The 124,014-nt window shown below is 41.5% G+C and overlaps 10 protein-coding genes across 18 annotated transcripts; 4 read left to right on the forward strand and 6 right to left on the reverse strand.

Moving 5' to 3' along the window:
- The first annotated feature begins 454 nt into the window (after positions 1–454).
- LOC142955938 (aquaporin-3-like) lies at positions 455–7,512 on the forward strand. The gene is made up of 6 exons (XM_076097241.1): positions 455–562; positions 2,354–2,480; positions 3,667–3,804; positions 3,938–4,056; positions 5,919–6,136; positions 7,335–7,512. The coding sequence occupies exons 1-6, from the start codon at positions 455–457 to the stop codon at positions 7,510–7,512; spliced, it is 888 nt and encodes a 295-aa protein (XP_075953356.1).
- Positions 7,513–23,471: 15,959 nt separating this feature from the next.
- Positions 23,472–39,750, reverse strand: LOC142956027 (rhotekin-like). The gene is made up of 13 exons (XM_076097361.1): positions 39,733–39,750; positions 37,656–37,855; positions 37,075–37,121; positions 36,924–36,977; positions 36,595–36,709; positions 36,258–36,500; positions 36,079–36,173; positions 35,894–36,000; positions 35,664–35,792; positions 34,788–34,947; positions 26,910–27,008; positions 25,765–25,852; positions 23,472–24,229 (listed from the first exon to the last, which is right to left on the reverse strand). Exons 1-13 carry the CDS (start codon positions 39,748–39,750, stop codon positions 24,223–24,225), a joined length of 1,362 nt encoding a protein of 453 aa, XP_075953476.1. The 3' UTR covers positions 23,472–24,222.
- Positions 39,751–40,550: 800 nt separating this feature from the next.
- LOC142938781 (uncharacterized) lies at positions 40,551–55,531 on the reverse strand. 5 transcript variants are annotated; one of them, XM_076082300.1, is made up of 29 exons: positions 55,416–55,531; positions 54,188–54,387; positions 53,480–54,107; positions 53,256–53,359; positions 53,045–53,110; positions 52,497–52,667; positions 52,136–52,269; positions 51,931–52,025; positions 51,772–51,826; positions 51,520–51,654; positions 51,141–51,374; positions 50,930–50,993; positions 50,638–50,839; positions 50,443–50,546; positions 49,928–50,303; positions 49,623–49,757; positions 49,106–49,142; positions 48,893–49,006; positions 45,673–48,805; positions 45,377–45,528; positions 45,088–45,233; positions 44,313–44,376; positions 44,066–44,219; positions 43,836–43,962; positions 43,711–43,753; positions 43,508–43,615; positions 43,167–43,416; positions 41,596–41,908; positions 40,551–41,515 (listed from the first exon to the last, which is right to left on the reverse strand). In XM_076082300.1, exons 2-29 carry the CDS (start codon positions 54,379–54,381, stop codon positions 41,405–41,407), a joined length of 7,449 nt encoding a protein of 2,482 aa, XP_075938415.1. In that variant the 5' UTR covers positions 54,382–54,387; positions 55,416–55,531; the 3' UTR covers positions 40,551–41,404. The 5 variants fall into 5 exon arrangements, 3 of the variants coding, with proteins under 3 accessions (XP_075938415.1, XP_075938447.1, XP_075938333.1); XM_076082332.1 differs by having other exon boundaries at positions 51,162–51,377; XM_076082218.1 differs by having other exon boundaries at positions 51,141–51,377.
- A 1,032-nt stretch (positions 55,532–56,563) lies between these two features.
- dab2 (DAB adaptor protein 2) lies at positions 56,564–65,390 on the reverse strand. Of its 5 annotated transcripts, XM_076082475.1 has the most exons (15): positions 65,129–65,377; positions 63,320–63,371; positions 62,236–62,547; positions 61,991–62,130; positions 61,398–61,496; positions 61,164–61,295; positions 60,978–61,061; positions 60,668–60,694; positions 60,539–60,589; positions 60,388–60,450; positions 58,236–58,365; positions 57,470–58,126; positions 57,192–57,379; positions 56,988–57,081; positions 56,564–56,886 (listed from the first exon to the last, which is right to left on the reverse strand). In XM_076082475.1, the coding sequence occupies exons 3-14, from the start codon at positions 62,375–62,377 to the stop codon at positions 57,007–57,009; spliced, it is 1,788 nt and encodes a 595-aa protein (XP_075938590.1). In that variant the 5' UTR covers positions 62,378–62,547; positions 63,320–63,371; positions 65,129–65,377; the 3' UTR covers positions 56,564–56,886; positions 56,988–57,006. The 5 variants fall into 5 exon arrangements, with proteins under 5 accessions (XP_075938590.1, XP_075938732.1, XP_075938514.1 ...); XM_076082617.1 differs by lacking the exon at positions 63,320–63,371 and having other exon boundaries at positions 56,988–57,078; positions 65,129–65,390; XM_076082399.1 differs by lacking the exon at positions 63,320–63,371.
- On the reverse strand, positions 58,372–59,529 carry LOC142939518 (disabled homolog 2-like; the record flags this gene model as incomplete). The annotated part of the gene is made up of 1 exon (XM_076082719.1): positions 58,372–59,529. A coding segment is annotated over one exon (666 nt), but the record flags the coding sequence as incomplete, so codon positions are not given.
- A 5,169-nt stretch (positions 65,391–70,559) lies between the features above and the next one.
- On the forward strand, positions 70,560–75,495 carry c9 (complement component 9). Its single transcript, XM_076097489.1, has 12 exons — positions 70,560–70,633; positions 70,744–70,834; positions 71,410–71,560; positions 72,555–72,696; positions 73,078–73,216; positions 73,364–73,594; positions 73,679–73,919; positions 73,999–74,118; positions 74,757–74,932; positions 75,049–75,283; positions 75,379–75,408; positions 75,446–75,495. Exons 1-12 carry the CDS (start codon positions 70,560–70,562, stop codon positions 75,493–75,495), a joined length of 1,680 nt encoding a protein of 559 aa, XP_075953604.1.
- Positions 75,496–82,152: 6,657 nt separating this feature from the next.
- Positions 82,153–83,365, reverse strand: gas1b (growth arrest-specific 1b). The gene has a single exon (XM_076097612.1). The coding sequence runs from the start codon at positions 82,927–82,929 to the stop codon at positions 82,153–82,155; it is 777 nt and encodes a 258-aa protein (XP_075953727.1). The 5' UTR covers positions 82,930–83,365.
- Positions 83,366–92,745: 9,380 nt separating this feature from the next.
- Positions 92,746–95,427, reverse strand: LOC142956235 (fructose-1,6-bisphosphatase 1-like). The gene is made up of 7 exons (XM_076097738.1): positions 95,258–95,427; positions 94,555–94,717; positions 94,328–94,420; positions 93,659–93,799; positions 93,358–93,495; positions 93,070–93,189; positions 92,746–92,934 (listed from the first exon to the last, which is right to left on the reverse strand). The coding sequence occupies exons 1-7, from the start codon at positions 95,425–95,427 to the stop codon at positions 92,746–92,748; spliced, it is 1,014 nt and encodes a 337-aa protein (XP_075953853.1).
- Positions 95,428–99,334: 3,907 nt separating this feature from the next.
- Positions 99,335–108,021, forward strand: LOC142956296 (KN motif and ankyrin repeat domain-containing protein 1-like). The gene is made up of 11 exons (XM_076097854.1): positions 99,335–99,371; positions 100,205–102,799; positions 103,308–103,463; positions 103,960–104,068; positions 104,161–104,337; positions 104,439–104,526; positions 105,238–105,457; positions 106,586–106,728; positions 107,178–107,378; positions 107,588–107,686; positions 107,778–108,021. Exons 1-11 carry the CDS (start codon positions 99,335–99,337, stop codon positions 107,838–107,840), a joined length of 3,888 nt encoding a protein of 1,295 aa, XP_075953969.1. The 3' UTR covers positions 107,841–108,021.
- A 4,629-nt stretch (positions 108,022–112,650) lies between these two features.
- Positions 112,651–117,918, forward strand: LOC142948199 (SWI/SNF-related matrix-associated actin-dependent regulator of chromatin subfamily A member 2). Its single transcript, XM_076090060.1, has 6 exons — positions 112,651–112,939; positions 114,705–114,934; positions 115,735–115,840; positions 117,180–117,281; positions 117,442–117,586; positions 117,785–117,918. The coding sequence occupies exons 1-6, from the start codon at positions 112,844–112,846 to the stop codon at positions 117,916–117,918; spliced, it is 813 nt and encodes a 270-aa protein (XP_075946175.1). The 5' UTR covers positions 112,651–112,843.
- The last annotated feature ends 6,096 nt before the right edge of the window (positions 117,919–124,014 follow it).

Below are 124,014 nucleotides of genomic sequence, written 5' to 3' on the forward strand. Positions count from 1 at the left end.
CCGCAGCTTGTGCAGGGCTAGTGAAGAGGGATCGGTTCGGGAGAGGGCCTTCGTCATCCCACGTCCCTCAGGATGAAGTCCTTTGCTTGATGAATGTGCACAATTATGTACAGACAGACTTGCATTTTAATTGGGTGTAATTTTAAAGTAGGGCAGGAAACGGAAGAAAAACAACCATCCGTTAGCTACAAGAGTAAATGTGCAACTTTATAGCTTTATTTGTTATGTTTGTCTGCGCTGTGGTGAGGGAAATGCTGCAAGTAAGTCAGTAAGCAGCAGTTCAGCAGCCACAGACACTGTGAGGAAGAGATGGGTGTAAATGTGTTTGGGAGTGGCAGGGAGTCCAAAGGGAGGGATCCAAGGGAGACCCCTAAAAGCTGATGCACAGCCACAGACTCACATTGGATGTCAGACCACAGAGCCGACCTCAAGGTAATCTCATGATAACTGCATCATGGGAAACCAAAGAGACATTTTGGAGAAACCGGCAGGGACCTTTCTGATCCGACATGCGCTCCTCCGCCAGGCCCTGGCAGAGTGCCTGGGAACCTTAATTCTGGTGGTGAGTAAAGAGTGTGTCGCGAGTGAGTGCTGAGTGGATCATTGTGAACAAGGACAATAGACTAAATTGCCAGATGTGTACTCAGTACAAACTAGTTGTTACCTCAATTTAAAATTGAATACATGTTTTTCAGATGTTGTCTGCTACCGTTCAATTAAATGAAATTGAACGGGAATGCAAGCTGTGCTGTTGTGCTATTTAGGAAACGGGGGGGAAATCATTTTACCTTTGGTTACACTCAAAGAAGCATCTGTAATATTTGCATGATTAACATAACAGTTTGCATGCTTATTATTTTATTGTTTTTGTCATACTATGCTATTTTTCACTTAAAATATACAACGACTTTAAACGTATATTTGAACCGTGAGCTAGTTTGGCGTTTTGGTAAACTAAACATCTCCACCACAACAAATAATCGTGACTAATACCTGCGTGTGTAGATGACCCACTTGTTACAAAAAGTAAAACATATATTAAGTCCAGTGCAGAGCATATAGAGATGTAATAAAATGACTGAATCTGTCTGAGAAGATGTCAGATATGTAAAAAGAAAAAAGAGCGTTCATCGTGGAGTAAGTGTATGCCATTTGTGTGATTCAACAATCCAATGAATCCAACCGACAATTAAAGACGTGATAAGGCGAGCAAAGCGCATCGTGAGAAACGGTTCACAGGTTGCAAGATTTTCTCACTAACATCGATATTCTGAAGCTTTCCAGCAGCTTCAACGTGAGGAAAAGAGAAAAAAAGACCTTCTGAAAATTCCCCGGGGGATTCTGTCTCCTCGTCCAACATGTGTGTGTAGAGAAAGAGGTGGAGGGTGTTGTGGTGTCTGGCAAGAGTTTAGCTTTTTGTTGGCACATAATAAATACATTTTTTTTGTTAGGTTCTCCAGGTGTCTTCTGTGAGACTGATTTGATGTTCAAAGGCGACTTTTAAACTAGTGCTAAAAGGTAAAGGAAGCTTAACTGCTGCTCTCCTCTCATTCAATTATTGCTTTCACAGATGTCGATGAAGCAAAGAAACACTGGATAATTCCAGCTATATTCCCTATTACTTTAACACCTTCATTAATTATCTCCTGTTACTTAACACAAAACCATATTATCTTATATCCTTATTCTTTGCTAATGATACAAGACTTCATACAGCAGCTGCAGTCCCCACGGAAAGCTGTTTCGACACTCGAGGTAAGCCACGATACTGTTTTAAATTAAAGCACAATGTTTATTAGTCCGTCAAAACAACCTTCTCACGGTAACCCACGGACAACACAAATATCAGGAAAGGGCGCCGACGGTGAAACGCCGGGCCATTTGTTATTCTGCTGCCCAGCTGTGACTGATCTGTTAATTCCAGGAGACCTTTCACTCCGCTGGCAGCGTGGTCCCCCCCGGTGGTCAGAGCTGGCCCTCCGTGGAGGAAGGCCTGGCGGGGGGAGTCAGATTGTTGTCGGCATCAATAGTGCCACACAAAGGCCATCCGTAACATACACATGACCTATAGGTCAAAGAGACACACCCTGGATACGACCGAAAGCAAGACTCAGCTGACACCTGACCCGGGGTCAGGCCACTGAGCGGCTTTATTTTTCTCTTTGAAGGTGTTCTACTACTTAATCTCACGGTGTGTCTTTTTCAACTTCACTGTATATTTCTAGGTTGGAGCTCAAAAAAAAAAAAAAAGTGGATGGTTTGTAAATTTCTGAAAGGCATAAAAGCTAGATGTGTCCAGCAAATAATTCCAGGCTGTTTGTCTGAAGTGTCGCCCCCCCACTCCTCTATCCAGATGTTCGGTTGTGGTGCAGTAGCACAGCTGGTTCTGAGCAGAGGCTCCCACGGCACGTTCCTCACCGTCAACTTTGCTTTTGGTTTTGCTGCAACACTGGGCATCCTTGTGAGTGGGCAGATCTCAGGTGAGGATATGCTGCAGTGTATTTGAAGGGTTAATGATCCTCTATTTTGATTTACTTATGAGAAACTGTCAGAAAATGTCTTTTAGGCACACAAACATTTCTTACATAGCCCATAAAAACATACAACGCATGTAATGTTTCCTTATTTGGTATAATAACAAAGGCTTTGTGGTCAATCACGTGTTTTGTCACGTTCATTAAATGTGCAAGCCCAGTTTGTGGAGAACAGATCCACCACTTCAATGACTTTTCTATACATTTGAAAGAGGTTAGAAGAAAAGAAAACATAGTTAAAGGGGTTGATTTTGCAACTATCATTATTAATATACATTTATACATACCGGCCAATGCCAACAAAGGGTTGACTGAGCAAAAAGGGAGGAAAACTTTATCTTCATCAAGTAAAATACAGCTACAGTCATTAGCATCACTGTCATTCACAGAGTATTTCCGCAAGACTCTGCTTTTTTTTAAATTCAACTTCCATCAGCATAACAGGGAGTCATTTTTATTGATGGCTTGACAGACACTACATATCAGCAAAGGGTGAACTGGCAGTTATCTGAAACGCAGTATTTACCCCACTGATGTGTTTGCCTGAAGAATGACAGCAATGAGGCAGCAGGGGAAGCAGAACAGGAGGCAGTGGACGGAGGAATGCAAAGTTTAAAAGAGACGCAACAGACAGAAGGAGGGGGGCACTTACCCCTGAACTTGAAAACTAATGTGGTCTGTAATTGAAAGGAAAGTGAGAGAGTCGATCCTCAATCACAGTATCCTCTGTCAAAAGCATGCAGCACTACAAAGGGTTCTGCAGTTCACTCATACTCACTTTCACTCATACTCACTTCTCCAACGCCTTTATAATGAGGCTGTCCCCCTCTAACACACATTGCAGCTGAGAAAATAAGCTCTTATAATTAGATAGTTCCTACCCTGACACGATTAAGGTGTGAAGAGAAGCGAGGCGCCCACACGAGTGTGCCATCAGAGCAGTTATTTCCCCCTTCAAGGTTAGAAAAAAAGGGATACTTTTTCGGAATCTTTCCCTCCAATTTAATTTGTGTCACAGAGACCTTTCTCTGAGATAAAACAGCCTCCATGTGTTTTTGTTTTCCTGGGTTGAGTCACATAGAATCTGATCATAGATGTATGAACATTTTTACATATTTTTCCTCATCTTTAGGTGGTCATCTGAACCCAGCCGTGACCTTCTCGCTGTGTTTACTTGGGAGAGAGCCTTGGAGGAAGTTCCCGCTGTTCTTCTTCTTCCAGACTCTGGGAGCCTTTCTGGGCGCAGCGACTGTCTTCGGCATGTATATTGGTGCGTGAAACTGAAGAGGAAGAATCAGATTAAAACAGATGTTTAACGGGACACATAACTGTACTCCTTAGACAAATCAGGACTGTTGTCTACTCGGTGGTACACTAACTGGTTTGTACATTCTCCCCACCAGATGCATTATGGGACTTTAGCCCTGGGGAGCTGATTGTGGTGGGGACAAATGCCACTGCTGGGATTTTCGCCACATATCCATCCAAACATTTCACCTTGGTTAACGGAATCTTTGATCAGGTAACAGTGATTTTCTTTAAGCATTTCACCTCTACTCAGTGTACAAGGCGGCTGCATCTTAAAAGCAGCACGCTCCCTCTCAGAGGCCATAAACTCCAGCTAAAGTGATTGTACAAGTTGAAGCACAGAGACTATTCTCTGTTGTGTTAGGCAACAGCCTCAATTATATATGTTACAGTAAAATAAGAACACAATCACAGACTTAAATAGATGCTTGAAGTCACAGTGACGCATGTCTGGTGGAGCTGAATAGACCTCGTCTTCCAAGAGACGGCTGATTGAAAAACATGGCTGAGTGACGTTCATTGAAGACAAAGTGTACTGGACATTTCACGGCGTGGGACATGCATGGCTCCACTGCTGGAGCCCCAAACTCTTATTGCTTGGAAATATTACATGGAAATATGGCACTCCAGTAATGGCTTAATAGTAAATCCCAAAACGTCAGCTCCTGTCATCCTCTTTAACCATTTAAGAGCAGCACACGGTCTAATGAGGACAGTGTCACTATCCATTTGATATGATTGTCTAAACTTGGAATCTGTGTGGAACAGCTAGAACAGATGATTAGATCCCGCTCTGTCGGAAGATTCAAATAATTAATGAAGGTACCCTGTGCGTAAAATGACACACTGTGCATCAAAAATCTGGACAATGTAGATACAACGCAAATAATCCTGCTGCTGACGGCTACAGGTGTTTATCTCAAACAGAGCTTTTGTTCCTATAACAGGTGTGAGAAGTTTGCTAGTTTGTCTGAGCAGACAGAAATGCAAGTAAACAATCTATTGACAACACGCAAGGAGCTTCTGCCACCGCAATTTGCTCGTATTATCTGTGCTCTAACAGACGGGAAGACTATCAACTAGCTGTTGACTTTGTCAGTTTACCCTTTCAAGACCCCCCGTTGGCTCTGAAACAGCACTTCCTGCGTGCTGCAATGAAATCTCACAAGAACTGCAGTACATGTGCAGGCCAGGGTGGCCACCAGCCAGCGCTGCCGCTGCAGCGCATCATGTAGGTCATGACATGCCACAGCATATGGGGTCATATTCTATACAATATCGACTGTCAAGTCCAGAGCTGTGATGACGATGCAATCCTGCTAATTGAAGAGAACCCCCTGTGTTTCCCTGAGCTCTCCTTGTGGTGCTTCTATCCAATGATGTCAGGATACTTTAAATGGACAACGGGAGTTATGTGCTGTTTTCTGATGAAAAAGTTGACAAGATTTCACGATTTCACATTTATTTTCCTTCAAGAGAAGTTTCCAGTTTGACAGCTTGCCAACTTCTGCAGAACAAATGCCCTGTGAATATCACAACTTCTTAGAGGTGATTAAACCACACAGGAATCATGAAGCAATTGCATTCACAAGATTGAGTTTTGTGGGATTAAAGCCAGGTCTCCTCGAAATTATGTTCCCATATTTCCACACCCCGTTTTTCAAATATGTTTCGAGGGAAAGTAATTCCTCCTGGATGATGTTACTTTTGACGTAACTTATTATTAACAAATTAGCTTCAAATTAGCACCCAAACCGTGATCTTTAACTAAACCGAAACGTAATTTAGTTTTGAAACACCGAAAGCATAACAAGCAGTTAAAACTCTACAACGTTGATATTTGCGTATCTAGAAATGGTTCAATGATATGCAACCTATGTTTGGTTTAGAAACGTTGAGTTTCAATGCATCCTTGGTTTGCAGAAATGTACAATGCCCACATTTTATTCAGGAAATTCAATTGATTGTTCATGCATCAGCAGGAATATTGTCCTATCAATGAAAATAATGAAGGATCACATGAAATAAATGTAGCAAAAAGCATTAATAGAGCATTCTCCCTGCACTGGTCCTCAGATTATTGGACCAGCTGCATTGATTGCGTGCATCCTGGCCATAGTTGATCCAAACAACAATCCAGTCCCTCGAGGTCTGGAGCCCTTCACTGTTGGCTTCGTGGTGCTGGTCATCGGCCTCTCGATGGGCTTCAACTCTGGCTATGCCGTCAACCCAGCCAGGGACCTGGGGCCGCGCATCTTCACGGCTCTTGCGGGCTGGGGTGGAGAGGTTTTCACGTGAGTATAGCACAGAATTGAACTGCAGGGATATCACGGTGCATCCGCTTTGAACGTTATCAGCCAATAGAATGGGAGTTATCAGTAGTTATCAGCCTCAAAGATATGGGTTAGAAGGCGCCTGTTACACTCTAGTAGGTTCATCAGGCTGTCAACTAGTCACACCTTTGTTCATCTATATACGAATACAAGAAGAAGTCGTGGACCTCTAGTGGCCGTAGTATTTATGACGAGACTAAAGGAGGAGGTCGGGGGGGGGGGTATAAATAGTGACGTAGTCCACATAGAATGGAAGTTGTGTAGATTGGTCAAACAACCACAGGACTTTCACCCAGGAGACTGCTCTTCATGTCATGTTCTATGAGAAACCAAAATTCATGAGTTATTACCATATTTCTGGTATGTAACTTGTGCACTTAACCAATGCCCTGTATGTAAATTATGTAACAAACGTTTTTTTTTAACTCAAACCAAAATCTTTTCCTAAACCTAACCAAGAAGAAACGAAAAGTAGTTTTGTTTTAATTCACATTGTTAACTTTTATATTGACAACGAGGTAAGTGCAGTTCAGCGTGTCTGAAACATCAAACATTTCCACCAAAACGCACAGTAGAAATACAAATGAATACAAATATAAATGTAATTTGCAATGCATTTGATTGCGTTTCTTAATGTGTTTTTCTTTTCTTTTGTGGCTGATATGAACAAAGACATGCAGAATTGCTTTGTGGAGGCAGAATCATACAGCACAAGTGAAACTGGAAATATTGTAGCAATTTAGCATTGTGCTTTTATGAGTGGGAAATCACAAGAAACAATATATTTTTTTAAATCAATATTAAAGTAGCAGAGGCCAAGATGTCCTTAGAAGCCCTATAGATTAAAGCACCAAAAACACTGGACACTACATTTCCCATAATGCCACAGGGGCCACAGAAGACAAGCAGTAGTTCTCCTCCCGATGAGTAAACCAAACTTAATGTGTGAAATCGGTGCACTGCACCTTTAAATATATTTAAATTGGAGTGTCTCTATATTGACATGGTTCACATGCTCTCTGACCCGTAACACTGCATCTCTGTAACTTCTGCTATGCACTCATATTTTATTAAGGCCTGCTACAGTATAGGAGAATTGAATAAAAAATGTAAAATGACAACATGCATTACAGTTTTTTCCCCATTTATTCTCTTCCAGAGCAAACACCTACTGGTTCTTTGTGCCCATCTGTGCACCCTTCTTGGGCGCAGTGGTGGGTGTGCTGATTTACCAGCTCATGGTTGGATACCATTTAGAAGGAGAAGTCAAAGAGACGCAGAAGGAGGAAGAGAAAAGGTTCAAACTTTCCAGTATGACAACCAACGGAGATGCATGAGCACCGCTGAATTTCTTTTTGCGATTATAGTCGCAAAAAGACGACGTCCTTGCCTAACAATTATATCTTTTGCTGTTGAGGAAAACCTTTTTTGTTTTCACGTATCTCTTTAGCTAAAATCAGCTTTGAGATCGCTTAGGCCATCAATCAATAATCATGAAGATATCTAGTCTTATGACATTTTCACATGTAACATATAACAGTGTGATCTTGTCTATTATATCTCTATATACATATATATATATATATATATATATATGTATATAGATATAATAATAAAATATAAATATATTCTGACTTGCAATGAATTTTAGCAATATTTACATCTCCAGTAAGCAACTTCTCATAGGCCCACTGCTGTGTAAAGTCTATACAGATTCACCACTGAGAGGTTCGATATGTGGCGGAAAAATTCCTTATTATCTTTTGATTGTCGACAACAGTTTCTTGGATTTTTCGACTGCCAAGAGCAGCTAAACCACGCAGACATGTGGTCTGTTTTGTCTAGTTCGATATCATTTGTGTTTCTGCTTCCAAACATTTCAGGAAGACCTCCGACAGTTCCACAACTGAAGCTCTGCTGTCACCACTTACCACATTCTGCCATCGATGCATGCAGCAACTTGCCCCTCTCCATCAGAGACTCTGAAGGTCTAAAACACACAGAGGCCTATTTTACACCTGGTGCGAAGCGAGTTTCCGAACTGACGTAGTTGTCATTGTCACGCCATACGCCCACTTTGTTTAAGTAGCTTGCGCTCATCTGTGCGCCCATTGGCGTGTTGGTCTTAAAATTAGGTTTGGTCGGGCACACTGTTGGTGTAAAGTCAAAGGTACAGCATTTTTTTTTTTCTATTTAAAGGGCTCGTTATAGATCGTAAGATAGGCCTTCATAGGTGGGTTAGGGTTAGATTGATGTCATCAAAATTGATGGTCAGCAGCTATTTTTCTCTTTAGTCATTTGTCTGGTATGGATGACGCTGCCATTATCCCATTAAGGCAAGCCCCTAGGGATAACATTTTCTAAAAATAGAAAAAGATTGATCTATATATTTTCAAAGCGTTGCCTTTGAGACTCATGCAAATAGTGACATTTGCTACGTTATAAATTTCCTCCAAACTGTTGCTATGCCCCTTTTGGTTTATAGTGCCTCAGGTGGTTAACACTGCTAGAAATTCGATCTTGGTTTGAAAGGGCACTGAGGGCAAAAAAGGTCAGGAGTATTTGCTCACATTCGCACACATGCACGTGCACTTCTGAAGTTCATATCTTCCACAGACGTCCATCAATGATCAATTACCATCGGAGCAGCAAACGCATATTCTGCATCAAAACATCAGTAATGACATTTTTGGTGTCTGGAAGAGAATATCAATACGTCAGATGTTACAAAGGCTTAAACTTCAGAGACGGGTGTTTGACATTTGGAGTCCCTCTTTGGCATGACCTTTGCAGCAGTTCACCAGACATATCTATTGTCAATCTAAGCATTTGCCTCTGAAATTATAATTAACCTGCTGACTCGCAGAGAACGAGATGCAGAGCAGCAGGATTTTGCTTTTTGTTTTTACAGCTGTCGCCATAGAACTAAATTGAGGTTCAACCGTCTTTTTGGTGAAAAAGTTCCATTACGAATATGGCAGGGTCTGTTGATTTAAAACATTTTTTTAAAAAAGCATAACTTCAGAGGAAATCTGTATTCGCTTTTCATTTCCTATGCATTAAAGTCAGTCTGCTATGGTGCTGAGGTAGAAACATGGCAGAAATGAAAAATGCTATCTATGACCAGAAGAGGAAATCAGCAACATCAACTGCAAGAGTAATACCAAGCTGAGAACCCTCTCCATGGTTGACACATTTGTTTGTTGCCTACCTCAGATCACTGTCAACATGTGCAGGCCACAATATTGATTATAAAAAAAAAACATGTACACATATGGGTAGCAGGTTTTCATTTAAGATTAAACACGAAGAATATGAAATGCCATATTCAGCACATGGCATTTCAATGCAGGCAAAGAAATATGAAGGTTTGAGCCACAGCTCCACCGTGTGGCGAGGTAATGACACTTCAACCCTTTAACCACTGAGTAGTATTGTCAGGAATTCACACAAGTAAAGCATTGGTAGATTAGAGGGCCTGATAATAAAGCACAGCATTTACTCTGCTTGTGTTTTGACCAATGCAGTTCAACATTTCACTAAAACTAAACAGAGTTCCTGGCATGGCTTTCCCAGTGCGTTGACCAAATTCTAATAACCAGAAAGTGCAATTCATGTTCATCTTGTTGCAAAAAAAACATCTATTTACAACTTTTTACTGGAGAATAAAACATGTTACGATCCCAGTAACTGGCTGCACTGGTTGCATACACGGACTAAATGACAGTAAGGAATTAAAAGAAAGGCACATTGTTTTCATGCTCATTTGAATGTCAGTTCCTTGATATACTATCTCCTCCACTGTCTCACATTGCAACAGGGCGGCCAATTTTTCAGTGCATATTTTCAGTCTGCAACAACAAGGTCCTGTAATACTACTCCGCTAAACACGATGCACGCACCAGGAAACCACATGTTGCACGCACCTTATGGGATTACCCTGCTTATCACCTGCTGTGTGGTTTCCTGTTTCCTGTGTCAGACTCACTTTGATGATTCCAATGACTTATTTCGTTATTCAATTGTTTTAGTTCAGAGTGGCAGTGAGTGTAAGACACAGTAAAAATCTCAGACACTATGCATCAATGTGGATGATGAAAATAGGATGAATGAGATGATCAGAAAGGCTGGCTCAGTGATTGGCCTCACCCCGGACTCACTTGAGGTCACTTTAGAAAAGAGAACAAGGGACAAGTTAAGAATGAGTGTGTATTTTGCAGGCCATCCATCGCACTGTGTTTTTAATGGACTCAGAAGCTCACTCAGTGAGCGGCTGAGGATGCCTCAGTGTTCTACTGAACGACTCAGAAGGTCTTTTGTTCTATAGCAGCGGACAGATGTTTTAATGAACACTTTTAGATTCAGTATCTTACTGATGATATTCATGTCTCAAATGTTTAATGGTGTTATTTATTTGTTGTAATGTGTTTTTATGTCTATTGTTGTCTGTATGAGTTTATTTGGTGGCAGATGAGTTTCCCCACTGGGGATTAATACAGTTTTCTAATTTAATCTAATCTAATCTAATCTAATCTAAAATGGTGGACTCCGTGGAAGAAGTCCCGCTTCCTGAAAATGGCTTTTTCTAAGCTAACAAAAATGTAACGATTATTATTTTCCAGTGATTATGCACTGATTAAAACATAGTTCTGAATATTGTATTTCATTTACGCCAATTAGTCCCCCTATATGTAATACGCAGTTCCTTTAAGGCATGTGGTTAGAACAGTGCCTTATGAGGCGCTACACGAACTGAAGGGCAGAAAGTTTGATCACGCATCTGATTATCTTAAAGAACTACAACTAATGAAGACAAAGGAAACAGCAACATTCGTAGCGTCAACATCGATGCTAGCAATGCTGGTTTCACAGGTAGGAAAATATTCAGACTTTAAGGACACATTCCGCTGAATGTAAGCAGAGACCTTTTTACGGAAACTCCACACTTAAATACAAAAAAAAAAGATTTAAAAGGAAGCTTTTAATAACGAATCATATTGGATTAATGAACGTGAAGTTGGATTTGTAGAATATTTACTTATTCAGGTTGCTTGGTATTTGTAAAATATTTTTGCATTTGTTCGAATTGGTTAGTGTTGGTTTGTGGAATTTAAAAATGCACTCTTCAACTCCTTAAAATACTCACAACTCATTAAACACATTTGTAAATCTTGGTATTATTTGTGGGTCCTGAAACATTTCATTTGTAAGCAGTATTAAGATTAATTTCTCTTAGCTATTCTAAAAGATCACCAGTGCCAACACACTCTCTCAACACCTTTTGTTAATATCAGCCGATCAATGTTCCTTTCATAAACCCATGAGACATTGTGTTCTCTGCACAGCACTGTACTGTGTATATTCATTAGTAATCTAACACATGAACACCAATGTCAACATAACATACCAAACACCATTTTTCTATTCCTGTATATGTTGTGGTACACTGGTTTTTCATGTGCTAACAATGCTATTAGAAATACAAAGTGCTGAAAGTTGTCTGTGCCCGAGAGACACACCACTGTGGAGTGTGACTTTGCTTGTTTTTATACCCACCCACACATGCATGCCTGCATTTCAAATTGAAGCCGTTTATTGTGATGTGTCATCTTCATAAAATAGCAAAGAGATTCGACACAATGACAACAGGATTAGTACGTCAAAGAAAAACGAGAAACAGGGGCCACGCCTCAGACAGCTATGTCTGAGAGGAGATAATGTGATACTTCAGATTACTTCATTGGACACATGGAACAACTGATGTAATGCAGTTGCATTTAAAGTCCTTAATGAATTATGAACTTATGTTTTGCTACCGAAACTTTCAAACACATCTTAGCAGATAATATTTTTTTTCCACAACAGCACTTGAAAAGCTTAACTTGAAAAACAAGTTAACCTGTGGTTTGCTGAATCACATTCATATACTATTCGTATACTGTTGTTAAACCTATGATCAAGCGTCATCATGGTGGGGAATGTTAACATCCTCCTCGCTATATGCAAATTCCGTGGATAATGATTAGAAAGGTATTTGTGAGACGTAAACAACAATCAGAGTAGTGGGTGTGACTGGTAAAATCAAAGTTAGTCAAAGGCAACAGAACAAAACCAAAGAAAAGGACATGCAAATAATTGCAGCAGGAGCATGAAAGGTGACAAAGATAGAGCGCTGTAGCAGCAGCCAGGACTTTATAGACTGGTAACAACAGGCCCAGGTGTTCCCAGTTGACCCTAACGATGCCCTGCCACCAGCTATCTGGAAAACATGGCAAATGACGGATTGACAGGGAAGGGCAGGGGGTCGTCACACAATGATTTTTGAAATATAGAAAACAAAACATAAAGTGAAAGCATGACAACCTAAAAACTTCAAACCTTCTATAGTTGCCGCTCTCCGCCTTTGTAAGACAGAAGCACTGGCTTTTAAGACGCCTGCCTGTGAACATCAATAAAGCTGTCCAGATGCTTAATTATCCCATTTCTCTTTCTGTTCATGTGACCAAATCCAAGAATTACCATTCTGAAAACAAACATGTGCTCCAGTCACAGTGCAAAACATCATTTGTCAAACGAGCAGGTCTGCTGAGGGCGAAAGAGGAATCTGGGATGTTTTCTTTTCAATGCGGCTCGTCACGGTTAAGTCGATGAAGGTGAAAGTTTCCTCATTGGAATGTGGTCGATGAATATCATAGTCATCTGAATGCGTGATGAGCAATCTGATGCATGAAAAATAGTATACTTTACATATATATAATGCAAAGTGATTTAATAGAGTGCGTTGAATATTGTAATATAAGACACTGGTTGCAGGACAATGCATAAATCAGCACAAATGGAGAGAGAGAAAAATATTTAAAAGGCTTTTGGGAATAACTTAACTATTTTGAAATCTTATCAAATAATGAAGACAGATGTTTGAATGCAAATAATCCATTAAAAGCATTGCAATGTAAACAGATTCCTTAAAAAACTGAATTGATGTCAAATAAATAAAAATGCAAAAAGTGTTATTTAAAAAAAATGGTTGTATAGCCCTTCAGTAGCCCTTTTATGAAGTTTTAAAATGCATAAAGAAGTTTTCAGATCAGGAAATAACTGGATCATCTGCAAATATAATTTAGCATCATTACCGGGTACTTCTAAAAATAGCTTTCCATCTGCCAGCACCAATTATGGCTTTCTTTGTTTGACAGTTGGAGCAATGAAGGACAAAGGACAGCATCTCACTAACCATAACCAACCTGTTCTCACTCTGGGCTTTTATCCAACATCAATGTGAATCCATTCACGTCTTTATTAGACTCTCAAAGCACAGACGTAGACTTAAGACCCATACGTCTTTTGAGGGAGGGAGGGAGAGCTGGTGAATTGGTCAAACCAAAGCTTTGTGATCCCAACTCGTCCCACTCTGCGCTTGGTCAGGACCCATGCTTCACTTTCTACAACACTAAACCAGCTCATCAAACTATGACACTCCACCTGGTGTCCTTAGTGATGACAGGAGCTTCTGCCCAAGCGGCGACATGAGACGAGTGGGGATGAGATTACGATGTGTTTTAAGTCAGACTTGATAAATAGTGAACCTGTCCTTTAGCTAAAAAGACAAAGGGTGGTGCCCTTTGTCTGTTAGCGGAAAAAAGGCTTTGTTATGTAGTTTAGGTGAGATTGAAGACACAGGTTTTATTTGCTGAGTTTGGGATAATAAATATGATAAAAATGGTTTACAGTCATTGCATCATTTCAGGTCGGTCAAATCAATTTGCTTATTACATGGTCTGTGTTTACTCATTTCAAGTAAGCGGCAGAGTCAGATCGCTACTGCTGCTTCCTTAAATCAACGTGCAATAGACTCAATAGTAACGCAAATTAAACTATAACCAAACTGTTCTTTCAAAAAATAATAATGTCCACTTCCTAAGTTGCTTGATTGATCTGCTTTAGGATGAGATGTCTGTATTTATAATTCTATTTTATCACGGCTGACTTCAATGTTGTGTTTTACATGTTATCCCTGTTAATATAAAGATGAAATAAAGTTCAAAACTTGTCAATGAAATAGAATACAGCAACACTGAGCACCAGTGGAAATGTCACTCAAAATATTCAACAACTACTTGAATATTTATGATCGTGATTTATGCATAAATCACACAGATTTCTGAACTCAATCCAACGGATTTAGACTGTTTGATCTCTTACTACTGTTTATCATGCACTCATAGGCTTAAACATCTGTCACTTTTGTTTTTTATTCTACCAATTTGTGTTTTGTGCCAAACATCTGTTTTTGTGGGTACATCAATGATGATCGTACAGTTTGTGATAATCATACAGCTCTCATATTGCTTCCACAGCCCCACATTTACATGTTGATCCCTTTTCATTTTGATGAAGTACTACTATGGATGGCAATCTTCTAGTTTTGTCTTTTCCGCGCCACACGTGTACAAAATGGCAACTGGCCTATTTTCACTGCAGACCCGTAGACGCGTCATTACAGGGACGGCACTGGTGCAATCAGTAACATTGACGTGTCAGTTCCAGGGCCAACTATTATTCAACGCATCAAGCGCACCTGCTGCTGAACCTGTACCAATTAAAGTAATCTACTGCTTGGCATTGATGGATGAATGTGTGCAGTACACTAATCATATGTTGTGACACTGAAAAATGAAAATGCTTTGAATATTCCTTATCCGAGACAATAGAGTCGTAATAAAAAGGATGTGAAAAGGAAGGTGTTACTCTCTGGGGCGGACCAAAAAAAGTAAACCTGAAGGCTCTCATTCCTTTAGAATACCAATACGTAATGTCTCACAGGAGCCCTGATGGAAGGGGATTAGCTCAGTGAAGAGCAATTTGTTAAAATAACCTTCCGTTTTTTAAAGAATTTAGTTGCGCAACACCTTAAGAACAATTCGGCATTGTGAAAGACCACTTTGCCATGTGTGTCATAAACGCTAACATGAACAGACCTCATTAGTTTCCACCCAGCAATGTGGCTACAGCACAGTACCATGGAGTACAAGTAAGGCCATTGTTATGGCGTATATTTTGTTCTTATTATAAATGCTTCTATTGTTTCTGTTTTTAACATGTAAAGTGTCTTTGAGTGCCTTTTAAAGCGCTATATAAATAAAATGTATTATTATTATTATTATTGTTATACTCTATAGAATTGAAGAGGATGATTCAAGGAAACGTTAAACCGGTTTTTAAGATTCTGTCATAGCTGTCTTATCGAGAAGATGTCAAGATATTGTTCTTCGTGCATTGTCCCTAGCAGAAGTTTGCCGTGTGATTCTGAAACATGTCATCATACAGTCTTCTTCCATTCTTTCCTTTAGCATATTATCAGAACAGAAACTGTGGTGTTCTGCTTGATTGAATCTGTTTATAATTGATACATTTTAAAGCTGCATTAAATCGTGTCTGGCTACTAGTGTGCAGAGAAATCTTAAAACAAACACACAGCAATGAGCCTTTGTCGAGCGAAACGCGTCCTATCTAGATATCCAAACTGGCCATGCATTTGAGGTTCTTTCTGTCAGATATATCTTTAAACTGGACGTTTAATATTCATCTCCAGAACAGCCCCGGGTGGATCTGCTTTCAGATACTCAAATAATAAATACACTCACTGAACATTCCAAGTCACACATGTGACTCTGCCATTTGTGTTGGATTAAAAAGGTGCGTTCTGGGTGTGGTGTTACGATCATGTTTGTTGCCTTATTATTAGATGGGACCGATTGAGACTGTATTGAGAGAGCGGGGACATCATGCAGCACAGGGCCGCTGGTTGGATTTGAACCATGGCCGCAGCCATAAGGACTCAACACATTCTGACACAAACGTGTCAAATAACGCATGGTTGGTCAATAAGCTTAAAATTGTGACGCAGCATTCTTTCAAATGGCCAGCAGGGAGATGTTTCTCCATGTTTACAAACTGAAGTGGAACTTTCTTGTTTTGGTTTAAGCTTGTCTGTCAGACGGTAGGTAAAAAAAACACCTTCAGCCCCACCCTGGCCCTGCTCATGGGGCTGTAGAATGATGCGGGGAATTGGCAGCGATGTGAAAGAGGTAGGAGTCATATTTGAGTCATTATCAATTTGAACAAACTTAATGGAGCATACAGGGAGGGGCCTTGTAAACTGGCTACATTCGACCTACGCCTCCCTGTGCAGTGTGTGCAGTGTGTGCGGATCTTTTTGTGAATCCTTCTTTTCTCTGCTTCAACACTATTTGTGTTTGGTTGGAATCCGTTCCCGTTTTCTCTCTTTAGCTGGCTGACCTCTTTACGTCAGTATCTTACTCTCACTCCTACTAAATATTGGGTCAAATATAGAGAAGTAAATGTGTCGATGCTGTTTCATCGTGTACCTCAACACCGCAGGGTGATTCACAACATAGAATTGCAGGAATCTAGAGCTTCAGAGGATTAACGTCCAACATCAACAACTTTCCCCCATTCAATCTTTCTCCTGATAAACATGTCAGGTTTCTACATTCTTATTGTTGCAAAACAATGAGCTCATGGTTCTATCATATGCTGTGTTCTGATATGGGCAGTGCCACACCCAGAAAAACACCCTAAACCTGAACAATATCGCAGACAAATGTCCTACTGCTGCTGAAACCCAAGAAGTTATACTGAGATGGGAGAGCACAATCATCAATCAACAATAATTATAGTTTCTGTCTCTTCTTATTCATTATCTGAGGCAACACCCTCGTGTGTTTATAATTTAATCAGAATGTGTACCGACAGTGTGGACAGATGGCAATTTATCACCTAGTTGGACTACTTTTTATTTAATTGGGTAATTCAATGTTATAGCCGACTGATGGCCAACATTTCTTTAAAAGAAAAAAAACTTTTTGTTTTATGAATGTTACACAAAAGACTTGGCGATGATGCGATTTTGGGTTTGCCCAATATTGCCAATAAAACAGGACACTGAAGGTTAACGCAATTATATATAAATGGATACCTGAAAACCCACGTAACAATTGGTTGCATTCAAACGGTAAAGACACATCACCCTTACGCAATGCGTCCCCGACCACTTTGTACAATTAGACAGCCATCAAAATCTCACATTTCCTGTTTCCACATTGATAACTACATGGCTAATTATGTTGCCAGTGCTCAACATACATGCTAAAAAAGTATATGTTGAGATTATAATGCAATATTATAATGCACGCAACTTTACAATGCTGAATTGAACACCCACAGTGACACTGCTGTAGTGTTTTCTGTAGTAAAATAATGTATTTATTGTTATTTTAGTTATTCTTATACTCATTTGGTAATGATGAGTAGCGTCTCATGCATTTTAGGGGCTCTGAGTTGTCTTATAGTGGTTGTAAAGCAATAAATATTCATACTTGACTCATTTGAACAAAACTGAGCATTATGAACCCACATATTTCCTCAATCCTGCAAATTTCTGTGGAATAATCCAGCGCACCATTTTTGGAAACGTGCTCGAGAACAGGTTGAACTGGTCTGCCGATAGCAAGTTCAGCAGGAAGACGTTGGAGTAAACACCCCCTCAGCCAGTCACCCACATTGTCACACAGATACTAGGAACAGGTGTGCGACTGACGTGGTGTGACATTACGCACTGGCTGCAGTGATTTCTGCTCTCTTTTACCACAGCGGAGGGAACATCGGGCTGTAAGCTATAATAGCTTGTTATCTGATCATCAGGGCAATGCAATAATATCATCCACGCGTATCCCCTTTAATGGAAACACAGGTGAGGAACAATATTTCAGATAGAATCCAGAATGTATCTGCTCTATGATTTTATTCAATTGATACTTTTGCGAGTATTAGAATAAAGAATTTTGGTGCCAAGATATATATGGCCTTGTATTTTCATTTTCAGGTTGACATGCATTTAATACGCTCTTCTTACTCTTATTCTGCAAAAAAGTATAAATAATTATAAATAATGTCCATATTCACAACATTATATCCACATGTTTAAAAAACATGAACATGACGATACTAATGTAATTATCGTAAATGATTAAAAACAATAACTAAATGAAAGTAAAGATTCTGAACTAAATTAGGAAAAAGCTGTGTTGTATTTTGAATGGGACAGATATTCTAAGTGTGAGCAAACGTGTACTGACAGGTCAGTAATCCCTAACAGTTTTACTTAACAATGGAAACTAAGGAATGAAAGAGGGCATTGATGCCATGTTTGAGTTTTATATTAATGGTGTGTTGTCTCAAGGGACAGGGAGGACTCTACTGTACAAACACGGGGTAACACTTCGATTGATATATGGTCAAAAAACGGGGCGCGTTTATCAATCATCAGTCAAGGTGATGTGACATCGAAACAGTAAGGCATTGTCAACAGAGAATGTTAGGTCGGTGCAAACAGAAGATCATATTTTGTGTTTTGCTTGTGTTCCCAGACACACAGGGAAATGGCACAGGCAGAGATCCTACAGGAGAGAACCAGAAAGCCCGTGGAGGAGATGACAGAGGAACAATTCCTCAAAGACCTCTACACGTTCATGAAGAAGAGAGATACACCCGTCGAGAGAATCCCAAATCTGGGCTTCAAACAAAGTACTTATTATATTGTTCATTTGATCAGATTTTGAGATGCAAGTTGTTGTTGTTTTTCAATGCATTTCACTTGTTTAATGCACCAAACAAAGTCCTCTATTAATTCAACATTACAATGATATGGTATAATGATTATATATTATGTATTTGCCTATGGATATAAATTACTGATTCTAATTTTGATTCTAATAACTCAGATTTTAAATGATTAGTCAAATGATTGTTTCGCTGATTGACGTAAAATCCAAACCTGTTAAAATCGATCAACCATTTAATGAGATAAAAGTAATGTTTTAAAGCAAAAATTACATTTATTCTAGCTAAATTGCTGTTGTTGTAAATTAAATATCTTTGGGTGTACTGACTAAGGACATCACCTTGCACTCAATCACTATATTCTGATATTTTACAGAACAAACAAACCAATTAAGAATATAACCTGCATATTAACTGTTGCAATTCTAAAAGCCCTACATTCTAATAATGACGTGTATTAAGTTTTGTGTATCTTTCCTTCTTTTTTTCAGTTGATCTATATGTGATGTTCAAGATTGTCAAAGACTTCGGTGGCTACCACCAGGTAATCCTATATTTCCAATTGAATTATTATTAGTAGTATTGTTAATATTATCACAGTAAAAGTTTATTAATTTTAAAAATTATTTTCATTTAGTCATTAACTAATACGAATTAATACTCTCTCTAATACTGCTTATAATAGTATTGTTAATTATTAAATCACAACACTAAATTGCCCTGCACTCTTCCAGGTGACTTCCCAGCAGCTGTGGAAACAAGTGTACAACACACTCGGAGGAAACCCTCGAAGCACAAGTGCAGCCACCTGCACCCGCAGACACTACGAGAAGTGAGTCAACCGATGCGTGTGCATCTGTCAGGCTGAGAGTGAGTGGCGTGTTTTCTCAAAGCATTAATCTGATCCACGTTTGATTTGTGCCAGGCTACTGCTGCCATACGAATGCCACCTAACAGGCATATTGGTGAACGTGTTGCCTCGCAATCAGCCGAAGCACTTCCACTTTGCCAACTACAGCAAAGAGCAAGACGACGGGCAGCGGCCACTGAAACGCAAACTGGTATTGATGCCTCTGCACCAGGTTGGTATTATTTATGATTCAGATGCAACTTGAAGTTCAGCTAAGTGTCCGTACTTATTTTAAGCTCAACCATGATGTTTTTCATAAACCTAACTAAGTGGTTTAGTCAAAGCTTTTTCTTTGATAGTGCATTGAACAATACATTAAAGCAAAAGTTTGGCATGCTGGAAAATATGCTTATTCGATAAATATGTAGCTGAAGCCAACATCGGATTAGCCTAGCTTAGCATTAAGACTGAGGATGGGGTGAAACAACTAGGTTCTCAAAGGGAACGGATCTGCGTACCAGCACCTCTGAAGTTGACTAATAACACGATAATCCTGTTTTGTTTAATCCGTACGATTATAAAGATGACAACTTAACTTCCTTTAGTCTCCACTGCTCCCAGTCAAGAAATATTCCAGCACTAACCCCCCTCAAACCAACAACTTGTAGTTTATAAAATGTGGGTTTTGTAAAATGTAATATTATCACTAGTGAGCTTTAGAGGTGCTGGAGGGCAGATTTGGTTATCTTTGGAAGGAGACCTGGCAAGCCATTTTTCGAGTGCCAGTTTTTATGCTAAGCTAAGTGCCTGCTGGTTATAGTTTCATATTTAGCCTACAAAGAGTGGTATCTTCTCATCCTACTCTCGTCTTCATCTAACAAAGAAGGTGAACAAGGATATTTCCTAAATATTCTCAACTATACCTTCAACTACTGACTGACCATTTATCTTTCCAACAGAACCATCACAACCTCCAATCAGACCTACAAGAGACTGTCTTCCCTGTGACGCCCTGCTATGCTCGCCACTTTCACCCCACCCACGCAGTTCTGCCCCCCCATGTCCCTATCCCCTCCTTGGTGTTGACACCATATAGCCCCCCTGCCCCCAAACCCTGGTTGTCTTTCCCTCCATCTCATCTAAACCCAACAGACAGGGCAAAGGAGCCGCTGGAGCAGTTGCGCTACCTAGCAGAACAGTACAAGACCACATCTGGATTGACTGAGCCTGAATCGAAGGAGCCTTTGAACCTCAGCGTCAAAGCATCACGGCGGGAAGCCAACAGCATCCCCGCCTCATCGTTCACCCCAACTTCATCTAGCAAGAGCCCAAAGTTTCTGAACAAACCCTCCCCTCTGTACACTCCTCATCATCCGCAGGTGGTGAGAGATGATGGGTGTGAGACACAAGATGGCGAAGCAGGTGTAGGTGACAAGTCATATTTGCATCTTGTGAAAGCTAGTGAGGCGTATGCCGTCGACTTCAAAGCCATAACTCAAGCAGCCTCAAGCAGCCCGTCATATGACTCTGCTCCGACACTGAGAACAGACGAAGGCGCCACCACAATGCCACAAAAACCCAGCTCTCCAAAAAGAGAAATACACAGTATCTGGGCAAAAGAAGAAAGAGAGGGGAGTCCAGAAGTAAGGGAGGTCAACTTCAGTCACCTTCTGCCCAGCTTCTCTCAGCAGAACGGAGGCAAGATGGAAATTGAGGTACCGCTGTCTGTCTTTCGTAACTGGCTCCAGCAGTGTGGGTCTTCAGCCGCGATGCTTGGCGCGAAGCAGCTACCTACTCTTCCTCCGCGGGAGAACACAGACTTCCTCCCCACCAACCTGACATTTCACATGAATCCCCAACACCAGAGCTCCGCCGAGGACCTGAGGCTGACGCGAAGGAATTTGCCAAGCCCCATACCAACCACCCACACTACTGGTAGACACCACAATGCGAGCCAAAATACTTTCACCACCTACAAGCCTTTGCCTACAGGCGGTATTCTGAAAAGTGCAGCCAGCCAAGATGTCTATCCATTTGAGATTAATAAATCATTAATCTCCAAACCCCTTTATTTCTGGGACACATATGCCAAAGAGACCCAGGCCTCCCCCATCCCAGTGAACATTGACTCTATTCCCTGGACAGTTCAGGAAGACATTGCAGCCTCAACGTCCTATGAAGACACAGTCCCAGGAGGGAAGGGGGGGTCAGACATGGGTCCCTCGGCTGGGCTTATGTTGAATTCCAGCTCCACTTCTCTGTCGCAGCTCACCACCGAGGAAGTGATGAAGCTGAGGAAAATGATCTCGAGCTCCTTGTGAAGATCAGTTCAGATAGTGACACTCCAACACCACTTTAAAGCTTACCCACGTTACATTGCATCTTACTGAAGTTACATAATAGCATTTAGTTGTCTTTATAAGTGTGAAATAAGCAAATATGTATAATCTGATGAATAATTATAATTTCCCATCAGGAGCAGAAAACTGTTTTCTGTACTGAATGTTATATAATACATTACTTTTTTTTATTATGTAAATTAAAATAAATTAAAATATATAAAACTGAAATTTCATGGCTCATTTGTTGATTGTTTGATCCTGTTGTCTTCACGTCACACGAGGTGTTTTTACACACATCCAATCAAACCCCTTTCCCCTTTAAGAGTTACATGATATGGAAGAGGCGTATTAAGTGCAAACGCCATTAATTACTGCACTTGTATGACTTCATAGAAAAGACTAATTACATCTTGCGCAGAGGTAGTGGCCTCAAGCTTTCTTTGGGAGGAGGTTTGCCCGCCTGCGTCATTAAATATGTAAAGGTTACGTGTTCCTTCAATGTCCGGTAAGCAAACAAACAAACACGTTGCTTCCTGTGCGCATTAAAATGCGTGGTAAATATTTTCTTTTCTGTGGGAGGAGAGCATTCGGATGTTCTTTTCTCTCCTTGTTTAATAAACAGGGATAAACTTTGCTTCGAAGCTTTTATATTCAAATCTTAAAATTGTTAACTTTGGTCTTTATAACTATTTCATTAACAAACATTTATAGTAAGAGTAAAAAAAAAACAGATAAACAGTGACGTCAATAGAGGACAATTCAATTGTGCCTTACTAAGCACAGGTGTGACAAACAGCCTATTGTGTTATTTTTATTGCTGTATTGTTATTTTTAATTCAATACGTAATATGGCATCTTCCAGTGTGGAAACTGACACTCCCTTCATTGTATCTATAGACAATGATTATTGCGTGCAATTTTCTCATCACGAGAGTCCTGTTAAAAGGATTAGGACTTAATAGCATTTGATTTGAATGTTAACAAGGAGAGCCATGTTGAACTAGTCACAACTTTACAAGCTTATTCCACTTTGCTAGTTGTTGTGTTTTTCCCTCCCCTGTTTACCTGCTCTTTATCGCTTTAAATATATCACTGAGGTGCCAAAGAGCTAGAAAAAGATTCTAGTGTGAACCTGCTCAGGCAAGTATTTTATATCGTTGTTTCACAGCAGGTTATTGCTTAACTCAGAGGCCTCTTCTGGTGCTACTTGGTTATCAAAAGGAACACTGAGTTACACTTTGCCAAGAGCTTTTTAGTTCTACAAGTCAGAAGAGTTTACTGAGCTTAATAAAGCATCAGGCCTTGATGTATGCCTACAAAGCCCATAGGCCTTTAGCAATATGCAAATATTGTCAAGTAAAAAGGAGAACAGCCATTGGCGTAGTATTCCATTGGAATTCATGCACTTAGAAACTTGAGGTTACTTGAGGTACAGTATGAGAACATTTATTAACATCCTTAGACACCAGACTTACCGACTCAAGTTAAAAATACTATTACTCGCACTGGGAATAATTCTCTGAACATTTCTGCAGCACTTTAGTAATTTGAACCACACAAGACAACTGACCTTAGAACAGTTTTGAACCACAACTGAAATTGTAGCATATAGGACTTCATTTATTGATTTGCTTTTTGGAATCAGTCAATACGGAATACCCCTGATTTACTGAACTATTGGACTGAACCAGAACCGGAGCGCAAGTGTTTGAGTTTTATAAGAGGCGTCTTTGTGTCAGGCGTGGCCGTAAGATGGTCAACCTCCATCGTGAGAAGAGTACATGACTCAGCTGAGAGGCGCAAGCATGCCAAACAGCTTCTGTAGCTTCAATACGCAAGCCTGTTTATTAAAGAAGACAACAGTTTCATTGATCATAGTTGAAAACAAAGTCTTTATAGAGACATGTGCTTCCTGCTTGCCCCTGCATGACTGTTCAATCATCTCAGATTGTTTTGTTCCGAACTGATTAAGGGTCAACAGAATCATTTTTAGGAGACCACTTAGTACGTGTACTGGTCTCTCTTTACATTAACAAAAGACTACAACATCGCTAAACGATGGTACTGCATTTAATATCTGATCCAAACAGTACGTTTGTTCCCTGCAGATTTTGAAATGGCACCATTTTTCATGCCCATGTCCGTTTCCTTGACCGCAAACGAATGATATCAGAACGGTGTCTCACTCCTCCGCTGCCACTGTGGAAGGCTCATCAATAACTGTAGAAAGAGAGAAACACTGGAATCAGTTCCAGTCTGTTTCGGTATATGTAATACAAGCAAAGCAGGTATATCAAAATGTGAATGTGTTTCTCACAGTTTCACACACACGCCTAAATTACCATTCCAGTCTGTACAGACAAGCACACAACACATCGTCAGGTGTGACAGTTGAAATGATGCATATCTGTTAAAACCGCAGTTTGAGCTCTGAGGTTGTCAATCCCTCATCTGGGCAGTGGTTGGTATGAGGATGTTGTACTTTCCCAGAATTTCTTTTGTCTGATCACTTTGACACGGTTGTCAGTATGTACTGGTGAGCTGCCCTGCCTTCTGGGCAGGGGGAAGTGTATCTCACCTTTTACATTTGTTTTTGTGTTTGCTTAATCGTTTGACCAATCACATTGATTTACAACAGTACAGTGCCTAATTAAGTAGCGTTTTTACACCACGGTTTAATTGCTTCATGTAACATGATTAGGCTGCTTGTAATCTCAAAACTGATCATAAACAACTCAATACTTGTACTTGCTTTGTAAAAAATGAACACAACAGTTGTATTATCTCTGCAGGGTACATTTCAAGGCTTGATTAATAATTCATCACTAGTTGCAAATCATTTTTTTTAGATTCAAGGATGTGAGATCCATGATTATGTCAAACTCTATATGCAAACCAGTGACAGTTTTGAGAATCAGCAGTGATTCATCTCCATCAACAGCCAGGCAACCTTACCACCATCTAAGTGGTGTCTAACAACTGCATATACAGTGCGGCAGAGAGAGACGCCTCACTCATTACTAGAATACTGAAGGAAAACACACTCACACACACTCGAGGCACTCAAAGTTACACAAAGCCAGTGGTGTAAAATACGTGTCATCTTCTTAGGTTGTTGCTTAGCATACATCAACTATCAGGATCTCCTGTACAACCAGTTCTCCTGGACATCTTGACCAATCTCTGCACACAAACCACCACACTCCCGAACATCTGTGGCGTCTGACACACAGGTGCATTAAGTGCAGACTTACATTTGTAACTTTGGAGGCTTTGCCATTCTTACAAGTCAAATTGTCTGGAAAGCAGTGAGTGTTTGATGGCATAGCCCCACAATTGTATAAAAGAACCATTATGTGTTTGAGTCATTTATCTTGCTTGGCGGTGATGTTTATTCATGTCATTGCTGACCTCATATGTGCATGAAAGAACACTTTGTGCCCTACGTCATTGTTCATTGTTGCTGTTTTCCATGAGTGAATAAACAAGACATGACAATGTGTAATTACACTTTTTGTAATTATATTTTTTCCCATCTGTTGTAACCTGAGTCAGTAGCATCTCCCGGTGTTGAACTGTTTCCAGTTACAACCTAAGGCCATGTTGGACTGTCACAACAAAGAAGAGATTTAGGGTGTCTCGGTGAAAATTGTGTATTTCATACATCCAGGATAAAGTAAATCATATTCGCAAATTCATGCCGAGGTAAAAATGTGAATGGCAGAGGGAGTGTCTGCTGTGGCAGGAGAGCCTACCTTTCCTTGTAGTAGGAAGAGAGCAAAGTGCGGATCTCAACGGATAAATCCGGCACCACAAGACCCTCTCCGGGAGAGGAAGGTGTTACTGAAAGAGACGAGGAAGAAAGAAAAGTAAATTTTCCATTTTAAAGATATAAAAATATAGGTCAAACGTTTTAAACACCTCCCTTTTTGACTGGAAACATGTTTTTGTTGTTGATGAAGGGAAACTTCTTTTACTTTCTTTCTTGCAGCCTGTCTTAATAAATCAACATTTACCTACGTCGGTTGCTCCGATCTACATGACGTGATGTTTTTGTCAGCAGTTGGTGGCAACAATGCCCTATTCACTCCCAGAGTGTCTGCCTCATTGTGTTAGGTCTTTGTTTTGGGCAACATTATTTATCTTTTGGATCTCGCTATTTACTCAAACCCGCTTGTCTGCTTTTAGGCCTGGCGTCTCTCCAACTTTCTGCAGAAGAGGGCGCAAGGTGTGCAAATAAGGCATTGCATTCCATGTGTCTATTTATTGTTGACACGGAGAGACAGATTTAGTTGGCGATGGCGATCTGATTTATTTATGGATATGTACAGAGTGCAAGTTTTAGCTCATTAGCTTCAACTCGTGGCACATTTTCCCTGCTGTCCGAGGCAGCCATTCGTTTCCTTTCTTTTCCGCGTGATATGGAAATGAATTGTCAGACTAATCGAACTTGCCGTTAACAATGGATCACATGACTGCATGTACGTGAAAGTGACAGATCACAATCACTCAATTCTGCAATTCCTTCCCAGCTCGATGGAACTAATGTATTTCACGTCATTGTGTTTGTGTTAACGCCTGCAACTTTGCTGTTTTGGTTCACTCTCACTGCTTTCATCAGTTTAGTTTTTGGCAACTCCACAAATCCACAGTATACTACCTGCCCAACGCCAAACAGCAGACGGACAAAGTCAGTGACTACCTGGTGAACATAGCGGAGCATTTAGCAGCTTAACAGACAGATATTTCCCCGGTGGGCAAAACAGTATTTAAAGTAATGGGAATATTGGAATTACAATGAAAGATTCCAGAGTCTGCTAATAGATTTCAATACATTAATAAAATGAAAGGAAACAAACAAAGGACTGGAATTGCAGTGTGTCTGTTTGTGTCACACTACCTATTTCATGGTATAGCGATCCCTGCTTCACTGGAATGACTTTCTTGGAGCTCTGCGTTTCAATCTTCATGAGTTGATCACAACACTGCTTCCACTGGCCTGCAACAAATATACATATGCAGTGATTTTCAAAGCATGATAATGGCATCTGTAAAGGCCTGAGGAAGGTCGCTGTACTAAAACAGTTTGCATTCTGGATGTACAAATGATTTCTTTCCAAAGTGAAATGATAAATGCGAGGCGGTCGAACGGTAAACAAAAGATGCTGACAAACAAACAGACCCTTATGTTTTTTTTTCCTGTTTATTTGTAAATTCTGTGTATGTAGGTGGAGAGCAATGTCAAACCGGAGTCAAAATCCTTGTCTGCGTACGCGTACGTGGCCAATAAAGCTGATTCTCATTCTGAAACCATCACACATTCACTAATTATTCACACAATAGTACTTTGACAGACACATTCTCAAACCTGTTCTCTCTGCAACAAGAGGAAATAAAAAAGATTTTAGACTTTAACAGAAAACATAATTGCTTCCTGCAAACACTTCCTTATTGAAGAAGATTTATTCCATATCTTAATACTCTGAAACACACTGAGGCATAAGGAAATAGGTACAGGGGCTCTTGGTTCAGACACTCTGAGACTTGGAGAAACGAGAGAAATGCAATCTTTTTTCTGTGTCTGTGAAGACGTGAAGTAAATGTTAATGTATTCCACAATGTAAAGATTCACGGACAAAGAAAGAATGGGTTGCCGTCAAATTTGCCACATTCACTAAAGAGGTGATAATATGTCACCATTTTGTTTACAGCTTGTTTTCACTTGCCCCAAGTTGCCAAAAAAAAAAAACAGAGCCTTGCAGGTGTTAGATTACTCTTTAGTATGTCTGCCAATCCCTCATCAATCAGGTGATTCATACACGCTGTAGCCACAGTTGGATGGGAAGCCAGCCAGGGATTGCATCAGTTACACGCAGAGCAGCTATAAGACACTGGGAATTATTACAGTATGTAAAGCTGCTGTAGCGTCCAGATCTTTAGCAGTATGTAAACCTTAAGTTGACGCGTGTTTCTGGTCCTTAGCACATAGCTCACACCGACGCCGCTCGTAGATGAAAGCAATACGTGTTTTATTGATCCAATTTCCTTCGTACAAGTCAGTCAATCAACTTCCTTTCTTGCTAAAAGTACGCTGATTACTTGGACATACTATAAGTATCCACAGGTTATCCACAACTTAATCCACTTACATCGTTCCATAACACGTTTCATAACACGTTTCATAACACGGTCGGAAAACTGTGCGGCTCCATACTGCTTCAGATATTACTCACAACTGTCAGTAACTGTCGCAAAGTGACCTTAAAGTGACAGTTATCTGTCACTTACATGTATTTCTTATTATAACAAATTATAACGACATCCTTGTAACATTCAAAGTAGAAACAGATGTGATTAAAGTTAAACATGTAAATACAAGTGAATATTTAGCAGCACATTGAATTTGGCTCTTACATACCGGCCCCTAATTGTTCTCAAGATTTAACATTTGAAACAATTACCTAACTTAAATTAAGAGAGCCATGTACTGTAAAGGAAACATTCTCACAAAATAACGATATAAGAGCCGGAGACAGATAACAGACTCCTCACTGTTGCTCAGTCTTTAGCACTGTTCGTCTTCCAAAAGCAGACACAGCTTTGTAATGGGCCTGTGTAAAACACTAGTCTTCGTCTTTATGCAGACCTGACGAACAAGTCCTTTGTGGTCTGGAAGTGCCTTAATGACCTTCCCCATGACCCAAGAGTTTCTCGGAGCAGAGTCATCCACTAGAAGAATGTCTCCCAGAGTGAAGTTTCTCGATGCTCTTGACCATCTTTGCCGTTCCTGGAGCTGTGGCAAGTATTCCCTGGTCCAACATACAGAATTAGATACCTCCGACTGTAGCTCTTTTCTCAGCAGCTTGTCCATTTTCACAGCGACTGTTGCTGCCGTCAGCTCCATCCGTGGGATGGTAGGTTGCTTTAAAGGAGCCACTCTGGCCTTCCCCATCATGAATGTGCAGTGAACTTGATTTCTCTCGTTCCGCAACAGTAAGTAGCTAGCCGTCCCGAAAGCTTCCTCACTTGCATCCGCAAAGTGGTGCAACTGTGCATATGTAGGATTTCCAAATCCTGGTGGCTTGATGCACCGGTTGACTTTGAAGTCCTTTAGATTGGGAAGTTTTGTCAACCAATCTGTCCACTGTTGTTTGACCTTTTCTGGTAAGTCGTCATCCCAGCTCATTTTCATCTGACTCAGTTCCTGAAGGATTTTCTTTGCTGGCAACACCACTGGTGCGAGAACTCCTAAGGGTTCATAGATTGAACTAACAACTGAAAGGAGGCCTCTTCTGGTAAAAGGACAGTATTTGACAGTAATCTTAAACTGAAAGGTATCTGACTCAACACACCAGTGTGCACCCAGGGCTCTCTCAATTGGGAGTTTGTCTTGTTCGAGATCCAAGTTCTTCACCTCTTTGGCCAACTCACCACCTGGAATTGAGTTTAGGACTTTACGGCTGTTGCTGACCCATTTTGTGAGACGGAAACCTCCCTTGGAACAGATTGCTCTCAGATCCTGACACAGCACAACTGCCTTCTCTTCTGTTGCCACAGACTTGAGACAATCATCCACATAAAAATTCTGAAGCACTGTGTTGGCCACTTCTGGGTCAAACTCTTTCCTATGATCCTCAGCACACTTCCTCAGGGCAAAACTGGCGCAGATAGGTGAAGAAGTAGCGCCAAATATGTGCACCACCATTTTGTGTTCCACCAAACCTTGCGTGAGGTCTCCCCCAGGCCACCACAGGAACCTAAGAAGGTCAGAATCCTCTTCTGCCACCTTGACTTGGTGGAACATCGACTCCACATCTGCCATAAGTGCCACCGGTTCTTGTCTGAATCGTATTATGACACCTACAAGACTGCTGGTTAAGTCTGGTCCCTGTAGAAGTTGTTCGTTCAATGACGTGCCTTGGTATGATGCACCACAGTCGAACACCACCCTTAACTTCTGCTTCACAGGATGGTATACACCATGGTGGGGTATATACCAGACTTTATCCACATTGCATTGAAGCTCCTCGTCTGATAGTTGCACAGCGTAACCTTTTTCCATGAGGTCAGTCATGAAGGCAGTGTACTCTAGTTGATAGCTTGGATTTCTGTTGAACTTCCTCCGTAGGTTAAGTGCTCTCTGCTCGGCAACTTTACGGTTGTTTGGCATGTTGACCATCCGGTTCTTTAGTGGTAGACACAGGCTGTAATGCCCATCCAGAAGCTTTGCTGATCTGGTGACCATATCCATGAAGCAATGATCCTCTCTGGACATCTCGACCTGTTCATCTTTTTCCCTCTCAGGGAAATCCACCTTAAATTGCTGCTGCCACAGATCATCAAGTCTTGTTACTGAGATGCGGTTTGATGAAACCTTGCATTGTTTACCCTGCTGGTGAGCACTACTTTCTCTTAATGGTCCATTTACAGTCCATCCTAGCCTAGTTCTTATGGCATAGGGTCCGCCGTTGACGCTGTTCACAACCTGCCATGGCTCCATGGCCTTGTGGGCATTAGCTCCGATGAGCAGTCCCACGTCTGCATTGATTACAGGAATGCACACGTCTTTAAGATGAGACCATCCTTTCAAATCCTCTTGATGTGGAATGTTCTCTTTGTTTACAGGAATGTTTTTTCTACTTAACGAATTTGGGAGCTCAAAGAAGTTGTCCTCAGACAGATCACTGACTTCTATGCCGGACACCTCATAAGTGTCAACAGGTTTTTCATCACCCATCGTTCTCAGTAAGATGGATGTTCTCCTTCCACTGACTTTAAGTTGGTTCATTAACTTTTCTGTGCAGAAGCAGTCCGTACTTCCTGGATCAAGGAAGGCATACGTTTCCACTGTTTTATTTCCTTTTGTTGTTTTGACTCGGACAGGAACTATTGAGAGTATGCACTCTTCGTCGCCGGCCCCTGTGACTCCACATACTTTATTTCCAGCACATACCATTGCACTAGTGACTGGAAGACCACCACTTCTCTCTGTATTGTCAGTAGCTTTGCTTTCCTGTTCGGTTGCATCGTCTCGTCTTTTCATATGCAGGAGTGTGGGATGTGATAAAGAACACACCTGACAGCAAAGCCTTTCACTGCAGCTCCTGCTCATATGTCCATGCCTTAAACAGCTGAAACACAGTCCTTTGCCACGCAAAAATTCAATTTTTTCTTTGTGTGGCATCCCTCTCATCTTTTTACATGAGTCTATGCTGTGTTGTCCTTTACAAAACATGCATGAGTTTGTTGCTACAATGTCTGAGGGACCCCTTTGCATGCTTGGTTCAAAGTCTTTAACCTTGTGGTCAATGTGCACCGTGCTTGTAGTGAATGTCTTCTTGCTTCTCCAATCCTGTGTCTTTGCCTCTGCATGCACCTTTGTAGCTGATTTAACTGATTGGCTATCCCTTATATCGCCAAATATTGGATGAGTAGCGATTTTGGCTTGTCTACGGATAAAGTCATCAAGGTCTTTAAAGTTGACTTTCCTGTCCTGCCGTTCCTGGATGTCACATGCGATTCCCCTCCATCTTTCTCTCAACTTGTAAGGTAGCTTTGTGACAACAGCTTTCATGTTGGCAGCATTGTTCATTTCTTCCAGGTAGCTAATGTCCATCATGGCATTGCAGCATCCAGTAAGGAAAAGTGAGTAGGCGTTTAAAGACTCACCGTCCTCAGGTTTGATGGGAGCCCAATTTAAGGCTTTATCAATGTAGGCCACAGCAAGTTTGTGCTCATTTCCGAACTGTTCCTTGAGAAGCTGCTTGGCTTTGTTGTATCCTCTCTCAGGATCCATGTGGAGGCAGCTTCTAATTAGCTCTCGGGGCTGACCACTAGTAAACTGCTCCATATAGTAGAGCCTATCCTTGGCATTATTAGTGCGGTCCTCTACTCCATGCTCGAAGGCCCTTATGAACAGATGGTAATCAAGCAGGTCTCCTTTAAAGGTGGGAATGTCCAACGGCGGCAAAGTCGATCCTTTTTGCTGCTTCATCATTAGCTCTGAGATATTAGCTTGCTGCTGCATAACACTGCACAATGTCTCCACAACATTGACACTGATTTCAGCGTTCCTGGGTGGCTGCACTGAACGACCATAATCGCTTGGCTGTGGGTTAGGAAGATGAACTGGACCAGTTTCCACTTGGCTGCGATGCTCGTGCCTTTCTTTTGATGCCAAGTTTTCTCTTACATTGTTTATTCCTGGCGTTGAATGTACTATCGACAGGCGTCCAATGCCAAAATCTTCCAACACTTTAAGCTTAGCATCTGAAGTTGCTAAAGCAATGTTCAACTCCAACTCCTCTCTTTTAGCCTTTAATTCAGCTTCCTGCCTTTCCAATTCTTGTTTTCGTTTTAATGTGGCAACCTTAGCTAGCAATGTAGCTCTCTCCACTTCTGCTTTAAGGCGAATAGATGATGCTGTGGATGACACAGAACTCCCACTTTCTGATCCATGTTTCTTACTCTTTCTACTCCTGGTAGACAGTATTGTGGATATGCTATCCGAGGGCTTGATTTCATCATCACATAGCTTTGCTTGCTCAGCATGTTCATCAAACAACTCTATCCATCTTTCAGTTTTAGCAATGAAAACGTTGGCCTCATGTGCTTTAGGTTCAAACCAACAAAGCTGATCATTCATATATTCCTCCTCAGTAAGGAACTGTTTCAGAGCATAGTTCTTCTCTTCAAAGTCTCTGAGTAACCCCTCGTAGTCAACTCTCAGTTTTCGTTTTATAGTGCTAACATCAGGATCCTCCTCCCGTAATCGCTCTATTTCCCTGGTTTTGCTCGTTAGCTAAGCTAGCTTACTCCGTCTTTGCTGTATTAGCTTATTCCTTGTTTCATCTACAGCCTTCTCTGTCATTATCACTTGCCTTTTCCCTATGACAAACTCTTCTTCTTCCATAATAGCGTTTCAATCAGGTTCCTTTTGCTTCACAGTAATACTGTTAATGCACCTTATCCACGTGAACTTGATTGACAGCTCCTAGAGTTACGCTACCGGCATAACGCTCCACGCTCATCAGTACGAAGCAAGCTAGCTTATTAGCACATGCTTACCGGAGTCCGTCCAAAACTGTAGCCTGGCACCTCGCGTCGTAATTCCCTCTTGTCCTCGATAATCCTTTCTTTTCCGCGAGGAGCAAGTTTTCCGACTAATGTAGCGTCCAGATCTTTAGCAGTATGTAAACCTTAAGTTGACGCGTGTTTCTGGTCCTTAGCACATAGCTCACACCGACGCCGCTCGTAGATGAAAGCAATACGTGTTTTATTGATCCAATTTCCTTCGTACAAGTCAGTCAATCAACTTCCTTTCTTGCTAAAAGTACGCTGATTACTTGGACATACTATAAGTATCCACAGGTTATCCACAACTTAATCCACTTACATCGTTCCATAACACGTTTCATAACACGTTTCATAACACGTTTCATAACACGTTTCATAACACGGTCGGAAAACTGTGCGGCTCCATACTGCTTCAGATATTACTCACAACTGTCAGTAACTGTCGCAAAGTGACCTTAAAGTGACAGTTGTCTGTCACTTACATGTATTTCTTATTATAACAAATTATAACGACATCCTTGTAACATTCAAAGTAGAAACAGATGTGATTAAAGTTAAACATGTAAATACAAGTGAATATTTAGCAGCACATTGAATTTGGCTCTTACAGCTGCTCTTAAACTTAAAATAAAAGAAACGACTGCTACATTGTCTAATGGTGGTGCTTGGTGGTGCGTGCTCATCCACTGTATGACTCAAAAATTGGAAGACTTTGTATTGTCTCAATGCCGTACAACTAGGCAAATTAGTTCTGGCTAGAACATTGTCATTATGTTCGGGCGTCACCATAATCAAAATTGGAAAACCACCACTTCCCTTAATCTTAACTTTAAATATGTATAACTACATTTACTGTCATAGTTCAGAAGATCACACGTCTGGAAGCTTGTAGCTGGCGCCAGCCTAATAGATGAACATTAATACTAATTAACTACTAGACAATTGAGACGTCACTAAGTTCATATCACACTAGTGTGTCACCAAACTCTGTAACTAGACAGACAGATCAATAGATCAATAGTAAATAAAAATGTTCAATTGTCTATAAATAAAAAGAGTGTTACTTTTAGGTCATACTCACAAGAGGAGGAAGTACTGACAAGTAAATACTGACTCAGTCAGACAGCAGACAAATATTTAGTTTGTGACACATTCATAAAATGACATGCCTCATTCACCGATGCCACGAACAAGCCATGAAAGAATGCCGTCTTGCAGGTATCAGCAGGTTGCCGTTAAAATAAGCACGCTAAAGATCCAATCTAACCATTCCGGAGTGAAGACACGTTGCAGTCTTGACTCAAACTCTGCCGTCAGGTGAAGTTTGTTCAGAACGACATTCACGTGTGCTGCCTCGTGTTCATCGCAGTGGAATGGTGTCAGATTGTTATTCCTTCCGTAGAGACAACATATCACTGGTAACATTTAGAAGTTCGTGTTTCACTATGAAAAAGTCATCACGGTGCATCTGAAAGCAATATTTTGACGGAAATGCACGTATTCAGTTGCTTGCTGAGAATTAGATGACGAGACAGATACCACTCTCATGCCTGTCTAATGCTAAATATTAAGCCGCAGTCAGCAGCAAACCAGCTTATCTTAGCATAAAGTCAGGGCGTAGCAAAGCACATTTTAATAACTTCACACCTTTTGCTTGGAACTGAGGTTAGCTACAGTTCAGTTTTGTTAATCAAGGCCTCACTCATGTTATAGACGTGTTGGCTGATGGCCTCGGCCCAGCGCTGCGTGTCTTCAGGTGCTTTCGTGGTTAGCGTATATACATCCTCTCCTTGATGCTGTGTGCTGATATGTATACTCTGGCAAGGGGCCGGATCTCTCTCTGCCACGCACATAACGGTATCCTGACAGAGACAAACAAAACACACTCGTTATAATTCTAAATAAATAATAACTCCTCATAACTGTCATCATCTGATAATCTGGATGGCATTTTCTTTGATGCACATGGTGAAGTACAAAAGGTGTGTTTTTAATTCTACAATTTGCCAACTGCATACTAATAGCTAACTTGTCTATTGACAGTAATTCAACAGCTTTAACTGCCATTTGACTGAAGCCCATAGCATCAGAGTACATTAGAATATGACCCTACAATACGGACTATTTTACTTTTTAGAAACTATCTTAAAATAGTTTTCTCAACCTATGTTAATGCATCAGGAAATAAGGAAATAGAAAGTTCTGCCACACAAATCTGTATTCTTCTTAACCACTGCTACCAAGTTGTAAAACATATTAAACATTTGTACATGGACACAAGTCAAAAAGGAGTACAATGAAAGTACAATGTGTTAACATGAAAACACCCAAGTGAAGTTGAAGTACCTTAAGATTGTAGAAACAGCAGTAAAATACTTCAGTAAATGTACTTGAATACTTTTTACTATACTTAAAAAGTTAACAATATTGAAATAGTCCCCATTACAGCAGGTTTCCTCTCGTTCTTCATTAATTCAGTGCACTCTGTAAGCCTCGGCCTGTTATTGTAATCAACATGGGCAATGGTGTAAATGAATCCATCTTTTTATTCATAAGGCCGTGCTCATTTAGAACAAACCTTTTTAATGGGGATTACTAGTAATGGCTTGTCCTCAGACTCCAGGTCTTCTGGATTCTGGTAGCAGAAAACACTTTGGCCCCTGAGGACGCCGAAGACATTTTCACAGCAATTAAGGTCCTCTCCAAGCTGAAAGAGAGCAGAGAATAATGTGATACGGTGATTACTAAAGTGGATATATTATTAAAAAAAGAACCACAAGGCAGGATAATATATGAAAATAAAGTCACCTTAACCTCGAGCTGGCCACTTATGATTGGATGATTCATGCACAGAGGTTGAGCTACTAGGCGGCAGCACATACTGCCATACAGAGGCACCCAGAATGGATTATCCTCTGGCAAAATAAACAGATTAGGGATTCATCTTCAGGAAGAGAGGAGGAAACAAGAAGAAGAGATGATTTGTAACTCACCTGTTGCTGCTAGAGACAAATCATGCGTCTTGAAACCTTCCTGGACGTGTTGGATTCTCAGTGTTGTGTGAGCCAGCAGGTTATACTTAGGCCCCCTGCAGACAAAAAGCATTGGGCAAAATCAAAGTGACAAAATATGTCCCTATAGTTTGCCTTTCAGGGAGAATTGTCATCCTCACAGTGCTGACAGGTCCGGGGATAAAGGAGGCGACACACTTCCAGGTGTTGCATTTCCTCCACTGGATCCACAAACAGCTGCAGACTCAAACGCAGCGCGGATCTTTTTCCCCGAGGAGCATCCCACTGTGGCCCCCAGACAGCTCACTCTCCTGGGTCCTAGAGCCCCCGGGGAGAACTCCTCGACCGCACAACTGCTGTACAGCTCGACGCGAAGCTGAAACCCTGGACCTACCTCGTTGCTGCTCGTACACAATTATACAAAGACAAACAAAAGCGGCTCTTTAGTGGGATTGGACAGAAACTGAACCTCTTAAAATACAACAAACTGTGACTTACAATATAGTGCCTTCAAAACAAATGTCAGTTAGAGTCCTGTCCACCATCACCAGATCAGTTTCATGTATCTCTGTGCCACACTGAAGCAGGCAGAAAACAGCACAGCGCTGTAGCTCTGCAAGTAGAAGCAGAGAGTAAAAACTGCAACTGATTCTAAAGGTCCTGATACATATTTATTTCCTCTAATGGTATACATTCACGCAGGTCTTTTTCAGTGCACTTTTAGAAACGTTTATATAAATGATATCTGGCATTATGGTGAGATAAACAAAGCTTTATTCATTCACATTTGTGCAATCAGTTCCCTTGACAACAGCATCCCGACTCACCTCCTTTGTTTTTGAAGTACTCTGAGTCTTTCCACATCAGTGGGATTCGCAGGTCTACAGAGTGAATATTATAAAGTAGGTGGTACAAGTACTCCTTTATTAAAAAAAAAAAAAAAAAGAAATTGTGGCAAGATGATTGGTCAACACCCACCTGAAAGGGATATTTTCCCCAAACATGGCAAAACATCGTCAGATGGCCTGCAGTAAAAATAAAAGATCATCAGTTTAACGATCTACACATACCTTACACGCATGCTGCACAGTATCGTATGTACAGCAGCACCTGTGCAATCCAGTACAAATACAGCACAAATGACACAGTCAACACATCGGTGATGCAATCTCAACAAGACTGAACATAGATAACATTTGTATTCTATTGTATCGTATTGCATTTGATTACAATCTTAAGTGTCCACCTACTATTACGTGCATAGTGTGTGCTTGTAAATTCAGTGTGCATATGTGTAATGTTACGTCCACATTAACAATTCATTAATCAGGTAAATCCATACATCTACACTAAGGGTTGTTTTGGAATTTAGGGACTCCAAGGTTTGAAAAGGTGAACTTGTCTGACCTCTAGTGGCGGGTAGGAGGCATGGCAATGTCCACAAACGCTTCTGCTCTGCAATACAACTGCATAACAGTCTTGAATGCCTCTCCACTGACGCTAGAGCTATTATCTGTCTATTTATCCACATATATATATATCATTGCACTCCATCTGACCTGCGTCCCACTCGCTGTAGGATTTGAGCTTTCCTCATCTTCTGCAGTTGGCTGAGCAAGGCCAGAATGCGGGCATTGCAGGTGAGCAGACTCTTGGAGGCCTCCAGGGCCTGCTCTCTCCTGGAACAAGCTGCCAGGAGCTTACTGGCCCCCTCCCGCATCCGCACCTCCCTCTCAATCTGCTTGAGCACCTCCCCGTCCTGCCCGAGATAAGTGGGGGAGAAAAAAGGATTTTCTTTTGACTAAAAAGGCCGGTACTGAGAATTAGCTGACGTCCATGAACATAAGAGTCAAACAGTCAAAGCATGATTGTATTTTCAGTCACGCTGGCCCAGATTGAAATCTCTCAACAGCTATTGGATGGATTGCCATGCAACTTTGTACAGACTTCATGGTCTCCAGAGGATGAAGCCTTATTACTTTAATGATGCCTTGATTTTTCATCTAACACAACCAGCAGGTCTTCATTTAGCCACTGAAACAGCTCAACATCTAGTTGGATTTGTGCTAAATTTTCATGGTTCCCAGACAACGCATCCTAAAGATTGAACCTCTGACTTCTCCTCTAACTTTACCATGTTGTTTTTAGAGAAATATATTGACAACTATTGGATGGATTGGCCATGAACTGTAGTACAAACATTCATGTTTGCCTTTGAATTCATTTTAATCACTTTGCTGATCTCCTGACTTATCTAAATGCCATCATCAGGTCAAAAACCTACCTTTACGACCGAACATCTAAAAAACTAATGACGTTCCCATCGGCCTCAGCTGTACTTTGTGTTGAGTGCATACCTACACGCCATACTGAGATGGTAAAGATTACACATGCTGAACATATTCATGCTGACGTAACCATTTAGCCCAAAGCACCACGGTGCCTGAGGGCAGCCTGGTGGTGGAGCCACTAGCAAGGTGTAGACTGGTTATTGGATGTGTCATAATGTGAGTTATGAGTGTGATTAATAATTCCAATGTCAAGACAATGTTAGACAGCCAGTAACACACATGACTAGTATATCGGGTTGTAGTCACTATTGTCATCCTTGTAACTTTCAAACACCCTTCTGATCCGTCTGGCAACAGGTCTTCAAGCACACTGACCCAGGCCCGTTACATAAGAGCCCAGACCCCATGGGGCGACGGTGTTAAATTAGTGCATCGCATTAATCCCTGGATGTAGTCCAGCTGTCAGAGCCCCAAGACTTAACTCACTTCAGGTGAGCAACGACAAGGCGCATGTTGCTGGAATTTAGTTCCCCACAACAGTCTACAATAGCCCTTTGTCTCAACAGATGCAGTTATTCTTTGATTAGTGGAAAAAAAACAACAGCATGTATGGAGCAGTGGGAAAACTCCAAGCATGTTTCCTAAGGATTTTTTCTTTTTATAGGAGTCTCTTGTTGAGAGTGCCCTTTTATACGCACACGATTAAGAGCCTGTAGAAATAGCCATGTAGATGCGATTAGGCTAGATTTGTTATTAGACATATATACTTATATACAATGTGGTCCTCTGAATGAACGAATCAGAGAGTTGATACACTTCAGGTGATTCTTCTATGGCAACACTTTTTCCCCCCATCATGAATATAATGAGCACAGCCTGAACATGAGCGATACTGTTACCGGTTGGTTAACTGGGCACAGTTTTTGGAGGTTCGCCATACTTTCCCACGCCACATTTGTGAGGTAAAGTACAGCTTTAGGGATCAGAAGGTTGCTGCATAATTCAGTCATGTTTTCTGAGCCTAAGCCATGGTCATAAATTGAGAATTTCCTTTTATCCCAAATAATGACAGAACCTGTAGTTATATTAACTGATTTAGCAAAAACCTTAAATGGTTCATTTGTGCCATATTACAATACCTTTCAAATAGCATAAAGAACATACTGATTGACTTTATGTAGTGTTTCTGTGAAAAATGTAGATGACAAAGTCTGTTAACGAACCACCAATCATTCAAGATGAATAATCTGAAGGCACCACTATGTAAAATAACAATTACCTGTAAAATAAAAAAGGTATATTTGGTACATTTTGCAAATAAAAAAACTAAACGTCTCCCACTTACCTGGGTGTTGTCGCTCATGTTCCTTCTCTGCAGTGCCTCAGAGGTCTGCTGCAGTCTCTGTGCAGTCAGCAGGCAGTTAAGTGAGTGGAGCGACTAATCTCACAGCTGACTGACTGAGTGTTGGAGTGGAGCTGCGGACGGAGCAGTCAGTTACTCAACAGAGAGATCAAAACAGTCTTAAGCCTCACTACAAGAGGTAGCAGTGTGAGGGATTAGAGGCTCAAGCCTTCTATTACGTCAGCCGTATCACATGCATTCATGAATTCCTAAATACAGTGATTCACAAGAACACTATATAATCTACTGAATAGTTACAGCATCTCAAAACACATTCATTAAAAGCAGACAATTATCTCGGCTAAAAAACAACCAACGTTTAATATTCAATACAAGCTAATTGGAGTAAAATAATGTAATGCTACAAAGACATACAACACTAGAGTTTCTATGAATCCGTACCAAAGTGAAAAGTAGTTGCCCATATCATAACTTCATCATTTTGTCCTATTAGACATTTGTGTGAAAATGTTATATTTAGCATATCAATTCTTGAGCTACGGTCAAAAAGTAAGTCTTGAGGCCAGTGACCTTGTCCTCTCACCACCAAAATCTGACCAGTTCATCTTTGAGTCCAGCTGGATGTTTGCGCCACATTTGAAGAAATTCACTCCAGGCGTTCCGGAGTTATCGCGTTCCTAAATATGGATCGGACAGACGGACAAACCACGAGGACACTATCCCTGCAGCCACACGGCCACCGCCGGCACAGACGCACAAAAACCAGCAAAGTGCAGATAAAAGACTGAATCAAGCGGCGGTGGAAGAATACATTTTTATTCAGATCTTACAGAGTTCCATGTTTTACTTTTAATAAACCAATGAAACATTTCAAGAAGAGAACACATGATGTGTTTTGGTTTCAAGTATCAAACATAGTAATATGAATGCTGTGAATCTGTACAAGGACCTCTTTGAACACTGAACTGAACAACACTATCTATATGCAGCACCAGAGAATGTCTCAATGAAAGCTAGCTGATGGAACATTCTCCTGAAATAAAGTGTGACTTCCTCTGCTCTGTATTTGGGGTGCATTTACAAGATATAATGATGCAATGTTAATAAAATAAATTCAGTCGGTTTTCTTAATAAAAGCCAATTTTAAGACGTTGTTTTTTCTCAAATACAAACAAAACTTAGCACAAAAATACATATCGTCGTTTGAATATGTTTTCCTGAGACTGGTGTTGCTGTCGGTATTAAAAAGGAACAGATATGGAAAAGAAAAATATCCAAAAACCCTATTTGCTATTATACAATATTTACATTTTCACAGGTATTTAATAACCAAATAAGGGAATCTGAGGATTTAAACATAGTGAATAAATGCTTCCACGTCTTTGAATCAAGTGATTCACCAGTGTTCTGGTTATTAATGGTGTAACATTGTTTGTTAATAAAATAAAAAAAAAGGCATTTCACTAAATAGAAACTACTAAATATATACAAAGTGCTTGTGAAAGTATAGTCAATATATCTTCCCTTAATTACAACTGAAAGCAACAACAACAAAACAGGCTTTTGGTCACAAATTAACCGACAGACATAACTTAATTTTATAAAAGGCAAGCCACCCGCAGGTTCCCGCTTTCACTCCACCTCTCTGCAGCTTTCATCCCTCTTCCACTTCTGTAAAAATGTCACATAGGAAGTACTGAGACACACTGGTGGGCTCCTCTATAGAGCTGCTCTCCACGGAGTCACTCTGCTGAGAAGCTGAAACCTGCAACAAAGAAGAACAAAGAATCAGCTGTGATCAACTCTATCGTGGGTGAATATGAATTCCACTCGTTCCCTCCTTACCTCGGCTGGACACAGAGACGTGTTAGGAGTTGTGTCTCGGCTGTGCTCAGAGGTCTGTTCGACGTCCACCTCTGTCTGTGTCGGTGAAGTGGTGAAGGACGTCGAGTGGGTGTCTTCTGTCGGCTGTGTCGCATTGCGCGTGGGAGCGACGTCACGTGATGTTGAGGCTACAGGCGCTGGCGTAGATCGTTTTCCAGCTGCACGAGGAGTTCTGAGCTTCGGGCCCTTGGAGGTGCCTTTGCCAGGCGGAGAATCGCTTGCGGGGGCCGTGTTGTTTGTCTCAGACATTATTGGGGGGAAGCCTTTGGCTTTTCTGTCAGGTATTGGAAAATAAAAAGGAATTAACATTTAACAGGGTTCTCACTGATTTCTAGAGATCATTTACCAAGAATTATATTAACCATTGAGGTGAACTAGGGATGTAAATAATGAACCGTTTAATCCTTAACCTACAATAAAGATTTAACCAATTAATGGTTTCAGTTAAACAGTTTAAACAGGAGCAGTGTGTAGGATTTAAACGCATCTAGTGGTAAGGTTGCAGATTACATTGAACTGAGTATTCTTCTGCTCGCCTCTACCTTTCCAAGCAAGTCAGAGAAAATGCGTTGGCCTTCACGTAACGTAAAAAAAAGCGAAAGGCGTGTCCCTTAAAGGAGAACAGCAGAATCATGCTGGTCCAGGTTGGGTGAGCCGGAGCCAAAGTTGTTAATAACTTCGCAGCTAACCTTCACTTTTAGGTGGCAAAACAAGCTAGCAAGCACATCAACCTTAGCAGCTGAACCAACTATGCTAACTTTTTATATATCGCTAACTAATTTAACTACACTGTAAAACATCACAGTCCTATTTTGTTATGTCCATTTACTTCTTCTCTTTAACTCAAAGAGCTCTGACAAGATACATTTAATATGTAAGTTGAAACTAATTTGGAATTTAAATCCTCTTAACTTGAAATGGCAAGTTGTATACACGTGGTTAAGTTATCGTAACATAAAACTGTGACAGTAATGCAGAAATGTGTTTGTTTGACTAGGTAAGTTTTCTTGAACTGATAATGTAAAACAATTCTTTGTTTTAACTCGCTGTGTCAAGTTTAAACAAGTGACAAAATGTTCAATCAACTCTGACAACTTAAAAAACAATGTTGAGACAACTCAAACATTGTAGTTAAATCAACTTAATGAACTTTAATTTCTTAGTTAAATCAAAGGCAATCTTCAAGTTGAGTTAACTTGCATTTTCAAGGCAGCAGGTGAACTGTCATTTGCAAGTTTAACTGACTTGAAATGTTTTACAGTGTACCATTTGACCGTTAATATGATCCTTACATACAGAACATAACTTTCAGGCAGCAATGTAATCCGTTTTGGGGAGCTCTGATAGATATCCTGGTAGTTCATAAAGGAAAAAAACATTGAAATCATTTTCCATGACTTTTCACTGATTGGGAAATTGGTTTCCGGGTTTTCCAGGCTGCGTGGGAACTCTGTTTAACTACAATTGATAGATGAAAACTGGGGGAAGTCTTCACATTTCAATGAAGGATTTCTTTAACCGATTGTTCTCACCTATTCCGACTTCTAGTCACCCGAGTCCGAGTAGTTTGTGCTCCTGAGCTGCTATCCTCAGGGTGGTCCCCACCTGTCAGAGTCTCCTTTTCAACATCTACATGATCACCACTTCCTTTCTGTGGCTCAGTGACAACGTCATCACATGCTTCTGGCTGCAGAGAAGGCCCAGGAAGCTCTGAGTGCTCGGTGGCGAGGGTCTTGCTGGCTTGTTTCCTCTTTGAAGTCTTGGGCTTAACTTGCACTTTGCCTGATTATAGGACAAACGTGTACATGATGAAAAAGAAGTGCTCAATTTGCTGAGAGTGCATGTGATGAGTAAGTATTTATGTCCTGTATACCTCTTCTTCTAGTGCCCAGCGGTCCATCAGGTTTAACAGGAGGAATTTCCGTCTCATCATTATTCTCTAGAGTCTCTGGTAATTTAGATGGATGGACTGTAGTACTCTCTGTTCCACAAACACAAAACAATCAACACTTACCGTTAGTATTATGACATTAATCATTAGTTTACATAAATGACAGTGTAACACAATCACTCTACCATGTGGCTCCACTGGATTCTCCATGATCCAATCCTGTTGTGTCTGAGAAAAACAAAATGTAAATAAAAATGCAGAGCATTCTATCACGTTGCAGCTACACATGGTTTCTTACAGCTTCACTTACCACACGTGCAGCTGGGTCAGGCCCAACATCCTGTACACTGACGAGGCCTGTCTCACCACTCTCCTCCAGGGACGCAGGCCCGGAGAGAGGCCCTTCTCCTGCTGCTGTCGAACTCTCTCCAGGAACGCTGATGAGGAGCGAGAAAAGTTGTAGAATCAGACAAAACAATTTAAAAAAAGATTCACGCATGCATGGACGGCATGACCCTCTGATAAAAGGCAGGCACTGACCTCTGTTGCTCTATTGACGCATCAGTTACAGGAAGATAAGGGAGGGGTTCAGGCACACTGTCCACCGCCTCGCTTAATGGGCAGACTGGGATCTCAGTCAGAGAGAGGATGAAGAACGGTTCATCTGGATCAGAAGGCTCCTGCTGCGACAGCACTGAGATTGAAAGTGAGAGAAGTGTTACGTAAAAACCATGGTGCATATACTTTAAATAACTCATAGGACAAAATCAGCTGAAATATAACTTACTCTCTGGAACTATTGAGAGACTTGGATGGTTTTGGGTCTCGTCTGTATTTGATGTTGATGCATCCTGTCATTGTGAAGGGAGAGAAATGAGACACATTTCAGGATTGTTCCTTAAATTAGATCTTCTCGACTATTATCTCCCACCATTAGTCCAGTTGTCCTCAAGGTGTATGGCGGCATGACAGGTGGGGGTGCTGCATGACCGAGCGGGAATGTGATGAAGAACTAACTGACAGTAATTAACTAAAAAAAAAAAAACATAAATCGCAGTAAATTCATTGAGAGATGATGAGAGACTAGTGTGTATTTTATATCTGAAAATTTCATTCGAAATGAGGAACGACAGAAAATGCTTGAGGAAATACTGCCTTAGCGAAAGATGCCTTATTAACCAGTGCAATGACTGGGTGTACTAGTTGTGTTGGGACTCAACAGCAGGTGTTCCCAAACTCATCAGACGTACCACATAGGAGTGCCTATGCCTTCAACCACTTATCCATTACTTTCATTCGACTGCCTGTAATGTTCTGTTGTTAAAGCTGACTCAATCTTTTCACACACCCACTGGCAACTGCAGAAGTACCACCTGGGGTACAATTACCGATGGTTGGGAATCACTGCCATACAATATAAACACGGTAAAAAAACATATTGCTATATGTTATAAACATGTTGTTACATATCTAGCCATGGCCAACTACTAACGAGCTTAACACAACATCATACATGTAATGCTCACAAGATACACTCCTGAAAATATTTTATAATATCTTACCCGAGTCAAGCAACCCAGCGAGGACCCAGGATCCTTTGGAGAGGAGTTTTGGTTACTGCATTGTTCAATAGCTCCATCTGCTGGGTCTGGGATGTCAGGTCGGAGTTCAGACACAAGTTTGTGGCAAACTGAAGCATCCTCACCTTCTGAGCAAGCACCAAAATCGGTGGAAAAGAAGAACCGTTAGCGATCAACACGGGCACTGTAGGGTCATAGATGGCAGTGATGCTGAAGATCTGCTCAGTATTCTCTGAGGTTAGGGAACTTTCCTTCTAAAAAGGGGTCAAACCTTTTTCTGCTTGTGCTGTATTCTGATCTTGTCGGGGTTGTAGAGGGCGGCTGCGAACCAGTCTGGGTTTGGGTTTAATAAGCCGGCCTCTACGAGTCTGTGGAGCTGTTCTTGAGGGGGAGTCGGTTGGCTCCGACTGATTACCATCAGTGCTTTAAGTGGAAAACACACTCTGTTACAAGAGAAACTAATAACTCTTTAATAATTCATTCAAAACATTAGGCTGTAAACATGACAACAGTATTTACATTGTCTTTTTGAGGACAGAATCAGGACAATATGGTTTAATGTCTTACTTCTGGGCAGCTGTTTGATTCCCTTCAGAACATTGTTGGACTGCATCTGGACTCTGTGCCTCACAGTCATTCTCTGGAAGTGGCTGCTGAGTGCTTTCTTTTGGATCGGCTGTGGACTGTGTATTAGTGGGGAGTGTTGGATCATCTGTTGGTTGGGTATTTGACTCTGTAGCTCTAATGGACATGTCCCGTTTGCGCTCCCATTGTGAGGCAGGTACAGCCTCCACCTTATCATTTGTGCCGTCTAGTGACTTCTCTGACTCTGCAGGTCCTAACTTTGTTGAGCTGAAAGGTTCTGTACGTAATGATGTTGATGGCAAGTGCTGGTCGTCTGTCCCTGTGAGGTCCTGCTCTGTTTGTCCATTGTTGTTGTCCACAGGCTGTTGTGAGGTTAAAGAGGCGTCCATGTGGCACTGTTCTGGGGGTTTACTGATGTCACTTGACTGCAGTTTTGCGCGTGTCGTTCTTGGGGACGATCCTAAATTGGGTTTGACCTTAGAAAAGCGTGGCCTTCTTTGAGGAACATTTTGTTCTGAGCCCTTTGAGTTTGAGTCAAGTCCACGTCCAGCATCCTTTTGCTGCTCAGCTGAAGACATTCCCTCTGTGGTTGTATGAGGAGAGCATAATTCCATTGATGGTTCCGGCACTGAAGCAGTGCTGGTACTTTTAATTTGGCTTGTTTTTTCAGGAGGGGTGGTACTGCAAGTTGGCTGTGCTTCTTCCATTGCTGTTGTGTTATCAGTGGATTCAGGCCTTGAAGTCTGGCTGGAGGGTGTGTCCGCATGCTGCATGGGTGTGACGGGGGCGTTTGTGGTATGAGGTTTAGACCTCGCAGTTCTTGACGTCTGTGGTAAGTTGGGTTTGGGTTGGACTCTTTGTAATCGACGTCTCATAGACTGGGAAGTAGATCCCACTTCACTCTCTTCTCTCTGACTGACGGGTAACTCCTCTACAGCTGTGACACATGGAGCAGGATGGTCGCTGCTCTCCTGGACTGGGGCTGAGTCTATGTTTGACCCTTGTCCAGTCTGGGGTTCTGTGACTGCCGAGTCGGATGTCAACTGTGGATCGTTACAGCTACTCTCAGCTGCCCCAAAATTAGCCATCAGTTTGTCATCTAAGGACTCCAATATGGGCATTGTATCTCTTGTGGCCTGTTCCCTCCTCGGTGTAAACTGGGCTTCGGAAACATTCTGGTTTTCTGAGACACTCTGATGTGATGTTACTGCATCTGATTCTACCTGACCAACAACTTCACCATCTGTCTTTTTCTCCTCAGTTGTAGACAGTTCTTCTGTGGCTGTGAGAGTAGTCCCTAAATCCGATGATGGTATCAAATCTGAAGCAGGACAACGACTTTGATCTGGTTTTTCAGGAGAGGTGAGGCAAGTTGGCTCTGCTTCCACCTCTGCTATTGTTTTTTCATGGAACTTGAGGTTTGGAGCTGTGTTGGAGTCTTTCTCTACGGTATCTTTTGTAGTTTGAGGTTTAGAACGCACAGTTCTTGATGTTTGTGCTAAATTGACTTTGGGTTTGACTTTCTGGAATCGACTCTTCCTCTGGTGAGTAGATCCCACTTCACTCTCTTCTCTCTGACTGACGGGTAGCTCCTCTACAGCTGTGGCACATGGAGCAGGATGGTCGCTGCTCTCCTGGACTGGGGCTGAGTCTATGTTTGACCCTTGTCCAGTCTGGGATTCTGTGACTGCTGGGTCTGATGTCAGCAGATTATTACAGCTTCTCTCAGCTGTGCCAACATTAGACATCAGTGCTTTATCTGTGGACTTAGATGTTGACCTCGTGGCTCTGGTGGCCTGTTCTCGACTGGGTTCAAACTGGGCTTCAGTTAGATTCTGGTTTTCTGAGGCACTCTGATGTGAAGTTGCTGCGTTGGATTCTACCTGACCAACAACTTCACCATCTGTCTTTTTCTCCTCAGTTGTAGACAGTTCTTCTGTGGCTGTGAGAGTAGTCCCTAAATCCGATGATGGTATCAAATCTGAAGCAGGACAACGACTTTGATCTGGTTTTTCAGGAGAGGTGAGGCAAGTTGGCTCTGCTTCAACATCTGCTATTGTTTTTTCATGGAACTTGAGGTTTGGAGCTGTGTTGGAGTCTTTCTCTACGGTATCTTTTGTGGTTTGAGGTTTAGAACGCACAGTTCTTGATATTTGTGCTAAGTTGACTTTGGGTTTCTGGAATCGACTCTTCCTCTGGTGAGTAGATCCCACTTCACTCTCTTCTCTCTGACTGATGGGTAACTCCTCTACAGGTGTGACACATGGAGCAGGATGGTTGCTGCTCTCCTGGACTGGGGCTGAGTCTATGTTTGACCCTTGTCCAGTCTGGGGTTCTGTGACTGCTGTGTCAGATGTTACCTGATTATTACAAATACTTTCAATTGTCCCAACATGAGACATCAGCACTTCATCTGTGGACCCAGATGTTGACCGTGAGTCTCCGGTTGCCTGTTCCAAACTGGGTTCCAACTGGGCTTCAGAGAAGTCGTGACTCTGGTTTTCTGATGCACTCTGATGTGATGTTGCTGCGTGGGATTGTCCTTCACCAACAGACCTCTTCTGACTGCCCGATGGCTCTTCTGTACGTTTGACTTCAATATAAGAAATGTCATCTTTTAACATGTTTTTACTACAATCTGCTATTTTAGGGGTTTCCTCTGCAGACGATAGTGTCTCTGTGGTTTGAGCAAGCTCAGGAGCAACTGTGTGGCTCTTCTCAGCTCTCCTTTCTGTTGATGTCCCTGGTTGGGATTTTGACAGAGCAGTCCTGGAGGCTTGGCCTAGGTTAGGTTTTGGTTTCACCTTGGATGTGCGTCCTTTCTTGGTCTGTGGAGAATTTTTCTTTGAGCTCTCTGGACTTTGCAATTGAGAGGTTGGGTCCATATCAGAACCAGTCCTCTGATCAGTGGATTCAATAACGGAAATGTCATCATTGTCCGTTGTGCTGTTTAGTAGCTCCACAATGGTCACAGTTTCTGATGTTTCTTTTACTCCATGATCAGAAGTTGTAGACATAAGAGGAGCGACGCCGTCTTCCTCAAGTACAGCAGCCTTTGATGCAGTCTCTTCTTCCAGGTGTTGGCTGGTTTCATTCACATCGGCTAAAGTTGTCCCTGCAATTAAACATAATGGCACATTTTAAACTCACTGTAATTTGATCTAAAAAGGAATGCAATCATTTTGGCCTCTGTGTCTCTAACCTGCTTTATGATCTTGAATGTCTATTTGATTCTGTGCTGACTGAGGGAGGGGAGCCAGGTGGCCGATGGTCAACAGGGTTTGAGCGGCCTCATTGTAGCTCTCGGCCTCAGATACTAAAACAAAAAGACCACAAAAAAAAGAATGTATGAGACTTTGAGACCATATAAATATAGATGCCACTGGGAGCTACTCAGAAGATCTCTTTAACATACCTTCTGTGGGGTCTGAAGTAAGGAGGTCGATCACATCCTGGAAGGGAAACAAATATATTGTAAGTCACATAAAAATAACTTCCCCTATAGGCCAAACTAAAACATGTGCTGTATATGGAAAACCTGTATTACAGAAGCCCCAGTTACACTTCTTTGAAATTTTCTGTCTACGTCTTTTGTCAGTTGTTTACATCTGGACACCACAAAGGTTGCTTTGAGCTCATGCATGCAAACAGCATGCAACATTGTCTGAACGAAACAACTGTCTTTTTTTCATTTAAATTAGCTAAGTCACAATACAAGTGTGCGATCAGAACGCAAACCAAATACATGCGCTAAAACTTAAAAGAGGGAGATATTTGAAGAAAATGATCAAGGCACAATGTTGGCCCTTTAGCAGATACAACATGTGGATAGATCACATCAGAGCTTTGACATAATGTTATATTGAATCAGTGTAACTGGGGTTAATGATTTAATTTCCCTTGTACTATGTTTTTCGGCATTACACACTTACAACAAGCAGGTCCAACTGATGGTCACAAGGTTCATCTGTGCCTGTCTCATTTTGTGCCCGCTCGCAAGAGGCATCACGGCACAGTGCATCTTGGGAGATGCCGAACACATCAGGAATATTGGCCAAGATATCAAGCTACGTGTGGGATGGGGGGGGGGGGGGATGGGAGTCAGAGTGGAGGGTTTGAATTATGGAATGAAAAACCATGCACAAAGAAAAACTAATGCGAAAAACACAAAAGATAAATGTAAATGAATGGATGGTGTGCATCTGTGCACGGCATGATAGGAAACAGTTTCACATACCTCCTCCATTGTCTCCTCCACCAATGAAATCACAGGCCGTGGGGAGCGCAGGCCAGCAGGCACAAAGACAGGGGCAGTGCTGTCCTTTCTGGAGCTACATACAGCGGGCTCCTCCTCCTCCACATCTTCTTCTCGCTGCTGTTCCTCCTCATCATCACTGTAGTCTGACTGAGAAGCCCTGAGGGTGACTAGTTTAGGCTTTTTGGACTCTTGGGATGATTGCAGCTTTGATGATCTTCCCCTCTTGGCTGTGCATTTGGGTTTAGGCCTGGCAGCAGAAGCAGCGGACCCCTCGGGTGAGGTAGGAGTTGCTTCAGATGCAGCCTCTTTGGTGGGGTAATTCAAGAGCTTGATGGGTTTAGGCATTCTCCCATACCTATAAAACACAAACACACACTGATGAAGATGAAATGCTCCAATACTAATACATCCAGAGTTTTTTTTTTTGGGGGGGGGGATAGGAATATTTCTGCTGCAGTGTTAAAATCATGTCATGAAAACATGAAATACTGTACCTGGTAGGCCTCGGAGGTTGAACGGTGGTATCCTCTTCTTCAGAGTCATCATTGGCTGACTTCCTCTTCTCAGCTTGACTTAAAGGTGAGGCATCTTTATTTACCTGAAAAGTTTGCATAACTTTCAGTAAGCCAAAGTAATAATGTTGACAAATATCTGATGACTCTAAACTGTGAAAAGAAAGAAATAATAACCTGGTCTTCAGCACCTCCGTCAATTACACTCTCCTCCCCTTTATCTGACGCAGTGTCGTTGGTCTTTGTGGAGGGTGGCGGGGGCTTTTTACCCCACTTCCGGCCCAAAGGCAGCAGTGGTTTTGGGCCTCGGCCTCGGGAGAGTTTAGCTGGCTTGATCTTGGCGTCCTTGGCTTCATTCACACTCTCGGTCTTTTCAGATCTGAATATTACGACAAAAAAGAGAGTTTTAGTGTCAAACGAAGATGCGAAATGTTCTCTCTTTAAAACAGAATTTTTCAAGTTTAATTACATGTCTGATGTTGGACAGTCTTCAGGAAGTGCTGCCTCACTGTCTTCAGGTATGTAGGCCTCATCTGAGTATATAAAAGCAACAAGTATAAATATTACTTTCCCTAGGATCATATGCATTACTTTTCTAGAAGTTATTTAATAACCTGCATTAATAAATCCACCAATTTTCATCCAGAAATGTTTGATAAATTGACTGAATGCTCCTGTACCTTGTTCATTGCTCTTTTCACCTGTTTTGTTTTTCTTGTCATTTGGTTCCTCAGTCAAGGCATCCTCTCTGTTCTTTCTTTTACGTTTCTTCTTAGGCTTCGCGTCGTCAGTTCCTCCCTCATTACAGAGGTCCTCGTTCTCTTTCTCTCCCTCCTCCTCCAAGGCAGCAATTACCTTCTGCTCTTCCTCATCTTCCTCCTCCACAACACTCAGCTTCCTTGCAGCTTTTTTGCCTGCTGAAGGAATTCAAACACACAAGGACTGTTGAACTGAGACGAACTCAAGGTGAGCAGTTGTTAAATCTCTACCTTAGAATAACACGCTATGAAGCAATAACACACAACTCACTGAGTATCACGCATGGAAGGACATAGTTACCTTTTGCCTTTCTCGTGGTCTTCTTGGGTGAGTTCTTCCCAGCCAGTGACTTCAGCTTCTTCCTGGTTTTCTGAACTTCCAGAATCTTCTCTAGTAGCTTCGAAAAATATTCTATGTCCAGTTTGCGCCTCTCTCCTACAAAATAATTGTCAATAAATGTTACGCAGAGATTGCACAAAGAACATCTGTCGCTCACTAATCACTAAATATTATATAAAACTAGCTAAACATATTGTCCTACTGAATACGTACGGAAAGCTTTGTCAACCCTCCAGGAATTCTCTCGCTCTTCTTTTTTAAACTTGTTCTGAAAGTTCAAAATTAATACAGTGAATACAGACAAGCTTTTCATTGTTTTGCTTCTTCATATCATATTCTATGAATACATGTTCATCTGTATTCATCACTAACCTTTATCTCGGATCGAGCTCGGAGAGGAAACAGTTGACAAATCATGGAAAAGTCTGTCCCCACCATGCTAACTGCCAGGAAGAACATGTCCGTCTCTGATGGAACACAGCAAACAACCACGACATTAAAAAACAATATGAAAAAAATGTGTGCTATAAAGATGTCATAGTTCATTGTCTATATGTATTATCCATATGGGTTGAACCTTCACTGGACCAGGGTTTTGTATAGGTCCCCTTCCTGAAGCTCGAGTAAGTTGTAGTGGAGCCGCGCTCAAAGATGGGGTCCCGATCATTGGCTGGATTTGGCCCTTTGGCTCGCAGGACTTCCACCGTCAAGCTGAGACACAGTTTGAGAGGATATGACGATAATGTAGCAACGTTTATATGAAGAGGAAAAAGCACATCTCTGGAGGAAGTTACAGATGTTTCGTAGACACCGTTAGTCAGTTCCTATTAACGTAATAAAACACTAAAGTGGCACATTTCATCTACAATAACCGAGCTACAGGAAGTAGATAAACATGAAAAAGCATTCATTTTTATAGCCCATAGAAGCCCACTGACCTCTCTTCATCAATGATCAGTGAGCCGTCCTCGGCTACTTTGACCTGAGGAACCAACGTGCCGTCGTCATCTTCCTCTTCCTCCCCATCTTCATCCCCCTCCCTCGGGCTTCCTAATTTAGGGAGGACCACAGGTTCCTGCTCTCTCTCTGGTGAACTGCAGGGTTTACATCTGAAAACACCCGGCAGAAGGAAGAGGCTTGGTTTACACGCAACATGATTGTCTCATTACGCACACTTATGATGTCCAATGTCAGTTTTATTAGTACTTGTTTCAATATACAGTTTTTGGTTTGAAGAAAAAACAATCCTTTTCTATACATTTGTATGAATAAGCTTTTAAAGCTTTTAATGGCTCCCGCAGTTATTGAATCATTTTAACTTATTTTTAGAGTTCAAATGACAAAACCATGTTGTATTTAACTGACATAACAATATCATATCTCTTTTTCCCCAATTGTTTGGATATGAATAAGGAAAGTCAGAAAGAATTTAATGCTGTATGATCAATAAAACTATAATGGAATGAGATTTCAGGGATAAACTTACACTTCTTTTCCTGGAGAAGGTGGGACCACAGTCTCATTCTCTTGAGCTGATTCTTCTACACTCGATCTGAAAACAAAAACACAAATTATAGTCACATCAGACAAGAAAAGGAACCACAAAAAAAAAATAATGAATCAATAGAAAACTTAATCTGTGGAGATCAGGATTAAATGTGACACAAGCTTGACTAAGTTGCAGAAGAGACACTTACGTCATGGGGTTGGACTGTGGTAGATAACGGATCAGGTCCCTCATGGTCATTTTGGCAGGATCTAAGGTAAATTCCTTTGCACGTGTTTTTGATTTTTTGAGTTTCTGCAAAATCAAATGATAACACTCTTTTAATGTTGTGACTCTAGAAGATATATCCAACAGTATGTATCTAATCAATGTGTTACTAAAGCAGCAGTACACTGATGAATAATCTGAGCTTACCTTTTCTTTATGCATCTCCTGTCTGAGCAACGCTCTGAGTTTTTGGGCTTTTGCAATCCTCTGCAAGTCTGATGGGTCATTCAGGAGTCTACTCAAGGACAACGCTGGTGCTGAGATAGAAAGCCTGCTCTTAGATGATACTAGGGTCTTGGCTTTTTCTGATAACGCGATAGCTTCTTTGTCTGGCGGAGAAGGGGGGACTTTATCTGGTAGTCTGGAAGGAACTCCTTTGACTTGACTGTCTGACGTGCTTTCTAATTCCTTGCCACTGTCCGCTGGCAGATTTGTTGCCGAGTCAGCTGAAGGTTCTGAACTGTCAGAAGGGATGAGGGTCGGTTTAGGTTGCATTTTGGGCTGCTTGCTCTCTTCTGAAGGCCTCCGTCTCCTTGGGGACTGGAGTCTCTGAGGGGCGACCGTAGTCCCAGTTTGGCTGGACGTAGTTGGCTTGTCAAGGTCTGACACGGGGACTTCAATCGGAGTTTCAGAGACAGCCTTGACGTGGGATTTCTGCGTTCGAGCAACTGTGGATGGGCGGCCTGGGGCCACTTTGGGCTTGATGGAAAACCGCTTCCTTCGTTGGACTGCTGCTGAGGAGCTGGCACCTTCCCCATTTTGGTCATTGCCATCCCTAAACAGTAGTGAGAATAGTTATACATTTGTTATACGTAACACAAGTTGTAATCATGCTATTTAATGCTCGACACTCACCCTGGGGCTGTAGCTTTTTCTGATGGGGTCACAACAGACTGGATGTCTGTCACTGCAGCAGCAGCAGCAGCGCTGCTCTCACCAACGTCTTTGGGGGTCTCACTGGCCTCCTGGTTGGCTGAAGGGGCTTCCTGAGGCGTTTTACCGGCCTTAACGACATTGGGCCGAGCACTAAATCTTGACCGACGAAACATTTCGCCCTGAAAACACACAGGAAGGTGCATCAGTATTAGAACAGGCTCAAAGGGAAATATTATTTACAGCGATATAACCAACGCTACGTGCTTTACATACAACAACTCACACAAGTTAACAGATTTGACTGCATCAATAATTGTTCTTATATCTGCAGAATATTAAATACAGGATAGAAGGCAAACACACAAACCTCCCAGAATGCAGTTTGACAGTAATTACAATTGCATTGGCTCAGTTTCATAACAAGAGTTTCGATGTGCTAAACTCAATCGTATGCTCGGTCCTTTGAATACAAACACATATACAATCACATCAGCACAAACACGTCTCCCTGTTTCATCGTTATCACTTTGTTGGGCAGCATTATAGCAGCATTGCATCAGCACAACAAGCTGTGGAGTCAATGCAGAACAAGTACAATGATGCCAGGCCCTGAAGTACAGTCACAATCAACATTTTGGTTGTGTGACTGTAGTGTAAAATACTTAACATTCTTTGACAGACTGACTTTTTTTTTTGTCCCACTTGCATAATCTTGAGGAGCTGGTAACCGCAGACTCCAGTTTTGATGAGTTTATTCGACAATGACTACTTTAAGTATAACGTTAAGTACTACAACATAGTACTTGATGCACTAAACCATCAGTTATTGCTGTAGCGCTAGCGAGAATACCTTCTTTTGTGAAACTGGCTTTTGTGCAGACCTAAGCTAACGTTATTCTGTCAGCTGACATCAGACACGTTGACACTGGATAAGTCTTAAATCTGGCCGTAAAGAAAAATAATACCACCAGAGGTTAAATTAGCTAATAAGGTGTATTCATACCAATGCAAGACAGAAACAACAATGCGTGAATTATGGTGAAAACAAGTCAAAAAGCGCACTAAGCTGAGCTCAAACTCGCATGACAACACTTGTAGTATCCGTGTCTTCCTGACTCGGACCGTCCTATTGCTAATGTTGTGAGCCTGAGACAAATACATGTATAGTTTAAATACGTCTGCATATGTTGTTTATCTGTTAACGTACCTGTTCAAGAATATGTCGTTTGTTGGGAATAAGCTTTCGTTTATCGACGACGGGTAGCAAGTAGCGGACCCCATGAACACACTAGTCCGCCATGTTTTTCATGACGCGCAATTTCCGTGTGTAATAGGGGCTTGTGGGAAATGTCGTCTGATTGCTGCAAAGCGGTGGATGTGGCAGGACCAAACGTGCGAGCATTGTATTGTATTGTACAGTCTGCAGTAGGCTTTCAAAACAGTGTCTGTAATACTCAGCGAGGTACAAATATTAAGATTTTTTTTTTAAGTAGGCCTAAAAGTAAAAATACACCAATACAAAAAGTAAACCATTCTAAAAACACTAGTACAGAAATATTAGCAATAAAATGTGCTTATTATGTACTTAGTGTATATGTAATATCAATAAGTGTACCTGTGCGTGTGTGTGTGTGTCGATACATATATATATATATATATATAAATGTATATATCCAATTAAAGAAGAGTCCAATTAAACATGTTTTTCTTGTGTAAACAATCCTTCAGTCCTTAAATACGTTGAGCAGGAGTATTAAAGATTAGAGTACTAAAGCACTGCACTTTTAAGATACTTTTATTGGACTAGATTGGTTTCATTTAATGCTGATTTATACTTATGTCCCTGTTTTGTTAGCTCCACAGCTTTTATTTGATGATTGAGTTTGTAGATTAAAATTGTAAATACAAAAGCAATGATGAGCTTATAAATGTGATGCATTGCTACAAATTAAACAACCCATCTGTATATAAAGTAGTATCTCCACCCCAACAAGCAACAAAAGTGATGAGAATGTTGCACATTCATTAATCATATTTCATAGTCATATTTAATGCAATACAATAATTACAACAGCGATAAGAACACACTGAAGGGGCCATTCTCTTGTTTAGTTATTACTTTTGATACTAGAAGTAAATTTAGCTGATGGTACTTTTACTTGTAATATAGCATATTTTTCACTGTTGTATTGGATCTTTTTTAGGTTTCTACACTCCATTAGGTGGCTATTAAACATTTTTAACAATTTGGAGCTTTAGTAATCATAGACATAGCTTATAAAAACATCTATATCTGTTTGACTGTCGAACCTCCAGTGTCTGAAGAAGTAAAATGGACTTGACAAAACCTCGCAGTTTATGATTGAATTATTTTATTTATTAAACACAGACAGCATCAGCAGTGAACGTCTTTGGACGCACCTTCTCTCACACACACCACATTTCTTTCTTCAGCAGATCAGGACATAACATTTACTTCTTAGATCAGCGGTCTTTAGAAATAAGGAAACTACTGATTGGATAGAAAAAACAAACATCAGAGGTGGAAGTGTAAACAAAAGGGTGGGTCAGGGACAAGAGTTAGAAAAGTTCATTTTTTTGGATTGTCTCGCGCACGTCGTAGCAGCTTGTCCCAAAGATGTTATTCCATGTGAAGATCTCCATTTGCTCCATCTTAACTGCGAGGGCAGAGAGAAGAGGAAAAAAAATGATGAAAATGGTGTTCATTCTGTATTGATGACGCAAGTTAAGCAATAATCAAATATGAACATATACTTACTTATGCACAAAGTTAACGATCAAGCAAAGGGATTTCCGAAAGGATCCCCAAAAGCCGCTGTTGAACCAGAAGACTGACCAACTGCAGCAGTCTGCTGTAAGGTTAAGGAAAAAGAAGAAAAATAAATAGGCCACACATTACAAATGATTTCTGACTTCTGATGCTGGATAAGGTTTAATTATGCATCTGTATAAATCTCTTTACCATGGCTGCAGGCGGTGCTCCAAACAGACTGGAATCTGGGGCCCCAAATGCTTGATCAAACATGTCATGATTGAGTCTCTGGGCTGGTGCAGAGTTGTTTGCGATGGGAGCGGAAGAGAAGGCGGCATTGAGGAGGCCGGGGTTAAAGCCCGGAGCTGCAGCGAGAGCAGGCGCTGGTTTAGGAACATCTAAATCGGGCACATTAAGACGGAGGACACAATCAGTGACAAGTCTCACAGTCAAGTACATGTCAAGTTGCAAAATGTTGGTTGGTTTACCGTTAACAGTTTGTGACATTTGATTGATGTCAAAGTCGTCATAATCTGCATTATCCTGAGCCAGGCCCACTTTGCTGTTAAAGTACTGATCGAACGCCCCGGCTTCGCTGCTTCCGGGGGCAGAGTTGGACACTAGCTCCCCTTTCCTCGCTGGGATGGCAGGGGGTTTGGCAATCTGGAAGTCCTTGAACATGTCCTTTCCAGCCTTCTTCTCTCTATCTCCAAGGGGGTCCAAAGCTGTGAAGGCGCTGTTCTCTACCTTCGGAGGTGCCTCCTTAACAGGCGGCCGAGGAGGGGGGCGTGACGGACCATGCTGGTCACCCATTGCAGGGAACAGGCCAGGCTGGAAAGGATTGCTCGTGATGGGCTGACCCCAACCGGGAGCAGCTGGTGGAGGCTGGGCCCAGTTGAGGTGGGGCGGAGACAAAGGCGCGGCACTAAACTGAGGTGGCACCTGCGCACCCCAGGCTGTGGGTGGTATGGGTAGGCCACCAAAGGCAGATGGATGTGGGTAGGCAGATGGATGTGGGTAGGCGGGCATTGGCCCTGGAGCGGTCACTCCTGGCATAGTGAACATTGAAGGCGGAGCCATGGAGGCTCCCCACATGCCTGCAGCGGGGATACCTGTGGTAGCTGGAGGACCCAACTGAAGATTCCCTGAATATAAAGAATAAAGGAATGGGAAAGTTTAAAGGGAATGGAACATAAAGACAAAACGACATTGTAACATACGGATAAGACACAAAGTTCCCCTCCCGTGTATTACCCAGAGCAGCTATGGAGGAGGGAGTGGAGTTCGCAGGTGTACTGTTGAAAAAGTCCCCCGAGGAAGACGACCCTTCAGAGTGAGCCGGAGTAGAAAATAGCTCTGCTCCAAACAGGTCACTTGCTGTGGACTATTCACAGAGAATAGAACATAAATATCATATACACAATATATATACATAAGTATTGTTGCAACTCATCCAGTTTTATAGACGACTCATAAATATTACAGTATGACATTAACATTGACTGATATGCATGCTTTGCCACTTACCAGTGCTTTTATCACTGAAGCGTGAACGTTAGAAAATAGATTTAGAGCAGAGGAGATAAACAGGTACAGTCCATTGTTCAGCAGCACAGTCAAAAGTGTAATTTATTCAAGCCAGTTAGAGAAGCAAGTGACCACCAGTACATGCATGAAGACAGAATGGATCAAACCCTTAAATGCAACTCTAAATTACAGGCCTTGCATCTCATCTTAACCGTCTTGTGGCACATCCCGTCAGACACCAATGCATAACACCCAAACGCTGAGAAAGGGAGATGTTAGCAACCCAAGTATGCTCTGGGAAATGTGCATTAAACCCATGTTCAGGCATCACACATGCAACTCTACAATGCTTCATCTAGCTATGGAATTTCACCTTTGCGCTCCTTCGACCTCGTCCAGCCTTAGAGCTCTGCGGAGGCGGGCTTATGACAACTGAATCCTTGCTATGAGTCACTGGGGGTTGCGGGTGGTGCGTTATGCCATTAGAGAAAGGGGACGTTGTCAAAGGCGAGTCAAAAAACGGGTTTTTGGCTGTCCCAGATTCATTCCCGTCCATCATGGTAATTGTGTTGCCCTGAGTTATTGTGCCCCCTAGTGGCCACTGTCCGTTACTGAGAGCGAGGATCATGGTCTTACTGGATAAGCCATTTATCTGGTCACTGAGGTGTTCGTGGTCTCCATTCGAACCACCGTTAATAATTGTCTTATAAGCGTTGTCAGCAGTGCTGTTTAGGTGATTAGTGGCGGCGATTGAGATCAGTGAATTATCGGGTTCCGACCAAGCGGGCGAGTTAGAAAGGGGGTCATCTCTGAAAGGGTCACTGTCTGGGGTTGGAAAGTAGCCAAATGTCGAGGAAAAAGGATTCTCTGTCTGGGGAGATGCCCTACGGTCAGGGCCACAGGAAGTTACAAAGGAGTTTCCCTTTATGTAATTCTGATTGCTGTCAACTTCAGCGGAAAAGTCCAGCAAGAGAATATCATTAGAGTCCTGGTTAACATGAGAGGGACAGTGGGAGAGAAAAAAAAAAAAAATAAATAGATTTATGAGTCAGTTCTGCAGAAGGAGAAAAACACGCGTTAACAAAATGAATCACATGGTGTGAAAAGACGTTTCAAAGCTGCTACCTGTAGAATATTTAACTCAAAATATCACTGGCATATTAAATTCCATGGTAAAGCAAAGTCTAGAGTCCATATTCCAACTTGACAAATGAAGTTGGTGCTAAATTCTTACTTGCCTTGGACAACAGCAAGTATTTTAACATGCTGAAGTCAGCAATAGCTCGTTGACTTAAGACCCAGCTAGTGAACTGGCCGAGCAACTGATGGTATAACTACCGGTATAAGACTGCAGATGTCAGCAAAGCCAATGAAAATGTCTCTTTCATAGATTCTACTTGTGGCAGCTTTAAAAGGGTTTGACAAACAACAATGAGATTGGTACACAAGAGGCATGAACTCAATTCTTAAAAGATCATTTTTAAGTCTAAAACGTATATTTATAAAAAGCTTATACACTCCCTACAAATAGAATTGTGACCTTTTAAAAATTGAGTTCATACACATGGAATGATCTGGGAGGTGCTGATGTTATTCAGTGAAGCCATTGTTTTATAAATCAGATCTTAGAAACATTACAAGAAGCAGTATGCAGCAAACTATTATTATTTTAGATTTTTCATTAAATTACTATTAAAAAAAAGAAAAAATGGATAAAAGTCTTCTACAGCTTACTACGATTAGCAAGAAGCCTAAAAAGTATACACTCGTAAGTATAATGCTGTAAATACCCAGCTACACATCATTGACTAAACATACTTTTTAGTATATACCACTATGTTTCCCAGATAAAGGGAACATTTTATGGCAGCACACTTACATTTGGAGACTGGATGTCTGGAGGGGTCGACATGTCTCCAAAAAGGTCAAGCTGCTCCACTGGCTGGATGTCAAAAAGAAACAGAAACATACTGTATTTACCCAGCGACTATAAATCAGAGGTGCGTCATTGAATGTAGAGAAAGACTTACTTGAGCAGCTTTTACTTCACCACCCATACCTGGCAGGGCATCGCTCCCATTCTGAAAACAAGCACAAGGTTTAGGGACGAGAGTCAGAGAAACAGTTTGAAGAAAACACAAGCACTTCCAAGTGCTTACCTCAACTACAGTGCTGCCATTTTCCCCCTGGAAACAGAGGCAGACTGTTAATGACTATACTTATTTTCTTAATTCACTGAGGCACGTGTTCATTTCAATGGAATGTCTCAGGATGTGATTCATAAACAGAACACAGAGAGGCAGTGTTGAAATTCAGGAGGCGCACAACAGTGTACACCTCACGTCCCAGATGACCACACCAAAATGCTTTTCTTTCAGGAAAATAAATGTTCTCACTGTCTAACTTCTGAACCACCCACACACACACACACACACACACACTAAAGTCAACTGCTGCTGAACCAGTTACCTTCTGTGAGGCCTCTGCCTCTTTCTTCCTCTGGTTGAAGATGACCTGGAAGAGATCTTTCAGATCAATGACCAGGGGCTCTGCCTGTAAGGGGACAGAGAGACATTGACATAGTTGCCCATTTGTCTCCGCTGTTTAATGCGGTATTTGTGTGAGCTTGTGTGCCCGTTTATTTGCGAGTGTTACCTGTTGTGCCGTCTTGATGGCGAAGAACTGATGCTGCCCTTCTGCTCCGCACACGTATCCAAACGCCCTGTTATCAGTTACATCTCTAGCGATGAAGGAGATCTTACTCACCATATGTTCCTGTTCAATCACCTGAGTTATAAAAGGACAAAAGGCTCTGTTAGCAGGCCAAACACAATCAAATAAACTCCTCAGTGTGATGTGACAGCAATGGAAAGAAATTGCAGAACTCACTCCTGATTTCTCATCAACGATCTTGATGCCCGACATGGAAATGTTGACCCAGATCCTCTGTTTGTGTTTGCCTTGGGACCGAGCAGCTACTGCCATGCCCTGGTGTCAAATGAATAATACATACGGTTCAGTTTTTCTGTCTTTTGTAAGTAAACAAAACATGACCTGTGATTCACAACTAATAGAGTGCTTCAGGAATGAGCACTCTATTGAGCACTCCTGGTTCCCTCGCCTTAAAGTAAATGTTTTTTTTTGTTTAGGTTTGAATGTGGTGTAGTTCTTTTATAGCCTAACGTTTGCTACAGAGCTTCATTTCTGCAATAATCCAAAGGAAAAACTTCATTAGCTTTTTGTCAAGGGAACCAGCGCGATGCTAACTTTCGGGTTGGCCTACAAAAACAAGTCATCCCCGTAACACTCTATATCCGCAAAGGTTTGCGCACAGTGGCGCCCTCTGCAGTGACATGCAGATGATGTAAATGTGTAACCACATAGATGACTTAGTAATTGAAAAACATCAGAGCTACCATCCCCTTAATATTTTCAATGATCTATAAATATAGCAGGGCACAGTCCAACATCCTATGTTGCACCTTAAGTTTCATCATAGAGTCCTGGGACATCTTGTCTCCTCTGGGCTCTTGGACATCATCGATGCCAATCAGCTTGGCCTTGTACCTCACGCCATCCCCTTGAAACCTGCCCAGCAGGTACTCATCAGTCTTCTCCGAGACTGTAAAAAAAAAAAAAAAGAAAAAAAAAAAAGAATCAAGTAAACTATGATTTCTACAAGATGAGACCACAAAAATGTCTGTCTTGATCATAGCATGATCGTCACCTTTCTTCTTCTCTTTCTTGAATGGGACCTTGGATGTGGCTGTCGCAGGGGAGGTGGGAGGGGTGCTGGTCGAGGCTGTAGCTGGGGATGCGACGCTAGGATCGGCAGGGACGGCAGCGCTGTTCTCCACCTCTGCAGACATGGTGTGGAGCGAGCCTCACTGGACAAGTGGACAGTTCGGGGAGTAACGCAGGCAGCAGCACCGTGTTCAGGGGCAGCGAGGTCAACCGAACAGATGACTCAACACACACACATGCTTTTCTTCTTATTTGTCTGGAGCAGAAAAAGTGAAGTGCGTGTGGCAAGAGAGACCTAAAAAAAAAAAAAAAAAAAAAAAGGAGAAGGTGATAAGTTAAAACGCACTCTTTGTGAAACTGCAAACTAAATATTGGACTGTAAAGGGATACAATTAAAATACTTTGTCACCGCTAAAGAGGTTTTGCACGTAGCGGCTGAAAATGAGTTATGCAGACCATAAACAATCAAATATGTTAACAATACACAGTAAACATTTACAACCGCAGGAACACCCTCGAGATGGAGAGGCATAGGAAGACATATGACCCGTAAAACATTAAGAACGAGAATCCAGAAAACACACTTCAAACCTGCTTTACACATGCTGTGTCAGTTGTTCACTCCTGTTAGAGTGAATTATCCAAAAGATAAAGACGGTTCTCCTCACAGTCACCTCTTAACAAAGAAATTGTTCCCCTGGCTTCAAATTTGATATTTATCTCAGGAGGGATTTATCAGATGGACAGACCCTTATAAATGCCATCAAAAACCAGCGTGCTGAGCTAACTACGGCTAGTCCTATTTGCATGTGGTAAATAACATCATCATCGTTTTGTCACGAACACCTCTGCACTTATTGTGCAGGAAACCCAAGGCAATGTCACATGAGGCAGAAACAACGACTCAGCAGCTACCTGCATCTCCTCAACTATGTTAAGTGGAACACACACTCTTGCGTCACCGTTGATCACTTAATGAATCAAACAAACGCGACAAAGTGGTAACAATCACAGCCAGACATTCTGTACAATCAATGCAAACACGGCTGTGTGTGGGACGTACATACCTTTAGGACCAGCACCAGAGGCTACACTGGCTGCACACCGAGGCTGCGAGTACTGTAGGACAGACCAAAGGTTGGAAGTGGGCAAAGGTTGAGCAATTAGCCGCGGTTAATGTTACGTAGCAGAGCACAAGATCTCGTGATGCCCAGCTCAGCAACTACGAAGGGAAATAGGAGCCTTTGGAGTGATCGTTCACCCACAACGATGTCAGGCCCTCTTAAAATGTGTAATCAGGGTCAAATGAGCCTCAAAAAAGGGAACAATCCAAATCCAGTGTTTTCGTCAAAAGAGTGTAAGGATGCACAAAAACAGTGTCCCATCTAAAAGGTGATGTTTATGATGAAATCAATCAGGCAGGTAATCTGTCTGATTGATTAATCAGTTTGCACTTAATGACCTGAAAGTTCCCATCTCTTATCTCATCCTGTATGGCTCTCATTTCCTTTAGATAGATAAATAAAGTATCTATCTAACCTTCTGGTCTTTGAGTGCCAACTGTTACATCTCTATGAAGCACGTCAGACCAGATCAGAGATTGACACACAAGCTTACAGCACACATTTACAGATTCTGTAAATGAAGACTTATTCGGTATAGTTGGATTTTCAATTGAGCAAGTTTTCCTATTCAAGAATGTATTCAAGTTGCGGTTCGAATGACGGTGTTCTCACACAACAGCTGCTGTACTGTGCAGCTGTAAAGCAATACAACCTTCATTTCATCCACCAATACCAGTTTTGAAGTCAAGGAAACAAGCAGGCCACATGACGCCTCGTGCGTTTGGTTCCTCCAGGTGACATTCAAATTCCTGCTACCGCACAGAGACACACACACACACACACATGCTGTTTTAGTTGCCGTGCGAGGAAGTGTAGAAAAACAAGACACATACGCCTAAAGACTTGTTGATGCCATGGGCTGACGCTCCATTTACAAGAGTGTGACACATGATTGCACATGTCCAGTAAACGTGGTGACAGAGTCCCGCTAGCTGGAGGAAAGGCTAATAAAACATAAAAAAGGTGAAATGTCAGCAGTTCACTGCAGATATGAGTTAAAGGATTACATTTTAACAACTTACTTAAACGCTACCAGATGAACGACGAGGAGAAGAGCTTTGTTTTACAGCGTCCACCAGTGTCACGACACAAATAACACATAAGCCACAGAACACAATGGTCATTTCATATTCGTCAGCAGAATAACTGCAGTGCAAGGGCAGAAATGTCACAATCCTGGGCCGTCAGGAAACGTAAACTACTGCACATCTGGAGGAAATCAGGGAATGACTCAGTCTACAAGTGAATGAGATGGTGAAATACCACAGGCCCACTGTGAACACAAAGGCCATGCAAACATTTTCCTACCAAGTTGTCTTGCACTGAAACTGGGCTGTAGATGTATATACAGGGATGAGAGGAGATGCAACATAAAAACACAAACGAAACACAAATGATATATTGTCTCAAGATTAAGAAGATGTTTAACAGCGGTGCAGCAAGAAGAGCGTGTTCTGGAAAGAAAACGTAAGAAGGAGGACAAAAGTGACTCAAATTGTTTGTTGTAATTGAGACGGGAAAGGAAATGAGTTCTTGAAAACATGGAATGAAGTTTTTACCTCCCGCAGAGAAAACCAATGTAGGTTTGATTTAGTCTGAAGAGCAACTCTCACCAACCCACAGCTAGTTATTATCGCCGCTTTCAACTGCGAACTCAAATGCCGACCTGGCTTTAACACGACCTGTAATCCTTCGGTGGAACCTTAATTAACGCACGGATGGAAAACGTTACCAACGCGTGGACGGACGTACCTGTTTGAAAGCGCGCAGTAAGATGTTGATCTCCTGCTGTCGAAAACCGGGACTTTTGTTTCCCCGGGATGCCTCCGCGGCTCCAGCACAACCAAAAAAAAGAAAAGAAAAAAAAAAAGAAATGAGAAAAAGCCAAACACAGCTCTCGGAAAAACGAGCAGGAGTCAGATGTTTTCCGCTAAATGCCGTGGACAGAAAGGAGAGACTGCTGCAAACTCCCTGTTTAACCCTTCACGCGCTGACTGACAGGCATAACTCGCTGCAGACTTTAACTAGAAAGAGGGGGCGGTCTCTTCACGTGGAGGAGAATATCACCATCGCTCATTGTAAAACATTAGGCTTTCATCATCAAGACAGTGGCTTTTGTCACAAATTTAAAGCAGCAATAATACATATTTTGTAGAATAAAAACAGATCAAATGACTTAATGTGTGATGTGAAAGGGGTTGCTTTTTGAACCCACATAATTATCGACCGAGGTCTCAGCTCTATGGAGCTTTGTAGCGTCTTTCAGCTCATTGTTTTGGTTTTAGGGCCTGCAACTGTAGTGCTCCTGTTTTGGTTCGTTATCAGCGCTCTCATGGCTCAGCCACAGCAATCAGCTGTTTTCAACAAAACAGCCCTAAAACATCAACACAAAACATAGCAACCCTGAGTTGGTGGAGACCAATACAGATATAATAGTTAGAAGTTAAGAGTGAATATTGGTGGCCATGAGTGCTAGTGCTGCTCCATCAAGTGTGCTACATCAGCTTAAAGGCGCAGTGTGGAGGATTTGGCGGCTGAGGCGGTGAGGTTGCAGATTGCAACCAATTTAAAATTGCTCCTGTGTGCAAAGCGTGTAAGAGAACTACTGTGGCCGATGCGAAAACATCTACAGTTTGGTTTGTCCATTCTGGGCTACTGTAGAAACATGGAGGACGGCTCTGTGAAGAGTACTGATCCGTATAGATATAAAAGTCTCATTCGAAGGTGACTAAAATATGACGATCAGGTGATTGTACACCAAAGACAACTTTCTTGTTAGTGTTTTGTTCCATTGTTGCCAATAGATCCCCCTAAATGCACACTGTTCCTTTTAAAGGTGATACGTTAATGTTGTCTTTACAGCTTTTTTTCTGCTTCCCCCAAGTGGTCAAAAAATAAATTATTGGAGCTGTAATGTTCCAATATATTGACCTCCCAAATAAGTCCCTGCTCCCAAGCCTTTAGGTAATGTCTAAAAACAGGCACGGCTACAAGCTTTTATTGTTTTTCAAAACAGTTTTAGATGAAATATGAAAGATATGATTTTCATTTGACAGAAAATGACAAAGGCTGAGATGAAGCAAGGATTCCTTGTTGCTCAACAGTTGTGTCAGAAGTTCTTCCTCTGTCGACAAGGTGGATCCCCAGCATTGGATGACTTTCAAATTAAAAAGCACATTCCTATCATCTCAACAGTTTGCACACTCAGCCTCGTATGGTTAAATGTAGAAGGAGTGAGGGGAAAGAAGAGTCCAAACAAGAGAGCAAAGCTCCACTGTTGCTTACACAGCACATTTTTTGGAAGACCAGCAGGCACTACATTTCCTTTGCCATGCACTAGTGTTATTGCAATTACAGTCAACCGATGGCTGAAAATGGGTCATCAACTTCCTCAGTATAAATGTCTATTTTGCTTTTTCAATACCATACAGTGCTTCAGCCGTGTAATGACAGTTTTTATATTTACTCTTCTAAGCACTAAGAGTGCCAGTTGTGATATTCCCAGAAAGAAAATTCTCAAGTCGCACAGGAAGTGTTTTGTTCCATGTGTGCAGAAGCATTAATAGATGTTTGTTTTGGGATAATTAAGTGAAGCACCAGGTTGTTAGTATAAGCAGGGATAGCCACCATTAAAAAGACAAAGAACTTATTTAACAGATAAACAAAGACAGAGAAACAAATTATTGGGAAAGGAAATCAAACATCACATATATACAACATATACTTTAACACTGAGATGTGCACTAAGATGATGTCAATGCCGATGTTTTCCTGATGTGGACTGGCAGGTTTCACTTCTGTAAAAAAATGTTTTTTTCTAGAGAGCCATCAACTAACATGCATTTAATTTATATCAGACAATTTACTTATACGCTGGTCTTGCTCAAGACTTGGTCTTGGTTTAGGTGGTCTTGACTACAACATGGCAGTATGCTATATAATGTTTATTGATTAAGCATCAATGCTGGTGAATACTAATCCACAGCCCATGTTAGAGACACATGAGAGCTCTCTTGATCATAACTATTGGCATGACCAAAGCTATTAGCATGGTCAACCAACCACCACATGTATACATTCAGATGTAACATCTGCACCTATAACTTCAGACCAGATAGTCAAATGTAGTATTTATACTGTATATTTATGTAGTTCTGACACCTCAAAAACTGCAAACAAAAACACATTATTTCACTTGGTGTTAAAGAGACGAAGAGAGAAATTACAGAGAAAGGGACAGAGGAAGGACTTGCTTCCTGCCTGTGTATCCTGTGTTCTGCTGACAGAGGCTGCTTTTTAGGAGATGAGCTCCTCAGAAGCCAGATAACTGACGAGCTGAGAGTCTGTTTTCCCCTTCAGCCACCAACCACTGGAATGATCTTTTTCATAACCTCTTATTAAACATTTAATACCATCAGACTCTTGTTTTGCAGAACGCATGCATCTGTAGTAATGTCGCTGCATCCCATCTGGCATTTGCAATTTATATTGTGCTGATATGCCTTTTATATATTAATGCAGCAATATGCATACACTGTATATAATAAAATCCAGGATAGCAAACGTAACCTTTTCTCGTCAATGACGTGTCTCTCTGGCCCTGCATCACTGTCCGATGACGTTAGGTTAGAATTACGGTTCCCTTTTCTTCTAAATGTGATTCATTGTTTGGATCGTGGCACACCCAATAACAACCACACACTTGCATACAGGAGGACATGTTGGATGCTACTTGTGCTACTCATGTAAAACACTCTGGTGGGAAAAGGAAAAGTATGGGAGTTCGTTTTTTCCAGAAACAGACTACAGATGGCACAAGTCAGCACATACACATTAGAGGGTTTATTTTTGTGATAGAATGCTGACAGAGACGAACTAATGGGAAGTGTCCTTCCCTCAGTATATTACAGGAAGGCCACTATCCAAACATGCAGCATTTAGGGCGTGAATCCTGGAACCGGCTGCCACCACAACCAGAACCTAAGATAGCCACTTATCTCCAGTCCATAATTGAGGTAGTCTTAGATTTTATCCTCTCTGTCCGACTCTGTTCTTTTAACTCCCGACTGCCTTCACTTCTCTCTTCAGTCTAAAAATATAGCATAAATCAGTGCGGCAAGTGGCAATGTAGGAAGCAACGTCATCATATTCTGCCGTGGGTAAATTACAGTAAAGCCGGGCAATAGGCTGTTCCACAAGTGTTTCCACACAGTTTCAATCCCCCCCCCCTCAAAAAAAACAAAAAACAGGAAGTCTTTCTATTCAGGAGAAATATTGGCCAAGCACCTTACCTACCCTCTGGTTTCCTGAGAAAGCTGGGAGGAAACTGCCGAACGTCGTAAAAGTGGTGACCTCAGCACATATTTGTGCCTCTCCAGCGGGCCGTGACCACATAGCCCCGAGACTACCCCAGCTCTGCTTGCAGATACACGGAAAGACACGGGACTGGGCATCAGGGAATAGTCCGAGTGTGTTTATTTAAGTCAGCAGAAAGTACCTATCAGCATGCTGAATACTACAGAATTTAACATCAGTTTTACTATCTCAGATGGATAAAAGCAGATGATTTGTTGCCAAACCTCTGTGTTCATGAATAATGATTCACCTGATCATGGATCATTAGCTAATTTCATCATAATCCCAATTAGTCCACTTTTAAATTCACTGCTGCTTTCATCCGTCTATTCTGACAATTGTTTTGTCATTTATGCACACTGCCCTCCCTCCTTTTGTAGAACAAAGTACTGCAGACTCAGCAGAAGCCACTCGGATCACATGACAGGTCATTAGGTGCAACATTCTAAAGCTTCCTGTGCATTGTGCAATGCTTGTTTTGATATTATTTATTAAAGGAAACAGTGATTGACTTGTCAGAGGAAGAAGTTAGTTAGGTATTTCGAATAAATCGTTATAGTCCCCATGTTAGTGTGTTCAGTTGGCCTGTACATAATCAGTATGTGAACACACCTTAAGACTAGGACACAACATCTGCTCAATGTAGCCATCTTGTGGGCAAAGAGTTGCACTTCAGAGACAGAATCTAATAGCAGTTTAGCTGTAGCCCGTGTGATAGTTGTGCCATTCAGTTTCCCAATCTCAGATGGTGACCTGCATGTACCATGGACGTCAGCCTCTTTCAATATTTGCTCTGCTTTCTGTGGACCTGCCTGAATGATTGCATCATCCTGGAAACACGGAAATTAACAAATGTTCACCCATTAGTACAAGCATTCTTAAAATACAAAAAACTAAGTATAATAAATTACCTTTGACCTTGTGTATAAACGACAGTGTGTACTGGATGCACTAAAAGAAAGGCCAGACTTGAAACAGCAGTATTACGAGTGTTTCACCCAGTGCATGCTGGGATAGTTTCCAGTTTCCAGGAAATATACAAATGACCAAAAACATGTGAACACATTTACAATATTATGTACTGTATTGCAATGACGATGCTTCAATATTTGTTTTATACTTTCAAGTCTTACATCTTGTGGTTCTAAGAGAATGAATCAATAATTAAAATGATTAATAGTTCAAAATATATCATTAACTGAACGAGATGGAATGCTAAAAATTAAAATAAAGATCCACAGAGTGCTGCCATTTTTATTTATTCGTTCAACGTCAATATGATTCCAAATCGGACACCAATTAACACTTGTTCATTTGTTTTTAAGTAGTTTGATAAATTTGTCTGTCTTTCTTTTTAGCAGTAAATATCAACTAAAAACTTTAATATATTTTGCCAAAACTATCTGTTATAGAGTTGTGCACATCTAGCTGAGTGAGAGTTTATTTGTTTTGTTGGCTTTTAGTCAATCACGGTGTATTTCAACCAATGGATAAACGCATAAAAGAACAGTTAACAGTTAAAGTTTGTTGAGAATAAATTAATAATCGTACTTATTATGTTTGTGGAGAGGCTTCGCTCACACAGTGAAGAACAACATATACTGACTGGATGAGTAAGAAGTTTTAATTCAAACAAACACTTTAAACTTTGGTACATGGAGTTTCCGAGCACTGAATCAATATAGCCTCACCTGAAATCCAAACTATTGACTTTGATGATGACAACAACATGCTCCTTTTGCAGTTGAATAATCATTGACAGAGAGGCAGCTTAAAAGACTTAATCAGGACAGACACACAGCACCATTTGTCTCTTCAAAGGTTCATCATGAGGACCAAAGCTGCTCTCCAGCTGGGCTTCTGTGGCCTGTGTCTCACTATGACGCTTCTTGGAAATGGAATGTATGTATTTTGCGTATTTCATTTACACAACAGCAAGGATCTTGTTTTTGTTCACTTACTAAGGATTTTGTGCGTCAAAGAAGTCGCATCACTTAATATGTGTATTTCAGGGGAGAGGTACTTTCTGATCCACCAGCAGTCAACTGTGCTTGGAGCCGCTGGTCAGAGTGGAGCTCTTGTGATAATTGCACAAATATCAGGGTGAGTCCATTAAAACTGTAGTCAGTGACTACAAAACTCAATATTCAACTTAGTCCATTCACAGTACAGTACTGGCTAGAAAACAGAAACAAACCGACTCCAGCTTCTGGTGACATAGCCTCAGCTAAAGTTTAATAACTTAAGGAGCTTTAGCTAACAGGGGAAACACATATTTACTAACTTTTATCCTATTTCATGAAGATGAAAAATCAAAATGTTGATGCTTCAACAACTTAGTAATTGAGAATGTAAAAAACAATGTAAATAAAGCAGCTAAATCGAATCATATTGGATAAAAAAGTGGGAACTTCCGTTACACTATTTGATGTGGTTGAGCTACCTTTAAACCAGATATTTAATTTAATTAAAGATGAATTTATTAAATTCAATTTTAGATTGTTTTTTGTAAGGTCCGTGACAATCGGCCTAAAAGTAATAACATTTAGGTTTTTACAACTGCTATATCTGTTGCACAGTTTGGCAAGGAGACTTAACCGTATAAACTTATTTTCTCAGCTTCAATGTTTCTCTGCCTTTGATGCTCGACAAAGTGTGATTTCATTTGTGATCCTCAGAGGCGTTCTCGAAGTGTGGTCGTGTTTGGCCAGTTTAGGGGTGCGCCCTGCGAAGGATCACTGGGGGAGAGGGAGTCCTGTCGAACGGATGCTCTATGCGATCGACCGCCTCCCCCTTTATGCTCCGACTCAGAGTTCCTGTGCGAGTCAGGTACTTCGGCTTCTTCTGAGACTGCATCCACACTAATACGTTGAAAGGTGTTTTAGCACCGTTATAGAAATTATTTCCATCCATACTAACATGCCTGAAAAATAAATATCACATGACTACGTCCTTCAATCAGAGGATCGGTGGTTCGATCCCCAGCTCCGACTCCGCTAGTCGCATGTCGATGTGTCCTTGAGCAAGACACTTAACCCCAAAATTGCTCCCGTAGCTGTGCCTACGGTGTATGAATGTGACAGAATCTGAATTGTAAGTCACTTTGGATAAAAGCGTCTGCTAAATGACTGTAATGTAATGTTGTCTGTTCTCACACTCGTAACTCTGCCAGATGGCTGGAAGTCCCCGTCGCACTGGAGAACATTTGTGCTTTTGTTCGTTTACAGTTTCTTTGTGAACTTCACAATAGTTGTGCAAAAACAAAATAAGCATTGAAAAGAACAGGAAAGTCCTCTGTGTTGTGTCCATCGCTTTCCTCAAAGACGCAAACCATGACTTCAAATGTTCGCTCCGTAGGATTGATAACGCCGCTGGACACGGCGCTCGCTAATCGTTCCAATAACCGCTTGCTTCCTCCGCATTTTGGCAGTAGTAGCATTATAAAACGCAGAATTTAACTTCACAATAGCTGCTAGTATTTAGATAACAAGGTCAGCAACGCCTGCAATCCGTTATACATGTTGAATTAACCACTAGTAGTCGATCGGTAATCAAGGCTGTTGTTGCTTGTTTGTTTTCTCCCGGCAGCGTGACGAATCAGGAGAGGATACGTCGTGTCTGCTAAGAACCAAATAATTAGCGAATGCAGATGCCTGCGTCATTGTTTTTTTTAAAGTCCCCGTTTCTGCCCGTCCACACTAAAATGCGAAAGTTTTCAAACTACCGCCTCCGTTTTGGGTTTTTTAAAATGCAAACGTAGTAGTGTGGATGTAGCCTTAGTCACCTACAGTACCTCATCAGCTTCACTGCCGTCTGTATGAAGGTTCTTGCATCACGAAGAGATTACATTGCAACGGGGACTATGACTGTGAGGATGGATCAGATGAGGACTGTGATCCTCTTCGTAGACCATGTGGTTCGGATATCCTGGATAACAATGAACAAGGCAGGACAGCAGGATACGGGTGAGTGTGAGTTATTAAAGAGACAAGTCAGTTGGGATCAAAGAGTCAATATATGAAATGGAGGCTTTGTCACAGTGGAGTGCACTGACATCAGCACTGCACATTAGCCCATTCATTGGGACCATACCTGTGACAAATATTACCAACACAAAATGATCTGTTTTGTACTTGAATAATAGTACAAATAATACTATGACATTTTGGGAATTACGCTTAGTCACTCTGTTGCCGAGTTAGATGAGAACATCAACACCACTCTCATGTCTGAAGCTGAAAAAATGAAGCTAGAGTCAGGGGACAATTAGCAAAGATTAGCTTAGCATAAAGACATCCCCCCCCCATAATACTGTCTTAAAAGTGGTCTCTGTCTCTTTGCACCAGAATCAACATCTTGGGTTCAGATCCTCGAATGAACCCCTTCAACAATGATTTCTTCAATGGGAGGTGCACGCGATTGAGGAATCCATACACTTCGAAGACTGACAGGCTTCCCTGGAATGTTGGTGTGCTCAACTATCAGGTCAGCTGAAGCCACTCATCAATTGTATCCCGAGGATGCGTTCACTATGTGTGTGTGTATTTGTGTGCGTGTAAAATGATGAACATACGGTACGTCGGTGAGGATGCAGAAAATTCCGTCTTCTCTTAATGCTCTCCATCTTTCCAGACTCTAGTGGAAGAAACCGCCTCTAGAGAAATCTATGAAGACACACACACCTTCGTGGCAGAAATGCTGAAAGAGATGAGTGTTAAAGTTGATGCCGGACTTTCCTTCAAATTCGGCAAAAGTGAGCCTTCCTTGTCTAAGTCGTCCGACGATTCTTCAAAGATAAATGCAAACGTTGATTACGAGAAGACAACAATGATTAAGAAGGTCTCAGAGTACTCCACCATTAAGGTAAAAAACAACAACATGGTGTTCTTCTCAAATAAACCCAGACCATCTGAATCTGTACTTACTAATTCTCTCCTGCACACTCAGAACAAGAGCTTCATGCGGGTGAAGGGCACAGTACAGCTGAGCATCTACAGGATGCGCTCTCGCGAACTCAAAACGGCCGATGAATTCCTGGAGCACGTCAACTCTTTGCCTCTGCAGTATGAGAAGGGGATTTATTTTGCCTTCCTGGAGGACTACGGAACTCACTACACCAGAAACGGGAAGACCGGCGGCGAATATGAGTTGGTCTATGTTCTCGACCAGGACACCATCAAGGAGAAAAGTATGCGTATGCCCCGGTCTCTTTTCACACTACTTGCTCTGAAGTTGCTCTCATCCTCTGTACCGAATGATTCTTGCAGATCTGACGGACAGAACGGTTCAAGAATGCATCAAAATCGGAATCACAGCAGACTTTGCAGGCACGGCTGAGGCCAACGCGAAGCGTGACGAATGTGATAAAGTGACAAACAAAGTTGAAGGTTTGCTTTCCCTGTTATCATACGATAAGTTTCTAATTTTTCATGCATATTCCTACGAAAGCCAGCAACACATGTCAATTTCCGCTTGTTGCATGCCTTCCGTCTTTTCAAAGTGGACTTCCGTTTTCACAGGAAACAACAGTTAGGTTTAGGCAACACAACTACATCGTCGTTTGGGTTCAAATAACCTCGGAAGTGCCGTTACTGAAGTATGCAAATAAAATAACGTTGACTTCTCGTTTCACATGGGGAACGAACAAAGATCCATCTTTGTTTGTTGTATTTGTTTGTTGTATTTGTTGTAGCTATCCAGCTCCCCTCCCGCCGGCTCTACGGTGCTTTAGCGGCCTTACTACTTCCTCGTTCATGATTACCTGCATAACATACAAAGTTATTTCGTGGGATATCTATGATTTACGGCACATTCTTTTCCGTGGGTTCAGCTACGAATGCTGGATGAGACCAGCCTGAAATATGGAAGATTACATTGAGATAGACTTGCAAAAATCCAATCCAAACCTCTTACACCAAACCTTATCAGTACATTGTGCACAGACCCTGAGATAAGTAGGAATAAGGTTTACAGTAATGTATCAAGTGCGTAAAGTCACTAAACGTTTTTTTCCGTTGCTGCACAGATAGTATTCACGGGAAAGCAGCGGTGGACGAGGTGATGACATCAGTCAAAGGAGGTACGCTGGCAAGTGCTGTTGCTATGCGGGCTAAATTGAATAAGGACGGAGTGATGGACATCGCCACGTATCAGAACTGGGCCCGGACCATTGCGGACAACCCTGCGCTGCTCCACAGTGAGGTAGCTATGACAGATGGATGAAGGCTACATCTTTATCGGTGTCACGCTATGATGACAATGTTTGTAGAGATTGCAAGTGAAATGGTGCATTGTTTGTTTTGGGTTTGTTTTGACAGCCAGAGCCCATCTATATGTTAGTTCCATTGGAAATGCCAGACGCTAACTCCAGGATATCCAACCTGAAGCAGGCCACTGCAGACTACGTGGCAGAGTATAACGTGTGCAAGTGTAAGCCTTGTCAAAACGGAGCCACTCTTGCTCTGCTGGATGGCAATTGTATGTGCCTGTGCCCTCACCTCTATGAAGGCTTGGCCTGCCAGAATAACAAGGCCGAAAAAGCTAACAACCCAGGTAAGAGTAAACAGATACATCAAAACCTGGAGTATCCAAACATACCAACAAGGCCATTCTTATCACTTTAGCTCATTTTTGACAATGTTTTGCAGCCGGTACAATACCTACTGTTAATCAGGAAGGTAACTGGTCCTGCTGGTCTAGCTGGTCCAGCTGTAGCGGAGCGAAACGCACCAGGAGACGCAGCTGTAACACAGATGGGCTCGTGAGAGCTGCGTGCAGAGGAGACCCCAACAGTGAAGAACACTGCTAAGAGGATGCAATACATCTCTGACACACACACACACACACACACACACACACACACACACACACACACACACACACACACCCTTTGTCTGAAAGATATAAATAAAGGATTTAAAGTCATCAATATTTTTGTTTTCACATGTTTGTTAGGAGAACAGAGCCATCTTGAGGTCAGTAATAGATAATGCAGTTTTTTTCATGTGTAGATAGTATTTTTTTTGTTCATTTTTTGTGATTTAAATGGATGAAGTTTGAGTTTACAATATCAATTGTAAATATGTACACATATGGATTTAGCATGAATAAGATCTGTTAAACTTTTAAAAAGTGCACTGCTACAAAACAAGTATCAGACATAAGTTGTATAATTTGAATAAAGATGTGCACCACAGTTCCCTACCTAACCTCACACTAAAACAATTGACATTACCAACATTCATTTTTTTATGTTTTATTCTGCCAAGATCTTACACATTGTATCCTTAGTCAATAGATCAGTCTTACTTCTAGATCGAGAAGAACTTTGACTGCCAACAACACATTCGTTGAGTTAAAATAGTGTTGGCCAAAGTATGTATTAATGGGCTAATAACTCATCTTTAAAGACATGAGCACATTCCAGCTGGCTGTGCTGTGCAAATGAGAACCAGATGAGTAGAAGCAGGGTGGAGAGAGAACTGACAGAACAAGTAGACTTTAAGGTGTTTGACATAAACATGGCATAAAGAGAAACATTATATGTGCGTTGTATTTCTATTTACAGTCCCTGAAACCGTGTTCACACATGAACTCATACATGTTATGATAATCTTCCAACAGGTGTTATTTGGGAGCAGATGGAGTCCATGCTTTTTCATAAAGTGAAACTCTTCAAGTGGAAACAAAAGCAGCACCATAATACATAAAGAAACATCTAATACAACCTGCTTTAAATTAACTGAATCTCTGTGATGGTGACATATGAGGGGGGAAATCATTCAAGTTATTAAAAACAAGTCAAATGACAGCAAGAAATTGAAATGAAGATTAAAATACAGTCTATATTTTACATGTATATGTTGGATTTACATGGAGAGACAAATACCAAATGATAGGCCCTTTGAGATGTCACAGTAGTAAAAGCACAGGTATAAAGGATCAAATGTCTGCTGAGAAAAGAGTCTTTAAAAATCATTACCACTAGTGGATTTTCTTTTACAACGGCCAGAAGGGATAACTGTCATGTTTGCTTAGCTTAGCAGCCTTTGATTACCATGTTTGCTCATGGATTTAGTCATTTAGCGGCAACACTCTGCAGGCATGACTGGAGATCCTCGTGCCAGAGGAGGCCTTGTTAAACAAACAGCAGCACCAGCGTACTGTTACAGCCTTGCACAATATTTAGGAATGTGCACAGACCTGTAAAAAGAGACATTTGCTCATAAATTTATTTTCATTTCTGCTTATTTTAGAGGAAACTGAAGTAAAATTGTTGGCCACTTGTTCTCAATCCTACAGATCTTTATTTAAGCTGTCAAACACTGGACTGATGTTGAGCCCTATATGTTATTAAAACCCTTTACAGTTTTGAATAAAGGAAACAGAGCACATAAGTCCTGGATATAGTTTAGGACTTTGTGAATTTGTTTTTAAAATTACCTGAGCAGCTTTGGATCTCACATTTTTGTTAATTCTCTCAGTACGCTTTCTGTGAATATTGCCTCCTGTCATCACTTAAATAGAGAGGAGTTTAAGTCCAAAAGAGAGTGCGTGTGTGTGTGTGTGTGTGTGTGTGTGTAGTGGGGGGTGATGAATGCATACTTGAGAGGTAACCACTGGGGGTGGTACCCCCTGGCCCTTAGGATGTCAGCATAATGGAGTAAAACTTTGGGACCTTATTGAGCTCCAGGGAGACCCCATTCACTCCGGACAGCAACCCGGCCTCAAGCCATTATCTTAGTCTAAAATGTTTTGTTCTTTCTTCAGCCTTCAACAGAACAGTTAGCACAAAATAATGAACCCCTCTTGGTCGATAGACTGCCCGATCCTCTTTTTACTAATATTTATTCATACTAAAAACTGAGAAGCAATCGTAAATGAAGAAACCCTCCAAAACAGAAACATATGACATTTGCGTGTAATAGGTTATTTGTAAAATATACTTCATTATGTGAAAGATACACATTTGCCATCTCGGAAAATGTGCCGTCTCAAAATCATTGCTTTTTTTTTTTGCAATTAAACATCTGGGGGAAAAACATCTTCATGGCCGACTGCAAAACTTACAGCTCGAAGACATTAAAAACATGATACTTTTCAAAGCTTAAACAGCTCCAGAGAAAAGAAATACCTTGGCAAACAGAGTAGTTCATATTACTTCATAACAACTTAAATCTACAGTTATTCACTCTGCAACGTGGTTCCCAGCTAGAAAATGAATTTGAGGTTGCTTTCAAAACAACCATTGTTGTATCGCCTCATAAACACATAGTCCTCGCTTTCAATGGAGGAGAGGTAAGGGATATTTTTTTTTTTTTTTAACAAAAGCCCTTAGAAGGGTGTGAAAGGAGCCCCCTCGCACTCCTAAACGCCTGGACACAGTTGGAGGTGCCCCCTCCCCACTTCCCTGGGTCACTAAAGGCATTGAAGTTTTAGAGGGCTGCTACGGCAGATTACTCCACACAGCTGTCCCAGCACCGTGGAAATGAAGTTATGCCCCTTGTCAGCTATGTTTTGTCCAGTTTCTCCCTGACCCCCCTCCCCTCCCCTCCCCTCCCCTCCTGTTCTTCTCTCTCACTCCTTTGCACCACTGGTGCTCTTTGGCTGCAGGAGGGAATCAGGGGAGGCAACTAAAGGACAATCCCTCCAGCCACGGCAGATAGAGAGAACCTATCCGATTGGTTGATTAAATATTCCCTCTGTGCATCATTATACGGAGAGGATTGAAATCCCTGACATTCAACCCAGTGCAGCCCCTCTCCCATACCACTCCCTTCCCCCATGAACCCTCAATCATAAATCAACCCCTCCTCCCCCTTTCCCACCTCTCTAAAAGCTCAGGGTGCTGCCTTCCTCAAGTCCACCCCCCCCCCCCCCCCCAAAACCTCCAATTATTGTGGGTCACTGGGGGTTTCTCACTTTGCTTTTTTCGCAAAGTTTGTGTATTTTTAGTTAAAACTGAACTGTAACCCAAGTAAGATGCTTCAACTCTGCGAAAAAGAGAGTTGCAGTTTGAACTTAAGTCGAGAAAACAATCGTACAAGATTGATTCACTTTCTCCAAAGTAAAGAATGAACTGTGGACCTCAGCAGATAAGGTTTCTAAATCACAATTACTTGTTAGATTTGCAGAAACACGACTATGATTTTCAATTCTTTAAGGGACAGTGTGTGGGATTTAGTGCCATCTAGCGGTGAGGTTGCAGATTGCAACCGGCTGAATACCCATCCGCTCACCCCTCCCTCTCCGAGGCTAAGGTAACATGAGCTGTCGAGTGCTAAACCGTGGTGACGACGTGGTACCACGGTTTTACACTCGGTGGATCAAGTTTAAGCAGTTTCACAACTGGCCTACAGTGGCCAGGTAACGTGAAAGGCCCTCTCCAGAGCCATAGTTTTGTTTGTCTGTTCTGGGCTACTGTAGAAACATGGCAGATTGAAGCGATACTACACTATGAAAACAGTTAACAGAATATGATATTCCTTTCGTTCTAATAGATCCCCCTCAATCCTACACAGTATTCCTTTAAGTATCACCGTCTCACCGACTCCATCTCACTTTGGGATCTCATGAATCGGACCTGAGTGCAACTGAATTAGAGGCATGTCTCTTTATTCCATGACTGGCAGTTTGAAAATAGGCTCAACAGGAAAAAGTCAGTTTGGTAGCTGAGCAGTTTTTAAAATATTTTGCAAAGTTCCCCTGGGACTTTAAGAGTAAGGGCGTTGTTGTATTACTACTGCACTAACCAAACTTAAGAACAGTGGAGAATAGGCCCAAGTAAATTCTCCTTCCAAAAACGTTTTAATTAGATGGCCATTCAGTGTTATAGTATACTGATGTATTGGGGAAATTATGATTCACATTACGCCAGTGGCTAATAAAGAGAATACATAAAATCCAGCTAAAGTAAGTATGTTTGCTTTTCCTTAGTGTATCCGAGAGGAGGAGGGGTTCAGGGCGGGACAGAGTGGAGGTCGGCCAAGCAGCAGTTTGAGTTATGATGAGGCAATTTTAATGATGTTCTGGTCCCTGCACCAAAAGCTCTTCTGTTTCGGCATGGGAAAAAACACACAACATTCCTATTTTTCTCTGGTGCCAAAAGTTAATTGAAAACATTTCAGGGCAAAGTATGGTCTGGGGCCCCATATGAAACGCAGCCCTTCACTACAATGATAAAGAAGGCATTACAATTATTAATGGTTGGAGCAGAGGCCTTCCCTCTTAAAGTGACAGTGCCAGGCTTTTGCTTCTCATAACAAAGGCCCTGAAATGCCTTCACCACATCACTTTGTTGGTATTTTTTTAACAATCGCTATCTATTGAAGACTGTTTAAAGCCCAATGATAGCTTGTCTTTCTTCTTTTTTTTTGGATTTAAGTCATTGTATAATCAAGAGTTTCAAACTATATTAATGTTATCCTCATAGCTTCAGAGAGAAGTTATCAAAAGCCACATCTAACTGTCAGAGAACTCTTTTGCATTAATGAATGTATATCAGCTGGAGTTTGACCGAGTAATAAAGCTGAACTTTCTCACATAACTCCTCCGTCTTCCTCTGGGATAGCTGTCTCCTCGTGCTCCTCGTGCTCCCCCACTCCCCGCTCTCCCTGAAAGAGGTGACAGAGTGAATGAAGTGCCCCCACATTGTGCCGCCGCACCATTGTGTATTTTGCATCTCCATAATAGAGGTGCCACTCGACTTCGCTTCCAATCAATGGCCTGGAGGGCCCATCTCTTTTCCTTTAAAAGCAACATGGCTGCCATCAATAGTTTCAAGAGCCATTATCACAAGTGAAGGAGGAGGACACTGGCTTTTTTGTAAGTATAGAGAGCTGACTGTCTCATAACATGAGTCACAGGCATGTAAACAGACGCATGAACCCATCCTATAGTTAGATTACGACATGCTGTCTTCTAAAAAACTGTAAGCACATTTGTGTCGTATAAAAGTACATCTTTCTCAGCAACCACTGTCAAGTAATGTTCTGCATGTTGGAACAACTGTACAGATTAAACATAATTATGGTGAGCCTACTGAGCTTTCCAACTGCTGATTTAGAAAACAAAAAGTCACTTGAAGGTGATTTACAAATAGTTAAAGCAGGTAAACTATTTTTTTATTGTTTTAAGGCCCATAAGTCTACTGAGTAGTACTCGTTCTTAATACTTACATAATGCATCTCATAGTCGATAAAGTAAATACAAAGAATACCCAAAAGAGCTGTGTCTGGAAAGGAATCATTTTGGCAAAGGCATCTAAGTGCAACGTGTTAAAACCAGTGAAACGTTTCTGAAATTGACACACGGCGAATAATTGTGTTAAATGCCTTCTGACCAAAGTAGTAGTAGTAGTAATAATCAGGAAAAACAAGTTTTGGACTTTCTTCAAATTATTTATGTAATCTGAGGTACTTACATTTGACAAAAACAGAACAGAGATTACTGCAGAATCACCAACATTTCTTTGCACTCCTTTAATCGATGTGTAAAGCCTACTATCAAAAAAAAAAGGGATTGAAATTTAAAGACAGAGCCACAAATGAATCATTTTAAAACTGGTCTTTATTTAATGTGCCTGTACATTCAGAGGAGTGTGTTGGGCACTTGATATCTCCACCCACCCGCACGCAGACAGCTTTTATTTTCTCAGAGGGTCTTTTGTGAAGACTTCTAACAAACACACGGGGTGAGGATAAACAAACTGACCGAGCAGATCCTTGGCTCCATTTGTGCTGCAAATCCCCGAGAGGAGGAGGAGTTCACCTTCCTCTCGTCTGTTTGAACAGTTTTACTTTAAACCTTTATGCAAACATCCACGTTTACAAGGTCAAGTGTGTCACTCTGGTATCTGCCCTGGGATTTAGACACATGGCAGTGGCTTACATCAACTTTGGCTTTTAATGAAGGGGTTGTGGGGAAAGTCTCTGTCCAGCTGGTAAAAGAAAACTGCTCAGCTTTCACAGCACGCCTCTGATATGGTCACATCATGGTGAATTGGGCCAGTTTTAAGACTTTTAGGCACTTTCAAACAGTTTCCCTTCCTGTGTGGCCTTAATGCAGTGAAAGAGTGGGACTCATCTATTCATACAGTGCAAATCTTTTATCACTCATAAAGATATATTCTGACAAAAAATAAAATTTTATACAATATACTGTACAATTTATCTTTACATAGCTGTCATACACAAAAAAAATAGGCTCCTTCGGCATTATCAGATGAAATATAACATTTGAGTGATTTACAAACGTGTCCTGAATCATATGAACTTGTGCAGATCAGAAAGTTAAGTGTTGAATTTAAAAGCCCCACATGGTAGTTTAAGGACAAAAAAATGGGTGATTACAACAAAGCAGACAGATTCTAGTGAGTTGATTTTTAATTCCAACAATGAGTCTCTGGCTTTCCAGCAGCCTTTTCAGATAAATTTGGTTAAAACCAAAATGGTGGTCAGGACATTTAGGACAGTCTGACAAGGTGGGGAGTCACTCGAGTTTTCCACATATTGATAATCCTCCTGGTCGAAGTAATCGTCTTCGGAATCGTCCTCGGTGTCCGAGAAGCCGCTTCCCGTGAACCTATCGCTCGAATCCGAGCAGAAAGTTTTCATGCTGACTTTGATGTACTCGCATATGTTCCTCTCCGTGCCGTCGCACTCACAAGTGTCGAGCTGCTGCGCTTTCGGTATGGAGCGCATGTCGGCGATCACTCTGCGGCAGCCGTCCGAGCACCTCTCCCCTCCGAACAGCTTTCGGCAGTGGAATAAGTAATCCCTCATGGCAGAGCTGCACGACTGGTCCATCTCGCACTGCCGCCGGGCCTCGGTGCAGCCCACGGTGCTGGTCCGCGGCAGACACGGCTCGATGGCCTGCTTGGTGGCCCTGCAGACCGGGTCCACGGCGCAGTCGCAGTCCTCCAGACCCGGCCCGCTTTGGGTCATATTGAGCTGAATGAGAGAGGATATGCAGTGGCTGGGACACTCCTTGCGGTTCCCGTTGAGGACAGACGCGCAGGCATAAAGGTACTGGTCGTACGCGTAATGGCACTCCGGCTCTCCGTGGCACTTCAGGATGGCTTTCCAGCAGACCAGCCGACGGCTGTGGTTAGGAGACGCGACACATAGACCGAAGATTAGGATCAACACACCGCTTATCAAAACCGCCGTCCGACCCATCAATATGGCACGACTTGCCATTTCCAGGAAGAATGAATCTTAAAAAAGTTCGACTTCATGTGGGCTTCTGTAGTTCCATCGCGCGGCGTCAAAACAACGTTCCTCCTAGATGGTTTCATATCCTGTCACAGCTGGAGACGCGAAGTCAACGAGGAGCAGCAAAGCGAGCTGGTGAAGGGTGACCATAACAAGACAATCGTGTTAAGGTCAAAAAACAAAAAGTCAGAGTTGCGAGAAAAGTTTTCCAGTTCTGGCCAGTCCCCGTCCGGTTTAGCAGACTTCACGTGCGGTGTGTATCAGACTGTTCAGCACCCGCAAAGACGAGCTAAGGTTTTTCTAAACTTAATCCCAAAACTTCTCCAAAAAAAAAAGTACCGAGATAAATCCTTGTGCTTAAAGTCACTCATCCGCTTCCACCTCCAGCCCGCATCCACTCGAGCTGCAGCAGCTTTGTGATGAAGGCGGTGTGGTGATGGGCTCATTAGCTTTCTGCGACGAGCCGCTCCGATTGGTCCGATAAACTCTTGAGATTCTGTCGTCACACGCGGGCTGTGACGCAAGCAGCTGTTTTTAAATACAAGTTAGAAAAAATAAACTTTCTGCAGTATTACCTTATAAAGAATAAACTAAAACGTAAATGTATTCACCCATTTGTGTTTTATGAGAAAACACAATACAGTTGGTGCTATTATTTGGAGTCCATCTGGAGTTTATAACTGTTGATATGGTGGAAGAAGTACCTAGATCTTTTAGGCTAAAAGTAGAAACACCACAGTGTAAAATTTGACTTAAGTAAAAATACAGAATTATAAGTATCCAAATATACTTAAAGCACCAAAAGTAAAATTAGCCATTATGGCTGTATATAATATTAATGGACTATGTTAGGCTATTGATTCTTTAATGTGTAGACCTACATCATTTTAATTTTGCATCTGGTAAACAAGTCTTATCTTATCTTATATATTTTGTATTGATAATGTGATTATGTTCAATAATGTACAATATAATGTAGTGGGGTGGAAGTATAATGCAGCTGTATTTAAGTATCTTACTTTGTTACTTTCCACCACAGTTTTTCTCGCAGTGATAAAAGGTAGATCAGTTTCTCACACCTGCTTTGAGCGCCGTCGTATCTAATGAGGCACAGCTCCTTTAGAAAACACTGGGATTGTGTTGCCTCCCCGCAGGAGGAGACGACAGCTGTTACAACACATGCAGAAGCTCCCGTCTTACACTTTTACACCATGAAACGTAACAAGCCTTGATTACAGCTGTGACACTGCGTACCCGTGAACACTGCACACATTTGCACACCCCAATAAAGACACGTCAGCTTGGAGGTTGAGTATGGTTTCCAGAGATGGAGGTGGGAAAGCACCAGGGGCCTTCACACGAGAAAGGTAAAGGGGAAAAAAAACACATTTGGCTCTTTTTTACTGCCTATTCTGCGCAAGTGTAAGCAGCGGTGTGAAATCCTAAAGACCCAGTACTTTACCTTTTGGTAAGGGTATTTCCTATTTCCTTACAATAACACTTAACAAGGAAAAAAAGAGTGTGAAGAGTAATAACAACTTCAGCAGTGTAAACAAACACCGAGCATGAAGCCACTCGGAATGAAAACAGAGTGTGTCTGTTGGGGCCTCGAGGCCGACGGAACAGAGCGTCGAAAAGAAAACCACTCAGTCGTTTGGGATAACTCTGTTCGTCTGACCCCCGTCACATCACCACACTATGACCACAAAGATCTGGCAGCTCTCAGGGGGCCCTCAGACCCCCTCGATTCCAATTAGAGAGATTAGACAGGAGTCAAGACAAGTGCAGAAGAGTTTCTTAGCCAAACAACCCCATAACAGCCCCCCTCTGCCACCTCCTCCAGCTGGCATACCAGAGCAACAGGAGGACTGCAGACTCAATTTAGACCGACATCAAAGTGGAGGTTAGAGAAAGCCCAAATGGTGGACTGCTCCAAGGGTCTGCATTAACTACAAAGAGCCTGACATCAGCCCAGACTGCTCAGGCCAAAGATGGCTCTTAACAGAGATAGATATGGGCGGTGTGGACGCGACTATTCAAGTTGTGTTTCTACTTTTGAGTTACTTTTACCCTTTGTAGAGCCACACACACTCCGATGCACAAAGCCTGTCTTTTCAACAACAAAAACTAAAGAACACACCCTGGGCCGCAGTTGCTTTTCACTTTTAAGGAGGAGTTCATAACACAGAGCAGAACCAAAGTCCCATCGGTGTTGGATGGCGGCCAGATGAGAACAACGGCCAGATTGAGTGGAGCCAGTAGCTCTGTATGATGGAGCAGGCAGCTGCTCTCCCCCAAACTGTGCCTCTTAAATTGCTCTTATACATCCTTTAACTTGTACACCAAACTTCTCAGATTGTTTCGAGGGAAATATGCGGCCAGTGTCCTTTGCATTCTTGTCCAAAACTTATTTCAGACGAGTACTTCCGGATATGCATCCTGTAGGCCTACATGCAGTCGTTCACGGCGACTTGCATATAATAGTGTTTCCAGAAGTGGAATGCGGGTTGCCGAGAGTAGATTTGCAAATACTCATGCAGAGACAGACATGCTCTTCAGTTTGTCTCCACTGCTGTCAGAAGTCATTACACACAAGCTGCAATGCCAGAACAATTCACTGAACTTTGTATTCAAGTGCTTTCAAGCCTGTAGAGAGGCAGAGAGAGAGAGAGGGGAGAGAGGGGAGGGAGGGAGGGAGGAAAAGGAGTCAATATTAAAAAGCTGCCAAGTGTTTTTCTGCCTGCATTTTTTCATTTCTCTGTGGTTCATGGAAACTTCTCAGATGTCCGTCTTAGACGTGCTGATATTTTGTCTTCATTCTTTTCACATGAAAGAGAGGAGTTTATATGCTTTTCGCTGAAAACAAGAAAATCACTTGCATGCAGTCATGACATTTGTTTGCAGTAAGTGTCATTTTTAATCAAGTCAACAACACGGCACTGCAGAGATTCTGTTTTCTGGTATGTGCCTGAAAAAATAGACAAGACGGATCAAATCACCTGGATCAAAGTGAGTTTAGCCCCAAACAGCCGCATAATATCGGTATGTCGGTCAACTACCCATGACTGGGTCGTGAGTGTGTATACGTAGACATTCATGATCCTCAGAGGACAAATCGTAGAGCTTTTGGTGATGCTGTGAAGTTTTTGTTTTCGGGGGGGCTCTGCGGTTCAGTGGCATGCAACGTAACCACTCGGCTACCAAGGCGCTCCTTCATTTGTTTTTGTTGTGAAATGTATCAACAACTTTGAATGGATTGACATCAAATTTGGTACTGATATCCATGGTACCCAGAGCATGAATCCTACCGACTTTGGTAATTCCCTGACTTTTAATCTTGCGCCACCAACAGGTCAGGTTTTTCACTTATCAAGTGAATTATCTTCATTGCTACAAAATCTCATACGGACGTTTTTAGTTCCAGAGCAATGCTTTCAAATGACTTCGGTGATCCAGTCCTTTCCATTGTCATTAGCATTTAGTTGAACAGCATCATTTTCTCTCCCAGTGTTGTCATTTGTGTGTTTTTGTGTGTTACTCCCCATACTGTTATCACATGTTCTGAGAATGCATCCCTCTGGGGGAAGCCACGCACTGCAGCAGGCAGGAAAAACATCTGACTCTGAACTCACAAAAGAGAACAGAGCCACAAGTTCAAACATGGGTCACTGGGGCTGTAAAGTAGCCAAGAGCACTCAGAAACTTGGCATCTTCGAAGCCAAAAGATTGTTAGGTGGTGTGATGCGAGGATGAACAGATCAATTGTTTTGTTGGTTTCCCATTAGCAAGGCTTTATAGATTCATTTGACTTGTTTTACAGCAGATTAATACCACGACAGGGAGTAAAGATTACATTACAAAAAGCTTCACGTCAGGGTTGATATTGTTTCACTCAAGGATTGAGCAGGAAAGCAGATGGGGCTGTTAAATAGATTGGATCAGATAGTTAAACTCCAGACAGAGAGGTAGAGGCTGGCTTCGCCATCACAAAGGATGGTATTCGATAGTGAGTGCTGTAGTAGATTGATGACACTTGCAGTAAAATCTGTGCTAGGAGGAACAATGGAAACTCCCCAGGGTTGCTTAGCCCTGCAGTATAGAGACACTTGGTGACAGTGGTCTGGTAATGATAAGATAACAGAGCCATTTCTCTTCAAAGAGGGGAAGAAAATAAAGCCACACAAATTTCCCCGGAGGTAAAGAGGCTATCTGTGTGTAAAAAAAGGAGGAGCTGTTACAGAAGGAAAAGAGAGGGCAGACACGGGTGTTTAGTATTTGTATGAAATCTGACTTCACCTCTCCAAACTCTGGTCACGTTTCTCCTCAAGAGTAAATAGCTCCTCAGAGATAAGAGGCTCCTTCATCGACTCCTGTGAATAAGTTTTAATCAGCGCTATATTATGTTGATGTAAATGAATACAGACAGTTTGATCAGGCAAACTCTCCATGTGACTGTGTAATGACTACTTATGCCAACCACAATGTTAAGTGTTGGGGATTGATGAGAAGATCGATGACGCTTTCATATCTGCAAAAAATGAGGCTACAGCAGACACAACCTTCGGGTCTGCAAAGTGAAGCCAATACAGAAGTGCCTTAAGCTTTCTTTCCTTCTAATCGCCAGCAGGGGGCGACTCTCTGATAGCAAATAGAAGTTTGATTGTATAGAAGTCTATGAGGAAATTACCCTGCTTCTCACTTGATTTATTACCTCAATAAGCATTGTAAACATGAGTTTATGGTCTTAATCGCTTAGTTTTAAGTCTTTGTTAATACAGCATGATTTTTATTTTGTAAATCCTGGTCCCATTTAGAGTCAAATAGACCATAAAGCCGGGTATGCTTTAGGGCGGGGCTACCTTGTAACAGGTCGACACCACGGCGTTGTCTGGTCTGGGAGTTGTCGTGTTTTTGTCTTAGAACTTTAACCCTTTCACAGTGTGTTTTCAGAAAGTTAATTGGAACATTTTGGTCACCTAAAAGCATTAGTTTGTACATTTCAGTTTGCAAAGAAGAAAGATGGCGACAGCCAAAAACCAAGATGCGAAGTCCAAAATGCTGGTCTTGAGGTTTCAAAACCGTAGTTTAAAACCATCGGGTGACGTCACGGAGACGACGTCCACTTCATTTGGACAGTCAATGGGCTACAGCTAGCAGCCTGTTAGCTAAGCTTAGCACAAAGACTGATAAAAGGGGGAAACAGTGAGTTGGGCTCTGTCAAATGGTAACAGAATACCCCTCATAACAAGAGTATTTCTAAAGTTCACTAACACCTTATATTTCACTTGTTCATTGTTATGTTCGGACAAATATAGGGATTTCAATCTGAGATACTTTAGTCTGAGCTAGAAGGGATCATTGTGGGATTATTACTCTGCATGCACGTACGCACACAGTACAGTCCTATAGAGCTGGAGAAGCAGGATACAAGATTGCCAGTCTTTCATTTCCCTGGTGCATTCTGTAACTAAGTCCGTCTGGCATCCCGCTAACGCGGAGTGAATTTTAAGCTCAATCTTTTAGGCGTAGCTGCTGTTTCAAGAGACAGAAAATGAGATGTGACCCAGGCCTTCCCTGACATTTGCCCGAGTAATCACAATGTTTGAGCAGAATTGAAGACGCTGTTTGAAAAGCAAGGGTCATTGGTTCTAGATTATCCTTCTGTCAGCCTCAAACGTATTCTTAGAACTTCAGGCTGGACTCTGGAAGCCTGTGGGCTGATTTGTTACATTTTGGTGAACAATTGCCGATGCAGTTGACAAAGGCGTGTATCATTCTAGATCACTGGAAAAACAGCCCCAGATACACAATAACTGCAGAGTTGTATTACATGGAAAGAGTGACGCTTCCCTCTTGCAAAAACATCCAAACAAATGCAAAGATACCCAAGAGCTTTTATATGTATTTATTTCCATTCATGTGGATGTAGAGGTCTGTAGATTGGTGGTTAGATTCCTTCCATATATAAAACAGTTATTGTTCCTAAACTTTAATAGACACGTATCCTACATGTGGAAAAGACTGGTGGTCAGAGCCCAGATGATGCTGTCACTGTGACAGTAACCACATGCTTTTAATCTAAACACACCACTCTTTGTAAGGCGCAGCACCAGCGGTGGTCTGGTCCAACTGTCCCGATCCTTGACATCACAGAACAAATCAAGATAATCTGAACTTTTCCCCAAATTCCATAGACGAATACCACAAAATAGCCTGGTTGCTAGCCGACTATATTTGACACACATTGAATGAAACAAGAACCAAGACATATTCTGAGCTGATTGATCGCCAGCTATATGCTGAGATGGACACTTGCCCTACAGCAGTAGTTACGAGCATAGGTCTTACATGCATGAGCAGATGAATATTTAATAATAAGTCATATCAAATGTAGAATTGAGAGAAGTTACTGAACCAGCTCAGTGCACTGCAAGCGTTAATGTTGCCTAGTAACATAACTTTGGACAAAACATTTCACTTCTTTGCCATCGGATGGTTTCTCCCATCCAACTTGGTTTCAGTAGAATCAGTTTGTCTTAAACAAGAGTCAAGTGAGAAAAAAAAGCTTCGACTTGACTCACTCGGCTGTCGGTCTGAATTTGGGATTTTTGGATGTGGAAATTTAATAATGCAGTCTTGTGACGTGAATCTACCAAGGAAACTTGGACTGTTACTTCCAAAATAAGAGTATTTTGTGGGGCAGAGGGTGGGCGGCATCGGGGATGCATGAAGTATCAGGTACAAATATGGGCCGTTTCTGGGCGAAGGTTGAGGCAGTATTTGGATTAGCAGTTAGCTCCGGTCAGGGTGGTCTGGGATACAGAGTTTATGTTGAATTTAAACATAGGCTCTCAGAGTCTGCCTACTGTCACTGTGCTGAGAAAAGCCATGCTGATGAGTTAAACAAGAGGTGGGATGGTCTAATGTGTAGTCTGATGGCTGAAGTTATAAAACCTTCTTATGGTATACTTGATCTTGTTTATAGTGGAAGTCTCTGGCTGAATAGATGGATAGATAGATTCATCTTTTGCTGATGAGCTACTGTTGGGGACCTGCGTCGCATGTCTTTCCCAATCTCTGTATCCCCTCATTGCCTTTTAACTCTCCACTGTCTGCTATCTAATAAAGGAATTTATTAGGAGATTAAGGGCCTACACTCGTGCTAGCAACTTTGTGAGACACAATCAAAATGACATGCATAAACCAAAACAGCGAAACGTGTCAGCAATTATATTTCAATAAAATGTAAAGCTCTACAGGCAATGTTTGCTTTGATGGTGGGGTCACCTTTTCTCTACTTTTGTACAGAGTTGTTGAGATATTTCACCAAAAACCACAAATGTCAACGTCATGGTAGCTCTAGAGGAAAAGTCACAGGATCATCACAGAGTAGGCCAATTGATCCTCTGGAGACCATGATTGTCTGAACAAAATTGCATAACAATCCATCCTTTAGTTGTTGAGATATTTCAATCCGGACAGAGCCAGCGAGGCTTAAGAGAACATGCTTATACATAAATTGGAGGATCTATTGTCATTGTGACTTTCCGTCCATCAAGCACCAGCTAAACTGAGATGCGCTGCATGGAGGGGGGGGGGCGGAGGTTGTTGAGTAAGCTGTCAGCTACAGAGACACACCACAGACGCACCGCTATAACGCTCTTCATCAGGGTGTAAAGTAAACAGAGCCTGTCTGGACACGGGCTGGATATCAGACAGACAAGGAAGGGCCATAACAGAAGACAGCAGGTACTGACCTGTCATGGTTAGACAGAAAGAAAAAGACAAGAACAGCTGCAAAGATCTGAATTATTGTTTTATAGTATTTATTCATTTAAATAATCAGTTGGCAAAAGTAGCCATGACAACATGATTTGACTAAATATTCTATCGAAAACTGTTTCAAGCTTCAGTTTTATGATTTTACTTTGTCATTGTTCTGCTTTTGTCTGAGAAAAATGAATAGTTAGACAGGGATGCAGCAGAAGTTAATTCCTAAGACTAGATTCAACAATAATGCTTACAGTGTACCACCTATTTTGAATACTGACCAAGATGTCATCTCATTTTGTCCTTTAACATGAGAGCGCACACACACACACACACACACACACACACACACAGTAGCAAGGGGGAAATAAACAGGCCGGGTTTTGCTGTTCCTGCTAAATCTAAATATTGACTCAGTGACCTACAATCATACACAGTCTGAACAAAATGGAAATAAACAAGTGTGCCTGTAATGTGTAAGTGTTTGTGTGTCTCATGGGCACTGAGGCCCCTTGAATGCAGACACCGACAAACGCACATAAAAAAAGAGGAAGCGGTTAAGTTTAGTGAATACCAGACAACATGGATTCCATCCAACACTCTGGAGCTACATAAATTATTTTATATTTTCTACAAACACAAAGAGGTTATTTTGCAAGCCCCAATCCTTCAGTCTCGGATCAAACATCTGCTATAAATTCACATAATTAAATTTTCGTATGACTCACATGCAATATTCAGGAGGCTTTAGATTGCCAAGATGTCCTCAAGAAATTCCATTATGCTCTCAGAGAAGCTTTTCGCTTCAATGCCAAGTTTCCAAGTGACATCAGCAGCCAGAGATCCACACAACGGTGTTATTATTGGGCTGTAACGTTATTAAAAGCTTATAAAGTTTCATATCAGACTTTCAATCTATTTTTTTTCCCTTTGCTGGAAGCTGCGGTACAAAAAACAACAAATGTGTGATGACTTGGTCGGCCTCGTTGTCCTACGGACCATGAAGACTGCTTTCCTAAATAAGCTTGGTTGAATGAGGTTTTTGTATTAGCATACCGTTTGATCTTTTTGTATGTCTCCGTTTGTCTTCGGACTCATTGGTGGAGTGGCTGAAACATTTCTGGCTCTATTAAGGTGTGCTGCTGATGCCACAAATCATAAGAGGCTAACAAGGAAACAGAGTCTAAGAGAAATGAAAATTGTTAATAATCTTGGACTAAAAGGTTTGAAAAAAAAAAAAAAAAAAAAAACATTATCTAACTTGTATCGTGTTGTTTTTACGCCTTCTTGCAAAAATGAGAGAATTGATACCACTCTCTTATCCGTCTGTTAAATATGAAGCTGGACCCAGCAGGCGGTTAGCTTAGCATAAAGAATGTAAACAGTTAGCCTGGGTCCGTCAAAAAAATGTACCAGTTACTCTGTGGCCAATGGATCAGACTGTGTACTTTGCAGCTTCCAGGTGCGACAGTGGAAACATCCTGTTACCTCAGCCCAAATTGTTCTATCAGGCCTCCAATTTTTCAGCCATTGAAAGAGGCTCAAATAGTTTGAGGCAGATGTGCTGTGGTAACAAAAAAAAAATAACAAAATGGCCAATTTGGATGTGAATAACAGCTGTAAACAATTATTTATTTTTTAATTTATGTCCTTACATAGAGCCATGCTTTACAGGACTTTTGGCAACTCAATGAAGAACACGAGCATCTTGTCATTCACCTTTATTTAAAAAATACAAGGTCTCTACAAATAACACTTACAGCAGAGAGATGGAATTAGCATCGTGTGAGGCAGAGTTATTAGTGAGGTTCCCAGTTCCTTCATCAGTGCAGTTCAGGGAATGAGTAGAAAGCACTAAACAATGAATGTCCAGATTGAGCCTCTTGATTGTGCCGTTAGTCCTGCTTTAGGTTGCTCAGCACAAACCTGCTGAATTTAAAAATAGGATTATACATTATTCCAGACAGTTTGCTAATTGATGGACATTATATATATCCTGGGTAAGGTGGATGCATAACGGAGTTGAATACCTCATTTCTTATGCTTCTTACAGATGGAAAGATACTCCTGCACGTCATCAGGGGATCCCAGGACCACGGGAACTCGCTCGTGGATGTTGGTGGGCTGGATGTCCAGAACATTCATGGTTCCCGTGGTGGCCATGCCTCCTGCCTGCTCTATGATGAAGGCCATGGGGTTGCATTCATACAACAGCCTCAGCTGTCAAGAAGCAGAAATAAGAGTGAGAAGACACGTCACTTATGTGTGGATTTTTGCTGCAACTTGACATATAGATGATGTAAATTACTCCAAAATGAAAAAATTCTGTCCATGTGCATATGCTCCACTTCTCACCTTGCCCTTAGGACTCGTGACATTAGCAGGATATAAAAAGATTCCTCCATACACCAAAGTACGATGAACATCGGCGACCATTGAACCAACATATCGACTGCCATACGGAGCAGAACCATCCTAGAGACACAGCGGGTAATGCAGAATTTATTTTATGAATTTATGAGTCAGTATGTCACCTTATTGTTCAGAATCAAAAATACATTGTATGTTTGTAATAATGGCCACTTATGACCAATTCCACATTAGGTTTAAAGGCAACAGTGACCATACACTCGCGACCATTACCTCTGGGAATTTCTTCTTTTGCAAGTACTCGGTCACGTCCGGATAAAAATGCTTTGCATATCCCTCATTCAAACTGTAGATTTTTCCCTTTTTCTTAATCTTCACGTCTCGATCCACCAAGATGAACTCACCAATTGCCTGAAAGAGAAATGCAAGAAGACAATGAAAAACGTATCAGAATGAAGAAACATATACCAACTGAAATATGGAGCAGAAAGGAATCATAGTAATAAAACAGTTTATATATAAATAATCAGGTAACAGTTTTGATGCCATCTATGACAAAAAACCTTTGTCTTACGGGGTCAAGCATGAAGCAGTCGACTCCTTGACCAGTGGACAGGACCATCATGGTGGCACTGCCATACAGAGCATACCCAGCTGCTACCAGGTTTCTTCCAGGCTGCAGAGCATCCTTCTCACATGGTTCATCCTCTGTGGTCTATGGAGCAGCACAAACAATGTCACATAAACAGAGCGAGGCATTATGGAAACCAATACGACTGTTGTCTCTGCCAAGGATACAGGGCAGGAGGATACAGTACTGGAGGACACTGCAACATATTTATTTATTTTACAAAAACTAATATCTCATCTACAGTAAAATAAAAAAACAATAGTGCCCTGGTAGTGTAAAAAGTATTCAGATCGTTTACTTGAGTAAAAGTAGCCACACAACAATGTAAAGTAATGTATTTTATTGACTCAATGTATATAAATTGCATGATTTGTATGTAAAATCTTAATCAGCAAGGTAATTAGTAACTGTCAGATAACTAACAGGGCTAAAATATGTCTCACTGAGATGTAGTTGATTAGAAGTATAAAATAGCATTAAATGAAAAAGTATATGTTTTTCAAAATTGTACTTAAGTACATGTCAATGGGTAAATGTACTTAATTACATTCCACCCCTTGACCCTACTCTTTAAAATCTACAGATGCTGAGACATATATATTCGTTGCGAACCTTTTTGTAGATGGCGAAAATTGTTCCAATCGAAGCAAGACAGTCGATGTTTGAGGAACCATCCAGTGGATCGAAGCACACTATGTACTTTCCCTGTGTGTTGAGAACAAATACTAACATCAAAATCACAATAATAGCAGATACAAACTTTAGAAAATCTACAGAAAAAGGTACACATATTTGCACAGACATGTATATCAATACATAGTGTAGACAGATGCAAGTACCCGCTTGTCTGGTTCCACAATGATGGCCCTCTCATCTTCCTCTGACACCAGCACACAGGAGCTGAAGGAGGACTTGATCATGTTGATGACCAGGTCATTGGACAGGATGTCCAGTTTCTTCACCTGGTCCCCCGTCACGTTGGTGCTTCCAGCGATGCCATATCTTCCGAGAGAGGAAAGAGGAGCAGACTGAAGTGATCAGAACCGGAATAAAAGCTGTCCATTCTGGTGCAATTTCAAAACACAGTGGAGGACATGTTTTAATCCCATGTAAACTAAGAGAAACACCTCTTAAATGTTTTGTTAAAACCCCTGAGAAAGGTCTGAAAAGCCCATTATCTCCTGGACCTCTGCCCTGGTGGGTCATACACACAACATGTACAGAGTTTACCTTTGGCCGGGGCTGAAGTTAAAACCGCTTACTGAATGTAACTAAAACAAACACTCTACCCAGATATCAATTCCTATTTCAAAACACATTCAAGACCGAAATCTAACAGACTGGATTAGAAACTTGCTAAAAAAATAATGTCAAAATAAAAGCAAATGAAAGTCATCAAATAATAGTAATCTTGATTGATTTATAAATGTCTAATAGGGTGTACACTACAGCTCCGCTCCTCATTAATATGTCTATTGAGAATTGAACAGCCTTTAGATTCAGATGCAGGTTTCCTTCCATTAAACACAGAGAAATACTCACAGGTTAGCGATGCCAGCCTTCCTGACAGCAGTTGAAATGGCTTTGACGGCGGTGCAGATGGAGTTGATCAGGTTGGTCAGCTCACCTGTTCCCTGGGCCTTCCTGCCCTCCTCCAGGACAAACCTGGTGAGGGTCTGCACATTGGTGTCGAAGGCTCCTTTGTCAGACATTTCGTTGTCAGGCGTGGGACTGGGACTGGGACTGGGACCTAATGCCGCGAGTGCAATGGGTGAGCGTGGAACCAAAGTTAACAAAAAGTGGACTCTAGAACTGAGATAGGGGAAGGGACGGGGGTGTGCAACGCTTCCAACCAATCAAAAGGGTCCTTTCACACCGTTGGAGGCTGGTTTGATCACTTCTTTAACTGTGGGTTGAAAAGAGCAAAGTTCAAAGATAGCGGTTTGTTTTAAAGTGACAATGGTCTTAGCTCGATTCAATCTCCTGGTCACCTTGATTAGAGCCTTTGTGTTGTTGTTGTTTTTTCAGTCTGTACGGTTTTGTTTAATAAGGTTCTGCAAAATAGAAGTTGCTAGCATCATTTTGTATGAATAAAAATCGCTTCATTAAGTCAAAATTGAGTGACACTTAAAACAGCACTTAGTCTCAACACAATTGGATCTTGTTGTGTTCATGGTGCAGAAGTGCAGAATCATTGAAAAAGCTTTTAACAGAAGCAATGTTTCATCATCTAGCTTAATTCCCATTTCCTTACAGGACATCAACAAATGCTCAATGCTTATTTTTTAACTTTCATTAGTTTAGTGCCACAAAAATGAACGAGATTTATTAAGCTCATCGTTTATGAAGTCCCCAACATTCATACATTTTCCCTGCAATAACCACCTTTTTGGAACAAAACGAGAGCACAGCTAGTACTAGATATGTCTAACTAGCACTTGTCTGGATACACTAGAACTGCTGTGATAACATTCCTTCCCTGCATGATCCTGAAGAGGTGTAAAGTTCAAATCATGGGACTCGGTGTCCTTGCCGACCCTACCTGATTGTATACAACACCATTCATATGACATATGTTGATGAAAACAGTCATAGACAGAAGCATTCAAAGTGCATGTTGTCTCCGTCTGTGACACAAACATGGAGGTAAGAGGACTACACACGGTGCATTTGACTAACAAAGTAACCTTACATGAAAAGTGCCAGAGACCGGTTTCACAACGGAAAGATGAACTTTGAACTTAACAAGATACCCGGCGTGATAATAGCCTCCACCACGAGGTAGAGTACGATGGTTAATCACAGACCACTCACAGCCTTTTCAGGTTAATGATAACAATGGAGCTGCAAATGCAGAACATCATGTCTCCACTTTGTCCACATGATGTCGCTGTGCAACTTACACGCTGTTGAATATAAATGAAGTCTGGGCAGAGATTCAAGTCTAAAGGAGCAGCAGGCCATTTCCTGCTGGTAACTGCTGTGTCTTAGATCAGTTGCATTGATGCACATTAAAGGCACTCACATCCTTCTTCCCTAAACGTTCAGCACCATGTGCAGGACTGCAGGGTGACCAACTTATTTTTGTCATTTGTAACTACAATTTAATTTGTGGACTACTAGAGTCAAATCATTGCAGAATATTTAAAAGAAGAACATGAATATCATGTCATTTTTTTTGGCTTTAGAAAACTTTAATCGAGTCTCCCAAGAGGGAAAAGTGTATTAAAAAATGTTTAAAATTACTGTACACACCTATACAATGATTATTTTTGCTTAGCCGTTTACAGTAAATATACACTAGGAGTTTGTGTTAATATAATTCATATATTCTAAAAAACATAACACTTGATTTAGGATTATTATTGGTCAAAATATGCATCTTAACCAGCCCTTCTTTGGGTTAGAGGCGTGCAGAAAGTTGTAAGAAAGATGCCTCAGAGACAATAGAGACGAACATAAAATCATGTAGTCATAGAAGAAAGGACATCATCAATATTTTAACGAGGACTGTTCATCACCTGACTGACTCAGGGGCAGCTGCTGTGCATGTTGACAGCTCTCCGCACATGCGCAGTAGCTCTCCCACTGCTGCAAGGTGGGAACTTGTATCGTTTCACAGACAAATAGGAAATAAAAGAGCGAAAAAGGAGAAAAGACAAGCTCGCATTAGCATCAATGTCGAAACAATGCGATTCGACCGTTCCCAACTCATACTTTGAGACTTTTAACTTCATTACCCCATCTTGCTGTTATCTGCTCCTGCACAGGTGAGTGGCAGCCCATCACATTGCAAGCTATAGCTACCGTTAGTTGACGTACGGGTAAAAGCGTGTTGAAAGAAAACCCCCGAAACATTATGTTCACCATCAGAAAGTCAAATAAGAGTTTTGCACCAACATCACATCATAGTTTAAGTTGAACTTCTCTCACCGCGACCACAAGGCGTCAGGCTTAAGCAACACACAGCCTTGCGAACTAAAATGACTAAATCGAGTCAATATTTGTCCTTTTTTTTAAAGAAACATTTTTGCAATAATTTCCTCTTATTTTCCAGGAGCACATACCTGTTGCAGGAGGTTGTGTTGGTGTCATAAGGTGAGGGAAATTATAAGGGGAATGATAATGAGGGCTGTCTGACCACCTGGCTGCAAAATTGGGAAAAGGGGGAAAAACTTTTGGTCTATTCCACAAAACAGGAAAACAGCCTTTCTAGACCCAACCACTCTGTCTTGTGACCCCTTGAAACAAAGCAGTGCCTCCTTGACCTCTTTACTGGAAGCTGTAGGCCAGATGTTCACCAGTTATGGTCATGACCAGTTCAAAGAGTTTCCTTTTTCCATTTATTATTTAAATTGTTTTAGAGTTTTAATTATCTACTAATTTAGAAGAAAAAAAATTGAATTAGAGGAAATTCTGAAAATAAAACATTTGCTGAACCCTTTAGACAATTTGACATTATGATACTGCAACCAATGAAACAGGTATTTTAAAACACTTTGAGTGTCTCAAATAGTGACACAGTGGTGGTCTAAAGCAACCCATTTCTGTGGGTAAAATAAAAAATAACAACAAATAACGAACTTTATCTGTTCGTTCTAATTCTGTTTTCCGAGCATTTTTTTTCTGTCTATTTAACTGCAAAACTTGACTCTGCTTCCCTACAAGGAGTTTTCCCAAGTCCCTCTGTCACATTCATCTGAAAGCAGCAGAAAATAGTACTTTCGGTCACTGTGGCCGACTCTAAAGAGAGCTTGCCAAACTTATTGGAGTTATTGCATGAGGCTTGTTGTCGTGTGTTCACTCAGGCTTCAGATGAAAATATCAGTGTTGAGACAGCTTGAGTCTGATGTTGAATATATATATATATATATTATATATATATATATATATATTGACACCTACATGCAAAATGTTTCATGTTAATGATTCATGTTAAGACAGCAAAGGAGATTGTTGATGTTGAAAGCAATGTATGTTTACATAATTCTTTATATACTGTGACATTCTAGCTCTATTTCCATATTTTATTTTTCTCATACTTTCCTTGTTTGTACAGTAAATGTTCTTTTCTCTGTTGAGTGATGATGCTTTTGCTGCTGAAACAAACTAATCCCTCCTTATCTATCTCATGTAATCTTATTTATACATAAAAACACTACTCGGCTATTCACTTGACTTGCAAGTGTGACCCCTATGAGGAGGGAAAAATATGTACTGAACAAGACACTGACAGAACTGTGTGTGTGTGCTTTGCTCTCCTTCAACCCCCCCTGTGCTGAGAACAGAAGGTGCTGCTTACTGATGAGAAAGTGATACGGCATTGAGATGCGGTGAGTCACTGTTGTGCACTGAGGCTTAGCCCTTTTGCTCACTGTACTTTTTGCAGAATTAACTATAATATGTCATGGCCTGGTATTGCATTTCCTGTATGTAAGCATTGTAAGGTCAGCTGTTATTGATTGCTGGACCTGGGCTGAGAGAGAGAGAGAGAGAGAGAGAGAGAGAGAGAGAACAAGTGATGCAGTAGGACAATACATGAACAGTAAAAGCTAATTATCAAGAAGTGAATTATAGTTGCTACAATGCTCCGTTATTGATACTTTGTGACTCATATTCATGGCTCAAGGCAGCTACACCTTGAGAAATGTGTCAGGTAACTATTACTTTTACTTTCCAAATAACTTAAATGCTAGTTTTTTCTTGATGAAGATTTCGAAACTGGATATGTATTATGTGTAATGCATCAAATATACCTAGCCTTTTAGGGGTTATAATGGAATTTAAAAATGGCAAAGACTGGAATATTTCCATTAAACACGGATTACATTTACAGTTTAAATAAGGTCATTACTGTTACATGAATTACAGTTTTTATTATGCCAAGCATATGACAAATGAAAACGATTTTTGTTGATTTTTGTGTGTTCACTGAATGGCTAAAATACTCGGAAGATGACTGTGGTTGAGAAAACCTGCCAACATTTGGTGAGGCATTTTGAGGGAGAGTTGCATCGTAATTATAGAGTGGGTTGAGTCTATGTAGAGAAACATACCATTTGGAGGGAAGTGACTACTGTCTACACAACTGCTAAATCCTCCTCTGTCCCTCCTCTTCTTGTGGGACAGCCTAAAAGAGTTTATAGTCAAAAACATTTCGAGGTGATGGAAAGGAAGGCTCTAGACCCGAATAGAAACGGTCGCTTATGAGAGCGTAACACTAAGGTAAGGAAAGAAAAAAGAGACTAAGGGCAGAAAGTATATTGCATGAAGCTTTATAAAGCAGAGAGAGATTTAAGTTTAAATTGTATATTGTTGTTTTTGTTTGTGATGGGTTTGCTATTGTACATTTAATGTGTAGTTTTGTAAGTTTCAAGAAAGAGATTTTTTTAACTTGTTTTGTATCACATGCAATAAGGAACATTTTGTATGGTAAAAATGTTATACTCAAAAGTACTAAAATATGGTTTCCCACTGCTGGTCTAACAGGTCAAAACACTGAAGAGTGCGTTCCTAACTATCTGGGGATTGACTACGGTTATCCGTCGGACGTGGACTATCTCAAGAGTGTGAACAATTTCCAACACGGTGCCACCATTAAGCGGCTAAGCCTTAAGAGGAGGCCCAGGGTGGCCGTCAATAATGAGGAGAACGCACAGAGTGGCATTTCATCCAGCCAGTGGCATTCAGCAGAAACCTTGTTATCATCAAGCAGTGATGATACAAGACTACTGGGCATGTCTTCTACAACCAGAGGTCGACCTCCTCTTCCTCCACCACATGGTTCCTCATTGGACAACAAACCCTCCAGGAATGAAGGACCAGCAACCTCTCAGATACCCGATGAGTCAAAGCCTCAGCCTGCTGCAAGATCTCTTGCTTTACAAAGACAAAGCCCCATGGTGGAAAAGACCTCAATGGAGACCCTCAAACACTTGGATCAGGAGGTGACGAGAAAGCCTCTACCTCAGCCCCATCCCCGTCGTCGACTGGCCAGCTTTGGAGGGGTAAGCTCCCATGGGTCGCTCTCCCCCTTCACTGGCCTGGGTGCATATAATCAGAACAACAATGGGAACAAGCCTACTGGCTCAGGAAGTGATGTGCATGTCCACCTTAGCTCGTCCCTGGGCAGTAGAGGCACCACAGGATGCCTCAGGCTGAGTCCACAGAGCTCTGGTAGAACCACCTCAGTTACAAGTCTCGGCCCCACGCACCTTCAGCATGTCCGTGACCAGATGGTGGTAGCTCTGCAGAGGCTGAAGGAGCTGGAGGAGCAGGTCACAATCATACCCATCCTCCAGGTAAAAATCTCAGTCCTTCAGGAGGAAAAGAGGCAACTGGTCTCCCAGCTCAAGAACCATAGTGGCAACGAGGATGTGAATGATGTGATCTGGAAGAGAGCATGTGGCATGGAAAAATCTGGCATTGAGAACAAGGTGAACATGGAGGAAGGACTTGAGGGCATAATGAGTAGTGACTGCACCGACCTCAAGGAGTTCAGGCAACTGACTGAAGAGATGCAGGCATTGGAAAGAACCATCAAGGGCAGGCATTTGCAAGAGTGGCATGGAAAAGACCAAAACCTTCTGCATGACAAGGCTAACAAATCAGTCACAGTTGGAACTGATAAACATATAGATACAGCTTTGTCTAAACCCACAAAAGAAAACAAATATGTGCACACTGATCACGTAGAGATGAAGTCAATTGGAACAGAAGTGTCTGAAGTTAATCTTGGAATTTACACAGAACGGGAAGCAGAGATTGATGCCCAACAACTAATAATTGGTGCCTTGAAGGACAGAATTAGTCACTTAGAAGCCGAGTTGAAAGAATCCGTTCTCCAGACAGAGATGAGCCGTCTAAAAATGGAGCTGCAGGCTGCGGGAGCGAGGAACCGAGCTGATAAAGCCTCCTTTGCTAGACCATCCACTGTGAGCACAGGCACCGAGGCAAGGCCTCACACCACAAGCCAGGGAGTTGGTAATCACACAGAGCTCCGAGATGCCAGCACAGGGGAGGCAACGGAGGTGAAGACTGTTGGAGTATCTTGTTGCAGGCCTGAGCTGAGGGATGTTTGCACAGGACCAGATATACCAATGAGCCACTGGGAGGTCAGGGAGCGAGTGGAGACCATGGAGAAGGGCGTGGGGATCGAAGTCTTAACAAACACACAAGGAGTTGGGATGGAGATAAAGTTATGTGATGCAGAAACCAACACAGAGGTACCAGTGGAGAATCTGTTGTCTCAGAAAAGAAAGACTAAGTATCATTCGGTGGGTTGTGGGGACTGTTCTGTTGATGTGATCATCTATGAGGCAAAGGAAGTAGTTTCTCAAGGTATTGCCACAGACCAAGTCAGAGGCGTGGATCTGGGAATCATGGCTTCACCCCAGACAGCTTCACAGCGTACCAACACTGTATCCAGTTCAGTGTCTCGCTTTACCAACACCAGACATGCCTACAACACAGACTCCAGCACTAATACTGTCCTAAGTACCCAAGACAAGCACACCAACACCACTCAGACTGTTACTAGGACAGTGTCAGTAGGCAACAGGGTCAAAGACGCCAAATGCACCCCAGAGACCCGTACGATTGGTGTAGGAACTACAAATCTGCCGGGAAGTGCCTTAAAACAAACACCAGGGACAGTCAGCAAGGTAACCCGAGACGCTGGCGTTGGATTCACGAACATTAATGAGAATTTCCTGGTTGGGTTGAAAACTCGAAATATGGCCTCTGGACCCTCCCATCTCCCTGACCCCATCAAGACAAGGAGCATCGGTGTAGGGGAGGGGAGGATACGGGATTTGTCAGCTTCATCCAGGACACCTGACCAGACAATCCAGCAATGGTCACAGTCCAAGTGGGACCCCGAGCTGAACCATTACATAGAGAAGATGCATTGGCTCCTTAGGGAGCATGGGGACCTGCTCACAGAAGACCACCACGCTCAGCAGAGGGATGGGTTTGTCCAGCAGCACAGTAGCCGAGGAAGTGCCAGCTCCCAGCCGTCCTGCAAAAACAAAGCTGCAGCACAAGGAGTGACAGAAGTCCACCGTTTAGATTCTCAGGAACGAGGTAACACTGTAGATTTAGTTCATGTTAAAGGTACCCTGTGGAGTTTTATGGAAAATAAGAAGATACATTTTAATGTAGCTTATACACTCAAAGCATTGTGTGTTTACATCCAAGTTTACCTTGACTAGCAGTCTTCTTTTTTAGTTCTTGTGTTGGTACAATGCTTTGTTTATTGGCATTTTACGGCTACTAGTTCTCAGCCAGTGGAATAGCCAATCAACACCATATAGCTTGTTAAGCCTTTGAATTAGGGCTGCCTTCTCTTAGTCATCTAATCAGTCATTTTGGGCTTCGTCAACCAATATCTCTTTAGTGAATTAGACTTTTTTTATACGTTTTTCCTCCTGAATGACTTATTTCCAAAACACATCTCTGGTAAACACAATATTTAAGTGGTGCTTTTTTGTGATTCTTTGGGGAGAACTCAGTTATTTCTGTATTGTGTATTCTGTAACGCCATGCTGTTACTATTCAAAAACGTCACTAATATCTTCTTCCTTTGTCGCAGTCAACAGAGAGTTTCAGTCACCATCTCAACTCTTAGTTGACTCTTCTAAGTGTGACAAAGCAAACCAAAGTATCTGCCAACAAGGCGGCAGTGATTCAGAAGTGAAGAGAATGATACAGATGTTGGAACAACAGACATCCTCAGCAGCTCTGCAAGGTAAACATGTATATGTGTGTGTGTGTGTGTGTGTGTGTGTGTGTGTGTGTGTGTGTGTGTGTGTGTGTGTGTGTGTTCAATGTGTTATGAAGTTCATTTTCATGAGCAATACTGAAAAAAATGTGGTGGGTAAGAATTATGTCTGCGTGAAAGTAAAGTTTAAAAATAATTTACTTCCAGACCGCTACCGTGCCGAGTTTAAACTTGCGTTCGGCTAAGAGGAAGTGGCCGCCTTTGGCTCGGCATGTTGGCTTTCAGAGGGATACACTTGTAATGCTTGGAATGATGTGTGGTTTTGGAGGGCGCCTCGTACCGCATACCAGTTTGGGGATGAGGGTCTAAAATTGAATGGCTTCGTAGGAGGAGCTGGTGTCAGCGAAAGCCTTCTCTTTTTCTCTTCCTGTCTAGATTGACCTCGTGGGTTTCTACATGTTTCTTTAGATGTGTTGTGTTTGAAATAAGTAATATGTTAAGATTGTTGATTGATCTCTTCCAGACAGGTCAACTGACGCCGCTGTGCTGCGGTCTGTAATGAAGAAACAAAATGGTGACCAAGGCTGTCGCAGCAACAGGAAGAGCATGAAGTTTATGAGGGTGACAACAGGGTAATCATCCTATATCTAAACTATTATTTCACAAGAAGACTTTCATATCTTAACATATTCTCAGTGTGTTAACTCCTGTGTTTTGCCCTTAGATTGGACCCCATGTCATCTTACGAGCTCTCTGCCAGTGAGAAGGCCAACTCTGAGGTCGTGGAGAGGAGAGGAAACAAAAAGTCAAAGGAAGCTTCTCAAGATGGAACGCAAGGAAGAAAGGGCAAAGGTGGCGCCAACAAGGGATCTAAAGGTTCTGCAAAATCACAGACACAGAGGTAATGTCGTCCAGGAGGTTTTCAATGTTGACATTTCACAATGTGAGTCAAACTTTTTGAGATTTCCGCTCAGATCTGAACCTGCATTTTATTCCTTTCAGGGGTAACATAAGTGAAACGATGTTTTCTGCCTGTCAAGCCTTAAAGATGCATCTGAGTGATAACACGGCTTTATCCAGCGGGGAATTGGTATGTTTTGTTCATTATATTCAGCATTAGAGCCAATGACGTTCACTGTGTGTGCGTATATGTGTGTGTGTGTGTGTGTGTGTGTGTGTGTGTGTGTGTGTGTGTGTGTGTGTGTGTGTGTGTGTGTGTGTGTGTGTGTGTGTGTGTGTGTGTGTGTGTGTGTGTGCGCGTTAAATGATATGTCACTGAATGGGTGTGGATAAATGCTGAGGCCGGGTGTGTTCAAGTGTGCCATTTAAAAAGAAATGGCTTTGGCAATGGATAGAAAAAGCACAGGAATGTGTCGGCGCTGTAATTTCCTGTGATTGCATTTATCCTGAACTTGAAAACAATGATACTTGTAAGTTATAGATTCACTTCCACAATAAGTTGGTACACAAATAGAGAAAAATAAGTATATTGAGTAGGTAAATCAAAAAAGATTTCCTATTGAGACATTCTCAATTTTTTTATGGATTGTGTGAAGACAGAATCTTAAACCTCTTCCTTTATGATATATTTTTAGACATTTTAATAGTGAGTTGTTGCTTTGAGATGCTCTTTGTGAGTTCTTTCAGTCGCATCTTTGTAATAACAAGATGCTCCTTTGAATTCAAACTCCAAAATTTCTTTCCACGCTGAATTATGGCAATTTGCAAGGCATTTATGAAAGTATACAACAAACACATCAATGTTTTTGTTTCTTCTATTTTTTTTTTTTGTCCCTTGCAGCATGACTGTCTACAAACACTCCAGCAAGAGTGGTTCTCTGTGTCCAGCCACAAGTCAGCTGCTGCTGACCCGATAGGGGATTACTTGTTCACGTTTCGGGTCATTTCACCACAAGTATTGCAGCATGTAGCTAATATGGCCGACGGCAATGGCAACACAGCCCTGCACTACAGTGTGTCTCACTCCAACTTTGGCATTGTCAAGAAACTGCTTGATGCAGGTACAGTAATACTCACAGGGAAACTAGAGGTCTTTATGTATTCAACGTTCTGTCTCTGTGCTCTGGTCCAGTGTCGTCTGTAGACATTGCTATGCTCTGCAATAGCCACTAGGGGGCAAATAGGCTACACTGTGTACTGATTGAGGGAGATACTTTGATCATGTGGTAATGTACAGTCAATTCCACTCTATTGACTAAAAATAAATGAATTTTAGAAATCCACCTTATAAAATCATAGTGGATTGTTTCTCCAGCTGTGCACAGGTCTAAAAGGGATCAAACGTTCAGAAATATAAATTAGGGCCAGGCCATTCAGCGGCTTTAATCAATAATAATTGAACATAGGCAAACATTGAATATGTCTTCTAATGGAGGAGATGTAGTTCCCTTTCTTATTTTTCATCCAAACACTTTGCTACAGCTTTCACAAGTCAAGGCCAGGTGGAATAGAAGCATATAATCAACTAAAAAGTAATGAGCCTGATCCACTGTGTCACAGAAATATTATGTTTGCTATGTTCCCGATGGGAAAAAAAAACATGACCAATGCTGTTTAATGTGTTGCTTGAAATGAAAACTTTGGTCAAATACCTCCTGGTCCTGAAAGGCAAGTTTAACTCCTAAACATCTGTGTGCTCTATATCAGAGAATTAGAAAATAACAATAATCGAACCCCATTTGTAAGAGTAAGTGAAAGTAGTTTGATGCTTCACAGGAGAACCTGCGTGTTTTAGCAGCTCATTCTTATTGTTGCGGAATCAAGCTAGAATACAAACTATGTTTAATGTTAGCTTTCACGTGCACATGCTGTTGAGAATTTATAATAGCACAGCAGCAATGAAGCCACAGTTATATGAGGACATTTTGAGCGAGGCTAAAACTGCTGCTGTGCTAATAAAGCATCGCTTTCGAGAGGTCTAACATTTATCCATGTCAGGGCGATTTAATTTGACATTTTTTACATGGAACATTTTGTTCAGGTATTTCAATGTGAAACTTGCTCGAGTCAGTATAGGTGGAAAGGGGTTTGCCGATAAAGGAAGATTTAAACCTCTTTCTTCCACACATTTTTCTGCTTTCCTCTCATTTGTCTTTTCTTTTCCGGCTAATTGACCTCCATCACTACAGAGGTGTGTAACGTCAATCAACAGAACAAAGCGGGTTACACGCCCATCATGCTGGCTGCACTCGCTGCTGTGGAAATTCCAGAGGACATGAGAGTTGTGGAGCAGCTCTTCACAAAAGGAGACGTCAATGCCAAGGCCACCCAGGTCAGTCTGTTCAAAGGTAATTGTAGTGGGGAGGGGTGTCCCGCTGTTTCTGTATTGTGTCCATATGTGGCTATCGGTACAACTAGAACTGCTTGTTCTCGATTCTTTAATACTATATATTTAGATGTGTTCAATTTCTGTGGTGTGGTAGGTTCTGTGCACATGTGATGTAAAAGTACTAAAAAATGAAATAAAGATATAGGATGTTAGTAATTAATTTATTTGAATTGCCTGCATAGATTTGAATAAAATTGATCACTGTCTTTTTTTTACCCGCAATCAGTCCGAGCAAATTATTAGATCATTACTAGAATTTTTTTTTAGCGCGTGCATATCTTCAATGTGTGATCCGTCGGATTCTGCAAACAAGCTATGATTCTATATGTGAGAAGTTTAAGGATTCTGCATCATTAACCGTATACTTCCTGCATTTGACGCCTGCCGTCCAGGCCGGGCAGACGGCTCTGATGCTGGCTGTGAGTCATGGCAGGATGGACATGGTGCAGGCGCTCCTGGCACAAGGGGCGGAGGTCAATCTCCAGGACGACGAGGGCTCCACGGCGCTGATGTGTTCAAGCGAGCACGGCCACGCCGACATCGTTAGACTGCTGCTGGCACAGCCAGGCTGTGATGCCGGCCTGACTGATAGTGTACGTGAGTCATTGCTGCTTTGTCAATGTGATGGCTTCAAGCTGTGACGCTGAAGCATTTCAACTTTGTTTCACATATAGAATTACGAAAGCAAAGAGTGAACAAGATTTTCCATAAAATATGTCGGGGAAACAAAGGCGCAGAAGTTGCATAATAATTAATAATGTACAGTATGTTTTTTAATCTATCTGAGTTTGTGTGTTTACAGGATGAAAGCACAGCCTTGTCCATTGCTCTGGAGGCAGGACATAATGACATTGCAGTGCTCCTCTATGCACATGCCAACTTCTCCAAAGGACAGACAGGGGTATGCGGGTCAACGTTTTCACATTCACTCAAACTATATGTGCGGGTAGTTCTACAACAACTTTTTTTATTTTGTTTATTTGTCTTAACAGGCAGCTGCTCGTCCCAGCGGCAAGTCTCTCTCCTCTTCTGGTGGCAGAAATCTCTTTGAATGAGGCGATGCCCCAAAACCTGAATGGACGCTTCTTGAATCGTATTTATGTGGCGATTCAGCGTCGAAGCCTTCACATCAAAAGGGGGAGATTTTAACAATGTCAGTTCCAAACTTATAGTTGTCAGACAATTGACTGAATGACTATTCTCTGCATAACACTGCAGTGTGTACTATAGTGTAACTCAACAGGTAATATATGCATGGCAGAATGTTTTATTATTATATTAACATACTATGACTTCAAAGTTTCTTTAATCATTTTTATTGTCTTTGTAAATTATATTAAAATGCAATATTTTAGAACTGCAAAATACAATATGATATATAAAAGTAGCATCAAAATCATTAAGATTTTTGAGTAAAGATGTAAATAATAATTATGATAATTTAATATGATAAATAGTTACAAATAGCCTTGATTCTGTCAATTATTCTGAAAAAAAACATAAAATCCTAAAAGTGTGTGAACTTTATACATCCATATTTTTATTGTAATGTAAAAGAAATAAATGTATTTGTATTTATAAGTTGATACTTTTGCTGTATCTGTACTGCTTCACGAGAATAAGTATGACGCATTATATACAGTTTATTTTAAACATGGTTGATTTCATCATTTTACCCATAAAACTACAGCCACATGCAACTACAAGCAACTGCAGCGCTTCTGTGTCTAACAATCATGGGAGGTGGGGTTGTTGATGACATGTACTGCAAAAAAAATATTTCAACATTTTGGGACGTACACGTCTTTGCTTTCTTGCTTGTTTAACAACATTGATGCAGTTTAGGTCTGTGAAGCATGAGGCTCTGTTTTTGTACAGATCAAATTAATTAGATATATATTGTGTTTTGTTAGTGAGCTTTACTTGTGCTTGTTAGAGGATGTCTTTTGACTTTTGGACAGAGCCAGGCTGTTGCCCCCTGTTTCCAGTCTAAATGCTATACGCTCATTGGCTGCTGGCATCAATCTCCTCTAACTCTCTGCAAGACAGCAAATAGGCCTAGTTCCCAAAATGCCAAACTTCTCATTGAGGTGGTGTCTACGTTATAATATATAGCTTTGACTCTGATGAGAGCTGGAAAGCCGAATGTTTTTTTCTTCTGTGAATAAAGCTTATCATCATTGACTGCAACGCTCCTCTGTCATCATGACTGTATAACGTTCTTTTCAGTTGAATTTGAAACAATCTTTAATAGTTTCTGAACAGTATATTTGTAATAGACATTTAATGTGAGTTATACATTTATTATATCGATTTCTGGGTAAGATTAGACTGTTGGCCGCTGATCAAATGAAGCAAAGACACTTCCAAATAAGTGAGTAAAAACTTTGTTATGGAGCCAGTTTTTCTTCTTTTCATTTTACAGCAGGTTTCAATTTCACCAGGTTTCAGTGGGCGTCTTGGATGAATGTTTTCTCGCATTTCTCGGTCTTAGTGATTCAACCAATTAGGGAAAAAAATGCCTGTTGAAACATCAGTGGGTATTCAACACCTCTATCCCCCATTTTTTGCCTGGCAGATACCAGTTTGATTCCCCCCCCCCCCCCCCCTGATGCCCAGCACTCTGTTCCTCCACAGAAACTACTCACCGCTCTTTTCCTTTCACCTCACTTGGTACCAGTTAGTTTGTTTATTAAAATGTGTTGTTTTTTTGGTATTGTCCATCCTGTCCCCACTGGTTTGACCATTATTTTTTCAGTAAGCTATTATTGACTATTTCATAAGGATAGGGCAGCAAGATACTTTACATTTTAAACTTCTTTTCAAAAGACTGGTTCATTTGTAGTGGGCTTTGTGACCTGACAGTGTAAATCCCAGCCTGATCAAAGTATGTTTGCACTGAATTTCCCCTTTGAGTGAGCTATAAAGAATATATTAAACATTCAGAATGTGCCTTGATACAGTCCAGGCTGTTTGAATTAATATTCCATATAGGACCTATAGCTCGAGAAAAGAGAGTTTGTGGAGCGATGTTGGAATTAAATGTGCAACAGTAATTCAATTCTGCATCAGCCCTCAAACGGAGACTATCACTATACTTAATGTTGTGATATTTTGATTTTGTGATTTTGTTATAAGGTTAAGAAATCATAAACATTAATGAATTTACTCTCTATTTCTTCTTTAAGTATTTGCCAAAACTGTAATCATGAAGATATTTTTGAAGTTAGTGAAACATGCAGTGACTCATTGGCTTGTGTGTCGATCCCTCTGCATTGGTTTTCTGCATGATTTACATTTTGCGTATTTGTAAAGGTTTTGACAGTGGTGCTCGGGTGTACTGCTTGTTACATCGTGTCCCATTAATGAGAGCTTGTGCATGTGTAACTGAGAGCACTCTGAGTCATTTCACAGCAACGGCAATAAAATACAAGGTCCACCATCTAAATTTGCAGTTGCCATGGTAACGATCAGCGGGTTTGAGCCAGTGGTTCTTGGGAACATAATACTGAAATGATATCTCTTATTTCATCCGGGGTAGCTGACCCAGTCACGTTACATTGGCATACTCTGTGAGTAGAAGCTTAGTTACACCTTATTAGGTATTAGAATAGATTTTCATAGAAGCAATCTTCAAAAGAAAAAATGAACATAATAAGGAATACCTTATTTTTGTATGTTCGGGTTCCTGCAGTTAAATAGTGGCCTTATTCCTGTGTTCCAAAACATGTGCCTCTTTAAGATGGAAATACAACACACAATGCATCCTCCTCACCATATCCATTACAGCTTATATGAGCAACAAAATCTGATATTTACCAAAATACCATTAGTTCTCCGCTGAAGGAAAAAGGAGTATTTCAGATATTATTAACAACACATTTTAAATGATGCTGACATTATTTTTGACCGCAAAAAAAGTGGCAACTAAATGCGAAATAGTTGGACCTTTATTCTAGTTACTGGAGGTTATCAAACTAGGCAAAAGTTTTTATTGCATGTTTTTGAAAATGTCACATTATGGAGCTGACATTTTCTCTTCCAATAAATTACGGTGTAAAACCTCCAAAAAAAGTAAGTTACATATTGATGTAAGAATCTATTACAGAATTCATCGAGTCATCAAACAAGATGTTGATGAAATCACGTTGACATTCAACATTGTAGTTGATGAATGGTTTGCTTGATCTTTGTTCAATGTGTTATCAGCTGGTAAATGAAGTTCTGGCATTCTGAAAATACATACAAGCAGAATGTAATGGAGAGTTTTAAGTCTGGAAGAGGCTTCAGAATGAGCTGTAGCAAGTGGGCGCCATAAGATTTACTGTCAGAGTCACTTAAAGGCCACGCAAACACTTTATCCTTTCATGCAGCATCTATACCAAGAGTGATGCTGCCCGACATGAACACACCATTTTTGCCAAAGTGGAAACATTTTTGGTTATTCCACGTTTTTGTCAGGGCTCCTCCCACTGGATCGAAGTGGACGGGGCTTAGTTGGAAAAGTGTGATGTTGCATATTTCCTTGCACCGATCAGGATTTAGCAATGTCTGACTCAAGATGACTCAGGCTCAGGTTTGGTGTTGACTCTTGATACATGATAACCAATGATTTCTTTCCCCCAAACTTTAATTGGGATTTTCTGCCCTGATTAATTAAACTGAAAAAGCCTAAAACAATGTTTTCAGGAGATTTGATATAGAAAGACGCGTGTGTCTAATACAGATGTATTCAAACTGTTTGCTTAAAGCATTTTATGTTGGCATACATACCTTTATGGTACAAGAGTAAGAAACACACTCTGCAATAGTTATGACAAATGGTCCATTTCCAGCTGCCAGAAGATCTGCGTGGCATGACAGCACTACTGTGGATGTCCTGTTCCGCTCATGTGCATCATGAATCCTCTCTGGTTTCCAGTCCGAGCAGCACAAGTCTGCATTAACAAAGGGCAGCGCTCTTCTGGGGGAAGAAAACGAATAGATTTACAGAAACCAGATGTGTTTGAAAATCAGCCCAAACCAAAAACAGTCCACTGTTATTGCTGCAACTGTTACAGCTCAGCAGCTCAGTGTGGCTGAGATGTCTTTCCTTGCTGTCTTGGCACATAAATGAAGTGTAATCTGAGTCAATGTTATTTTCATTAATCACCCTACTGGAATTCTGTGGCTAAACACAAACAAGGGGGAGACATTGGGGGTTGAAGGTAGGGAGGGATACACACACACACACACACACACACACACACGTTTGTTTTTTTCATTGGTCGTTAATGTTGTTAATTTGGTACTGGCCTATTCTTCCATACAAGAATCAGCAGGTGGTCTTGTCTCCTGGACAGTCTGAAGTGGTCTGGAAGTATAACTACTCATCTCACCGGTCAGTCTGGCTGATGCGCACACATCTGGCACAAAGTCTGTGCCAAATGTGTGTGGATGTTGGAGCGTTCGCGCGCCAGAGAAAATGTGCACATGCATGTTTTTAGAGCCATCCACGAGCGTTTGCGCGTCTTGATCAACCACACATGCTACACAGTTTAGTGGCACATCACATAACAACTAGCCTACAGACCCAGTTTTTAAAAGCCATCTGACTTAGTGATATTTTTGGTGAATCTGATGACGTGGGGGGGGGGGGGGGGGACGTGACCCCAGGTCCCTTGTGGCGATTACGCGCTTTGCACCGTGCACCCACTATGAACTGTCCTGCTGCAGGTTGGACTAATATTTCCAAGATCTCCGCAGTAGGCTGGTTGACACCACGTTCCCCATTGGAATGCATTGAAAAATATATAAAAAATAAAACAAAAATGGACCCGATAACTTTGACAGCAGGGTGGGAAGAGAGAGAAAAAAACCCGTCTGGCAGCAGTCGATATTAAAACATGCAGAGGGAGACAAGCTCGGGGCCTTCCAGAGTCAGGAAAAAGACTTCGGAGAGCTGCAGACAGGAGATGGGTATGGCATTTCTATTTCCCCCCAGCCCATTGATTTGTATATGAAAACATAGCGCTTTTATTCTCCCCCCTTCTGGGCTCTGCTTCTGAGTGATCAGCTGATGAAGAGACTAGCGGCTCGCCGCTATGCTGGCTTGCTAATTCTCTCCCCCACAGCTGCAGCCGATCCCGATAGCCAGCCTGCAGATTGCAGTCAGGTAAATATCCTCCTCCATGTCTTTCTTCTCAGACTCAGGATTCAGCCGGGCTACATCGCATGGGAAGAGAGGAAGAGATGGATAAAATGTGTGTGTGTGTGTGTGTGCGGATGTGTGTGTGTGCGTGTGTGCGCGCCTGGGAAAGAGAGCGAGTGTGTGTGTTTGTGAGTGAGAGCAGGGGGGAGAGAGGGGTGTAGGTGTGTGTTGTAACAGATGAGAGGGAATCTTTGCCAGATTAGTCAGGAAAGAGGCAGGCTTGTTAGGAGATCGCACAGGCATGGAGCATCACATGCACACACACACACACTGACACCCGTCCGCTCACACATGTACAGTGCACCAGGCAGCTCTCAGCTGTGTTGTACATCGTCGAGGATTACCCTCCATCCCTCCAGTATATTCCGCTGGAACGATTGCAGCCCCTTAGAGAGAGCAGCGGGGCTTTTAAAGCCTTCATTTGAGCCGAGTGATGATGAACAGGATTTCTTTTGTTACCTCTGTAGTGTTGTTGTCTCCTCTAACTCAATTCTCTGCTATGCATTGTGGGTTCGGATGTTGTGCAAGCATGCGTTGTTTTATGTTAATTATTTTCTTTTTTTGTCACCATCAGTTCTAATTTTGTGAGGCTTGGGTAATTATTATAATTCTGCATGGTGCATGGTCCCTGTGCCTCTGATCAGTGTGTGTGTGAAAATACAATATTTCAGCATGCTTTCATCTTTTGTCCTTGAGAAATACATTTTCTCAAGCGCATGCTTTATTATATGATTTGAATGCTGTTGTGTGTGTGTGCACTGTATGAGCCGTGTGTGATTGATGCATCAATAATATGTTCGGATTGGACAGCATGCTTTCTCATTTTCCTCCCTCTCCTCCCCAGCTGGGCTGCTGCTGTTTGAGCTGCTCTTGCTGCATGCATACTCATGTTTCTGGCCTCTAATTGCCTTTGTGGAAAATACAGTGGTTGCAGCAGTTATTGGAAAAAGGAGCGATGAAATGGTTGAAAATAACTCGGCATGCAGGAGGCGGGCACCCTTCTCGAAACGCCACATCTCATCTTTGTGCAAAATCAGAAAATAATATGGGTTATTATTTCTTGCATTATTAAAATGTTTAAGTTCTGCGCTTCGGTATAACACGGCTTCTTCCAATCTATTCACAATCGTTGTGCATTTTTTTTTAAATGCTGCCTTTCCCTCGATAATCATCTGACATCAAAGCCTCCAGATAAAATAATCTGTCCTAAATTTGCAGAGACAGCACAGCGGTTGAGTCGCTCCAGTTCATGCAAATTCATATGCTATTGTGATGAATAAATAAACACTCTTTCATTTGAATACAAAAAACACACTACAATTCTGAAAGCTTAAGCGCCAGTACTGCTAATAAGCTGGAGACTGTGAGTGTTGAATTGGTTGGGCTTTAGATTTGGCTTCTATAGATTGCTGTCTGAAGTGCTTCAGGTTTCTGTCTCAGTGGTTAATAAATGTTTGTACCAGTTTCCAAGCATGCCAACTGTCACATGAGGAAGAGTTCAGGTGAATGGAAGAGTTTTGAATGGAAGTCGGTCACAGCTCTCCTTCTGTCCTTCCACTCCCCAGTCGTTCTTGTGATTCTGAAGTATAAACTGAACAACACAGGAAGCATGTGACAGGCTCTGTGTGCACGGTGTATACAGTTTACATATTTCTATATCACAATGTGTCATTCGCCTTACTCCGCCGCTTGTTTGAGTTTGTTTGATGCCGCTTCCCTCTTCCTGCAGCCTGAGGCAGGAGAGAACGGTTCCCTGGAGGAGATGGAAGAGGACATCAGTCTGAAGAAGCGTAAAAGTGATCATCATGGGGAGAAAGGACTGCAGGCCGGCCAGGAAACTGGCGAAAAGGTCAAAAGGAAGCGAGGACGCCCACCTGCTGAGAAACTGCCTCCAAACCCACCTGAGCTCACCAGGAAACTGAGCATGCTGGTAGATATGGTTACCAACTACAAGGACGGGTGAGGGCGCTCAATTGTCCGTGGACTGCGTCAGGACACTGTGATGCATGTTTGCAGAATCCAATGCAACTTATTGTTTATAATGATCTCATTAACATGAACATGAAATCATTGTTTCAATATCCCAAAACACTGAAGAAAAGCTTCAGTTTTTTTCATGCTTGTATTCATTTTTCAAGCCGTTTAATCGCACAAAGCCAGTTAAAGTTAGAGTTAAAGTTACCTCAAAATTGTTTTGAGCAAATAGTCTATGTGGTGGAATGTAAGAGTGCACCGTGCTGTTATCAGCTCTGTATGGCTGCACTTAAAGGGGACATATCATGATATGTATAAGATCATCAAGACGACCCTTTCAGCATTTTGTTGTCTGTCAAGATCAGAAAACATGTGATTCAACACGCCATTCAGATTTGGCTCTCAATGTCACATGCAGGCTCATTAGAATACACCGGCCCCTGTGTGAGTATCTTCACCCACGGCTTCAGAGCTACCAGGTGTGCCATGTTTTTCATGTAGCAGAATGGGCTTTTTCTGGAGGTGGGTTTAAAGAGACAGGCGCTAAAGCACAGCGTTGCAGACAGAGGGTGAATGCAGGTATATTCAGACAGGGAGAAAAACATGAAAGCATGTAAACTCTGGTAGAAACCCAATATTAGTATAAACCTGAAAATGAGCATATGTCCCCTTTAGGCACAGTGGTGCTTTGAGCTAAATGCCATGAATGTCAATCATGCTTACATGTTGATCAAACAGTTTCTTGAGAAAATGACATTTTGCGAACTATCACATTGTGCTTCCAGTTTGGGTCGACAGATCAGCAAAGGCTTTGTGCAGCTTCCCTCTAAGAAGGAGGTACCCGAGTACTACGAGCTGATCCGAAAGCCTGTCGACTTCAGAAGGATCAGGGTACGTGTCACCGAACAGCCTCAGAACTCACAGACGGATATCACCGTTATCTTATCTGCTGAGGGAAACTCAAATAAATGGAGATGAAACGGCAACTTTGAATTACCCTCTTTGGATTATAAAAAATAAGTGTCTTCCGAGTTTAACAGGGAACAGTGTGCAGCATTTAGGGGGATCTATTGGCAGAAATGAAATATGATGTGTTTTCTTTAGTGTATTAGGCTCGTTCGAGATGAGCCAGTCCTGCGCAGAATTGTTGACCGGCGCTCGCGGCACAATGCATGCCGGTTAGATTTGTGTCTGACCCACATATCTCTCCTACATTCTTGTCGTGCGGGAGAAGTTTCTGTTAGTTGCAATCTACAACTTCACAGCTAGATGCCGCCAAATCTTACACACTGGTCCTTTAATTATAAACACCAACATTACATTGTGAATTGTACTGTATGCCATTCAGTTCATCCTGACGGATGTGGGTGTCTGAATCAAATGTCACGCAAAACAACAAATGTCAACCTCGTGGTGGTTCTGGAGGAAAGGTCAGGGGATCGCTTAAGTCTTTTTTGTGACTATAACCAAGTCTCGTCCGGAAATCACATTTCGCATCCACATTGTCAAAATCAGTTAAATATAAAATATATAAAATCAGATAACACTAAGCTACACTAGAGAACACTGGCACTCCTCTCTGCAACTCTCACTCACGCTTCCACCGCTGTCATCAGCCAACAAGTCACATGACACAATAACAGACTGAGTCAAGAGAAAGGTCAAGAAAAACGCTTTATTTCTCTGTGGAGTTCCTTCCGTAATGTTTTGAGACAGCTATAATAACAATTTCAGCCTGTCAGTGACGAAAACAAGCCCTTTTAGAGTGAGAAATTGCACCGAGCGATTACATTGCAGCCCGTTTAGCGTCTGCCGTCTGCAGCGTTCTCGGTCAATACTGGACCAGTTAAAAAAATGTTTGCAGTCAAGTTCACACACAAACATGGAAAAATAGGAAAAGTACCAAAGAGACCCTTTAAAGCATGCACTCCACTTTGTGGTCCACTCGAAAACTTCAGACTTGACTTGATGATTAAAAGGTTAATAAAGGAATAGTTCTGTTTTGGGAAACGTGCATTCGCTTTCTGACTGAGAGTTAGAAAATTGGTGGCGCTTTTGTACACAAGAGTGGTACAGGTCTTCTCATCGAACTCTCGGCAAGAAAGAATAAAACATATGTTTGAGAAGAATACCCTCTCTCGGACTGCGTCTCGTTAATTGCTTAATTGATAGCTGATTATTTATTGCTGTGGTCACGTTGAGGTTTTGATACTGACCCTCTCTTTCACAGGAACGTGTGCGTAATCACAAGTACAGAAGTGTGGGGGATCTGGAGAAGGACATCTTCCTCCTGTGTCACAATGCTCAGACCTATAACCTGGAGGGATCTCAGGTGAGCCCCAAGACAACCTTTCACTTCCATCCTTTCAGCGACAATTCATTTATTTTTCAGTCTCTCCATTCTATATTATTGTAGTTGTAAATGGGTTTGGATCTGGATGTCGTGAAGAACATCCTGAGCTGTTTATGTGTGTTTACGTTTACCGCCGCAGATCTATGAGGATTCAATTGTCATCAAGTCTGTTTTCGAGAGCGCGAGACAGCGAATTGACACAGACGAGGAGCAGAAAGAGACGGTCAGCGCCGGTCACAGCGATAATGGCGGCGGAGCTGAAGACCAATTTGTTCCATCAGCAGGTGAGAGTTAAAAAACGGAAAACATCAAGAGGGTTTTTTTTTTTTTACAAGTGACCAAATGAAAGCGATAGTAAGATGATGACACATACTCCGTTTAAAGATATATTTAAAATGATTGTTTGCTGGTTGGTCTAATAACTTGACTTTTGAATGACAGCATGAAAATGAACTTATCATACTCTCTGTTTTTGTATCCAGTGAAACCATTACCAGTCCAGCTAAAAAAGGGGAAGAAGGAGGGTAGAAGCAGAAATACGATGGCCAAGAGGCTCCACAGTGATTTAGACAGTGATGAGGATCTAGAGGACAACACCACAAAAGATGAAGGTTGAACCGAAGGGCCCTCGGTTTTTGGTTTTTTTGTATTCTGGTTCATGTTTATTCTCTACCGCACCCCTTTACATTGGTTTCTTCATTTTCAAAACAAGACCGGAAGGACACCTCAAAGAGAGCCACTTATGGAACAATGCGTCTTGCTTTTAGATGACTCATGCCACTCAAAACGCTTTTTGCTGCACATAGTGCTGTTCTTTTTCCTTTAGCTGTTCTTTTTTTATGATTTCCCTTTTATCTGTGGTTACGTCTGCAAATATGATGTAAAAAAAACTGTTTCCTCTGACTGTTTTTAACCAATATATTTGATTGTCTAAAAATGCCTTCATAGGTCTTGGATCATAATACGTAAATCTCTCCTGAAGCTGGCTCGACGACGAATTGACAAATACCAGTTATTATACTTTTGTGTCTATTTCTGATTCTGGATGGAATACGCTTGGGTCTAATCAAGGGTACTCCCGTCGGACATTTGTATCCCTTGTGCTACAGTATATCCACATAGTGTACAGTTTGTGTGAAAATGAATGAAAAAAATAAAATAAATTTCTTTTCATTTACTCTCTTGGTTGTTGGGGGGTGGGGGGTGGAGTGGGGGGGTGGAGTGGGGGGGGGGATACATCATTGTAAGGACAATCCCTGGAAACATGTATCACTTAAACACTTGCAAAATAAATTTGACCAAAAGTCCCCCTGGTTGGTGATTATTATCATTATTATCAGTGGTAGCAGTAGGAGTCATTGTTTTAGTACTTGCAATAGTCATAAAGTCATGTTCACCCAGAACAGGGAAGTAGTCATGAGAGGATAATAAATTAATCTTGACATTAAAGCAGGAGATACTCTCAGAGTCAGCGTTAAATTGTGTATGATATGTATTTTTGACAGTGTGCCAATAGGTGGTGCAATAGAACTGTCTGATTGTGTCTGTATTAATGTTTGCCACATGTTTTCTTTAAGCACATGAAAAAGAGTCACCTTTTAATTATGTCTTGACCCGTTTCTTTACTTTATGCTCTATGTTAAATGCAGCAATTGATTAGAATATGTTTTTAACACTTGCGGATTAAAGGTCACACTAAACTCTGGGTTGTAACTCAAACACATTTTTCTGTAAAATTATGCACACACAAAAAAATGCAAAGATACAACACCAAATTTAGCCCATTTAGCAATTGAGACATCCTTGCCTTAGCCGTCATTTTAAAGTAAGGTCAGTTTCATCAGCTGTCCATTGTTTTGTTATCCCGTTGTATTTCATGATCTCTGTCAGGGTTAGGGTTAGATGTCATATACGTACAAATATTTTTTAAATACGTCGGTATAATATTAAGGGGAAATGTCATTAAGTCATGCGGTATAGAACAGCGCCTTACGGGGAACCACACAAACTGTGAAGTCCAGAATGTGTGATCATCTCAAATAACTACAATTTGTGAATGCGAAAGGGACAGTTACATCAGAGTGGCGCCATGGTTTGAGATTGTTCCAGCTGTGTGTCGTGGCTCTTTAAATCTCAAAGGTGCCGAAAAGACTGTCGGAAAGGATACACCACTGATCCCCGATTACAGCCCCTTGATCTTAGAGATGTGCTTTTGAATTGAGAAGTCCTTCAAGACTGAACTCTGAGATTGATTTCTGGCCCCATATATGTTTTCCTGCTCACAGTGTCAAGTGTTTCCAGCTCATTGATAGCACGCTGGTGTAATTTCTTTCACAACAAATCCTGACCTGGACATGCAAGTCCATAAAAAGACATGAGCATCCATTAATTGCACATGCTGCTAGAGCCCTTGTCATGTATGCTCATGCACTCAATTGGTAGTTGACATTTGATGATCGTCTCTCATGTCATTGTCACGAGGGCCAGCCACCACTTGAAGGCTTTCAATCCTGGTCAGAGAGGCTACGAGGCACCAATCAAAACCCAAGGGATGTACTTTGAAGTTAGATATGGGTGACATGGAAGCCATCACCAATTCTCTCGATGTAACTTGAAATAAATTACAATAACTTCTGATGCCACCACGATGTCTGGTTGTTACCAAGAAATGGCCAGGCCACAGTTTAACCTGATCTTTCAGTTCACACCAATTAGTGACGACTGGTGGTTCTGTATACAGTGCATTCAGAAACCCTCACTTTTCACATTTTGCAGCCTTATGATGAATTAATTTAAATGAATCCCGCCTCCTCATCAACGTACAGTAAACAGCCTACAATGACAGAGCAGAAAAGGATTTGAGATTCTTCTTTTTTTTTAACAAATTTATTATAAAGAAAAAACTGAAATATCCCATTGACAGGTATTCAGACCATTAACTCGGTACTTAAATCACCATTGACAGTGATTACAGGGTCTTCTTGGGTGTAACAAGCATTATACACCTGGATTTGGGGATTTTCTGCCTTTGTAGCTCTGTGGATGGGGGCCGTCAGTGGACAGCCATTATCCGGTCTCTCCAGAGCTGTTTGATTGGGTTCAAGTCCGGGCTCTGGCTGAGTTATCCCTAGGCCTCGCTTGTCTTGTGCTATGTGCTTAGAGTCATTGTCCTGTTCGAAGGTGAACCTTCGGCCCAGTCTGGGGTCAGTTTGGCTGGGCAGTCAGCGCTTAGAAAAAACCTGGTTGTTCCAAACTTCTTTCATCTAAGAATTATTGAGGCCGCTGTACTCTTGCGGAAGAATTTCTTTGTAGCCGTCCTCCTAATCTGTGCCTCGACACACTCCTGTCTCTAAAGCTCTGCAGGCAGTTCCTTTAACCTCATGTCTTGGCTTTTGTTTATTGTCAACTGTGAGACCTTATACAGACAGGTGTGTGCCTTTCTCCATCATGTCCAATCAGTTGAATTGATCACAGGTGGACTCCAATCAAGGCGTTGACGAATCTCAAAGATGATCCAGAGAATTGGAAGGGGCCTGAGCCAAATTTACCAAAGGGTCTGAATACTTATGATAATCATGTTTCATTTGTTTTCTTTTAAATAAATTTGCTGAACTTTCTAAAATCCTGTTTCCACTTTGTCATTGTTGAGTGTAAACTGAGGAGGGAAAAATAAATGGAACGGATCAAATCTAGCTTATTCATAGCAATTAAGGCCTGGTTTGGTGAGCAAGCTCCTGACAAAAAACATTTGGATCTCTTTTCCTGAGCAGATATTCAATTCAAAATTCAAATACCAGCCGCCTGTTAACTTTGATTCTCCACTGCTTCACACTGTTAAGGTAGCATACGAAGAACTGTTGTGAATATGTTTGATGGCAGCTTCCAACAGTTTTGTATTAATGAGACAGATGTTTGGATTTAGCACCATGGGCTGAAAAAGCTGCAGGGAACCTGAGCTGAGTCTCTGTGGGATTCTCTGTTAATGCAAACCTTTTACTCTTCAGGGAGTCATTTGGTCGGCCTGAATATGAAAAATACATCTTACTGGAGCTTTAAACTGCTCTTGTTTCAGTTGTAAGTGTTTAACTGTTTAACTCTTAAAATGTTTTACAGGTGAACTTTGACTTATTTGTGGTGTACTTCCATACTTAAGTAACGTCATTTCCGTAGTCATTTTAACCCAAACATTTACCTTTTTGTAACATAACTTCTGTAGTTCAGTAACACCATTTTTGTAACATTTTTTGTTAGTTTAACCCAAACCCTGATCTTTCCCCTAACTAAGACATATTGTTGCCTAAACATTGCAGTGGCTTGCACAGATGCACTGATCGCAAGAAAATCGGAAGATACGAAGAGACGTTGCATTTGATGTCACATATGCAAGCAGTTTTTTACACAACATGTTTTTTAAGCCTTGAGCTTGGGGGAAGGTAGCAAGTATTAAATATCCAAAAGGCACAAGTCCAAGTGAAGGCATTGGTGTTTATGTCCAAGTGGATTTGCAATTCTTTTGTCAAATTGCGTCTAAAGTCATCAAATTTGTTGTGTTGCTCGAGTCAATATCTCTAATAATTGGCATAAGTTAGCTTGCTAACATGCTAAACTAAGGTGGTGAACATGATGACCATTATACCTGCTAAGCATCCGCATGTTAGCATTGTCTTTGTGAACATCGTATAGAATGCCGACATTAGCATTTAGCCCAAATCGGTTCTGTCAGATGAGCGTGAGATGTACAAAACATTTAAATGCTTTCTTTACAAATACACAATGAAAAAGAGTCTTTGTTTTCCTCAGTGATAATATTATTTTCTTAATTGGTACCCAGTTGTTCTCTGTATATCTACAGTATATTCCAAAAAAGCTCATGAGAATATCAGGTTACTCATCAACACACCCCAATGTTACAGACCTAATGTACTGTAGAGTCTATCATCTTGTTTTGTCAACGTCTGCAGTGTTCCTCGGGTGGAATAAGAGAACTAAATTAAATCAATTTACAGTAATAATGAAATGCAGAGTGTCAGAAGTAAAAAGCTCCTCACAGATGTTTAGAGATTAACGAAGTGCTTAGTGTGGGGCCGCTAAAAGGCGTGGGCTCTTACAGTAAATTGCTCTGGGAAACAAAGTGGCGCGCATGTCTTCTTGATGACAATCGCACATACAATGACACGTAAACCTAATGGACGAGCAAGGATAGAGATATTGCTGATGGTAGACGCACTAATGGCTTTTGGAGATTAGTGTGCCCAGAAGGTGACTTTAATCTGTTGAGGAGACAATCCATTTTCTCTTTACCCAGAGGACACACATTTAAAAGACAGTACATGGTGGCCTTCGCTAATCACCTTTAGTTGATCACATTTGACCTCATTGCTGTTTCACTGTCAGTCTTGGTGGGAAAATGTCAACACCAACATTTATTTTAGATTTTATGCTTAATTTGCCAGACAAGGTGGGTCGTTTTCTCATCATTTGTATGATGTGCTTTGTCTGCCAGCTATTGTTGAAAAAGATTTCTCTGTCGAAGGAGACTGAACTATTGAGCATCAAGTTTCCAAGTCACTAACCCAGACTGTCAAGAGCACTGACGAGTTGAATTATACATTAAATCTCATCAGCTGCATTCTGTCACAGTACACATATTAGTGAGACAGAACCACAGTATCAAGAGAAGAGGATACTGGATACAGCAGCTTGAGGAATAATCACCAGAATGTAAATTTCCTCTGCCGGTGTTCTCTGCTTCACTGACTACATACAAGTGCACATATAAACTTTGTGATATTTCTGACAGCTGATCTTGTTGGAGACAGTACATTCTGTAGTCTACGGTGGTAACATTTTGATTGGTAGGCGCTATTGACCCAGTGCAGTTGTTTGAGGTGTGCTGCAGAAACTGACATTTTTGTTCTTTCTGGAGGTGTAAATAATTAATTCCAAACGAATTTAGGCGTTCTGAAGGATTGAATGCATGCTGTGTTTGCCAACATGCCGTTTCAAGTGAATCAACCAACTCCCCTGGTGTCTTGATATGTGCATCTAATGAGATTAAATAATGTGAGATGGCAAGACATGACATGCCATGAGGTGACACCAGATAAGATACGATAAAACTACACGACGATGATATTAAATGACATGACGTGAGATATAATGACAGTCAAGTGTCAAGAGTCAATTTTCATAACATCTGATCTTAAAATCACATCCTCTCATCAACAGACTTACGTGATGTTTGCAGTAATATTTACTCCCGTATACTGATAATACATTTAGTCATTCAGTCAAAAATGTAAAAATTGAATGAGAATTTTACGTCCCAATCTCAAAGCTCAGCCCTGGCATTGTTTTAAGGCAGTTTAACTGTATAATCTAAATGTATTTATCCCTTAACATTACATAATGATGTAACATACAACACCATGGTAGTCTAATTCCAAATCATATTTGTACTTCTATGGGTGCACTGTGGCTGCAGAAAAACATGATAAAGGTCCAGGCTCTCCTTCAGGAGCCTGGTGGGCGGAGTTGGTTGGTGAGGGAGATTTAACTCACCTGGTGTGGCTTCAAATGGATTCCACCTTGTTTGGTTTTATTGTATTTAGTTTGCATTTACATTAATTTCCCTTTAAGTTATGCAAAATGAAACATATATCTCATGTGTGGTCTCCCCTCCTTTGTCCAGCCTTGAGCCGGGCTATGAGAC

Source organism: Anarhichas minor, unplaced genomic scaffold, assembly GCF_050575085.1.
Source record: "Anarhichas minor isolate MPS153535 unplaced genomic scaffold, ASM5057508v1 ptg000002l, whole genome shotgun sequence".
Lineage (NCBI taxonomy): Eukaryota > Metazoa > Chordata > Actinopteri > Perciformes > Anarhichadidae > Anarhichas > Anarhichas minor.

What these genes read in the sequence shown, in the direction of transcription:
- LOC142955938 (XM_076097241.1), top strand. Translation starts at nt 455, where the DNA reads ATGGGAAACCAAAGAGACATTTTGGAGAAACCGGCAGGGACCTTTCTG. An exon ending in TGTCTTCGGCATGTATATTG is followed by an intron (nt 3,805 to 3,937) that starts GTGCGTGAAACT and finishes TCTCCCCACCAG; the next exon opens with ATGCATTATGGGACTTTAGC. An exon ending in TGGGGTGGAGAGGTTTTCAC is followed by an intron (nt 6,137 to 7,334) that starts GTGAGTATAGCA and finishes ATTCTCTTCCAG; the next exon opens with AGCAAACACCTACTGGTTCT.
- LOC142956027 (XM_076097361.1), bottom strand. An exon ending in CTACAGCGAGTGGGACGCAG is followed by an intron (nt 37,122 to 37,655) that starts GTCAGATGGAGT and finishes TTTTTACTGCAG; the next exon opens with GCCATCTGACGATGTTTTGC. An exon ending in TAGTAATCCCCATTAAAAAG is followed by an intron (nt 34,948 to 35,663) that starts GTTTGTTCTAAA and finishes TGTCTCTGTCAG; the next exon opens with GATACCGTTATGTGCGTGGC.
- LOC142938781 (XM_076082218.1), bottom strand. Translation starts at nt 54,381, where the DNA reads ATGTTTCGTCGGTCAAGATTTAGTGCTCGGCCCAATGTCGTTAAGGCC. An exon ending in AATCAAACAGCTGCCCAGAA is followed by an intron (nt 45,529 to 45,672) that starts GTAAGACATTAA and finishes TTCCACTTAAAG; the next exon opens with CACTGATGGTAATCAGTCGG. An exon ending in CGTCTCTGTGTCCAGCCGAG is followed by an intron (nt 41,516 to 41,595) that starts GTAAGGAGGGAA and finishes TCTTTGTTGCAG; the next exon opens with GTTTCAGCTTCTCAGCAGAG.
- dab2 (XM_076082399.1), bottom strand. Translation starts at nt 62,377, where the DNA reads ATGTCTGCAGAGGTGGAGAACAGCGCTGCCGTCCCTGCCGATCCTAGC. An exon ending in CCATCAAGACGGCACAACAG is followed by an intron (nt 61,062 to 61,163) that starts GTAACACTCGCA and finishes GTCCCCTTACAG; the next exon opens with GCAGAGCCCCTGGTCATTGA. An exon ending in GAGCACCGCCTGCAGCCATG is followed by an intron (nt 57,082 to 57,191) that starts GTAAAGAGATTT and finishes TTAACCTTACAG; the next exon opens with CAGACTGCTGCAGTTGGTCA.
- c9 (XM_076097489.1), top strand. Translation starts at nt 70,560, where the DNA reads ATGAGGACCAAAGCTGCTCTCCAGCTGGGCTTCTGTGGCCTGTGTCTC. An exon ending in CTGCGCTGCTCCACAGTGAG is followed by an intron (nt 74,933 to 75,048) that starts GTAGCTATGACA and finishes TTGTTTTGACAG; the next exon opens with CCAGAGCCCATCTATATGTT. An exon ending in ACCTACTGTTAATCAGGAAG is followed by an intron (nt 75,409 to 75,445) that starts GTAACTGGTCCT and finishes GTCCAGCTGTAG; the next exon opens with CGGAGCGAAACGCACCAGGA.
- gas1b (XM_076097612.1), bottom strand. Translation starts at nt 82,929, where the DNA reads ATGGCAAGTCGTGCCATATTGATGGGTCGGACGGCGGTTTTGATAAGC.
- LOC142956235 (XM_076097738.1), bottom strand. Translation starts at nt 95,427, where the DNA reads ATGTCTGACAAAGGAGCCTTCGACACCAATGTGCAGACCCTCACCAGG. An exon ending in ACTGCTTCATGCTTGACCCC is followed by an intron (nt 93,496 to 93,658) that starts GTAAGACAAAGG and finishes TTTCTCTTTCAG; the next exon opens with GCAATTGGTGAGTTCATCTT. An exon ending in TCACGAGTCCTAAGGGCAAG is followed by an intron (nt 92,935 to 93,069) that starts GTGAGAAGTGGA and finishes GCTTCTTGACAG; the next exon opens with CTGAGGCTGTTGTATGAATG.
- LOC142956296 (XM_076097854.1), top strand. Translation starts at nt 99,335, where the DNA reads ATGGCTCAAGGCAGCTACACCTTGAGAAATGTGTCAG. An exon ending in TCAATGCCAAGGCCACCCAG is followed by an intron (nt 106,729 to 107,177) that starts GTCAGTCTGTTC and finishes CCTGCCGTCCAG; the next exon opens with GCCGGGCAGACGGCTCTGAT. An exon ending in TCTCCAAAGGACAGACAGGG is followed by an intron (nt 107,687 to 107,777) that starts GTATGCGGGTCA and finishes TTGTCTTAACAG; the next exon opens with GCAGCTGCTCGTCCCAGCGG.
- LOC142948199 (XM_076090060.1), top strand. Translation starts at nt 112,844, where the DNA reads ATGAAGAGACTAGCGGCTCGCCGCTATGCTGGCTTGCTAATTCTCTCC. An exon ending in GTTACCAACTACAAGGACGG is followed by an intron (nt 114,935 to 115,734) that starts GTGAGGGCGCTC and finishes TTGTGCTTCCAG; the next exon opens with TTTGGGTCGACAGATCAGCA. An exon ending in ATAACCTGGAGGGATCTCAG is followed by an intron (nt 117,282 to 117,441) that starts GTGAGCCCCAAG and finishes TTACCGCCGCAG; the next exon opens with ATCTATGAGGATTCAATTGT.